This window comes from Phocoena sinus, chromosome 6 (assembly GCF_008692025.1).
Source record: "Phocoena sinus isolate mPhoSin1 chromosome 6, mPhoSin1.pri, whole genome shotgun sequence".
NCBI classification, from domain to species: Eukaryota; Metazoa; Chordata; class Mammalia; order Artiodactyla; family Phocoenidae; genus Phocoena; species Phocoena sinus.
This window is the reverse complement of record NC_045768.1, coordinates 35,454,971-35,573,914: the sequence shown is the minus strand read 5'-3', so window position 1 is coordinate 35,573,914 and position 118,944 is coordinate 35,454,971. Positions and strand designations below refer to the sequence as shown.

General features: G+C 43.6%; 2 protein-coding genes across 8 annotated transcripts; one reads left to right on the top strand and one right to left on the bottom strand.

Moving 5' to 3' along the window:
* The first annotated feature begins 8,492 nt into the window (after positions 1–8,492).
* POLR1E (RNA polymerase I subunit E) lies at positions 8,493–35,262 on the top strand. The gene is made up of 12 exons (XM_032634799.1): positions 8,493–8,656; positions 9,224–9,327; positions 10,536–10,612; positions 12,297–12,382; positions 16,144–16,202; positions 16,984–17,128; positions 18,867–18,974; positions 19,604–19,700; positions 21,210–21,352; positions 32,414–32,495; positions 33,479–33,610; positions 34,757–35,262. The coding sequence occupies exons 1-12, from the start codon at positions 8,581–8,583 to the stop codon at positions 34,914–34,916; spliced, it is 1,269 nt and encodes a 422-aa protein (XP_032490690.1). The 5' UTR covers positions 8,493–8,580; the 3' UTR covers positions 34,917–35,262.
* A 134-nt stretch (positions 35,263–35,396) lies between these two features.
* FBXO10 (F-box protein 10) lies at positions 35,397–118,718 on the bottom strand. 7 transcript variants are annotated; one of them, XR_004350349.1, is made up of 15 exons: positions 118,588–118,718; positions 115,428–115,520; positions 76,382–76,972; positions 72,503–73,318; positions 68,642–68,791; positions 65,999–66,135; positions 61,228–61,298; positions 59,413–59,565; positions 57,951–58,220; positions 55,918–56,228; positions 54,613–54,794; positions 52,036–52,418; positions 41,507–41,592; positions 40,483–40,561; positions 36,769–36,896 (listed from the first exon to the last, which is right to left on the bottom strand). XR_004350349.1 is itself a non-coding variant. In XM_032634798.1 (12 exons), exons 3-12 carry the CDS (start codon positions 76,964–76,966, stop codon positions 36,800–36,802), a joined length of 2,772 nt encoding a protein of 923 aa, XP_032490689.1. In that variant the 5' UTR covers positions 76,967–76,972; positions 115,428–115,520; positions 118,588–118,718; the 3' UTR covers positions 35,397–36,799. The 7 variants fall into 7 exon arrangements, 2 of the variants coding, with proteins under 2 accessions (XP_032490689.1, XP_032490688.1); XR_004350351.1 differs by lacking the exon at positions 40,483–40,561 and having other exon boundaries at positions 36,785–36,896; XR_004350350.1 differs by lacking the exons at positions 40,483–40,561; positions 41,507–41,592 and having other exon boundaries at positions 36,763–36,896.
* Positions 118,719–118,944: the final 226 nt, after the last annotated feature.

Sequence of the window (118,944 nt, the reverse complement as noted above, 5' to 3'; positions counted from 1 at the left end):
AGAAGATCCCACATGCCGCGGAGCGGCTGGGCCCGTGAGCCATGGCCGCTGAGCCTGCGCGTCCGGAGCCTGTCCTCCGCAACGGGAGAGGCCACAACAGTGAGAGGCCCGCGTAACGCATAAAAAAAAAAAAAAAAAAAAAAAAAAACCATATACGATAACCCACAGCAAACATACACATTGGTGAAAGACTTTAAGCCTTTCCTCTAAGATCAGGAAAAAGACACAGATGCCTACTTTCACAACTTCTATTCAACATAATGCTAGAATGTCTAGATAGAGCAATTAGGCAGAAAAAGCAACAAAAGACATCCAACTTGGAAAGGAAGAGGTAATATCTCTGCACGTGATATATTCTTATATGTAGAGAATCCTAAAGATTACACACACACAACTGTTAGAGCTAATAAATTCAGCAAAGTACCAAGTTATAAAGTCAACATACAAAAATTTGTTGCATTTTTATATATTAACAATGAACAACCTCAAAAGGAAATTATGAAAATGACATTTACAATAGCATCTAAAAGAATAAAATACTTAGGAGTTAACCAAAAGTAAAAGACTGGTACAAAGAAAATTACAAAGTGTTACTGAAGAATTAATGGAAACACTTTCGATGATCATAGATTGGAAGACTTAATTTAATATTATTAGGATGTCAATGCTACCCAAAGCAATCTATAGATTGAATGCAATCTCTATAAAAACTCTCAATGATGTTTTGCCAAAATAGAAAAACCCATCCTAAAATTCATATGAAATCTCAAGGGATCCCAAATAGACAAAACTATCTTGAAAAAGAACAAAGCTGGACGACTCACATTTCCTGATGTCAAAACTTACTAGAAAGCCACAGTAATCAAAGTTAGTCTTTATGTTACTATCATAAAGACTAATGTATAGACAAATGGAATGAAACAGGGAGCCCAGAAATAAACCGTTGCATATGCATATGGTCAAATGATTTTTGAAAAGGATGCCAAGACCATTTAATGGGGAAAGTTCAGTCTATTCAACAAGTGGTGCTGGGAAAACTGAATATCCACAAGTAAAATAATGAAATTGGACCCTTACTTAACACCACATACAAAAGTTAACTCAAAATGGATCAAAGACCTGAATGTGAGACCCAAAACTATAAAACTCTTAGAAGAAAACATAGGATAAAAGCTTCATGACATTGGATTTGGCAATAATTTCTTGGCTATGTCACCAAAGGCAGAGATAGCAAAAGAAAAAATAGTCAAACTGGACTTTCATGAAAAATTTAAAGTATTGTGCATCAAAAGACAAAATCAACTGAGTAAAAAGGCAGCCCATAGAATGGGAGAAAATATTTGCAAATCATATATCTGATTAAAGGATTAATATCCAAAATATATAGAGAAGTAAAACTCAACAACCAAAAAAACCAAAAGACATAACTCAAAAATGGGCAAAGAAGTTGAATGTATATCCCTCCAATGAAGATATACAAATGGCCAATAAGCACATGAAAAGATGCTCAACATCTCTGATCATTAGGGAAATGCAAATCAAAACTACGAAACACCACCTCATACCCATTAGGATGGCTACGATCAAAAAATTAAAAATAACAAGTGTTGGGCTTCCCTGGTGGCGCAGTGGTTGAGAGTCCGCCTGCCGATGCAGGGGACGCGGGTTCGTGCCCCGGTCCGGGAGGATCCCACATGCCGCGGAGCGGCTGGGCCCGTGAGCCATGGCCGCTGGGCCTGCGCGTCCGGAGTCTGTGCTCCGCAGCGGGAGAGGCCACAGCGGTGAGAGGCCCGCGTACCGCAAAAAAAAAAAAAAACAAGTGTTGGCAAGAATGTGGAGAAATTGGAACCCTTGTGCACTGTTGGTAGTAATTTAACATTGTACAGCTGCTATGGAAAAAAGTAAGGCTTAACATTGTACAGCTGCTATGGAAAAAAGTAAGGCGGTTCCTCAAAAAATTAAAAATGGAATTACCATATGATCCAGCAAGTCTACATCTGGATATATACCAAAAATCCTTGAAAGCGGCATCTCAAAGAGATATTTGTACACCCATGTTCATAGCAGCATTGTTCATAATATCTAAAACATGACAGCGGCCCACATGTCTGTCAATGGATGAGTGGATAAGTAAAATGTGGTTATAGTCATACAGTGAAGTATTACTAATATCAGCTAAAGTAGACTTCAGGACAAGGTCTATTATAAGAGATAGAGGAGAATTCTAATGATAAAAGTGTTAATCCATCAAGAAGAGAGGACAAGCCTGAATGACCACCATCCTAATAACAAAGGTTCAAAACAAATAAAGGCAATAAAACTGACAGAACTGAAAAGAGAAGTTGTAGAGACTTAACAGTATCTACCCTTGAGCGTGCTTTTTTCCATTTTTGTGTTCCTCCTAGGAAGTTAATTCCTGAGGGCAAGGATAGTGTATTTTCATTCTTATATCTTCCAAAGTGCCTTGGATAGCGTTAGAATCAGGATTTGTAAAAGATCTGAAAATATTCTGGAGAAAAATTTGGCAGGGTGTGTTAAGAATCTTTTTTTAAATGTTCATGCTCTTTGATTCATTAATGCAAGTCTTAGGACTCTATCCAAAGGAATCCATCCAGAAAAGCAGTTTTATGCTTTAAAAATTCACTGAAATATTCCACATAACAGTGAAAAAATTGGAAACAGCTTAAGTGTTCTACTACAGGATTGGATACATAAACTCTGTGACAACATTCAATGTACTATCATGTGAGATTTGAGAAAATGCTTACAAGATAATGTTAAATTTCTAAAAGGGTACAAAATTGAATACAATATTATACCAGTTATATAAATATACATATGTGCAGAGAAAATGTAGAAAATAATAAAACCATGTTAACAATGTTTGCCTTCAGGTGGGGAAGGGACCGTGGGTCAGTATAATTGCATTCTTTATATTTTTCTATGTTTTCCTCAATATTGGACATCAAATATGTATTGGTTTGATAATTTTTAAAAATTCATAAATGTTATTGGGGAAAATTAAAATATCTGAACAGGCTGAATCTAACACAAATTTAACAGGCCTTCATTTAAGGTCTGAATCTTTGTTTTTAAAAAATTGCAGGGATGGTGTGACTTCGCAGAAGTGAAGTCAAGAATTTTTGTTTATTGTTAACCCTAAATAAGTTAACCAAACAGTATAGATGTTTAGAATAAAAGCACTTATTGGTTTCATCAGGAGAGGCATGGCAAGTAGCACAAGGGAGGTGATGGATCCTTTCTGTTCTGTGTTACCCAGTCCAGAGCTAATGTATTGATCTGTGTGGGGTCCCACAGTGTGAGAAGGATACAGAGATATTGGTGTGTGTCCAGCAGTGGTAACCAGGATGAGGAGAGACCTAGAAACTTTGGTGTGGGAAATAGCCAAGGGGCTGGGGGGAGTTGCTGAGAAGGAGAGGAGCAGATAAGTGGAAAGCATGATCAGAGTATTCAGGCTTTTGAAGGATTCAGGGCAGAGGAGTTGGTCATGCTCTGTGTGGTCCTAGAGAGCAGAACTGGAACTACAGGGGAAGCTACAAAAGGCAGATTCAGCTTTGTGTAAGGAAAAATCTGTCCAAGGTGAAAAGTCTGCTTTATAAGGAATAAGTCATCCATGTCTATAGGTATGCAAGCAGCATCTGCATCAGGAATATAAAGGAAGAGGAAAGGGAAGAGAGGGAAGAACAGGAGAGGGAGACAAACACAGAAAAAGAGACAAAGGAATAAAAAAGAGAGGCAGAGAGGCAGAAGATACAGTTTTGAAAGCTCTATGTGAGTTACAGCAAATGACCTGACCTGCCTTCACGTCTTTGCTAGTGATATCCGGAGACGCCAGCAGATGGAGATATTACCCCAGGAAAGGAGGACTCTGCCTGACCCCACCTGAACCCTCCAGTTCCTTACTTTCAAAAAATCATTTTCCTCCTCTGAAAAATAATGCCAAGAGAGAATTCCAGAAGTCTCCAAATTTCCAAACTAAATTTATAAACAAAAATTTTGTGGTAAATCCTGCCTGTGATTACCCCTGACTCTAATTTAGAAGAGGTCACTATAGCTTTTGTCATTTTGGTCACTGCCTAAGTAGGGCTCCCTCCATCTTGCCCCATCACAGTTATGTATGCATGTATGTATATGTATATGGTATCTGTGTATTTAGAATCATTGTTAAATCGTTAAACAGTATAGGGGTATACTACAGTCCCCTTCCCAATCACCTTGCCATTAATACTTTCCTTCTCCTGACAGAACGTCTGTCACTTTGAATTCTTGCCTGTGGTAATTCTGGGAGCCTTTGCTCTCAAACCATGTGTCATAGTTTTCACTCTTCCACTCAGCTGTAAAGCGGCAAATTCTGAGGGCTTTCACAGACTTTGACTGGTAAAGATGTGCCTTAACAGGGAAACGTTCTTGTACAGCAGTGCTCCACAAACTTGAAGGGTGCATTAGTTATCTAGGGATCTTGTTAAAGTGCAGATTCTGATTCAGAAGATTTGATAGGGCAGGATATTCTGCAGTGCTAACGAGTTCCCAGGTGATGTTGATGCTCTTGGCCCAAAGATCATACACTTTGAGTAGCAAGGGACATATAATATGTCCATATATCAGGAGGGGCCAGGGCACTGCTCTCAAGAACTATAATTGATTCTTTGTATCCACTTCTGTCTTCTTTGTCACTCGTTAGCTTTTTTAAATTTTTTTTTTTTTTTGCGGTACGCGGGCCTCTCACTGTTGTGGCCTCTCCCGTTGCAGAGCACAGGCTCCAGACGCGCAGGCTCAGCGGCCATGGCTCATGGGCCCAGCTGCTCCGCAGCATGTGGGATCTTCCCGGACCGGGGCACGAACCCGCCTCCCCTGCATCAGCAGGCGGACTCTCAACCACTGCGCCACCAGGGAAGCCCTAAAAAATATTTTTTTTAATTATTTTTTTAGTCTGTGCTGGGTCTTAGTTGCAGCATGCATGTGGGATCTAGTTCAGCCACCAGGGATCGAACCTGGCCCCCCCCCTCCCCCGCACTGGGAGTGCAGAGTCTTACCCACTGGACCACCAAGGAAGTCACCTGTACTTGTTAACTTTGATTTAACTGTTCATGTTTTCATTCAACCAACCAATGTTTACGGAGAATCTGCTATTTGTAAACTCAATGCTAGTTAAATTTAAGCAACTTTAGTGTCTTTGAGCTCCAGTCCCTATGCTAGGCTCCTAGGATTTGTGATGATTCAGACTCATTCCTTGCCTTGTCACTCATTCATTCAACATTTATTGAGGGTCTACTATGTGCCAGGCACTGCTCCAGGAGCTGAAGATATGGCAGTGAACAAAACAAACAAATCTGTTTATTGTTTAACCCCAAATGAGTCTGTCTCCAATGGGGGAGACAGGCAAATAGTTAGACAATTAAGATTTTTTTTTCCTTCTTCCTTTTCCCTTCCTGAGCAATTCAATCTGAAAGCCATTTGGTGGGTAGTCTTCCACTCAGAGGGGAAGGGGAGCCTGCTGTGGCCTAGATCAAGAGTACTGGAGTCCAAGCAGGATGGGAAGTTTATCCATGTGGAAAGGGTGGCCTGATACAGTGTCTGAGCCTAAGCTAGGTGAGACAGGCATCTGGGCAGGGGGCAACCTTGTGAGGGTTGTCAGAGCCTGATCAGAGTAAGGAGGGCATCTGGGATGGTTAACTTTATGTGTCAACTTGATGGGCTTCCAGGGTGCCCAGATTAAATATTATTTCTGGGTGTGTCTGTGAGGGTGTTTCCAGATAAGATTAGCATTTTAATCAGTGGACTCAGTAGATTGCCCTCTCCAAAGTGGGTGGGCATCATCCAATCTGTTGAGGGCCTTAATAGAACAAAAGGTGGAGGGAAAAGGAATTTGCCCATGTTTTTCTTTCCTCATCTGTGAGCTGGGACATCTCATCTTCTCTGGCCCTCAGGTCTTGGAGTTACACTGTCAGCATCCCTGGTTCTCAGGCCTTCAGAGTACACCACCAGCTTTCCTGCCAGTTTACAGATGGCAGACTGTAGAAACTTTCGGCCTCCATAATCCTGTGAGCCAATTCCTCATAATAATCAATCAGTCTCTCTCTGTATCTCTCTCTCCCTGTATCTCTCTCTCTCTGTATCTCTCTCTCTCTCTGTACCTCTCTCTCTCTCTCTCTCTCTCTCTCTCTCGTTCTGTTTCTCTGGAGAACCCTAACTAATACAGCATCCATGTAGGGGCTTGGGCTTGGTTCAAGGTGGGAGGCTGAATGGGATAAGAAGAGCCTTCATGTCAGGTGATGGTGATGAGAGGTGTGTTACTTACAGGGGAACTGATCAAATAAGTAAATATATTAAGGCTAATTGGAACCAGGTTTCCCACTGTCAGAGAAAGAAGTTATAAACATGGGGGGGGAAGGAAACCAGAATGAACCTTATGGTGATGGACTGGAATTAGAGTTGAACTTATGGTTTCCAATATATACAGATTTAGAAATAAATCACTTTTAGTTGTAAAATTGTGTCTACATATATTCCCTAATTCGGTTAATTCAGGCCTGGGAGGAGTGACAACCCAAAAGCAGACCATACCTAACACGTAGATCTTGGTCTCTAAATACCATTCCCTACCAAAAGAAACCAGAACTTGGAGAAATGGGTGATTTCAGGGCTGAGGCAGGGAAAGTACAGGGTCAACTGAAATATCTTGTGCCAGAAAGCAAAGATGTTCAAAAAAATGATATGAAAATGTTAAAAGCACACAGAAACCAGCTTATCGGGTTCCCACTGGCCCAATCTGGGAAATTTTGAACTTAAAACTAAATGATGATAGTAGCAGATTCTATTCTATTGAGTAAAATAGGAATCCACAAGTCCATACTGATATAAATAAATAAGTAGGAAGCGTGACGAACAGGATACTTTCTAAGTCTATATGTACCTGCCCACAAAATACTTATTAATTACAAAGAGAAAAGAATAAACTTTACAGTGGAGAAGCCTGGTTAATAGCACTTTAATAAAGTGATCAAAGTTACTATAGCCAGTAATGGGACAAATCGAAATTGTCTACCACCTGACATGATACAATGAGAACAGCGTCATATCTGTAATATTACTGCCAAAGATGCATAAACTGAGACTAATCACTTGAAAACATTAGATAAACCCAGATTAAGGGACATTCTACAAAATAACTGGCCTATAAACTTTAAAATTCAAAGTCAGTGAAGGACTGTTCTGGGTTGAAGGAGACTATAGAGCTATGACAGCTAAATGCAACGTGATTCTGGACAAGATCTTTTGCTATAAAAACTTTACTGGGACAGTCGGTGAACTTAAGTGGGGCATGATGATTACATGGTAGTAATGCAGCAATGTTAATTTCCTGATTTTGATGGCTGTATTGTAGCTATTTAGGGATGTTCCTGTCTGTAGAAAATATTATACATGATCTTCAGGGGTGATGGGGCATCAGGTTGGTAACTCATTCAAAAAAGTTCAGGGCAAAAAAAGTTCTTTGCACTGTACTTGCAATGTTTTTGTAAGTTTGAGATTGAGTAATTAGAAAAGAGTGATGTGCTCAGGCAAAGGGGAGCTCAGGTGTTAAGGTTATTCGGATTGTGTTGGAGGTATGTGTGGGGGGAGAGGATGAGTCTCGAAAGAAGGCAATTTGGAGAAGAGATAAGTCAATACGGTTCTTTCCCTTCAACAGCATTTGTCTTTGACTGGGCAAAAGGGGCCCTGGCTTGGGTCCAGGCTCAAAGGCCCTCCTTTTGTTCTAATAACTCCCCATGCAGTAGGGAGGGTTGAATCCACAGGGATGAAGGGACATGCCCATCAGGTTAGGTTTCCCTTCTAGTTCACCCCAGAATCCTTGAGCCTGCTGGGCCTCTCCCTCTGGTCCATCCTTGGTGGGTTGATTGAGCCACAGTATGCACGTCTAGACCCGAGAACTGATCATGGCGCTGTTTACAGGATTATGGACCAAGTTTTGGGGCTTAAGGACTGATGTCCAGGTGTGTGGAAGGAGGTCCTGGAGAATTGCTGTTCTCCGCGAGTCGCCACATTTAGCTGGAGCTCAAGGATTGCCTATCAGAGAATTCTAAATTTGAACTCGGACTTTCAGATCTTAGTAAGACATATTTACACCGTAGTAGAGACAGACCATAACCCTACCTAGACAGGGCTGAGGAAGAAACCCCACACGACATTTAGGCAAGACTTGCGTGCGCTGCTCAACCTAGAGGTACACAGCCTGAAATGCGCAGGCCGAGTGCTGGGCCAATCAGGTGCTGCGCCTTGGAGAGGCCGGCGGAGGAGGGAGCAGGACAGGGTGAGGATGGAGACCACGCCTCTCCGCGCGGAGGGGCGGGGCGAAGGGTGGGCGGGGATGGCGCTTCTCAGAGCTCAGGGAAAGAGCGGGGCGGTGCCTGCTGGGGGCGGAGCCACGCGTCTCTGAGCGTGCAGGGCGGTGCCCGGCGAGGCCCTGCCTTTTCCGGCCCGGAGCGTTGCCTCTGCGTGAGCTTAAACGTGCTACTGGCCACGGCTGTTTTAGATCCTGGGTTTGGCGTCTGGAGAGGCGAGATGGCGGCGGAGGTGTTGCCGAGTGCGAGGTGGCTGTACTGTGGAGAGCCCGACGAGAGCCAGAGAGCTCTACTGGGTAAAGACTGCGAAGCTGGAGCAGAGTTCCCCATAACTTCCTCCCCTTCCGTCTCGGTACCGCTACAGCCCTCCACTTACCACATCCGTCGGGTGCCCGTTCCCAGCTGGGCCAAGATCCCTTATAGTCTCCGACACTACTTGGGGTTCGGCCAGGGCTCCTCTGTCATTGCACCATCTTTCTGGTACCACCTCCCACCTGGATGAGGAAATCCCAGTTACCCCCTCTCCAGGACTGTATTACCCAGGAGCCCGTCATCTCCTCACCCACCAGGTCTCACACCTGCTCTATTTCCTTCTCTCTGCTGGCCAGGGATTCCCTCTGTCTTTCTAGATTTGGCCTAGGTCTCCTCAGTCAGCTCCATTCCCCTAGTTATTCCCTCCTGTCAGAGCCCTTCCCCAGCCCCTCTTCCCACCTGGACCAGGACCTCCTTCAGTCCCTCTTTGGGTCAGGACCTGGGGCTCCTTGCCATACCCATTCCTCCAGTCACTGCCTCCCGTTGACAATCTATTTCCTCCCCACCATACTCTTGTGCTCTCATCTCATTCTTGGGCTGCAATCTTACAGTCCAGTTCTCCAATGGGAAGCTACAGAATCCAGGCAACATGCGTTTTACCTTGTACAAGAGCAATGATTCCACAAACCCCAGGAAGAGGAGTCAGCGGATCCTGGTAAGTGCTGCCGTGGCCAGTCACCTCCACTCTTCAGGCCTCAGGAGGCCTCCTGGGTGTGGGTGGAGGTAGGAGGGAGTGAGTGGAGAAAAGGGGGGATAGCAAGTGAGCCTTTGAAGAACTTTGAGCCCCAGCAGGCTGGGGTGTGGGGACAGGTTCCACTGAGTTTCACACTTGTGGTGAAGCGCTGGCCTTTTATTCATTTGTTCATTCAACAAGCATTTATTGAGCCCCACTGTGGCCCTGGGCTGAAAGCTGCTAGGGAAAGACCTAAGTGAGAGCTGGCCCCACTCTGAGGGAGCTCATACTCCAGAGCAGCGTTTCCCAGTCTCAGCACTATTGACATTTTGACCCAGATAATTCTTTGATGTGGAGGCTCTCCTGTGCAGCACTGGGTATTTAGCAGCTTTCCGGGCCTCTACCCATTAGCTACCAGGAGCACCTCCCAGTTGTGGCAAACAGAATGTCAGACATGCCTAGATATCCCCAGAGTAATTCCCTGGGTTGAGAACCACTGCTCTAGAGAGGTGAGAACTGGATGTGAGGGACACTCATACAGAAATAGATAAAGCTCAGGGTCCCTGGGAGAGAGAGTACAGAGCAGGGCAGAGTGGGTTCAGTCAGTGAAGTCTCTGCTTGCTAGAATGTCTTCCTGGGGGAGGGTGCATGGGAGCTGAACCCTGAAGGATGGAGGAGGGTTTAACAGCTGAAGTTAGTACTCCAGGTGAAGAGGATAGCCAGGACAAACATGGGGAAGCAGGAAAGCTTGGCTCTGATTGAGGAGTGAATTAACCATTTCCATGGTCCTGAGAGCATATAAGGAGCAGTCAGGATAGAGGAGAGCAAAGAGGTTCAAGAAGGGCTTGGACTTTGGGGTTGCCTGCAGAATCATTTTGTTGCATGCCTCTAAGTGCTGAGAGCCCTGGGCCCATCTTCCAAGTCCTGTGGTACGGCTCCCCCAAGAACTTCTCAGACCAGCTAGAAGCAAGCACTACCTGGGACTTTCCAAAAGTCCTCTTGCCTTTCCCCCAGGGATACCCCAGATTCACTTAGAGATAGGGAGCTGGATCATCTCAAAGAGGCTCTCTCGTTCTGATCCACCTGTGGTTTGGATTCTAAAGCTTCTACAAACGTGGAAAAGGGAGTCAAGATATTTACTATCTTTCAACATTGGTTGTAATGGAGCTTCTCCCCCCTCTACATTTTAGGCAGCTGAAACAGACAGACTTTACTATGTGGGAAACAATTTTGGGACTGGAGCCCTGAAATGCAACACTCTCTGCAGGTAGGAACAGGGGAAAGGGATTGTGGGAAGTGGTTGGGGGGTGGCCCTGGCACTGCTCTTCGCTGTCTTTATTTTAGGGTCAGTGGGGGAAATCTAGAGAGATTTACCAAGTTCCTGTGTTCCCAGACCCCGGGGCCCTCACACCAGCATGTAGACATTCCTGAAATTGAAAAGGGACTTACATTTGTTTAATTTCCTGAAAACCTCATTCATTTGTAGTCTTAAAAAAATTTTTTTTGTAAATTTATTTTTGGCTGCGTTGGGTCTTTGTTGCTGCACACGAGCTTTCTCTAGTTGCGGTGAGCGGGGACTGCTCTTCATTGTGGTGTGAGGACTTCTCATTGCGGTGGCTTTTCTTGTTGCAGAGCACGGGCTCTAGGCATGCAGGCTTCAGTAGTTATGGCACACAGGCTCAGTAGTTGTGGCTCGCAGGCTCTAGAGCGCAGGCTCAGTAGTTGTGGCACAGGGGCTTAGTTGCTCCGCATCATGTGGGATCTTCCTGGACCAGGGATCGAACCCGTGTTCCCCATTGGCAGGCAGATTCTTAACCACTGTGCCACCAGGGAAGTCCCCCCAATTTTTTTTAATTGAGATATAATTGACATATTAGTTTCAGGTGTATAACATAATGATTCAATGTATGTATATACTGTAAAATGGCCACTACAGTGCCTAGTTAACATCCACACATAGTTATAAAATTTTTTTCTTGTGATGAGAACTTTTAAGACTTACTCTCTTAACTTTCAAATATACGCTACAGCATTATTTTCTATAGTCACCATGCTGTACATTACATCTCTAGGACTTATTTTATAACTGGAAGTTTGTACCTTTTGACCACCTTCATTATTTCTGACCACATCATTAACTTGCAATATTCTTTGCTTATATCTATCTTGTTCCCGAAAGGCAGCTGTCTCCACTAATTTGGAATGTGTGATCAATAGGCCAGAGTTTACCAGAAGTCTGCCTTGGGACTAACTACAAGAAAAGGATTTGGTAGTGTCTGAGGCTCCAGAATTTCTGCCTAGCTCTGGAAAGATTACTGACTTGGGGCAACTCTGCCAGTAGACCCCCAGTCTACTCCTCGGTACAGTGAAGATTGTCTAGCCTGAACAGTCTTAAGTGTCAGGGGTTGGCATAATGCAGTGTCCTTGTGAAGGTAGCCATCAGTGAATCACAAGCCCCTTTCAGGGTCCCCCCGAACCACCCTGATAGAAGTCAGATTAGTGTGTATATGCTTGAAACTTTTAACTTTTATCATCCCTTTACAAAGATTTTCTAGTTTAAACTGGTCTTCTCATAATTACCAAGGTTTTACTTGTCTTTGCCTCCATAGAATTTATACGTGCAGTAAATTCTAGTGTTTAATTCTAGATTCTTATATTCCAGGAGGGTTTCCCACTACAGCAGTGAGCCCAAATGTGATCAGCTACAAGAATCACCTGGTGGCTTCCCCCACTGCCCCCAGAGCCTCTTCATGAGCCCTTTCCTCCTTTCCCTCCCCATGCAGAGAATTACTGCTGTAGGGGATTATTGTTACTCATGAGCAAGTGATGTCTTCCTCAGGTGCATTGCGGCCGAAAGAAGGTTGAGAACTTCTAAGCGGAAAAAAGGAGGTTGTATAAACAATATCTTTTGAATAATCCATTGTCAGTGGTATTATTCCTTTTTTATTCAGGCACTTTGTGGGAATTTTGAACAAGACCTCTGGCCAAATGGAAGTATATGATGCTGAATTGTTCAATATGCAGCCACTGTTTTCCGGTAGGTCTTAGTCATGAAGGCTCAAAGAAATGCTGAATATTTTAGGTTTCCTGGATGAGTCGGTTTGACTTTTTGATTTGTAAAATACATTTTGTAGCTAGTTTTTCAAGGTTTTTTTTTCCCATTTGAAAAAGTTTTAAAAGTGCTTTTACTCAGCAAATATTTATTGATGACCTACTATGCTCCAGGCACAAGTTAGGGGCTGTGAATATAGCAAAACAGACACAGATCCTGTCCCTACAGTGTTTACAGACTTAAGATCAGGAAACTAATCTTAGTTAAAGCAAGTTGAGCACTGATCTGAGCAGAGTATTGGAGGGCATACATGATATTCTTTTCCATCGAGGGCCTTTCTTAATTTTTAATTGTTCTAGTTGGGGTAGAGGTTTAAAAAGTTTTTTTGATTAATTTATTTTTGGCTGTGTTTGGTCTTCGTTGCTGCGTGCAGGCTTTCTCTAGTTGCGGCGAGTGGGGGCTACTCTTTGTTGAGGTGTGCAGGCTTCTCATTGCGGTGGCTTCTCGTTGCGGAGCACGGGCTTCAGTAGTGGTGGCATGTGGGTTCAGTAGTTGTGGCACACGGGCTGTGGCACATGTGGCACGTGTTGCTCTGCAGCATGTGGGATCTTCCCGGACCAGGGCTCGAACCCGTGTCCCCTGCATTGGCAGGCAGATTCTTAACCACTGTGCCACCAGGGAAGCCCTGGAGTAGAGGTTTTAGAATCTCTGGTAGATGATAGAAGTTGCTTATAGGTTGGACAGTAACTTCCAGGTTGATGCAAAGTCTCTACCCTTTCTAATTTGGGAAGAGATCCATTTTCTCTCTAATCCACTGGGAGAAGTTACAGTAATTCTCCACTTTGGCATTTTAGAATGTTCAGGGCTAGAGTGAGGTCTTCCAAAATGATAGATAAGAGGGTCAAACTCAAGGGGCTCCTGTTCCTAAATCTTAAATACTGAGAACCATGGTAGGGGAGGGAGTTAGATAAGGATCACTAGGATCATTGTGAATCTGCTCGATACCTTCAGAGGCATTAGTTCTAATAACTTCACTCTCTCAAAGCAGTGGTCTCAGCCCTTTTGAGAATCTCATAAGGACCTGGACCTACCTCCTAGAAACATGTAATTTACAAAAAATATGAGATTTTGCATATAATTTTAAAGGGCTCTTGCATCCCAAAGCCCAGCTGTGAATTTCCTAGGGGTCCATAGTCTGTAGGTTAAGAATTCCCTGCTTTGCAAACAAATATAACTGCATATAAGTTATCCTCCAAATGCTCTTCTGTCTTCTGAGGAGGCAAAGAAAATTGTTCATTAATTTGTTGATTAAACACGTTTTTGTTTTTACAAGTAAAAAATTTAAATATTGGTTAATTCTAACCAGCATATATCAGAAATACGCACAGCATTTATTGGGTCCTTACTATGCTCTGGGCGCTGTTCTAAGCACTTTGAATGCACTACATCATTTACTTCACATAACAACCCTGTGGGGTAGGTATTGTATTCCTTTTGTTTAATCAATGATGAACCTGGCCCAGAGGCTAAATGGCAGGATCGTACTGCTGGCGTATATGAGAGACCTGGAATTTAAATGCGGCACCGTCACTCCAGAGCTTGTGCTTCTGTCCACTAGATTATATTGCCCCTTACATGAATACTCTGTGGGAGATTACAGAGCTTCATGTAAATAATACATACCTCATGTTTATGCCTTGCTTTTAGGTCTTGAAAGAAAAATTTTTTTAACTTTTTTAAAAAATTGAAGTATAGTTGATTTACAGTATTTTGTTTCAGGTGTATGGCATATGATATATATATATTTTTTTTTTCGGCAGATTATATTCCATTATAGCTTATTACAAGCTATTGGGTACAATGCCCTGTACTATACAGTACATACTTGTTGCTTATCTATTTTATGTATAGTAGTTTGTATGTTACTTCCATACTCCTTATTTGTACCTCCCCCACACCCTTAGTAACCGTAAGTTTGTTTTCTATGTCTGTGAGTCTGTTTTGTTTTTTTTTAATTTATTTAAATTTATTTTTGGCTGCATTGGGTCTTTGTTGCTGCACGTGAACTTTCTCTAGTTGCGGTGAGCGGGGGCTACTCTTGTTGCGGAGCATGGGCTCTAGGCGTGCAGGCTTCAGTAGTTGTGGCACACGGGCTCAGTAGTTGTGGCGCACAGGCTCAGTAGTTGTGGCGCATGGGCTTAGTTGCTCTGTGGCATGTGGGATCTTCCCGGATCAGGGCTCGAACCTGTGTCCCCTGCACTGGCAGGCAGATTCTTAACCACTGAGCCACCAGGGAAGCCCTGTGAGTCTGTTTCTGTTTTGTATATACATTCATTGGTATTTAAAAAAAAAATGTTTTCTAATTAAATTATTTTTATACAGTTTTTAAAGGTTATTTTCCATTTACAGTTATTATAAAATATTGGCTGTATTCTCTGTGTTATACAGTATATCCTTGTAGCTTATTTTATCCATAATAATTTGTACCTCTTACTCTCCTACCTTTATATTGCCCCTCCTCCTTTCTCTTTCTCCTCACTGGTAACCACTAGTTTGCTCTTTCTGTGAATCTGCTCTTTTTTGTAATATTCACTAGTTTGTTTTATTTTCTAGATTCCACATATAAATGATAGCATACAGTATTTGTCTTTCTCTGCCTTCACTATGCGTAGTGCCCTCCAGGTCCATCCATTTTGTTTCAAATGGCAAAATTTCATTCTTTTTTTTTTATGGCTGGGTAGTATTCCATTGTGTATATATGTATAATGGCTAGAATAAACCAATATTTACAACTTTTTTACCTATAAAAACAAAAATGTGTTTAAGAAATTAATGAACAATTTTACATACATACACAATGAAATGTCCTCAGGGTGTGGTGGCCGCTATTACCTTGATATGGGGTGTGATTGGTGTTGGGGGTCTAAAGCCCAAGGAGGGTGTGAGGTGGTCCTTCCTTTCTGCCCCATGGCTGTCACCTCCCTGTCAGGGGCAGGGGCTGCTCCCCAGCTGCTAGACCCAGTCTTCTTCCAGGGGCTGGTTGGCCCAGATCCTGCACCAAGCTGTGGTGTGGAGTGAGCCCATGCAGACCTTCTCTTCCTTTCAAATACCTCTCAGGGCGGGGCGGGGGGTGGTCCCAACCCTACTACCTGGTTACGTGGAAATCTTTCTTTTTTTTTTTTTAATTTAACTTATTTTTTATACAGCAGGTTCTTATTAGTCATCCATTTTATACACATCAGTGCACTTTGGTTGTATAGGAATTCTTCTGCCGGTTTCCAGTTAGTTTTCTGTGAGAATTTTTCCACATGTAGATGTATTTTTGATGTATTTGTCGGGGGAGGTGAGCTCCAGGTCCCCCTCTTGATCCCTCCTCCTTAGGTCTTTTACAAGGAGGGCAGAACTGTATACTGGGAGGAGCAGAGGACTTTTTTTCTAATCCCATCTCTGCATTGCCTGGGGCAAGTCATTTCACCTGGAGGCCTCATGTTTCCTTATTTGTGAAATGAAGGGCTTGGATCCGATGACCCCTTCACTTGACTCTAATTTATTCTCCAAATCCTCTAACTGTATGCTGAAGCTTCATATTAAATGTTCACAGTATACACATGTTAAGCTCTGGAAAGTCCTGTACTAAAGAAATCTGTTTTTCTTAGATTAACTGTTAAACAAATATTAAACACTATTATGGTCTGTAGGCCTTACAGTTTGCTTGTTTTTCTTTGTTTTTGTTTTGTGTTTTGTAGATGAATCAGTTCAGAGTGAATCGACACTAGAGAGTCACACCAAATCTTTTAGAGAAAAGGTAAGTATAACAGAACTAAGATGTGAGACCTAAAGTGAGTTCCTTCCAGGCCTTGGGTTTCTCCATCAGTAAAATGAACTGGTTGAACACAGGGGTCTCCCTAGCTGCTCTCAGCTTATTCAGTCTGTGGTTCTCTGGACAATTCCTACCTGCACAGGCCTCCTTGGCCTCAGAGACTGCAGACCTCCTCTCTGGGGCAGGTATACACAGCTCTGTGCCAGTGTCTGGAACTGGTTCTCTGGGCTGTAGCATAACACTTATTTTCAGGATTTAATCCAAGTTTCAGAAAATATTGGAAGCCTGGAAACTTCATATCAAGACAAAGTAAACTTTAGGATTTTCAATGTAGAAGCTTCCTACAAAGCTCATCTCACCCCAGGATGGGAAACTGATTGAATCTCCAGTGCTGCTTGGAAGGGAGTGAAGCTGTCTTCAGGCTCAGAGGGAGAGTGAGCGATCTATTAGTAATGTCTGTTTTCCGTGTAGGATTAGAAAACCGGTAAGCTGTGTGCCCCAGATTTACCAACCCTAATTGTAGTCTTTTTTACAGGTGAAAACACTGTTGATTTATAAATAGCTCATTACAGTTTATAAAGCAAGTACTTCAAATCTCTTAATATCTTTTGGTTCTTAAAACAAGCCTATGAGGTAGTTAGGTATGAGTCAGCCCAATTTACAGAAGTGGTATTAATGGCTCAGAGAGGCTGTTTACCCGTAGTGACACAGCTAGGAGTAGCAGTGCTCAGCCCGTTCCCAGTGACCAAATTTGTCTTTTGCACAGATGGATTCTTGCATTGAAGCCTTTGGTACCACCAAACAGAAGCGGGCTCTGAACTCCAGGAGAATGAACAAAGTTGGCAGTGAATCTTTGAATAGTGCAGTGGCTAAAGCTGCAGAGAGTATAATTGATACAAAGGGTGTGACTGGTAAGCAGCTGGAACTTGGGGTAAGAGGCTGCTGGTAGAAACAGCTTTCCCTTCTCTTGAGATCTTTCACCTGCCCCACAGATAGAAATGATGGGAGTTAGGGCTGGATTCCTTCCTGCTTCTCCCTGAGGGCCTTCTTAGGAACAGACTCTGGAAATCATAAGAAACATCTGACATGGCCTGCTCTCAGTGAGCTCACAGTCGAGTAGAAGAGACAGACATGGGAACGATTATGTGCCCTCTGTGTCCTTGGTGCCAGGGCTACAGCCTGCAGGGCACAGAGGAGGGAGACGGCCTCAAGTCTCTGAGTTACAGGGAGGTTTTCGTCAAAAAGGCTGATGTGATGATGATGAACTAGCCTCTAGAGACACTTTGAGGTCACTGGATCTTTTTCTTTTCCTAAATTCTTCAGCAGCTTGAGTATTAAATTGTATTATTTAAAATGTGTAATGTGTTTATTGTTCAAATGCATTATAAGAACATAAGAGAAAGTTTTATATATATATATATGAGAGCAGTTTTTCTATTAAAATAGAATTTTAGTAAGTTTTAGAAAATCTTTTCATACCCGATGATTATATATTTTCCTATGTTGTCTTTCAGTACTTTCACAGTTTAACTTTTTACATTTACAATTTAATGATTTTTTTTTTGTCTATGGTACAAACCTAATTTTATATTTTCCAAATGATTAGCCAGTTGTCCCCAAATCCATCCTTTTCCTTTTGTAAAAAATGATTTAAAAAATCATCTGTATCATTGTACCACATTCTTAATTGTGTTCTCGCTCATCATTCTGACTGGCTATTCTTGTAGCAGCATCAGGTCCTTTTGATTGTAGTAGCCTCACCTTCCAGTTTGTTGTCTGATAGGGCAAATTTATCCTCCATCCTTATTTTTCACAAATGTACTGGTTACTGTAGCATGCTTATTTATTTATTTATTTATTTATTTATTTATTTATTTATGGCTGCATTGGGTCTTTGTTGCTTCATGCGGGCTTTCTCTAGTTGTGGTGATAATGGGCTAATCTTCGTTGCGGTGAGCGGGCTTCTCACTGCTGTGGCTTCTCGTTGCGGAGCACGGGCTCTAGGGTGTGCAGGCTCAGTAGTTGTGGCGCACGGGCTTAGTTGCTCCACGGCACGTGGGAACTTCCTAGACCACGGCTCGAACCCGTGTCCCCTGCATTGGCAGGCGAATTCTTAACCACTGCACCACCAGGGAAGTCCTGTAGCATGCTTTTTTTCCCAGGTGATCTTAAGAATTATTTTGTCAAGTTCTCTCAAAATCCAATTGGGATTAATATGGGGAGAATCAGCATCTTTATAATATTATGTTTTCCCATCCAGGAACATAGAAACATGTCTCCATTTAGTCAAAGATATACTTTAATGTCTAAGTAAATTTTTCAATTTTTTTTGCTCAGTTTACTCTCAGCTACTAAAGGACATTTAAAAAAAAGTAATTCACCCATTTTCCCATCATTCTACAAGACCAACTATTACAATTTTCCTGTTTTCCTCTCTGTTCTTGTCTGTGTGCATACTTAATTTTTACATGGTTATTCCTGTGTGAGAGTTAGCTTTATAATTTGATTTTTCTTTTTCATTGACAATATGTGAAGTTCAGATGAGGGGGTTCTGGGCGACGATGATCTTGAGTGCACGGGTTGCAGAGTGTTGGGGAACTTGAAGCCGAGCAGGGTGACACTGACACTGACTCTTCCTTCATTGAAAAGCCCTGGTCAGTGACGCCATCCACGATGACTTGCAGGATGACTCCCTCTACCTCCCTCCCTGCCATGCTGATGCAGCCAAGCCTGAAGACGTGTATAAATTTGAAGACCGTATCCTTCTTGTGGGAGAAATGCCACCTCATTTCCCAGGTTCGGATATGCGCACAGGAGTGGCATGGCCAGGCTCTCTGAGGGTGTCAGTGGTCCTGTGATACTCATAGAAGCTCGCCCCAGACTCTTGCAGTTGCCCCAGCACTATTGCTGGGAAGTCAGCGAGGCTCCCTCACTAGCTGAAGCACCTGCTGCAGCAGAGGCCTCTCAGGCCTTGAGATTCAAACCCATCCCTCAGCAAAATGCAGAATGCCCACCGTTCGGCCCTGTGGGGGTCACCTTCCGTGAAGAGTCAAAATATGACTTTTAAGTTGGCCAGTGCCCAAAGTCTAGGACAGACTGATTGTATAAAGAAGGGTTGGAATGTAGAGTTTCCGTACTTGTGGTTCTAGTCAGATGGAAAGTGCCTGCAGTGGCTTTGTGATAAGAGAAGGCAGAAAGCCCAGGCAGGCAATGAGCTCTGGGCTGGGAGTCTGGAGAACTGAGTCTGAAGCTCTGCCCGGACATACTGTGTTATCTTCCCCTCTCTAAGCCTCAAATTTTCCCATCTGTAAAATGTGGCCGATATAAGATGATCTAGCTAGTTGGATGTTTCCATTTTGGTCACGTTGTTCTTGACCTATAACTAGTTCTTTCCCCTGCGGAGTATGACGCTCTTCAGAGCCCTTCTGAAGCTTTCAGGAATGTCACCTCAGAAGAAATACTGAAGATGATTGAAGAGAACAGGTACCCGAATTGGGCAGATGGAGTGTCTCGGGAATGATGTTGGGATACAACAGTAGTCAGACATGAAGCAGACCCTGGGTGTTAGTCAGTGAGAATATACGCCTGTTCAGCATTTGAACATGAGCGAGCTAGAGTTTTCTCAAATGGTTGAGCTCCCAGGCCTGTTGTCCCAAGGCTGTGGGTGGCTTTCAAGGGAGAGAATTGGCCTTTGAGTACGTGGAACCTGTGACTGGGCAGAGGGTGGTGAGGCCTTGTAGTCTAGGGCTGGGAACTGGAGCTGACCTGTATCGGTCCCCCCCACCCCCCCCCCAGCCAATGTTATGCTGTTGCCGATTGTCACTGGTGGGGCCCAAGTGCTGGCCTGGGAGTAGGTGCCAGCTGAAGTGATGGTTTATCTGTGGTGATGTGCTGAGTGAAAGTTAAATTATGTATTTTAAATATAGTGTATTTTAAATCAGAGATGATTTCCTCTCCTCCCTCCACCCCTCCCACACTTTTTGGCTTTTAAAACACCTTTTTTTTTTAATGATGATGAGGTTTTTTTGCTTTTGAGTTTTTTTTTTTTAATAATTTTATCTTGAGAAAATAAAAAGTTGTCAACCCTAGGTTGGTTCCCCCAATTTTCGTTTGGAAATTTTACTGGTCAGTGAAATCCAGTCTTGGAAAATACATGTTTTTCCCTCTCTCCAAAGAAGTGCTCTTTACTGGTTCTTCGTTGTCTTCATGTGATTTTGGCTCAGGGGCAGGTGCAGGAATGAGTTCTGGGCTGGGAGTCTGGAGAACCGAGTCCCCATCTGCCTCATGGACTGTGTGATCTTCCCCTGTCTGAGCCTCAGTTTTCTTATAAGTAAAATGAGGCCGATACAAGATGATCTTGAAGAGCCTTTTATCGCTGCGAGTGCATGATCCTGACAGTGGTAGAACAACAGTATGTAAAAATAATAGCCAACATTGATGGAGCTCCTACATGTGCCAAGCACTGCTTTCCTTGTCTCATTTAATCCACAAAAACCCGTAGGACAAGGGTACTATCATTGGCCTTAATTTATAGGTGAAGAAACCAAGGCAGAGATGTTCAGAAGCTTGCCCAAGCCACTGCGTGGCAGAATGGGGATTCAAACCCAGATAGTTGAGAGGCTATGCTCCAGACCGCCACATCAGGATTGGGCCCACTATGGCCCGAGTGCCGAGTCTGGCCCACTGCCTGTGAATAAAGTTTTATTGTAACGTAGCTTCAGTCATTTATTTATATGTTATCAATGGCTGCCTTTGCATTACAGTGGCAGTGACCATGTTGCCCACAAAATGTATAATATTTTATCTAGACCTTTACTGTCCCTGCACTAAATCATGCTCCTCCTATTATAAGGGGCTGGTTGGATGGCTGTTCCTCAGCTGTTGACTGTGTACCAGGTGTGAGGAGTGCCTGCTGTTTTCATTGTGAAGGAGTGAATGGCTCCTGACAGAGCCGGTCTTAACACATTTCTCCTTTTCCCTCCCTTGTTTTAGTCACTGCTCCTTTGTCATAGAAGCGTTGAAGTCTTTGAAGTCTTTGCCATCAAGTGAGGAGAGCCGAGACCGCCAGGCCCGGTGCATATGGTTTCTGGACACTCTGATCAGATTTCGAGCACAGAAAGTGATTAAGCGGAAACGTAAGTCCATGCCAGACATTTTTTAAAAAATTGAAGTATAGTTGATTTATGTTGTTAGTTTCAGGTGTAAGCAAAGTGATTCAGTTACATATATATTTATACATATATATGTTCTTTTTCAGATTCTGTTCCATTATAGGTTATTACAAGATACTGAATAAAGTTCCTTGTGCAAGGAACAGCAACAAGGACACTAGGTCCTTGTTGTTTATTTTATATATAGTAGTGTGTATCTGTTAGTCCCAAACTCCTAGTTTATCCCTCCCTCCCCCCCTTTCCCCTTTGGTAACCATAAGTTTGTTTTCTGTGTCTGTGAGTCTGTTTCTGTTTGGTAAATAAGTTCATTTGTATCATGTTTTTAGATTCCACATATAAGTGATAGCATATGGTATTTGTCTTCCTCTGTCTGACTTCACTTAGTATGGGAATCTCTAGGTCTATCCATGTTGCTACAAATGGCATTACTTCATTTTATTTTATGGCTGAGTAATATTCCTTTGTATATATGTATACCACATCTTCTTTATCCATTCATCTGTTGATGGACACTTACGTTGCTTCCATGTCTTGGCTGTTGTAAATAGTGCTGTGAACTTTGGGGTGCACATATCATGATAGACATTTTATTCTAATTATTTTCAGTCTGTTATTTGTCTATAATTCTTACACTAGCTCTAGTGAGAGAGGAAATAGACATGTCTTTCCATGTCTTTATTTATAACTGTGTAACAGTGGGATTCTGATTGGTACTGCTGACATGCTGAGAGAATTTGCCAAGCCCTTTCCTCGGAAAATAGGGTCGGGTTGGATTATACGATTGCTCAGAGCTAACATTCACTACTTCTGTGTTAGGCAAAGTTGAATATCCAGTCAAATCAAATGAACGTTTTAAGGGACAGTTGGACAAAGAGTTATATGGGGAGAAAAATAGGCCTTGCTTGTGAAGGCTTGTGGCATGTTGTTGTGTCAGCTATTTCTGACTGGGAATGAAGTCAGTTTCTGCTGGTAACCCATGCCACTGATCACCAGGGCATGGGTGGCTGCCACACACGCACATCCACCCAGAGTCAGAAACCCAGAGGGAGACACCTGTGGTTTTAGGCATAAGGTGCATGCAGTCGTGTTCCTGTGATTGGGCACCCAAGGGTCTGTACAGACACACCTCGTTCTATTGTGCTTCACTTTATCGTCCTTTGTAGGTATTGTGTTTTTTACAAATTGAAGGTTTGTGGCAACCCTGTGTTCAGCAGGTCTGTTGGCATCATTTTTCCAAGAGCGTCTGCTCACTTTTGTGTGTCTTTGTCGGGTTTCGATAATTCTCACAATACTTTAAACTTTTTCATTGTTACATTTATTATGATGGTCTGTGGTCAGTGATCTTTGATGTCACTACTATGACTCGCTGAAGGTTCATATGATGGTAAGCATTTTTTAGCAGTAAAGTATTTTTTAATTAAGATATGGACTTTTTTTATCAGATACTATTTTTATCAATTTTATCAAAATTGCTTTACAATGGTGTGTTTCTGCTATATAACAAAGTGAATCAGTTACACATATACATATGTTCCCATATCTCTTCCCTCTTGTGTCTCCCTCCTTCCCACCCTCCCTATCCCACCCCTCCAGGTGGTCACAAAGCACTGAGCTGATACCCCTGTGCTATGTGGCTGCTTCCCACTAGCTATCTACCTTTACCTTTGTTAGTGTATATATGTCCATGCCTCTCTCTCACTTTGTCACAGCTTACCCTTCCCCCTCCCCATATCCTCAAGTCTGTTCTCCAGTAGGTCTGTGTCTTTATTCCTGTCTTACCCCTAGGTTCTTCATGACATTTTTTTTTCTTAAATTCCATATATATGTGTTAGCATACGGTATTTGTCTTTCTCTTTCTGACTTACTTCACTCTGTATGACAGACTCTAGGTCCATCCACCTTATTACAAATAGCTCAATTTCGTTTCTTTTTATGGCTGAGTAATATTCCATTGTATATATGTGCCACATCTTCTTTATCCATTCATCCGATGATGGGCACTTACGTTGTCTCCATCTCCGGGCTATTGTAAATAGAGCTGCAATGAACATTTTGGTACATGACTCTTTTTGAATTATGGTTTTCTCAGGGTATATGCCCAGTAGTGGGATTGCTGGGTCATACGGTAGTTCTATTTGTAGTTTTGTAAGGAACCTCCATAACTGTTCTCCACAGTGGCTGTACCAATTTACATTCCCACCAGCAGTGCAGGAGTGTTCCCTTTCCTCCGCACCCTCTCCAGCATTTATTGTTTCTAGAATTTTTGATGATGGCCATTCTGACCAGTGTGAGATGATATCTCATTGTAGTTTTGATTTGCATTTCTCTAATGATTAATGATGTTGAGCATTCTTTCATGTGTTTGTTGGCAGTCTGTATATTTTCTTTGGAGAAATGTCTATTTAGGTCTTCGGCCCATTTTTGGATTGGGTTGTTTGTTTTTTGTTATTGAGCTGCATGAGCTGCTTGTAAATTTTGGAAATTAATCCTTTGTCAGTTGCTTCATTTGCAAATATTTTCTCCCATTCTGAGGGTTGTCTTTTGGTCTTGTTTATGGTTTCCTTTGCTGTGCAAAAGCTTTGAAGTTTCATTAGGTCCCATTTGTTTATTTTTGTTTTTATTTCCATTTCTCTAGGAGGTGGGCCAAAAAGGATCTTGCTGTGACTTATGTCATAGAGTGTCCTGCCCATGTTTTCCTCTAAGAGTTTGATCGTTTCTGGCCTTACATTTAGGTCTTTAATCCATTTTGAGCTTATTTTTGTGTATGGTGTTAGGGAGTGATCTAATCTCATACTTCTACATGTACCTGTCCAGTTTCCCCAGCACCACTTATTGAAGAGGATGTCCTTTCTCCACTGTACATTCCTGCCTCCTTTATCAAAGATAAGGTGACCATATGTGTGTGGGTTTATCTCTGGGCTTTCTATCCTGTTCCATTGATCTATCTTTCTGTTTTTGTGCCAGTACCATACTGTCTTGATTACTGTAGCCTTGTAGTATAGTCTGAAGTCAGGTAGCCTGATTCCTCCAGCTCCGTTTTTTGTTCTCAAGATTGCTTTGGCTATTCGGGGTCTTTTGTGTTTCCATACAAATTGTGAAATTTTTTGTTCTAGTTCTGTGAAAAATGCCAGTGGTAGTTTGATAGGGATTGCATTGAATCTGTAGATTGCTTTGGGTATTAGAGTCATTTTCACAATGTTGATTCTTCCAATCCAAGAACATGGTATATCTCTCCATCTATTTGTATCGTCTTTAACTTCTTTCATCAGCGTCTTATAATTTTCTGCATACACGTCTTTTGTCTCCTTAGGTAGGTTTATTCCTAGCTATTTCATTCTTTTTGTTGCAATGGTAAATGGGAGTGTTTTCTTGATTTCACTTTCAGATTTTTCATCATTAGTGTAGAGGAATGCAAGAGATTTCTGTGCATTAATTTTGTATCCTGCAACTTTACCAAATTCATTGATTAGCTCTAGTAGTTTTCTGGTAGCATCTTTAGGATTCTCTATGTATAGTATCATGTCATCTGCAAACTGACAGCTTTACTTCTTCTTTTCCGATTTGGATTCCTTTATTTCCTTTTCTTCTCTGATTGCTGTGGCTAAAACTTCCAAAACTATATTGAATAAGAGTGGTGAGAGTGGGCAACCTTGTCTTGTTCCTGATCTTAGTGGAAATGCTTTCAGTTTTTCACCATTGAGGATGATGTTGGCTGTGGGTTTGTCATATATGGCCTTTATTATGTAGAGGAAAGTTCCCTCTATGCCTACTTTCTGCAGGGTTTTTATCATAAATGGGTGTTGAATTTTGTCAAAAGCTTTCTTTGCATCTATTGAGATGATCATATGGTTTTTCTCCTTCAATTTGTTAATATGGTTTATCACATTGATTGATTTGCATATATTGAAGAATCCTTGCATTCCTGGAATAAACCCCACTTGATCATGGTGTATGATCCTTTAAATGTGCTGTTGGATTCTGTTTGCTAGTATTTTGTTGAGGATTTTTGCTTCTATGTTCATTAGTGATATTGGCCTGTAGTTTTCTTTCTTTGTGACATCCTTGTCTGGTTTTGGTATCAAGGTGATGATGGCCTCGTAGAAAGAATTTGGGAGTGTTCCTCCCTCTGCTATATTTTGGAAGAGTTTGAGAAGGATAGGTGTTAGGTCTTCTCTAAATGTTTGATAGAATTCGCCTGTGAAGCCATCTGGTCCTGGGCTTTTCCTTGTTGGAAGATTTTTTTTTTTTTTTTTTTGCGGTAGGCAGGTCTCTCACTCTTGTGGCTTCTCCTGTTGCGGAGCACAGGCTCCAGATGCGCAGGCTCAGCGGCCATGGCTCATGGGCCCAGCCGCTCCGCAGCATGTGGGATCTTCCCGGACCGGGGCACGAACCCATGTCCCCTGCATCGGCAGGCGGACTCTCAACCACTGTGCCACCAGGGAAGCCCTGTTGGAAGATTCTTAATCACAGTTTCAATTTCAGTGCTTGTGATTGGTCTGTTCACATTTTCTATTTCTTCGTTGTTCAGTTTCGGCAGGTTGTGCATTTCTAAGACTTTGTCCATTTCTTCCAGGTTGTCCATTTTATTGGCATAGAGTTGCTTGTAGTAATCTCTCATGATCTTTTGTATTTCTGCAGGGTCAGTTGTTACTTCTCCTTTTTCATTTCTAATTGTATTGAGTCTTCTCCCTTTTTTTCTTGATGAGTCTGGCTAATGGTTTATCTATTTTGTTTATCTTGTCAAAGAACCAGCTTTTAGTTTTATTGATCTTTGCTATTGTTTCCTTCATTTCTTTTTCATTTATTTCTGAACTGATTTTTATGATTTCTTTCCTTCTGCTAACTTTGGGGTTTTTTTGTTCTTCTTTCTCTAATTGCTTTAGGTGCAAGGTTAGGTTGTTTATTCGAGATGTTTCCTGTTTCTTAAGGTGGGCTTGTCTTGCTATAAACTTCCCTCTTAGAACTGCTTTTGCTGCATCCCATAGGTTTTGGGTCGTTGTGTCTTCATTGTTGTTTGTTTCTAGGTATTTTTTGATTTCCTCTTTGATTTCTTCAGTGATCACTTTGTTATTAAGTAGTATATTGTTTAGCCTCCATGTGTTTGTATTTTTTACAGATCTTTTCCTGTAATTGATATCTAGTCTCATGGTGTTGTGGTCGGAAAAGATACTTGATACAGTTTCAATTTTCTTAAATTTACCAGGGCTTGATTTGTGACCCAAGGTATGATGTATTCTGGAGAATGTTCCATGAGCACTTGAGAAAAATGTGTATTCTGTTGTTTTTGGATGGAGTGTCCTATAAATATCAATTAAGTCCATCTTGTTTATCATTTAAAGCTTGTGTGTCCTTATTTATTTTCATTTTGGATGATCTGTCCATTGGTGAAAGTGGGGTGTTAAAGTTCCCTACTCTGAATGTGTTACTGTTGGTTTCCCCTTTTATGGCTGTTAGTATTTGCCTTATGTATTGAGGTGCTCCTATGTTCGGTGCATAAATATTTACAATTGTTATATCTTCTTCTTGGATCGATCCCTTGATCATTATGTAGTGTCCTTCTTTGTCTCTTCTAATAGTCTTTATTTTAAAGTCTATTTTGTGTGATATGAGAATTGCTACTCCAGCTTTCTTTTGGTTTCCATTTGCATGGAATATCTTTTTCCATCCCCTTACTTTCAGTCTGTATGTGTCTCTAGGTCTGAAGTGGGTCTCTTGTAGACAGCATATATATGGGTCTTGTTTTTGTATCCATTCAGCCAATCTGTGTCTTTTGGTGGGAGCATTTAGTCCATTTACATTTAAGGTAATTATCGATATGTATGTTCCTATTCCCATTTTCTTAATTGTTTTGGGTTCGTTATTGTAGGTCTTTTCCTTCTCTTGTGTTTCTTGCCTAGAGAAGTTCCTTTAGCAGTTGTTGTAAAGCTGGTTTGGTGGTGCTGAACTCTCTCAGCTTTTGCTTGTCTGTAAAGCTTTTAATTTCTCCATCAAATCTGAATGAGATCCTTGCTGGGTAGAGTAATCTTGGTTGCAGGTTTTTCTCCTTTATTACTTTATATGTCCTGCCAGTCCCTTCTGGCTTGCAGAGTTTCTGCTGAAAGATCAGCTGTTAACCTTATGGGGATTCCCTTGTGTGTTATTTGTTGCTTTTCCCTTGCTGCTTTTAATATGTTTTCTTTGTATTTAATTTTTGACAGTTTGATTAATATGTGTCTTGACATATTTCTCCTTGGATTTATCCTATATGGGATTCTCTGTGCTTCTTGGACTTGATTAACTATTTCCTTTCCCATATTAGGGAAGTTTTCAACTATAATCTCTTCAAATATTTTCTCAGTCCCTTTCTTTTTCTCTTCTTCGTCTGGAACCCCTACAATTCGAATGTTGGTGCGTTTAATGTTGTCCCAGAGGTCTCTGAGACTGCCCTCAGTTCTTTTCATTCTTTTTTCTTTATTCTACTCTGGAGTAGTTATTTCCAGTATCTTATCTTCAAGGTCACTTATCCGTTCTTCTGCCTCAGTTATTCTGCTATTGATCCCTTCTAGAGTATTTTTCATTTATTGTGTAGTTCATCATTTGTTTCATCTTTAGTTCTTCTAGGTCCTTGTTAAATGTTTCTTGCATTTTGTCTATTCTATTTCCAAGATTTTGGATCATTTTTAGTATCATTATTCTGAATTCTTTTTCAGGTAGACTGTTTATTTCCTCTTCATTTGTTTGGTGTGGTGGGTTTTTACCTTGCTCCTTCATCTGCTGTGTGTTTTTCTGTCTTCTCATTTTGTTTATATTACTGTGTTTGGGGTCTCCTTTTTGCAGGGTGCAGGTTCGTAGTTCCCGCTGTTTTTGATGTCTGTCTCCAGTGCCTAAGGTTGGTTCAGTGGGTTGTGTAGGCTTCCTGGTGGAGGGGCCTAGTGCCTGTGTTGTGGTGGATAAGGCTGGATCTTGTCTCTCTAGTGGGCAGGTCCACATCTGGTGGTGTGTTTTGGGGTGTCTGTGGACTTATGATTTTAGGCAGCCTCTCTGCTAATGGGTGGGGTTGTGTTCCTGTCTTGCTAGTTGTTTGGTATAGGATGTCCAGCACTGTAGCTTGCTGGTCGTTGAGTGAAGCTGGGTGCTGGTGCTGAGATGGAGATCTCTGGGAGTTTTTCGCTGTTTGATATTATATGGAGCTGGGAGGTCTCTTGTTGACCAGTGTCCTGAAGTTGGCTCTCCCACCTCAGAGGCATAGCACTGACTCTTGGCTGCAGCACCAAAAGCCTTTCATCTGCACGGCTCAGAATAAAAGGGAGAAAAAGTAGAGAGAAATAATTAGTAGAAGAAGGAAGGAGGGAGGGAGGGAAGGAAGGAAGGAAGGAAGAAAGAAAGAAGGAAAGGAAGGAAGGAAGAAAGAAAGAAGGAAAGAAAGAAAGGAGGGAGGGATGGTGGGAGGAAGGAGGGAAGGAAGAAAAAAAAGAAGATAATGTAAAATAAAGTTATTAAATTAAAGAATAATTATTAAGAAAAAAAATGGACAGATAGAACCTTAGGACAAATGGTGGAGGCAAGGCTATACAGACAAAATCTCACACAGAAGCATACACATACACACTCACAAAAAGAGGAAAAGGGGAAGAAATCATAAATCTTGCTCTCAAATGTCTAAAGGAGGGAAGGAAGGAAGATAAAGTAATATAAAATAAAGTTTTAAAGTTATTAAGAAAAAAAATTTAAAAAAAAACAAAAACGGACGGATAGAACCATAGGACAAATGGTGGAAGCAAAGCTATACAGACAAAATCTCACACAGAAGCATACACATACACACTCACAAAAAGAGGAAAAGGGGAAAAAAATCATAAATCTTGCTCTCAAAGTCCACCTCCTCAATTTGGGATGATTCGTTGTCTATTCATGTATTCCACAGATGCAGGGTACATCAAATTGATTGTGGAGCTTTAATCTGCTGCTTCTGAGGCTGCTGGGAGAGATTTCCCTTTCTCTTCTTTGTTCTTACAGCTCCCAGCGGCTCAGCTTTGGATTTGGCCCCGCCTCTGCATGTAGGTCAGTGGAGGGCGTCTGTTTTTCGCTCAGACGGGATGGGGTCAAAGGAGCCGCTGATTCGGGGGCTCTGGCTCACTCAGGCCGTGGGGAGGGAGGGGCGTGGAGTGCGGGGCGAGCCTACAGCAGCAGAGGCCGGCGTGACGTTGCACCTGCCTGAGGCCCGCCTTGCGTTCTCCCAGGAAAGTTGTCCTTGGATCCCGGGAACCTGGCAGTGGTGGGCTGTACAGGCTCCCCGGAAGAGGGTTGTGGATAGTGCTCACACACAGGCCCCTTGGTGGCAGCAACAGCAGCCTTAGCGTCTCCCACCCGTCTCTGGGGTCCGCGCTTTTAGCCACGGCTCGCGCCCGTCTCTGGAGTTCCTTTAAGCAGTGCTCTTAATCCCCTCTCCTCGCGCACCTGGAAACAAAGAGGGAAGAAAAAGTCTCTTGCTTCTTCGGCAGCTCCAGACTTTTACCCGGACTCCCTCCCGGTTAGCCGTGGTGCACTAACCCCTTCAGGCTGTGTTCACGCAGCCAACCCCAGTCCTCTCCCTGCTCTCCGAACAAAGCCTGAGCCTCAGCTCGCAGCCCCGCCCGCCCCGGTGGGTGAGCAGACAAGCCTCTCGGGCTGGTGAGTGCCGGTCGGCACCCATCCTCTGTGCAGGAATCTCCCCACTTTGCCCTCTGCGCCCCTGTTGCTGTGTTCTCCTCCGCGGCTCTGAAGCTCCCCACTCCGCCACCCGCAGTCTCTGCCTGTGAAGGGGCTTCCTAGTGTGTGGAAACCTTTACTCCTTCACAGCTCCCTCCCACTGGTGCAGGTCCCGTCCCTATTCTTTTGTCTCTGTTTTTTCTTTATTCCTTTTGCTCTACCCAGGTAGGTGGGGAGTTTCTTGCCTTTTGGGAGGTCTGAGGTCTTCTGCCAGCGTTCAGTAGGTGTTCTGTAGGAGTTGTTCCACGTGTAGATGTATTTCTGGTGTATCTGTGGGGAGGAAGGTGATCTCTGCGTCTTACTCTTCCGCCATCTTCCCCTCCGGCCTATATTTATAATTGTTATATCTTCTTCTTGGATTGATCCCTTGATCATTATGTAGTGTCCTTCCTTGTCTCTTATAACATTCTTTAAAGTCTATTTTATCTGATATGAGTATTGCTACTCCAGCTTTCTTTTGATCTCCATTTGCATGGAATATCTTTTTCCATCCCCTCACTTTCAGTCTGTATGTGGCCCTAGGTCTGAAGTGGGTCTGTAGACGGCATATATATGGATCTTGTTTTTGTATCCATTTGGTGAGCCTGTGTCTTTTGGTTGGAGCATTTAATCCATTCACGTTTAAGGTAATTATTGATATGTATGTTCCTATTCCCATTTTCTTAATTGTTTTGGGTTTCTGTAGGTCCTTTTTCTTCTTTTGTGTTTCTCACTTAGAGAAGTTCCTTTAGCATTTGTTGCAGAGCTGGTTTGATGGTGTTAAATTCTCTTAGCTTTTGCTTGTCTGTAAAGCTTTTGATTTCTCCATTGAATCTGAATGAGATCCTTGCTGGGTAGAGTAATCTTGGTTGTAGGTTCTTCCCTTTCATCACTTTAAATACGTCATGCCAGTCCCTTCTGGCTTGTAGAGTTTCTGCTGAGAAATCAGCTGTTAACCTTATAGGAGTTCCCTTGTATGTTATTTGTCATTTTTCCCTTGTTGCTTTCAATAATTTTTGTCTTTAATTTTTCCAGTTTGATTACTATGTGTCTCGGCGTGTTTCTACTTGGGTTTATCCTGTATGGGACTTTCTGTGCTTCCTGGACTTGGGTGGCTATTTCCTTTCCCATGCTAGGGAAGTTTTCGACTATAATCTCTTCACATATTTTCTCGTGTCCTTCCTCTCTCTCTTCTCCTTCTGGAATCCCTATAATGCGAATGTTGTTGCGTTTAATGTTGTCCCAGAGGTCTCTCAGGCTGTCTTCATTTCTTTTCATTCTTTTTTCTTTATTCTGTTCTGCAGCAGTGAATTCCACCGTTCTGTCTTCCAGGTCATTTATCCGTTCTTCTGCCTCAGTTATTCTGCTATTGATTCCTTCTAGTGTAGTTTTCATTTCAGTTATTGTATTGTTCATCTGTTAGTTTGTTCTTTAATTCTTCTAGGTCTTTGTTAAACATTTCTTGTATCTTTTTGATCTTTGCCTCCATTCATTTTCCGAGGTCCTGGATCATCTTCACTATCATTATTCTGAATTCTTTTTCTAGAAGGTTGCCTGTCTCCACTTCATTTGTTTTTCTGGGGTTTTATCTTCTTCCTTCATCTGGTACATAGCCCTCTGCCTTTATCTTGTCTGTCTTTCTGTGAAAGTGGTTTCTGTTCCACAGGCTGCAGGATTGTAGTTCTTCTTGCTTCTGCTGTCTGCCCTCTGCTGGATTAGGCTATCTAAGAGGCTTGTGCAAGTTTCCTCTGGACATGTTTTTTATTTTTAATTATTGGACACTTTTTTTTAGACATGATACTATTGCATACTTAATAGACTACAGTATACTATAAATGTAACTTATATGCACTGGGAAACCAAAAAGTTCACGTGACTCACTTTATTGCGGTGGTCTGGAACCAAACCTGCAATGTCTCTGAGCTCTGCCTGTAGTCATGGTTTTCACTATTTGCTTAATTCTTATTTTCACATTCCAACCTCCCTTCCTTTCCCTCTCCCTGGGCTTTCTCCACAATCTGTTTTGCTTTCTAACATCTTTTGAACTCTGTATCTTTAGGCCTCACTGGAGGCTGCTTTTCTTTCCTGTCACTGCCCTGTCATGAACATCTCTTGTGCACGTAGGGTCTGCAGGCTGAAGCATACCTGAGCACGTGTTCATTTGAAAGTGGCTGTTCTGTTTCACAAGCCCCTTCTTCTCTTCCCACACGCCTCTGTTTATTCCAGTGGCCCAACTGTTGTCTGCTTTTCCCAGCTCATAGGTGAGGTGTGTCCTGAGAGTTTTGAAAGAAAATGATCAGACTCTATTTTGTCTTGTAGGTGCCCTGGGACCTGGAGTTCCCCACATCATTAACACCAAACTGCTGAAGCACTTTACCTGCTTGATCTACAACAATGGCAGGTCAGGGGGCTTGATTTCTTGGCTTCTGCCTGTAAAGGAGAAAGCAGGACAGGGAGGGTGGTGAGAGTGGGGAGGGGGGGCTTGGATTGCAGTCTGTAGTCACAGAGACACTGTGCTGAAGAGAGCACTGCCATTTGGAGGGCTCCTGGGGTCAGGTGAGTTTAGGCAACACTGTAGTACAGACTCTGTCCCTTTGGGAGAAGCTCATGTTAAAGGCTCTGGGAAGTCCTGTAACAAAGACTTCATGTCACATGCTTCTTCCAAGGACCCCTGCCTAATGTCCTAATGTTGTATGGAGAGGCAGTGTTGCAGGAAAGGGCAGGTCAGTGGGATGAATTTGAGGAAAGCACCCCAAGCAGCACACCAGGGCTTCCTTCCTGCCGCTTGCTTGCAGTGTGTGTCCTGCTCTGAGTGTGCTTGGAAGAATCATCGGCAGCTGAGTTTGGGATGACTGTTCCCAGCAGCCCTGCTGAGCAGGCCGGGAAGATGGGGAGGGTCCTCGCCAGCGCGAGGCTCTGACTGTGCCTGGGGAAGGTGCGGCCTTCTCTGTCCCCTTGGAGGGACACTGGCATTGGCTCACCGCTCCACTGTGCGTGAAGGCTTGGGCACCACAACAGGACAAGGGATGTTGCTCTAATTCCTTTTCTTCTCCCTGGGATGAGAAGACTTTTTATTTTTTTGCGGTACGCAGGCCTCTCAGTGTTGTGGCCTCTCCCGTTGCGGAGCACAGGCTCCGGACGTGCAGGCTCAGCGGCCGTGGCTCACGGGCCTAGCCGTTCCGCGGCACGTGGGATCCTCCTGGACCGGGGCACGAACCCATGTCTCCTGCATCGGCAGTAGAACTCTGAACCACTGCGCCACCAGGGAAGGCTGAGAAGACATTTTGAATGCATAAGGGAACAGGCTTGGATGTTTTCCTTTGCTTTTGGAGAAATCATCTTGGAGTTTAATTTTGCCTCTCTTTTATTGCCACTGATTTGCAGTTTGCGGAACTTAATTTCAGACTCAATGAAGGCAAAGATCACCGCCTATGTGATCATACTGGCTTTGCACATAAACGACTTCCAGATTGACCTGACGGTGTTACAGAGGGACTTGAAGCTCAGTGAGAAAAGGTAAGCACAAAAGAAGAAAAAGCTCCCTTAGGGCGCCTTGACGTAGGGAGCTGCTGGAAAGCAGGAGGCACTGTCGAGGGACCTGGGGACAGTTTTCAGATGAATGAATAATTGATTGAATGGATGGGCAACCAGACATTACCATGTGCCTTCGATTTGCTAGGCACAGTACCAAATCTGTCATAATATCTCAGTGATGTCACTAAGAAACAGTGGAGGAATCTTTGGTTCAGAGAAGTCAGTGATTTTCCCAGGGTCACACAGCCAAGAAGGGGAATAGTTGGGCTTCAAACCTGAGCCTTCCATCCCTGTGTAACTGAGCAACCTCGTCTCCAAACTGCTGTCTCTGGGAAGAGGGACTCTGTATGGTTCCGATGGGGTAATCTAAGGGTGGAAGTTATATAAGAGAACCCCAATTTCAGCTTAGCATAAAGCACTTTGCTCAGTCAGATGGAAGGAGCTGCCAGGGGTTGTCCAAGGCAAGGCAGAGCTGCAGTTTGGCAGGGATGTCACACTTGGGCTTCTCTGACCTGACTGGGAGGGTTGGCAGAGGTGGCAACCTTTAAGGCCCTTTCTAGCCCTGCTAGAAGGGATGCAGACTGAGTAGGGAGCAGAGCCTCCCAAGATGCTGAACCGTGGGGTATATTGGCCTTTGTCAGTGATTTAGGAGCATCTGACCTCTGAGGACCCTGATGGTATTTCAGGAGAGCCTAGGAAAACACCCTTATCTGGACTCTTCTAGCAGTCCAGAGAGGGATTATTCTGAGGGCTCCACAGATGGCATTCTCATGAGTAGTGAGTTTGAACATACAAGAGAAGCAGATACTTGAAGTCTGTAACATTCTAGCAAGTGCTTAATCCTTGCTACAAGAAGTAAACACAGTTATCAGTAGCATCTAGATAACCTGGTTTTCCATCATTTATATAGATATTTTCTAATGGCAATACATTAAAATGGGAATCTGATGGCTCTCGAGGGGATCTTGTCTGCCTCTCTGCTGGGAGCTTTGCCCCTTGTGGCTCTCTTGGGAATTCTGTCTTCATGGCCTGGAGCACGAATGTGCTGCCCCCTCCTGCCAAGCCTCCCTGAGCATTTGCATTGAGGAGACTCTCCATTTGTTTTATGTGTTTGTGTTTGTTCCTTAGGATGATGGAGATAGCGAAAGCCATGAGGCTGAAGATCTCTAAAAGAAGGGTTTCTCTGGCAGTGGGCAGGGAGGAGGATCACAAACTGGGCACCCTCTCCATCCCACTGCCCCCAGCCCAGGCCTTGGACCGTCAGTCAAAGCGGAGGAAAATCACCTAGAGGTGTGCTTTCCAGACAGAGCATTTTGGCCACATCATAGCCACTCCTTCTATCCATTTGCACTTTTATTTGTAAAGAAAGCGGGATAAAGAAGCCGTGCTTTGGCACGGGTATGAAGCCAGAAGTCAGCCTATCAGTTGTGCTGGTCTTAAGCAGAAACATAAAGTGTTGGCCCTATTGGACTCCACCTCCCTCCTTTGGTGTCTCTGTGGTTGTAAATGGCAGATGGTTCGTGTGTGGGATTTGGGAGGGTGGGCCTGGGTTAGGCAGAGGCAAAAGATCTCACAGGCTGAGCCTTGGACCACATCTGACGGATAAAGGTTAATAAAGAGAAATGTGAAGTGCTGTGGAAGGCCCAGTGGAGGAGTATGTGGTGAGGACAAAGCCCAGTAGTGGGGTGGAAGAGGAGGCTTCAGGTCACCAATGTGATGGGCTTGCCAAAACAGACTAATTTAGTTCCGGGCTGCTGAAACAGCAGAGCCAAATCAGAGGAAATGATTAACCCACTTGCTCTGCCTGGCTCAAGCCACACAGAGGGCAGGAGTCAGCTCTGAAAGCCACGTTTTTGAGGGGAGTGAATCAGTCAGAGTCCAGTGCAGAAAACAAATGGTCCTAGATATTCTTAAGGAGAAAGGAGTTTAATACATGGATATAAAGTACTATAAAATTGTTAAAGGGTTGCAGGAGCGGGAGTCAGGAGGTTGCTACTGGAACTGCTGAGTTCAAGAACACAGCTGGGGTGGCCAGCCAGGCATGAAGAAGCCACTTGAATTCATGAAGCTACTTGAATTCAGCTGCTTCTTGAACTCATGAAGCCGGAAACTTGACACTGAAATTCTGGTTCAGCCACCCATGCTATCAGTACCCATGCTCTACCTCCTTGCTTGTCAGCACAAACAGCCAAAAGATTAAGAGGCTGGCCTCCATCTTGCTTCCTTTTTCTCTGAGTACATATATAGGAACTTAATTTGCAACTAGAATCCTAGCAGCAAGGGAGTCTTTGAAATAGGTTTCAGCCTCTAGTTACAGGAAGCCATACCAGAAGCAGATGGGAAGGGATGCTGACTGCCACCAACCTTATCTGCCAGGGGGAGATGGAGAAGTCAAGTGTCCAGAGGGGTGCTGTGAGGAACGGGACTATGACATGGAGGGACTTAGGTATGTGGCTAATGCTCAGACTCAGCTCTTTTTTTTTTTTAAAGAGAAGGTGACTACTTAAAAAATATTTTTTTAAACATCTGTGTTTATTATTATTATTTTTTTTGCGGCACGCGGGTCTCTCACTGTTGTGGTCTCTCCTGTTGTGGAGCACAGGCTCCGGATGCGCAGGCCCAGTGGCCATGGCTCACGGGCTCAGCCGCTCTGTGGCATGTGGGATCCTCCCGGACCGGGGCACAAACCCGTGTCCCCTGCATCAGCAGGCGGACCCTCAACCACTGTGCCACCAGGGAAGCCCCTTTTATTATTTTTAAAATTTTATTTTTTGGCTGCGTTGGGTCTTCGTTGCTGTGTGTGGGCTTTCTCTAGTTGCAGCGAGAGGGACCTACTCTTCGTTGCAGTGCGTGGACTTCTCATTGCGATGGCTTCTCTTGTTGCGGGGCACAGGCTCTAGGTGTGCAGGCTTCAGTAGTTGCAGCACGCAGGCTCAGTAGTTGTGGCACGCGGGCCCTAGAGTGTGCGGGCTTCAGTAGTTGAAGCATGTGGGCTCAGTAGTTGTGGCTCGCAGGTTCTAGAGCGCAGGCTCAGTAGTTGTGGCACACAGGCTTAGCTGCTCCGCGGCATGTGGGATTTTCCTACACCAGGGATTGAACCAGTGTCCCCTGCATTGGCAGGTGTATTCTTAACCACTGTGCCACCAGGGAAGGTCCCCCAGACTCAGCTCTTCAAGGTTCTTCTGAGGCAGTGGGAGCAGCTGAGGTGTGTGGTGCTTGTGCTGGGGGCCAGAGACAGTGGAGGAAGGAAGACAGAATCCAGCTCTCTCTGAAAATGAGAAAGGAGGAAGTTTACACAGCAGCTGGGACATCCGTTAGGGAATACATGGTAAAAATGGGCCTTGCATGACTCATTCGGGACAGGTGATCCTTATATTTCTTTGAGCACTGGGATGTGGTTATCAGAGCCACTTCTATGGCAAGGCCAGGCTTAAAGTGCACATTTTCCATGCTCTTGTCTGGCTTGTCCCCATTTGTATCTGATCCTGGGTAGCGGGCACTTGTAGCATACTTGATCTCCGTCCAGCAGAGATGTGAGCAGGAAATCTAAGTGCCTCTTGTTTTTCTTGACCTAAGCTGTTGTGAAAATCAAGTATGTGACTCTGCATCAGAAGAAAAAATAATATCCTGATCTGTCTCTGGGAAAAGAATTCCTAGTGTGCTTATGGCTTAAAATGTGTTTTCATGCATACTTTTTAGATTCTGGTGGTTTTGACACCTTGAGGCTTAATTTCCAGCAGTGATTAGATCACAGCATGTGACCTGGCCTCTGAAGAGCCTCTGTCCTAGTGAGGAAGCAGCTTTCTTTAGTCACTCACAAAGAGGAGTGATATTGATGGGCAAGAGCCTAGGATGGTAAATATACAATTGATCCTTGAACAACATGAATTTGAACTGCCTGGGTCCACTTATACATGGATTTTTTTCAATAGTAAACACTATAGTACCATGCAAGTGGTTAGTTGAACCCGCAGATGTGGAACGGATATGGAGGGCTGACATAAATTATATGTGGATTTTTCAACTGCATGGTCAGTGCCCCTAACCCTTTGCATTGTTCAGGGGTCAGCACTATACTTGTCCTGGGTGACAACAGGTATACTTCATTAACTGTAGGTGATGCAGTCCCAGAGGTTGACTGAAACGCAAGTTTCTGTTCATCAAGGGGTTTGGGGTCAGAAGGCTCAAAAGAGGGCCTTTTTCAACAAGTCTCGTGAGAGGGTGCCTAACACAGTGCCTGGCATATAAGTGCCAGTGTCTGTGGAATGAATCATAGTGCATGAGCTGCACCTTCTTTCCTTGGCAGAGCTATTAGGCAGTAAACACTTGTAGAATAATGGGATCGTACTAGGTTTTTCCTAGCTCTAAAACCCCATTTATTTACTGATCCATTCACAGAGGATTCCTTGATCCAACCAAGTTATTTGCCATAATGTTGCTTGATGACCTCTTTGAAGAAAAAGAGACTGTGGGCTAGATGCTTGTATCTTTAATAAGATTTTCAGTTCGTGGAATAACTTACGGGTGTTAACAGAATGAAGTCTGTTCCCTGGAGGGAAGTTTCTGTGGCCCTGACCTGCTGGACATTTAACAGTGATGAAGTCAAAGAAGGTGTATTTAACATACCTGCAGAGGACCCAACCTGGAAATAGCTAATTAGGTAAAAATTTTTAAAGTGCCTTTTAAGAACTTTATTTTGATATGTCATACTTAGAAAATAGTTGCAAGAATAGTACAAAGAACTCCTGTGTATCCTTTACCCAGATGCTCCAACTGTTCACGCGTTGTCCTATTTATTATTTGCTTTATATATTTATATATCTCTTTTTGAACCATTTGGGACAATTTGAGAAAAGCACCCTACCCTTTTTATCTTAAGTACTTCAGTATGTATATCCTAAGAATAAGGACTTTCTCTTCTATAAGCACATTACACTTATCAAAAGCAGGAACTAGAGCAATGATACAATACCAGTATCTGGCCCACAGCTCATATTCAGATTTTGCTGATCACATCTCTTTGGTCTTACTTAATCTAAAACAATTCCCCAGTCTTTGCCTTTCTTAACCTTGATATTTTGAAGAGTAAGTCAGTTATTCTGTAGGGTATCCCTCTATTTAGGTTTGTCTGGTGTTTCCTTGTGATTGGATTCAGGACATACGTTTTTGGCAGGGAATTCACAGGCATGGTGCTGTGTCCCAAGTGCATCACAGTAGATGGTTTATCTTGTTCTCGCTGATAACTTACTCCTTGGTTAAGGTTATGTTCTGTGAAGTTACTACACTGTGAAGTTACTACTTTTCTTTCTGTATTTACTAAGTAATTTGTGGAAAGATACTTTGAGCCTCTAAACGTCCTGTTCCTCATCAGACTACTACCCGTAAGTTTTAGCCTGGATTGATCATTTTTGCTGAATCAGTTATCAGGATGGCTGCAAAATGGTGAGTGATTTTCTAACTTCCATAATTTCTTATACAGTTATCATGGTATTCTGTTATGTGGAGAAGCTTTCTTTTCCATTAAAAATTTTGTGTTCATTTAGTTATCAGTATGGACTCATAGATTCTTATCCTGTGAACATTGTTATCATTTATTTTGATACTCAGATTGTACCACGTTTGGTCAATCTGAGTTCCTTCAAGCTAGCTCCTGTATCCCCATCATTTTAAGGGTGCTTCCTTAATTTCTGCCACAAGATATTCTAGCTGTCTTGTACTTTGCCTGCTCCAGCCCTGGAATCAGCCTTTTATCCAAGGAGCCTGGATAGGTGGCAAATGATGGGCCCAAACCAAGAAGTGAAATACCATCCTGACAATTAAGACAGGGCCTTCGGCTGCACTCAGGCAAGTACTGGTTTCTGAGCAGGGGTGACAGTTGTGTTGTGAGTCACTCAGATTGCACCAGAGGGCCATGCTAGGCTTGACTGCATTTAAAAAGGACGATAATCATGGAGAATGGGCTCCAGAGCCCCACGGCCATAACTGCACCCTGCAAAGTTCTGGACAGGAAGGGAGAAAGAACTAGTGGGATGAGGGTGTTCATATCAGGAGACTACTCAGGGTTGGAACAAGCCCAGCAGGCCCCATGTGAGTCCACTATGAGGAACCATTTGGAGAAGAGACTTCCTCTGTGCTGGTGGAAGGAAGGAAAGGGAAGAAGGTGGGTCCAGGGCTGTTGCTGAGGATAGTGTAGGCTCATGTGCTTTTCTAAGACCCAGCTCTGGCTCTTGTCCGGTCTGGCCACAGCATGCCCACCATTCCCTGTAGTCAGGGTCTCCTCTGGCTACAAGGGGCAGTGGCCTCAACAGGACTGGGAGGTCTGGATGATGAAGTTGTATTGGTCTTTTTTTTTTTAAATTTAGGTATGGTTGATTTACAATGTTTCAGGTATAGAGCAGTGATTCAGTTACTATATATATATATATTCTTTTTCAGATTCTTCTCTATTATAGGTTATTACAAGATACTGAATGTAGTTCCCTGTGCTATACAGTAGGTCCTTGTTTATTTTATATATAGTAGTGTGTATCTGTTAATCCCAAATTCCTGACTTTTCTCCCCTCTCCCCATATTGGTCTTTGCTGTGCTTGTACACTTCTATCAGCAGGCATCAATATTTGGGCCTGACTGGCCAGCAGGGAAGGCCAGGGAGGCCACAGTGTAAGCTGCTTGGGTAGGGGGCAGCTGAGACCTGTGAGCTCTTCATGGGGGTTAAACTTTCACCTGTGGGAAGTCACCCTGCGGAGGGGACTTAGCTACTGCAGACTGAATCAAGCGACCCCAGGGAAGCACAGCACCATTAGAAAATCCTATCTTCTGATCCATAATTGCTGCACGTAAGAGCTGGGACATACCTCCTGAGGCACAGGATGAGACTCCTAAACTCTGCCTTCTTTGGGCTCTCCCAGAGCCACCCAGGGCACTGGAGTGGATCTGGAAAAATGACCAGATGGTGAGGGGACAGTCTCCAAACTGGCATGTATGAACGGAGGGCAGGAGCAGGGTGGATCCCAGGGGGATAAGGATGCTGTCTGTAAATCTCTGGAGAGTTGCCACAGACAGAGGGAAAAGATGTCCTTTGGGGGCTCCAGAAGATAGAAATACTAGGAATGGGGTTGGGTTTGTTTCCTTATCCATTCATCTATATGTCCAACACTTAATGAGTTTGCTGGGTGTTAGGTATAGAGGATCAACAGTGCATGACCTCACAGGGCATGGGAGGCGTGGGGAATCAGACATATCAAGACTTTTTCAGTGCAGAGGATTTCAGTGCCACCGTGGGGATAACACAGGTGGGTAGGTGGGTAGGAGAGCGTGGAGGAAGGGCACATAACTAAGATTTGAAGAGATCAAGGGAAGTGTTCCATGGAATGATGATGAAGTAGGATCCTGAAGTATGGGTAGGATTTAGCCAGGGAGACAGATTTTTGGCTCAATTAATCAGATGGAGTAGGTTCTCTTGGGCAGGTCTGGCCTGTGGGAGAGCAAGCCCTGCAGTCAACCAATGCAGGCTACTCAGAGCAGTCTCCTTCCAGATGCTTCCCCACCCACGGAAGACCTAGGGTAGGATAGGTGTTCTGTGTTCCTCCCACTTCTGCCTCCAAATGACTTGGTGGAAGATGGGCACTGTATGTGTGTGTCCCCCAGCTGTTCCTATTACAGAAGCCCTAGATAACAGCCTTACTCATACGTCTTCTGTATACAAGCTCTTAACACTTGATGGGAAACGTTCAACTACTGGCCTTCACGGGCATCACCACTCAGAACTCAGTTCCTTCTGGGGAGAGCAGTCGAGATGGCGGAGTAGTAAGATGTGAAGCTCACCACCTCCTTTCACAAATACATCAAAAATACATCTACATGTGGAAAGGTTCTCACAGAATATCCACTGAATGCTGGCAGAAGACCTCATGGAAAGGTTCTCACAGAATATCCACTGAATGCTGGCAGAAGACCTCATACCTCTGAAACAGCAAGAAAATCTATGTAAGTGGGTAGGGCAAAAAGGAAAAAAATGAGAAAGGAATCTGGATCGGACCTGGGCCCCTGGGAGAGAGCTGTAAAAGAAGAAAGGTTCCTGCACCCTTGGAAGTTCTTTTGCTGGCAGAGAGATCAGCTGTTATAAGAGGGAGCTTCAGAGCCTTGGAGTAGAGCACAGCAACCAGTCTGCAGCAGCTAGAATGGAGAGAGACCTGCACAGACGGTCAGTGCCACTGCTTTGCACTTCCCAGCCTGAGATGCGTGTCTACTGGTGCGGGCAGGGGCTGGATGAAGCAGCTTGGGCTTTGGAGATCAGACCTGGGGAGAGGGCTGGGGTGGGCTGTGCAGAAACAGCCTGAAGCGGTCGGAGTCTTGTGCAACCCTATCTGAAGCTGTACGAGGAGGAAGCCTGGGCTGCCTTAGAGGCCAGGCACCGTTGTGTGGGCCATGTGCAAGGGGAGGGGCAGAACCTGCCATTACAGCCTTGTCCCCTGTGCAAGCTCTCAGTGGAACACTTCTTACACTCACTGCAGGAGCCGTCTCGAGCTGCTGACTATGCCCTCCCGGGGAGCAGAGCTGCGAGCTGCCTCTGCTCCCATGGCATGCTCCAGGGCCATGCATGAGCTGCCACTGCCACTGAGAGTCCCACGACTGGGCACCAGCCGCCGTATCTGCACACTCCCTGTTAAGGGGATAATGGCCAGCAAGCGCTGAGGAAAGAGGCGATAGGCAGCCATACTAAGAACAGCCCTTGAACCAAAAATGTTAAACCCACACAAGCTACACAGGGATGCCCCCACATATAAAGAGCCTCCTAAGACCACAGTAGATAATTGTTTCTCCTAAACTCACAGAATAAGAGAAATACAAGTAAAATGAAGAAGCAGGGGAGCCACTCCGAGTTAAAAGACCAAGAGAATTCCCCTGAAAGAATAATGAAACAGACCTCTTTAGTTTAACACACACCAATTTCAAAAAGATAATAAAAATATTGAAGTAATTAAGGCTATCGACAAAAATGCAGAGCACTGTAAAAAGGAACTGGAAACTATACAGAGGAACCAATAAAAATTAGAAAACTCATTTACTGAGACAAAAACTGAATTAAAGGCAATGAATAGAATAAATAATGCAGAACGAACAAGCAGCCCGGAAGACAGAATAATGGAAATCACCCAATCAGGACAGCAGACAGGAGGCCAAATGAATAAAAATGCAAGCAATAGAAGAGACCTATGGAATAATACAAAGCATGCCAATCTAGGCATAATAGGGAATCCAGGAGGGGGAGAAAGAGTAAAGGGGATTGGAAATGTATTTGAAGAAATTATGGCTGAAAACTTCATAAACCAAAAGAAGGAAACATATCCAGGTACAGGAAGCACAGAGGGTCCAAACAAAGTAAACCCAAACAGACCTACACCAAGACATTTTATAATAAAAACGGCAAAAATTAGAGTTAATTACAAGGGAAGCCCCATGAGGCTATCAGCATTTCTCTACGGAAACGTTTCAAGCCAGAAGGGAGTAGGAAGATATATTCAAAGTCCTGAAAGGGAAAAATCTGCAACCTAGAATACTTTACCCAGCAAGATTATCATTTAGAATAGGAGAAAGAATTTCTGAGACAAGCAAAAACGAAAAGAATACAGCAATACTAAAACCTATCCTAAAGAAAATATTGAAATCTTCTCTAAATAGAAAAGAAGAATATATAGGAAAGAGAAAATCACAATTGGAGAGAAAAATCACCTATAAATAAGCCAGTACACAGATTTTTAAAAAATCAAATTTCTGTGAATGTGATAATAACCACAATGAACAGCAAAAGGATGAACATGAAGATGTAAAAGAGGACATCAAAATCATAAAATGTGGAGGAGAGTCAGAAAATGTAGATTTTTTTCTTCATTTCCTAGAACGTGTTTGAGCCTCTATGACTACTAGTCTAAGGCAAGGAGACAGAAGATGGGGTTAACATACTTGAAAAACAGGGTAACCACAAATCAAAAACATATGACAGATTCACAAAAACCAAGAAGAGAACATAAGTATAATACAAAAGAAGAACATCAAACCACAAAAGGAAAAACAGAAAGGGACAAAGAGGAAATATAAAATCAACAGGAAACCAAGGTTAAAATGGCAATAAATACATATCTATCAATAATTATTTATTAGTGGACTAACTACTCCAATCAGAAGACACAGTGTGGCAGATTGGATTATAAAAACAAGAGCTTACAATATGCTACTTAGAGGAGGCCCACTTTAGGGCAAAGGACACACACAGATTGAAAGTGAGGAGACAGAAAAATATTTCATGCAAATGGAAATGAAAAGAAAGTGGGGGTTGCAATACTCATATCTGACAAAATATACTTTAAAACAAGCCATAAAGAAAGATAAAGGACACTATGTAATGATAAAAGGATCAACACAAGAAGAGGATTTTACAGTCATCAACATATATGCACCTAATATAGAAGCACCCAAATACATAAAATACTAACAGACATAAAGGCAGAAATTGACAACCATACAATAATAGTAGGAGGCGTTAGCACCACACTTACACCAATGAACAGATTTTCTAGACAGAAAATCAGTAAGGCAACAGAGATCCTAAATGATACAACAGTCAGAACTAATTGATATTTTCAGTACATTACACCCCCCCAAAATAGAATACACATTATTTTCAAATGCACATGGAACATTCTCTAGGATTGACCACATATTAGGGCACAACAAATTTAAGAGTATAGAAATTATCTCAAGCATCTTTGTGACCGTAAGAGCATGAAACTAGAAATCAACCACAGAAAAATCAAACAATTACATGGAGACTAAACAACATACTAAAAAAACCAATGGGTCAACGATGAAATCTAAGAGGAAATTTAAAAATACCTTGAGACAAATGACAATGAGAACACAACCATACAAAATCTATGGGATGCAGCAAAAGCAGTTCTTAGAGGGAAGTTCATAGTGATACAGGCCTTCCTCAAAAAAAAACAAGTCTCAAACAACCTAACCTGCCACTTAAAAAGAACAAACAAAACTGAAAGTCAGCAGAAGGAAGGAGATAATAAAGATCAGAGAGGAAATAGAGAATCTCAAAAATTATATTAAAAAATCAATAAAGCCAAGAGCTGGTTTTTTGAAAGGGTAATAAACAAGATTGACAAACTCCTGTCCAGGCTCATCAAGAAGAAAAGAGAGAACCCGAATAAGAAATGAAAAAGGAGAGATAATAACCAATACTGCAGAAATACAGAAAGCCGTAAGGGAATACTATGAACAATTATATGCCAACAAATTCTACAACCCAGAAGAAATGGACAAGTTTCTAGAAACATACAGCCCACCAAAAATGAACCAAGAAGAAATAGATAATTTGAACAGACTGATCACTAGAGGTGAAACAGAATCTGTAATTTAAAAACTCCCTACAAACAAAAGTCCAGGACCAGATAGCTTCACAGGCAAATTCTACCAAACATGCAAAGAACTTATACTGATCCTTCTCAAACTCTTCCCAAAAAACTGAAGAGGAAGGAACACTCCCAAAGACATTTTATGAAGCCACCATCAGCCTGATAACAAAACCTGACAAAAGACACCACCAAAAAAGAAAATTACAGGCCAATATCTTTGATGAATTGATGAATATAGATACAAAAATTCTCAACAAAATATTAGCTAACAGAATCCAACAACACATTAAAAAGATCATATACCATAACCACATGGGAGTCATCCCAAGTTCACAAGAATGGTTCAACATATGCAAATCAGTCAATGTGATACACCACATAAACAAAAGACAAAAACCCACAATCATCTCAATAGATGCAGAAAAAGCATTTGACAAGATTCAATATCCATTCATGATAAAAACTCTCACCAAAGTGGGTATAGAGGGAACATATCTCAACATAATAAAACCTATTTATGACAGACCCACAGCCAATATAATACTCAACAGTGAAAAGCTGAAAGCCTTCCCACTAAAATCTGGAACAAAACAAGGATGCCTACTCTCACCACTTCTCTTCAACACAGTATTGGAAGTCCTAGCCACAGCAATCAGACAATAAAAAGAAAAGGTATCCAAACTGGAAAAGAGGTAAAACTGTCACTCTTCGCACATGACACGATACTCTCTCTATACAAAGAACCGTAAAGTCTCCACACAAAAACTATTAGAATAAATAAATTCAGCAAGGTAGCAGGATACAAGATTAACATACAGAAATTGGTTGCATTTCTTTATGCTAACTGAAATATCAGAAAAGGAATATAAAAAACTATACCTTCCAAAATCTCACCCCCCAAAATAAAATACTTAGGAATAAACCTGACTAAGGAGATGAAAGACTTATATGCTGAGGACTATAAAACAATAAAGTAAACTGAAGATGATTCAAAGAAATGGAAAGATACCCAATGCTCTTGGAGGAATGAATATTGTTAAAATGTCCATACTACCCAAAGCAATCTACAGATTTAATGTGATCCCTATCATATTACCCATGACATTTTTCACAGAACTAGAACAAATAATCCTAAAATTTATATGGAATCATAAAAGACCCAGAATTGCCAAAGCAATGATGATGAAAAAGAACAAAGCAGGAGGCATAACCCTCCCAGAGTTCAGACAATACTACAAAGCTACAGTAATCCAAACAGCGTGGTATTGGCACAAAAACAGCCATATGGATCAATGGAACAGAGTAAAGACCCCAGAGATTAACTCATACCGCTATGGTCAATTAATCTTAGATAAAGAAAGAATATACAATGGGGAAAAGTCTTTTCAGTAGTGTTGGGAAAGTTGGACAGCCGTGTGTAAATCAGTGAAGTTAGAACACACTCACCATACACAAAAATAAACTCCAAATGGCTTAAAGACTTAGACATAAGTCTTGACACCAAAAAATTCCTAGAAGAGAATATAGGCAAAACATTCTCTGACATAAGTCGTACCACTGTTTTCTTAGGTCAGTCTCCCAAGGCAACAGAAATAAAAACAAAAATAGACAAATGGGATCTAATCAAACTTACAGGCTTTTGCACAGCACAGGAAGCCATAAACAAAACGAAAAGACAACCTACAGAATGGGAGAAAATATTTGCAAATGATGCAACTGGCAAGGGCTTAATTTCCAAAATACAAACAGCTCATACAACTCAACAACAGAAAAACAACCCAATCGAAAAACGTGCAGAAGACCTAAAGAGACATTTCTCCAAAGAAATACAAATGGCCAATAGGCATGTGAAAAGATGCTCAACATTGCTAATTACTAGAGAAATGCAAATCAAAACTGCAACAAGGTACCAACTCACACTGGTTAGAATGGCCATCATTAAAAACTCTAGAAACAAATGCTGGAAAGGATGTGGAGAAAAGGGAACCCTACTACACTACTGGTGGAAATGTAAGTTGGTACAGCCACTATGGAAAACAGTATTCCATTCCTCAGAAAACTAAAAATAGAATTACCGTATGATCCAACAGTCCCACTCCTGGGCATATATCCAGACAAAACTCTAATCCAAAAAGATACATGCAGCCCTATGTTCATAGCAGCACTATTCACAACAGCCAAGATATGGAAACAATCTAAATGTCCAGTGATAGATGAATGGATAAAGAAGATACGGTACATATATAGAATGGAACACTACTCAGTCATAAGAGAACGAAATAGTGGCCATTTGCAGCAACGTGGATGGACCTAGAGATTATCATACTAAGTGAAGTCAGAGAAAGACAAATACCATACGATATCACTTATAATGTAGAATCTAAAATATGACAAAATGAACCTATCTACAAAACAGAAACAGACTCATGGACATAGAGAACAGACTTGGGGTTGCCAAGGGGGAGGGGGTTGGGGGAGGGACAGCGGGAGGCTGGGGTTAGCAGGTGTAAGCTATTACATGTGGAATGGATAAACAACAACGTCCTACCATACAGCACAGAGAACTATATGCAGTATCCTATGATAAACCATAATGGAAAAGAATATAAAAAAGAATGTAGGGCTTCCCTGGTGGTGCAGTGGTTGAGAGTCCGCCTACCGATGCGGGGACACGGGTTTGTGCCCCGGTCCGGGAAGATCCCACATGCCGAGGAGCAGCTGGGCCCATGAGCCATGGCCACTGAGCCTGCGCGTCCGGAGCCTGTGCTCCACAACGGGAGAGGCCACAACAGTGAGGGGCCCGCATACTGAAAAAAAAAAAAAAAAAAGGATGTGTGTATATATATATATATATGTATGTATAACTGAATCACTTTGCTGTACAGCAGAAATTAACACAACACTGTAATTCAACTATACTTCAGTTAAAAAACCAAAGAACTCAATTACTTCTGTAAAAAAGGGGCAATAGCCTCACCAAGTCAGTGCTTAATATACTACTGATGGGATATAAGATGATTTTAGTGGCATGGGGGTGTATCAGGATATATGAGGTTATGCTGACTTGGCTAAGCTGCAGTAACAAATTTCCCCCAAATGTTTGGTTTCAACAAAGGTTTAGTTGCTTGTGATACTGTGAATATTTTCATTTTAACAGTTTAGTGTGTATTAAAACCACTAGCCTTTCATTTATAGTAGTGAAGTAATGTAAACATTTCTTTTTAGTTAAGTTCCTGGATAGGGTCCTGGAATGGAAAAAGGACACTAGGTAATGACTAAGGAAATATGAATAAACTGTGGACTTTAGTTAATAATAATGTGTCTACTGGCCCATTAATTTTGACAAATGTACCATACTAATGCAAGGTGTTAATAACAGGGAAGCTTGGCAGGAAAGGTAGTACGGGAACTCTCTACCATCTATCTCCTCACTTTTACTATAAATCTAAAACTTATAGACAGTCTTCAATAAGGGGTGCTGGGAAAACTGGACAGCTGCATGTAAAAGAATGAAATTAGAACATTTTTGTGTGTATGGTTTTAGAAAAACTCTAATGGATTAAAGACCTAAACGTTAAGACCTGAAACCATGAAACTCCTAGAAGAAAACACAGGCAGAACACACTTTGACATAAATCGTGCGATATTTTTTGGAGCTGTCTCCTAAGGCAAAGGAAACAAAAGCAAAAATAAACAAATGGGACCCAGTTAAACTTAAAAGCTTTTGCACAGCAAAGGAAACCATAGACAAAACAACAAAAAGACAACCTACTGAATGGGAGAAAGTATTTGCAAGTGGTATGACCAATAAGGGGTTAATATCCAAAATGTATAAAAAGCTCATACAACTCAACATCAAAAAAATAATCTGATTAAAAAATGGTCACAAAACCTAAATAGACATTTTTCCAAAGAAGATAGATAGTTAACAGGCACATGAAGAGATGCTCAACATCATTAGTCATCAGAGAAATGCAAATCAAAACCACAATGAAATATCACCTCACACCTGTCAGAATGGCTGTCATCACCACAAACAACAAATGTTGGTGAGAACATGGAGAAAACGGAACCCTTGTGCACTGTTGGTGGGAATGTATACTGGGGAAGCCACTATGGAAGACAGTATGGTGTTTACTCAAAAGACTAAAAGTAGAACTACTATATGATCCAGCAATTCTCCTCCTGGGAATATATCTGAAGAAAATGAAAACACTAATTTGAAAAGATACATGCACCCCAATGTTCGCAGCAGCATTATTCATAATAGCCAAGATGTGGAAACAACCTAAGTAATCCATCAATAGATGAATGGATAAAGAAGATGTGGTATATATATATATATATACACAATGGAATCCTACTCAGCCATAAAAGATAATGAAATTTTGCCATTTGCAACAAGGATGCACTTGGATGCTGATTCACTTTGTTATAAAGCAGAAACTAACACACCATTGTAAAGCAATTATACTCCAATAAAGATGTTAAAAAAAAAAAGATGCACTTGGAGGGTATCGTGCTTAGTGAAATAAGTCAGAGAAAGGCAAATGCTGTATATCACATATGTGGAATCTAAAAAACTAGTGAATATAACAAAAAACAACATACTCTCATATGTAGAGAACAAATTAGTGGTTACCAGTGGGAGGGAGAAGGGGGGAGGGGCAAGGCTAGGGTAGGGAATTAAGAGGTATAAACTACTATGTATGAAATAAATAAGCTACAAGGATATATTGTACAGCACAGGGAATATAGCCAATATTTTATAAATGGAGTATAACCTTTAAAAATTGTGTATCATTGTGTTGTACACCTAAAACATACATTATACATCAACTATACCTGTTAATAAAAAGACATGAGAAAAAATTCTAAAAAAAAAAGTCTTTTTAATTAAAAGAGGATTTAAAGAAAAATATTAAGTACTAGCTTTCTCCTCAGCTGACATGTGGATATGGCAAACACTGTAAGATGCTAAGTGACTGAAGCTGGGAAAAATGTGGTCATGGATCTCATGTCATCCATACCAGGGACCTCACTGTTACTCTTCACAAAGCCCAAGGGGCAGGCAGGACTGCAACTACAGTCCCTGACTGACACACGAGGACACAGACCTTGGAACTTGGAATCAGGTGGGAACAAGCTGGATGGACAAGATGGCCCTGGTCTCAAGTCTCCTTCAGTGGAAGCAGTGGTGCCTTGCGGGGGCAGAGTGGTGAGAGGCCTACATCCAGCGCTCAGGAACCCTAGCACATACCCAGACCAAGGAAAGTACCCCGAAAAGTGCCTCCTTTAAAATAGAGAACTTTATTTTGGTTGCTGAGATTTTCATAAGCACTTGGTTCACAGAAAAGTCATTCATTACAAAATAATAAAAGGCAGCATTTAGTACAGCAACTCACACTGGGGCCACAGGTAAGTGCAAAGGACAGCGCTGGGGATGGGAGGGGCCCACGCTCTTGTGCCCGAAGTCCTCAGGGGGTAGCCAGTGCTCCTGGCTCCCTCTAGCCCAACCTACTCCACCCGGGAGAGCAGCACCGGGGGCCTGGCAGAACCAGCCTGGGAAGCCATCTGTGAGGTGCACGACAGTGACCCTACCAGGCTGGTGAGGCCCCACATGAAGGGCCGGGTGGGCGGGGGACTGTTCAGGCTGAACCAGGCCTGCATCGGCCCCCTTCCTAGAGCAGTGGGTCTGAGCCTACCTGGCTCTGGAACCTTAACACATTCACAGTTGGGTTCAGCACAGCCCTTTGGGAGCCAGCCTTCCTCTCCTCACTCAGGCTGCTAACCCTACCCCTGGGATGGGGACTGGGGACACAGGTGGTGACCCTAATGGAGCTAGCTTACAGGCAGGTCAGTGGGACAGGGATATGCCCGGGTAACTCCTAAGCTAGGCAGAATATACCCTGTGGGGGCAGAGAAAGGGCAGAGGAGGCTCAGAGAGGGCAGAGCACGGCCATCCGGGTGGCAGTGTCGAGCCTGGAAGAATGGGTGGGACCTAGGCATGTGTAGCTGGCGAGGAGGGTACACCCAGAAGAGGGGAAAGCGTGAGCCAAGGCACAGAGTGGGAAACCTTGGTAGGGTCAGTAAAGGCAGGAGGTCATTCATGAGAATGTGGACACAGACGAGGGCCCTAGGCACCTCGGTCTCTGCCAGTCTTGCACCCAGGAGGGGCACCTGGTTTGGGTGTGCTTGTGGGATTCAATCCTCTCTGTGCAGCAAGCGCTGAACCAATGTCCTCCTGAATCTGGGAGCAACCTGAAGGTAGAGCAGTCAGGTGCATCTCTGCACCATCCAGCCCAGCACGCGCCTGCACACCTAAGCCACTTGAAAGAAGCCTTCTCCACACGCCCCCTCCTGTTTTCAGCATGTCCCTGTCATTCCTGGGGCAGCCTTTCAAGAGGGGCTCCTTATCCCAAGCCCCTTCCTCCCTCACAGGTCCATGTCCAAGAGAACTGTGTCCTTAAGAAAACCAAACACAACTCCGCCAGCCTCCCCAGGCAGCAGGGTGGGTGTGGCAGTGTCCCCGTAGGGTCAAAAGTGAGGTCTAGGAAAGGGGAAAATCTGGGGCTCTTTCCATCTCACTAGAATCACTTCTCTCCCTTAGAAGTAAATCCGTTCTTCCCTGAGAAAATTCTGGGTTTGGCGTATATAAAACGCAGTTCCCTGTAACTCAAACAGAAAACCCTGACCAAGGTTTTCATTATCGATTTCCCCAACTTTTCATAATCTCTATAAGACCTCGAGGGACTAGAAACCCACCAACTTCGGTTCCCCTTTTCTCCTTGAAAAATAATTCCAGGGAATTCCCCGGCGGTCCAGTGGTTAGGACACTGCACTTTCACTGCTGAGGGCTTGGGTTCAATCCCTGGTCGGGGAACTAAGATCCCATAAGCCACATGGCGCGGCCAAAAAAACCAATCAAAAAAATCCAAGTTCTTTCCTGTTGAGGGTTGTGGAGCCAAAGGGTTTTGAAGGTACCTTGTTCTTAGTCCCCAGAAGACTTGGGAGCTTGTTTTTCAGGGCGGTGATAAGGAGACCAGGAGCCTTCACAAGCACTAATTCTTCCATCCCAAAGGCCACAACCTCAGCTTGGCTGGGCAGGGCCTGAGCCTGAGAGCAGGGTATGTGCTTCTTTCTCGGAGTCTGAGGACAGCCCGCAGCTGCCCCACTCCGTGGCTCTCCGTTCTTACAGGATGGTGCAGAAGATGCTGCGTTTGCTGTGGTAACCACCTTCCACGTGGGCTGTGATCCTGGTTGCCATGGCTGTCACCTTCTGCCCACTGTGGGCAGCAGAGGGGCCTCGGAGAGAGTTTTCAAGGTGAGGCCGTGCTGGTGGGTTCGCCAGGCACCACGTATCAGACCTGGAGGTGCAAAATAAGAGTGAACCCTTTGGGAGTCTAGAGCATCTGCTGAATGCCCTGCACAAACCTACCTTTGGCTTTATTAAATCTGGGTATAGGTTGCATCTCCCTAGTTACGTGATAGCAAAAGGAGGTGGAACATGGGCACAACTAATTCTAGTTCTAGCTCTACTTCAGATCTACATGTAACCTTGGATAGGTTCCCTCTTGTCCTCTATTTCCCCATCTTTAAACAAGGATCTAGATAAGACCAGTGGCTTGCTTGTTTTTCTTTCATTCCCCCAGCCCCATTTTTTCCCCACCTGTATGACTGTAAATGTCATGCAAGCTTTATTCACTGTCACCAAAAAATTAGAAACCACCTAAATATGCTTCAGCTGATGAACAGATAAACCGTGTGGTACGTCCATACAATAGAACACCACTCAGCGACAAAAAGAATGAATGACAGATGCCACAGGTGAATCTGGGATACACTGGGCTAAGTGTTAAGAAGCCAGACTCAAAAGACTGCACACTGTGTTGTTTCTTTTAGATGACATTCTGGAAAGTGCAGATCTACAGGAGACAAGCTGGTGGATTTCCAGTCCCTCAAGCTCTTACGGAGGTTACGAAGGGTTGGGGAAAATCAAATGGTAGTGATGTTTTGATTAGGGCTTTCTGTCCTAAGTTACAAGGAACCTGTCCTGAGTTACAAGGGATCGCCTCTTACACACATTAAATCCTAAATTGCTTAAGCCAGCAACATTGGCTTTTACGTATTTTTATGATAATAATGTCACGAGTGGGACTGTAAAGGTATGGGTAGAGTCGGAGGCTGGCTACTGTGGGGTGAGTAAAAGCCTGGGGCTATGTTCAAAGATCTGCAAGCATTTGCGTTTGGCAGCAGAGTGAGCTCCTGAGAAGAAGTGATGAAAAGAGAGGAAATTAGGAGCGGACAGTGCACAGGGGCCAATGCCAGGCCTACAGGTCTGGGCTGTACCCTGTACCCTGGGGTCTCCAAAGCCGGAGGAGGAAGTGGACCCCAGGGAGTCTACAATATGATCTGCTGGGATTTGGGAAGACAATATTAGAATTTCTACTATATCGTATTTTATAAGTTATGACTATATAAATATACATACTGAGGGGGTTTCCTCAAAAAATATTTGTTACTGAGAAAGTGTATAATAAAAAAACAGAGTAGAGATCATTACTATAGAAAAAGAGGCTCCATCCAGGGTTTCTGACCATGCATGTGACGTGGCCAGAGCTGATTTAGAAAGATTACTCTGGCAGGATGCAGAGGACAGCCTGCAGGTCGGGGTAGCCCAAGCGCAGGGGGATCAGGCAGGAAGCTGCTGCAACAAGACAGTAGGATTAACAGTGCAGGAGTGATACCAACAACAATGGTATCAATAATTATTACTAATTATTATTTTTGCAACCAGTATGGCAAAGTATCAACCAACCAGAACGGAGCCCATCCATAAACAACTGAAACAGCGGTAATGGGAACAGGGGCCATGGGTCAGGATGAGGGGTGCTGACCCGAACAAGGGTGGCAGCAGTTGGGAAGAGGAGGTGCCAGGTACAAGAACATTTTAGAAACAGAATCAAGAGAACCTGGTAGCTGACTGAACTTCAGTGTCAGGGAGAAGGAGAGGCAGAGGTTTTGCTGCTGGAACAGAATGGATGGTGATGTCATCAAAATGAGGAACAGGGAAGGACAAGGGTTTGGGGAAGGTGAGTGTGAAGCAACTGTAAACTGAGGCAGAAATACTAGAAACAAGGGGCAACAGCGGCCACAGCAATGAACACTTGTGTGATACCTCGTTTATGCTGCTAGGTCACATGATCCTATTTAAACTGGTGCTACAAAGCAGACATTATTAACTGGATTTTACTAAGGCTCAGAGATGTTCAGTAACTTGCCCAAGGTCACACAGCCAGTAACTGGCAGAGGTGAGATTTGAAACCACATACCCCTGACTATTTTAAAGCTTATTCCCTCCTAGGGAGTCAGGCTCAGGTCCTCAGCCCTCAGGCCTCAGTCCTCAGGCCTGACACAAAACCCAAGCACAGGCCTTTACCTGACCAGAGCCGAAAGCTAGCAGGACTAGGGAGCAAGGGCAGCTGCAGTCTCTGAGCCTGGCTTCCCCAGTGACCTCACTGTGGTTCTAGAAGATTGGTTTAGGCAACCCCATGCACTTACTTTTTCTTGAAGACCAAGAACTTGTTGTTCTGCATGATGCATTCTTGGTTGTTTGAGATCTGCTGAAAGATGGTCTTGTTGGTCTTGCCCTGGAAGACGGTGTTCTCCTGCAGCAGAGCCTTGGCACGGCCCTGCACGGCAATGCCGTAGGCCCGGAATGAATGGATCCGGTTCTTTATTACCTGGGAGAGGCAGCCAGAGCTTGTCACACCTCAGGGACTCCTAGACTGGTAGGGGAGCCAGGTAAGTGAATCACCAGTTATAAAACTGAGGGGTAAGAGCATGCTAGGTAGGTCAGCATTGAGCCATGCGAGCTCAGGGAAAGGCTATCGAGACCAGCCCAGAGAGAACCAGGAAAGGCTTTGTGGAGGAGGTGACGGGTAAGCGGTAGGAGTTTATCAGGTACAGAGCAGAGGAGAGTTGTTCCAGGAAGAAGGAACAATGTGCAAAGACCCAGCAGATGGGGTGTGAGCCACTGGCGACCCAACTGAGGCAACAGCGAGCCCTCCTCCCCTCCTCTGCTCCCACAGTGCTCGGATGCAAAGCCAAGGGATTCCTTACTCCTTGCTGAAGTCACTGACTCATGAAGTCACAAAGCCGAAAAGAGGCTTTGCGACTGTAACTTCACAAGGGCAGGGATTGGGTTTGTCTGGCTCAACACTGAAACCCTAGCACCCAGCTCAGTGCTTTGCGTAAAAACGGAGCTTGGGGCTCAAGGTCCTGTGGGGAAGAAAAACAGGCGAAGGAACAGACGCAGAGCACTGTGGGAAGTGCCCTGTGAAGGGTGGGCGTAAGCACCTTAAAAGTACAAAAAAAGGGCACCTCAAACAGCCTGGGGGGTCAGAAAGGGCTTCCAGAAGAAAGGGAGAGCCAAGCTGTAGGACTTGGTAGGTAGGAAAAGGGGAGAGAAGGCTACTCCGGGTATACAGGGAACAGTGGGTGCCAAGGCCCCGAGGCAAGACTTCTCTCCATTAAGCACATACTCCATACCGGGTCCTGTGCGAGATTATTCTGTTAGGAGAAGAGAGCTAAAATAGCCCTGATCTTGAACTGAAGACCACGAAGATACCTCGGGTGGCACCCCCGCCCCAGCTTCCTGCCAGTACCCCCTGTTCATCCTTCAGGGCCCAGTTCCCACGTCCCCTCTTGCGTGAAGTCCCCCTGCATCTCCCAGGCTGGGTTTCGGCAGCACCCTTGCAGAGTGCTGAGGGTTTAAGGTTCTGCTTCTCAGCAGAGAGGGCACGAGGGCTCTCCTAGGGCCATGCCCTGCATAGGCACACACATCACACACACACACATACATACCTTCGTGTCGGACGTGGGCAGCAGCTGCAGCCCGCTACCCCGGTTGCCAATGATGTCATTTTCAATGACAGTGCTGTCACCCTTGGTGATGATGCCATGGCCTCTGTTGTCATAGATACCATTGCCTCGGAACTCCACTTTGCACTGGGCCTCCACCTTGACCCCACTCTGGTGATTGCAGGAGATGCTGTTGTTGGCCACACGGGTGAGCTGGCTGCTCTGGGCCACAGTGATGCCTCTGTCCCCATTAGCATGGATCACGTTGGTGATGACATGCAGCAACTCACTACTCTGGACATAGAGTCCTGAAGCTGTGGGTAGAGGGGTTGGGAGCAGAGAAAACACAGGGTGGTCCCAGGGTCACTGCTGACAATACCACTAGGAAAAGCCTTCCCAGAACTGTGCACCCAGGAGAGGGGGAGGGGGAGGAGAGGTAGCAACATGTAGAACCAGCCTTTGGCGGTTGCATCTTCCAAGCTGGATGACAGAGCAGGAGAAAACCCAGGACCAGCAAGGAAACTCTGTTCCTTCTGCACCAAGTCCTCATTGAAGTGGCCAGGGAAACATGATGTGACGAGATTCCTTAGGCTCAGCTGGTCATCTGGCCCAGGCTCTCGTCCTGTGCTGGCATGCCTCCTCCAGCAGCCTCATCCTACCCCCATCTGCACCACCTGTGACAGGAGGCTCACTACCTGATCAAGGCTGCCCATTCCACCTCTAGACAGATACACCTGCTAGAAAGTTGTTTGTTTTGCTTTCCATTCTGAGCTAGAATCTGCCTCCCTACTATTCTGGGAAATTTTCTTATTTCTTAAGAAATAAGAAATTTCTTAGCGACACTATGTGTTTGTAGAAAAAAGCACAAAATCAGCAGGCTTAGAGGCGCGTGGGGAGAGACAGCATGGCAGGTGGACCCGGGGTAAGCAGGAGTTCTCCCCAGTGGTAAGAGGCACCAGCAGCACCAGGAGAAGGCTGTGGGAGGATGCCGACTGCGGGGTCACACGGGAGCATTCTGAGCTGTGAGCTTGCAACCCCGAACCTTTTGGTGCCAACTGCCTGTTGCTTCTCCTGGATTGGTTGAGAACAGCAAAATTAAATCAAGTATTTGTGGATTTACGTGGCTTTGCTTGTCCTACTGGACAGCATGGCCATGTAGAGGAAACCCTGAACTGGGAGGGGACAGAACTCATTTTCCAGATAAGTGGGCTGGGGCCATTGGCTACCCATCTCCCTGCCTCTGCCACTCCCAGGGGGATGAGTTTACTAGGGCCCAGGGACCTCTTTTTAACAAGCCTTCCTCCATCAGCCCCCCAGAGTAATTCTGATAATCAGCCAGGTTTGGGAGCTGTGAAGTTGGATGAAATTCACAATAATTTTTTTTCCAATTCAATAAACATCAAACACCTACTGTCATTTTTTAAATCAAGTTTAAGATAACATGGATTTTAAATACTCTTATTTTCTGTGTTCTCTAAGAAAGAAAAACCACTGCCAATTAAACCATGATATGCCATCAACTGTAAGGTGCATCTCATCAGAGATGTTAAAATGTGAAAAATGTGTCTCAGAATTGATTGGAAACGTGTCTGCCAGGTGTGGGATTGGTACTGAGGGGAGGGGGCACCAATAGGAGTGGGATTCAGTTCCTTGCCTCAAGTTCACAGCCTGTCAGAGTGGATGAAACAGCCACAGAAACAAATACAATCCCAGGCCCCCTAACAAGTGCCACTGGGGCTGCGGGAGAGCACAGGTCAAAGGAGAGAAGGACAGAGGGTGAGGGTGAATTTGCAGTGGGCTCTGAGGTCCGAGTTATTTGGGACGTGTGATGGGAGAAAGGGAATTTCAGGCAAGAGAAACAGCAAGAGAAAGGCAGGGTGGGATGGGTGGGAACAGAAAAGAATGGATTCAAGTCAAGGGCACGTGAAGTCCAGGGGGCTGGGGTACCGGGTAAGTGGCTGAAGAGGCTAGAAGGGCCTTAGGGCAGGCAGAGCACGGGAGGCCCTGGAGCAGAGGCTGTAGGGAGGGGCACTCACCTCCGTTGTGATTAACAGTGTTAGACTCGACCAGAGCTGTGGCGATGGGCCGGCGCAGCAGGTCGTCATCCTTCTCCAGCTCCGTCTCCCAGAGGGTGGCGTCCCCGTCCTCGCCGAAGTTCTCCTGGGCCACGTGGCCTCCAGGGGACTCCCCGGAGCCATCCTTCTGGCTGAACACTGCCACTCCATACACGCCATTGTAGCTAACGTGGTTGCTGGTGATGTGGGGTAGGCTAGACGACATCATCCACACACCACAGCCCTTATTAGCTGGGACAGTGAAAGGAGCTGGTCACTGAGGCCGAGTGATGGGCGAGGCAGCACCCAGTGCCTCCCCGAGAGGGGAAGCAGGAAAGGTGCTGGCCTAGAGACAGAGTCCCTGATTTGCAAATGGCCTCGGACAAGTCACTTTACGGCCTGGCTGCAGGCTTCTCCTTCATACAAGAGGGGTAATAACAAGTCAATCTCACAACAGCAATCATTCCATGGGGGTATAAAAGTGCTCTGGGAACTGTCAAGGCCCCACTTCCAGATGAGAAGCACACAAGCCCATGGTGACAGTGCCAAAGGGGCCCTCAGAGCTCATCCAGCCCAACTCCTCCCTGCACAGAGATGGAGGTGGCCTCAGTTTGAGTTCCAGCCCTACCACTTCCTAGCTGTGTGACACTGAGCAGGTTATTGAACCTCTCTGTGCCTCAGCTTCCTCACATTTAAAATGGGGTTACAAGAATTCCCTGGAAGTCCAGTGGTTAGGACTCCACACTTCCACTGCAGGGGGGCATGGGTTCAATCCCTGGTTGGGGAACTAAGATCACGTAAGCCACACAGTGTGGCCAAAAAATTAATTAAAAAATGAAATGAAATGGGTTTAGTAACTGTACCTACCTCAGAAGGTAGTCATGAGGATTAAATGTGCTAATGGATATAAAGGGCTTAGCAAGAGTCCAGAGCCTGAACGTAGGTTAGTATAATTATTATTATTATTAGAGATGCAGTCCAGAAAGATGGAAGCTTTGCCCAAAATCACAGAATGAGTGAGAACACTTTTCCTTCTACGATTACCCTATTTCTTCCATTATATTTTTAGTTCTCTGGATCAAAAGAAAGGATAAGAGAAGTCAGACGTCCATGTGTGAGAAATTAAATGGCCCTGGCCTTATGCAAGATCCACTCCTGCCTTTTGCTGTTTTAAGTGGGGGATAAAGCTCTCTGCTTTGCTGACCCCATGGGGTCAATCTGGATTAGAAGGTGATTTATGAGAGCTTTGTGCCTTCTATGTGGGTAAGTGGTAGGGTCTATGTGGCTGTGACCTGAGATGGATGCTGTTCTTTAAGATGAGATCTCTGAGGCCCAGGGAAAGGCAGCAACTTTCTCAGGACCCACAGGCTGGAGATGGAGCCTGGGCTGCCTGCCTCCAGGCTGGGCTGGGCCCCAAACCCCTCGCCCAGGAATGTGCCCTCACCGTAGATGGTGTTTCCTTCTAGCAGGCCTTTGCCTTCATCCCCGACAACAACACCATCGGAATAGCCAAAGCAGATGAGGTTGCTCCTGAGGATGGGGACCCCTCCTCGGCGGATGTCCACACCTCCCCACTGATTCTCCTGGATGACATTTTCTACGGGAAGAGGCAGAAAAGAGAGTCAAGAGTCACCTACAGTGCTGGCAACGAGGACTTGGACAGCTGATAGAAAGGCAAGTCTGGACAAAGACACCTAGGCCTTCCCGTCAGCAGTCAGCACCCCGAATCTTGTCTGGTGTTTGACTTTCTAGGGACTTGTCTACTGTCTGCTTTCCTCAAGGGCAACGTTCGTGTCTGTCTTGTGGTCTCCTACATCCCCAGCATCCACTGTACCCAGCGGCCTGGACGACTGATGACTAAGAACAGACTGGCTTTAGAGTCCCTGGACCAAGGCCAGGCAGGACTGTTCTGTCCTGGGGGGCTGTCCTTGGGAGGGCTGAAGCAGAATCCAGCCATTCCCCCACACGCCTGGAAAGGCGCTAGCCTGTCCTTCTCAGCCTCAGCTCTGGACTGACCACAGCCTTCCTCTCCTCTCCCCTCCACCATGTCTCTGGGAGTGAGCGGGCTGAGGAGCCAGAAGTTAGAAGGGGTGTCCTGCGACACTGCTTGCCCCAGCATGATGGCAGGGCAGACTCTCAGCCTCCTGCAACAGGACTGCAATGGCTCATGAGACCTTGTGTGGCTGGCCCCTCCCTGCCTGCCTCTGGGACCCCATCTCATACTCCTTGCCCCTGGCTCACCACACTGCAGTCAAATGAGCAACCTCTGTGCTCCTCAGGCATGCAAAGTCTGTTCCCACAGATAGGCCCGTGTGGAATCCTCGTTCTTTTCCTGCGCTCCTTCCCATCATCCAGCTTCTGGCTTACATGTCACCTTCTCAGAACGGCCTGCCCTGACCATACAATACTAAATACCCACACAGTTCCTCTATCACTTTATTTTAATTATCTGTAAAGCACTTATCACCCTCAGATATGACTTTCCCTGGGGAAAAAAATGCTTTTGTTTTTTTCCCCTCCTAAAATGTCAGTTCTTGACAGCAGAAATCATGTTTTGTTCACTGCTGTATCCCCAGCTCCCGCATACAGCATGTACTCAAAAAACGTCCAATAAATGAAGGAAGGCTGGATCCAGTCAGGGGGATTCACTGGCCCAATATTTACTGAATCTCCTTAATGTCCTAGGTATGGCTACGCTCTGGGCTGAGGCTACACTGACGTACCAGACAGACTTGATCCTTGCCTTATAGGATACAACAAAAGAGACTGACATTAAACAGATCACAAGAAATTAAGTAAAATGTCCTGCAGAGCAGGCCTACTGGGTAGAGTGAGTGTAGATGTATAATGGGAGGTCAGGGCAGACTTCCCCCAGGAAGTGACACTTAGGCTGAGACTCAAAGAATGAGCAGGAATTGGCCAGGCAGAGGAGAAATGGGGATGGACTGCCAGAGCAGGCACAAGCCCGTAAAAGCCAAGAGGAGGGATTCAGACAGTTTGTGTGGCATGAATGTTTCTGACAGTGTTATGTCAGAAACGGCCATCCATTCAGATCCTGTAAGCACCAGGCCTGGCAAAGAGCAGACGCTCTCTCCCTGCCTGATTAGCATGGCCAGTGCATGGAGCCGGCATCCCCAAGTGCTACCCACTATCAAGGAGGCCAGTGTGTCGAGGTGAAGGACTGGGTGGGTGGGAAGCCTGGGACGTTGGCTTGGCTGTGGTCACTGGGGGCTTCAGCTCCAGGCAGTCCCACTCCTACCTGTGATGAGGCCTCTGCCATTCTCATTCACAGCTATGCCGGCTGCGCTGCCCTTGAAAATGTGGTTCCGGCTAGAATGGAAGGAGAAGACAAAAGATGAGACCAGACCTATGTCATGTATCAAAGACAAAGCCCATCCAAGCTGCCTGCCTTCTTTTGTGGGCTTCCCAGATGGCTCAGGTCCACAGGGGCATGAAGCACCTCCTCAAGCCCCAGAAGCCAGGCAGTTAGCAATCTTCAGTTACCACTGACCCCAAATAACCTACAACTATGCCACAGAAGCACATATCATTATATCCATGTCTCTGCAGCCTCTCTGGACTGTTAGCCACATGTAAACACCATTATTTTGTTTTACTTTTTATTGACGTACAGCTGCTGTACCGTATTATCTAAGTTACAGGTGTACAACACAGTGATTCACGATTTTTAAAGGTTATCCTCCATTTATAGATATTATAAAATATTGGCTATATTCCCTGTGTTACACAATATACCCTTGTAGCTTATTTTATACCTAATAGTTTGTACCTCTTACTCCCCCACCTCTATATTGCCCCTCCCCGCTCCCCACTGGTAACCAGTAGCTTGTTCTCTGCATCTGTGAGTCTGCCTCTTTTTTTGTTATATTCACTAGTTTGTTGCATTTTTTTAGATTCCACATATAAGTGACATCATACAGTATTTGTCTTTCTCTGTCTATTTCACTTAGCATAATGCCCTCCAAGTCCATCCATGTTGCTGCAAATGCAAAATTTCATTCTTTTTGATGGCTGAGTAGTATTCCACTGTGTTTATATACCACATCTTCTTTATCCACTCCTCTGTTGATGGACACTTAGGCTGCTTCCATATCTTGGCTATTATGAATGATGCTACTATGGACACTGGAGTGCATGTATCTTTTTGAATTAGTGGTTTTGTTTTCGGATATATACCTAGGAATAGAATTGCTGGGTCATATGGTAGTTCTATCTTTAGTTTTTGGAGAAACCTCCATACTATTTTCCACAGTGGCTGCCCCAATTTACATTCCACCAACAGTGTACAAGGGTTCCCTTTTTTCCACATTCTTGCCAATACTTGTTATTCGTATAAACACCATTTTAAACAAATGTCATCATGGTGCATGATCACAGGTAAAGTCTTGGTAGTGTCAAGAATTCCTAGGAGGCTGTGTTAAGCTTGTCTGGGAGTGATTTATGTCCCTGAATCAGACTCTGCCTGTAACAAGCCTACTGTCTTCTGTTTGTATCCAGCAGCTACTCTTTAGCTTATTTTCTGTTAACTCAGTCGCCTATCCACTGAATGAAAACATAAAATAATGACATGCCTTATAAGAAGAAAACCAGATTTTAAAAAGAGGGTTTTAAGAACATCAGACAACACATATGTGAAACCCCGTGGGTTGGGCTACACACAGCCCTACTACCATGGCAAGGCCTCGTGAATGTGTTCCTTAGAACCAGACACCTGAGCATGTTAAAGGACATGCATTTCTCTCCAGTCTCTCTACCTTGGTTTCTTGCCTGTAAATACAGAGCCAGTCACACCCAGACCCTAGCAGAACTGGGTTATTCCTGGAGCATACACATTTGCTGTTTGTTACTTTTACTACCAGGAATGCTGTGTTCTCCTTCCCTACTGGAGGGGCACCGGCCCCCTCTCTTAGGAGGTGCCCTCCCACTTCCTACCATGCATGCAGCGGAAGGATTTAGATCCAAATATTCACCTGGCTCTTCAGAGCCTAACACAGGGCCTGGCTCCTCACAGAACCCCAGTGATCAGCAGTTGGCTGATAAGTCTTCCCATCTCCTAGGGCAGGGTCCAAATGGTTTACTTCCTTCGGGGGAAGTCAAATGCCAACTGCATCTACATTATGTGTTTGGAGTAGAACAAGGTTAAAAACATCCTTATGTTTTTATTCAGACAGATCTGAAGTATCTGCTTTGATGTGACTACAATTTAATCAGCTGATGGATACTGTGGGCTTCTAGAATTCAGGGTCAGATGTAGTCCTTGGGCAAGGCACGTCTCATCCATATTTCTGAGAGCTGTGCCATAGCAGCAAATGCATGAGTGGTATACTTTTAATACAAATCTCACTTACCTTCAGAAAGGATCCATGGCCACTTGGAGAAACATGTATGTGTGTATACATAGGGTGGGCAGAACAAAGATAAAAGAGGTATCAGAAAACAGTAGGAAAAGGGGACAGATCATTGTTCCAAGAACCAAGGATGGGATATTAACGACAGATGAGCCAGTCGGAGTCCTGTGCTTCCTTTCAGCCAAGGCAAAAAAAGAGAAACACCATAGGTTATATAACTCACCGGCAAAAAAATATGCTGTGGTTTGCCTTATCTAGGCCACTTCAGGGATCTCGAAATTCATTCTGTATCCTCCCACAGATCCCTATCCGCCATCACAGAGAAACATAAAGGAAAAAAGCACAACCTATTCTCTCAAAGCGACTGTTTTAAAAACACAAGACACTGATCTCGTTGTAATATTCCTTGCTCAAAACCCTTCAACAGTTCACCAGCACCCTCAAGTTCTGGGTGTATGGCTGATATAACAAATTACCACAAACTGAGTGGCTTACAACACCACAAATTCATTATCTTCCAGTTTAGGAGGCCAGAAGTCCAAAATGGATCTGATGGGGCTAAATCAAGGTGCCAGCAGACCTGTATTCCTTCTGGAGGCTCTAGGGAAGAATCCATTTATTGTCTTTACCAGCTTCTAGAGGCTGCCCATATTTCCTGGCCTGTGGCCTCATCACTCTGACCTCTGCTTCTGTTGATACATTTCCTTCTCTCTGACTCTGACTCTCCTGCTTCCCTCTTCTAAGGACCCTTGTGATGACACTGGGCCCACCTGCATAACCCAGGATACTCTCCCCATCTCAACGTACTTAGTCACATCTGCAAAGTCTCTTCTGCCTTGTAAGACAGCATATGCACAGGTTCCAAGCATTAGGAAATGGATACATCTGGAGCGCCATTATTCTACCCACCACATTTGGTATTCGAGGTCCTCCGTGCTCCAGCATCAACCCCACTTTGTAGGCTGATCATCTACTCAGCGCCCCCGGGCATCCCATGCCCAGACATACCACCACATTTTTTACACCATTTTCCCTGGACATACCCCAAATTTCACTGCCCCAGGCCCAGAATGCCTTTTCTATGGCCATAAAATCCACCTCAGCCTTCAAGCACAACTCAAATGTCAGCGCCCCACGTGCCCTGCCCTGACTTGCTCAGCTGAAATTGTGGCTGGGCTCCTTCTGCACCTGCATGAAGACCTATAAAGCATATGCTTTGGTGAGTCTTCCCTCATGGCTCCTGTCCCCAGAAGGAGACTGCATGCTCCATGGAGGAGAGACTATTTGTACACACTTTTTATACTGCTGTTCCTTTACATGGAATAAACCCTCAAATGTGTGTTAAATGAATGACATGCATACATGCAAACCCATACTCTTATCTTAAGGCAATAATGCAAAAGATGGAAAAAGAGCTCTGTGATCACTAATTGCTTTTAGTAAGCTGTCTATAATAGCGAAAAAATAGAGGCCTAACAGTAATAGGTCCCGCAAGCCATGCAGCGTGGCCAAAAAAAAAAAAAAAAAAAAAAATCCAGAGGAACAGTAATAGGACTGGTTCAAACATGAGGGAATATCAAAACAATGGAACAGTTCTGAAACTGTCCAAAGTGATAAATACAAAGGTTCTGCAACAGCATGGAAAAGTACACATGCAATAATGCAGGGGAAAACTCTCAGAATACATTTGCTGAACATTAATGCCAGATGCCAGTGATTTTTGTAAACTGCAGACATAACTGTGTGGGTCTTCTACTCCAAACCTCAACGTTCAAGCTGCAGTGACCAAAGGATCCAAGATTATCAGGGACAGTCCCAATTTAAGATGTTTTATACTAACGTCACAACTTGTGTCAGACTTTTTCTCAAGTGCCAGTGGGCCGTGTGCTTTTTTACCCCTGAATCTGCTGCGCTCTGCTGCTTTACTCAAGCTGCTTCCTTTACTAGGAATGTCCACTCCCCATCTCCATGAGAGTCCAAAAGCTCTACCTGTATTTCAAAGTCTACCTCCAATGCCACCTCCCAAATGAGGCCTCCTACAGCCCCCTAGTCAGAATGATTCCCCCTCTCTTGGTACCACTTTGATAGTATTTAATCACAGTCTGTGCCATATGACAGATGGGGAGGCAAATCCACGGCCCCTCCCACCTACAGCTTACACCACTGACTGATCACAGCATGCTTTCATGCTGAGGTCAGATGTAGCCTCCAGATCTTAATACAGCATCCCAGGTAGCCAAAATCAACTGACCAGAGTTGTCAGGTGAGTTGAAATCTCTATGTCATTCCTATTTTAGCATTATTTCTGAGCACACATGTCCTCCAGACTAAAATAAGCTCCTAGGGAGCGGAGTCTGCCCTTGTTTACCTTTGTTATCATTACTAGAAGTGCTCAGTAATGTTTGCTAGGCCCCACCTAGTTAACTGGAAGGAAGCACAGACACAAAAGCACAGAACACAGATGCAATACCACAAAAGGTTGTGTGACTGAGGTGGGATTATGGGTGAAGTCTGTCTCTTCCCTGCTTGCATCTGTACAGTTGTTTTCATAAACAAAAATGGTTTCAAATGAAGCAAAGACAGAGAGTAGGGAAACACAGAGATCAGAGAGGAAAGAGGGACCATGGGTGAGCAGGATGGTCTGGGTACAGTGGCACATACCTCACAACTGGATTTCCGTGGTACAGGATGTAAATGCCAGCCTCCTTGTTTGAAAAGATTTGATTATTCCGGATGATGCCTTTCCCATTGCCAAGGACAACAATGCCAGAGCGAAGGCCGTGGTGGATCTGGTTACACTGCAAGTGAACACGGGACACCACAGAAGGCAACTCAGACACGCCACTGAGAAGCAGAGTGCTCATTGCTGCCCCACAGCAGGGCCAGGATGAACCAGCAGAGAAAACTACGTTGCTGGAAGATCCCTAGCACAAAACAAAGTGAATGGGCTTCCCTGGTAGCACGGTGGTTAAGAATCTACCTGCCAATGCAGGGGACATGGGTTCGAGCCCTGGTCATGGAAGATCCCACATGCCGCGGAGTAACTAAGCCCATGCACCACAACTACTGGGCCTGTGCTCTAGAGCCCGCGAGCCACAACTACTGAGCCTGCGTGTACAACTACTGAAGCCTGTGCACCTAGAGCCTGTGCTCCACAAGAGAGGCCACCACAGTGAGAAGCCTGCACACTGCAGTGAAGAGTAGCCCCCGCTTGCCGCAACTAGAGAAAGCCCGTGCGCAGCAACAAAGACCCAACGTTGCCATAAAGTAAAAAAATAAATAAAATTTAAAAAAAAGAAACAACAACAAAAAACAAAGTGAATGGACGCGGCCCTGCCCTCTGCACAGGTGCACACGTTGACACCTATGAGGCAGACTCCTAAGAGAGGAGTCTTCCCCACCCAGACTCTTGGGACGTAGTTATGCTGGCACTTCCTGCTGAGGGCTCCTGCCCTTCATCTGCGATGCACACTACTTAAAATTTCTGAGCCTCCAAGGAGTCCCCAAAACACACGATCATTGGCTAGGCCATGTCACCCCAGGGCCCAGGGCGCCCACCTCTCAGAAGGGGGCAGTGCCCCAGTACATGGGAACTTTGGCTAAGCGCAGTCCCAAGGGGCCACCCAGGGAAGGAGTGGGTCACTGGCTTCTAGTCTTCCCTTCTTATTCGGGGGGGATCTGTGGAAGGTACAGCCCCAGGGAGCTTAGGTGTCCCATGAGGCATGAGGTCACCAGGTGTACGAGCTATAATGACCCTTGGAGATTTTCATACCGTGCAAATGGGAAACAGGCCCAGGGTCATATAGTATGTTTGTGGCAGGGCCGGATCTGAAACCTAGTTTTTCTGTTTCCCAGTCAGTTAGTTGCTTTTGGACAGTGATGAAAATTTTAGGTTATAATAAATTATAATAAAATTGTTTCACTCTGATTGCTAATTTATAGCCTAAATACAATCCTATATTTAAACCAAAAAGCTAGTTGTTTCTCTTCCAAAATTATTTAATGGAAACAAAGTTCTAGTTTGCTTTAAAGTGTTTCATGCTGCAAGCTCTCCTATTCTCACTCACTTTTCAGATTTTCCCCTGAAGGATTTGGCAGACTCACCAGAGTAACCGCTGCCTACAGAAGTCCCTCACAGGGTTGAAAAGCACAGGGAGAGAGGTGTAAGCAATGGTATTTCTATCCTGCACTGTTTCACAAAGGCAGGTAATACTCCCTTCCCCCTCCACCTGCTAAACTGTCCTGTCCCCCCATCCCTGGGAAGGCAAACTCCTCTCATCTCTCTGGCAACAGTGGCAATAATCTCCTAAGCCAAGGCCATGCATCAAGTATCAGCTGCACGGCAGAAAGAGTGAGAGGAAGGGGCCGGCAGAGGACACTGGCCAGGCATGTCTCTTGAAATATCGTTAAGAACTTGCCTTTCTCTGCATTTGCAAGGGCAGTCTAGATATACTGGGTTAAGAACATCCACCCTGAGTCAGACTGCCTGGATTCAAAGGTCAGTGCTAGCACTAGATGTGTGATTTAGGGCCAGGTCCCTAGTGTCTTTGTGCCTCCGTGTCTTCACCTATGAAATGGGAATAATAATAATTCTATCTCACAGGGTTGTGTGAGAGTTAAACCATGATTAAATAAATATATACCAAGTGCTTAGAACAGCATCTGGCATATAATAAGCACTATGTATAGGATGGATATTATTTTTCCAAGCCCATAAAAAGTCCACTATGTTTCTCAATTTCTGGGAAACCTGTCTCTCAGAGAAGGCTGGAGCAAAACTATGGGGCAGGTCTTTCATGTCACTGGTCTCACATTCTAGGATTTTAAGTAGTTTTCACACTGGCTAAGATCAAACTCACTATGGCCTCACGATATCCACGAAACAAGTTATCTTCAGAATAAATATCCTACGTGTCCTTTTAATAGTAAAGAATGAACTAATTTGTTGTTTTATTTTTGATCCAAGTGTCTTTCATGGCAGACATATCTTTAATCTTACCGAACTCAAAGCCCACAAGAGCATATCAGGGCTGAGGAAGGGAAGGTCCTGTGAATTTCCCTGTCTATCCAGTCCTCCTCCTTGCTAGGGGAGACTGCAGGGACGTACGTGGCTTATGCAAAGTCACTCTCAATACTTGGAGAAAGAGACCCAGAGTCACAAGGACACACAGAGAAAAGGGCAGGAACTACCTGCAAACAGGAAGCAACAGAAATTCAAGATGGCAACATTTGCTTAAACATCCTCAGAAAAGGTTTCTGAGTACCAAGAGCCACCCTGAAAGGGCAAGAAGATGGAGGAAGTACCAGAATGAGAGGGTTGGACTTTTTCCGGATGTCTACGCCGGCCTCCGCGTTGTCATAAATGTTGTTGCCGGCGATCAGGCCTCCGCCCTCCAAGCGAAGAAAGATGCCTGACGCTCTGCAGTGGTGAATGTGGTTCCTGAGCATGATGATCTAGGCAGAGAAGAGAGAGCCATTCATTTTCCTGTCACAAAGGTATTTTAAAAAACTGCTTGGGGAATACCTGAGTCTTCCTTCCCGTCTGGTCCGTGCAGTTCTACCTGATGCCAGACCAGCCACTCTCCGCCGTGTGCTCATGGGGACTGAGCCGTTTCCGTGTCCTTCCTGGCTTTGCCCTACAGGCACTGCACCAACCTCACGCCAGTTCTTTACTAAAACCTGGATGGAAGCCTGGCCCTGAGCTCCACATTCACAGCCTCTGAGCAGGATAAATAACTGGATGACGGCATGGAAAGGATGCTTGGAGAAGGTGGGATTTAGTGGTCTGCAAACTCTACATGCAGTACAGTTACGTGAAGATTTCCAGTGGTCCAAGGGCACAGCTACTTTGAATGGAATTGAGTGCCAGATCCAGCACTTCCACACACGCCTTTGCTGAACTTCACCTGCCTGAGGAAGCACCTGAGGGTAAAGTACCTCGTAGGCTGTCCTCTCCCACCTTCCCTTTTGCTTTCCACTTTTAAGACAAATACCCATTCTTGCCCGCTCTGCATCTCTTTTGCTGTATTATTATCCTGGGGTGGAAAAACCAATGGAACTCCAAGCTAAGAGACAATTGCAAGTGTTGGTATAAGATAAAGAAGCCTCTTTAAAACAAGGTACCATAACTCAGTAAACAGCTTATTAAGGGGATGCACTGCCACTTACATTCTCTTTTTAGCAATACTAAAAATCTAGAATACATATTGTTTTAAACAACTATGTATTAACAATGAAATGTTCTACGTTAAGGTAAATTGTGTACTAACAATAAACACTGTACTACATTAGGATAAAACTCTGGGAGGGGTAAAGTATAATGGAAGTACAATTTCAAGGAGAAGCTTTCTGCTTAGAATGGGGAAAGTTGGAAAGAACATTGCTCCCACACTTACAACAAGAAGATTCAAAAACATAACCTTTCTTGAATCCATCAGCGAGCTGAGGTTGCAGGACAACCAACTAGCCTGGAACCTAAGGGAACAGGTACCTTCAAGGACACGAGATGTGAGCACTTGTTTGTCTGAAAAGACACATGCCATACTGGCCAGTAAGAAGAGTTCAGCTAACCGTTTCCATGAACTGTTAAAGGCCAGCTGTTAACTAGTGAGAGCACAGAAGCCCCGGGAGCAGCTGCATCTATTCACTTCTCCATGGACCTCGCCAGGTGCTCATGGAGAAAGACTGAGGGCAGGACGAGAGACGGGAGACAGCCTCCCTCCTGGTGGGCGCTTGGGGAAAGTACAGCCAGTGTGGGAAAAGTACAGCCACTGTGGGAAAAGCACTAAGCCCCTCCTGTCCCAAAGAACAAGCCTTAAGCAGCTGGGGGAAGGGCAGCAAACCCTGTGGCTCTCAAGGGAGGGAACAGAAAAAAAATTAACGCTTTACCCCTGAGGGAGGTGGGAGGAAAATATCTTGGGCCTCGATCATTAGAGCCCCCCTAGTGCTGAGGGGTGAGGCAGGACCACTGAAAAGGGCCTAGTGCCAAGGTCCTAAATCCACCGACACAGCACCTTCCTAGGACTAAATATAAATGCAGACACGAGAGGCTCCCTATCACCCACTGTTGCCACCAGGCTGGCCAGCCAGAGCCATGGCAGTGGCCTGCTGCTGGGAGGGGCAAGAGCACGGAGGAGCAGATGCAAAGGGAAGAACTAAAACAGAAAAGTCCACTGGCAAACCAGCCAAAGTAATGCAGGAGGAACCAGGAGCCTGTGGTTCACTGAAGGTAATCGTAACAACAAAATCCAAGCGTCACAGAAGAGGCATGCCCATTCCCACACATAAACACCATTTACCTCTGTCTCCACCGTCTATACAAGATACCTCACTTCCAACTAAAAATTACCAGATACCCAAAGAAGCAAGAAAAAAAAAATCAAGGTCAGTGATACTTTTCTTCATTCCCTCTGCCAGCCTCTACCCTCTCGGGAATGTTCTGGAGGGCAGAGGTAGGGCGGTTGCCCTCTGGCCACTGGATCAAGGGCTTGCTCCTGGCCACAGGGACCAGCTCAGTAAGCCGGCACTCCCGCCCACAGCTCCCCACTTGTATTAATGCCATTTGATATATGTGTTCCCGGAAGCTGCGTACTCATGAGACACCACGGGTTGTTTTAGTCAAAAGCCAGCCAAAATCAGCTTTTCAGGTTCCTTTTTGGAGACTCACTAGGAACAGTTGGCTGCACAATTCCTGCTACAAGTTCCCTGGGGGCAACAGTTCCAGAGGGCTACAACGAAAGCTGTTTAACTTTTTGTCTCTCCTTGTCCATGACTCCAATTACCACCTGCTCCCAAGTCTGCATGTCAGGGCACATCTCTCTTCAAAGCTCCAGCCCCCCGTAACCAGATGGCACCTCTGCCTGATGTCACTGATGCTCCAAACTCAACGTGCCCAGAACTGCACTCAGCATCTTTCTCTCCACATCCTAACCTTCTCGGCTTCTCAGTTCCTGCCTTTGCCTCAGCCACTCACACCAGAAATCTAGGCCACATAACCTCGACCACTCCCCTCCCGAGGTTCTCCTCGCCACCTCTCCTGACTGCCCTGTTCCTCCTCTCCATGTACGGACCCTAATTATCCACTGCCCCGCACTGATTGTGTCTCCAGTCTTGTTCCCCTCCACTCCATTCCACACAAAGCTGACAGAGCTTTCCAAGTGCTTTGCCAATATTATGGCACTGGATCCTCACAAACCCCCCAGTCGAAGAAGTGGGGCAGTATTTCCATTTCACACGAGAGGAAGGTAACGTTCACAGTGAATTAGAGGAGAAGTGAGACTCAAACCTAGGAGCTATGTCATGCTTCCTTCTAAAAGGCCATGTCTTTCCTCTTAGAAGCCTTTCCCATCCTGAGCTGTTACTGTCCTTGGTGCCTGAGGGGGTTGCAGGTACAAGGTGCTGATGGCATGCAGAGCAGGATGATCCATTCTTAGTATGAAGTCCATACATCTCAACGGGGCTTTCTAGGCCCTGGGCAAGGTGGATTCTGCTTACCTCCCCTGCTCATTTTCCAACGGTCCCCACCACACTGCTGAACTTGGCCTCACATCCAGGCCCCAGCACAGGATGTCTGCTGCCTGAACCCTCACTGTGCACCTCCTTTTCACCACACGCAGCCCATTTTCCTTGGTTCTCCTCACCTCATCCTACTCAACTTAGACATCTCCTCGTCTGGGAAGCCTTCTCAACTACCCACACAGTTTGGATCACAGGCAGCGATCACGTCTCCCAAAATTATCTTGCATCCAGGCTAAAGAGCCCTTGTTCCTTCTACTAGGAGTTGGGTGACATATTTGAGAAGCAGCATAACATAGAGAAAGGAGGTAGAAGACCTGGGTTCTAGTCCCCATTCTGTTTGGCCTCTAACCTGCTGTGTGATCCTGAGTGAGTCACCTTCCTCCCCAGGCCTACTTCCTCTTCTGTAAAATGGGAAGAATAGTTTCTGCCTCATCCAAATCAGATGATGGACATGAGGCAAGCGTGTGTTATAAGATTAAAAGATGATTTTTTAAAAAAATGCATACTAGCACCATCCAAGCCCTCCTGCGTACAGCCACTGAAGCCCTCTCACCACTCAAAAATCATGTTCCTTGTGACCCAGCGAGGCCTCATGGGTCTGTACAGTAAGCCTTATGACAGCACCTTGTTATTATGTATACGTCGCACCTTGCTATTATGTATACATCGCACCGCATAAGTCAGGTTCCGGAAGATGTTTCCTTCCATCTTGGCTCGGCCATAAGAGCAAACGAAGACGCCTCCCTTCCCGTCCCGGAACAGGCACTTGCGGATGAGGCAGCCCTGCACAGAGCTGGCCAGCGCCATGGCCTCCCTGTCCTTCTGCAGCTCCTGGTGTAGTGAGTTCAGTACCAGGCAGCTGGGCAGCTGGATGGATGCTCCCGGCAGTGGTGGGCCCAAAAAGGAGCCCCCCAGAACTGGCCGCGGTCCCTGCACTTGGTAGGACAGTCTGTACGTGAGCTGGTCCTCATCCTCATCCTCACCGCTGGGACTCAGGCCTCCATCGCTGCTGTCTGGGGTCCGGGCCACCCCTTCCCCATCGCTGCCCACCTCTGCCTCCTGTGAGCCAGCCTTGGGGGAGCCAGTTGCTGGGCTGGTAGGGCTCTGGCTACCCTCAATGACAATGCCACAGGTTCTTGGGCTCCAGGCCTGGTCCCTGCTTTCCAGGTCCAAGGACATTAACGAGTCCTCTGTTGGGAGCACGCTGGGAGAGGACCTGATAAGCCCTAAGAGATGCGTGTAGGCCCAGTTGTTCTCTGAGGATGGGTGGCCCTCAACAGTCACAGAGTTGTTTTCACTGCCCACAAATTCACAGTTTTCCAGGACACACAGGGGCACATTGTGCAGAAAGACATGGGTGTTTTTGAAGGTGCAAAACTTCACTTGGCAGGTGCCCGGGCCATGGACCTGGATGTGTCCATTCTCAAAGTTGCAGTTGTCAAACTGGACGTGACCTGAAGTTGTCTGGGGAACGAAAGAGAGAAAGTGGGTGTAACAGGGATAAGATCTGTTTTGCTAGTCAGAGCTCTAACTGTTCTGTAAGGGGATGGCACCTGGAAAGGCCATCTGTCCTGCTGGTCATGTTCCCTTCCCCACAGGGCAAGGGTCTTGCCAGCCCCAGGAGGAACCAGGAGCTGCTGTGCATCAGAAGGAGGATCATTTGGAGCTGCCTTCCCTTCCCTCCTTCCAATCCCAAAGGGCAGGAGACAAGAGTGGAAACGGATAATGGCAGAAAAGTTCACTTTCTGGAGCAGAGCCCTTCCCCAAACCCTCAAATCTCAAGTAAATTCCACCAGTGCTCATGAAGCGCTTAGTGAGAATAAAGAGTTTGGCATGGGGGGTGAGAGGTAACATGGAGAAGGGGGAAGATGCTGAATGCTCAGAGGGATGCTGTGTGAAATGGAATCGACTCAATACTGGAGATGAACCAGGAGACGGTCGCTCAAGGGAGAAATGATGGGGGAGAGCTTTGGATTCTCACAAACACAGGAACTGGCTGGGATGTGAGCCCAACTTTACCAAGCCCTCTGATGGGTGAGGGTCCCACGTGGTGTCTCGGTTACACAGAGACTGTGTCCCACAAGGTGGTGTTCCTCCGGGTCTCTCCTTCCAAAGCACTAACCCTTCATTCAAATTCTCCCTTGGTCCTGCGAGCCTGCCTCCACCTGAGCCTTCAGCCCTGAGGTTCACCACATAGGCCAGTCTGGAGTGTGGAGTCAGGACAGAGCTGGGCAAAGCCAGAGGGCTGACAGAGGCCAGGGTGGGCCAGGAGGGGCTGAGCTCTGTTGGGGCTGGGCCAGCAGTGTGAGGCCCAGACACAGGTGCTGGGAAGGTCTGAGTGGGAACTAGTGCTGGTGCAGAACTACGGCAGGAGACAGCAGGCCACATCCCTAAAGAGGGGGACAAGGTGTACTGCCGTGACCAGGTGAGTGCCCTGAGCAGTGGCTAAGAGTGCGGGCTCTGGGGTCCAGCTGCAGGGCCCAGCTCCCAGCTCTGCCTCTTCCAGGTGTGTTATCTCGGATAAACACATCACTTATCTAAGCCTCAGTTTCTCTGTCTGCAACACGGGGCTCACGAACTAACAAAGCACCAGGCACGGAGCCATGCACAAAGTTGGCACGTGAGAAAAGCCAGCTGTTATCATCTGGGGTCAAGGGACGTGGAGAGCAGAGAGTTCTCTGGGGTGGGGGTACTACTCAGCCCTACGGAACAGCCCACCTGAGACCCTCAGCCTTCCAGGCCTGACGGAGAAGACCAGCCACTCTGCATTCCTGAAAAAGAGTTGCTTCTGGATTCCACACCAAGCTCCATGAGATGTACTTGAACCATAAAATGAGGTAGTAGTGTCTCATGATCCCACTTAGTAATCCCTGGACAATTTTACATTCTCTAGCAGTGACCTCCCTTGAGAGCTTGTCCCAGAACTTAACTCCCCTTAACCTCTCTAGTTCTTCCCTATGGCTAACCTAACTTTTTCTTGTTGCAGTTTAAGTCTATTTTCTCTTACTTGGTCCTCTCTGTAGAAAAACCCTGGCTCTCTAGAGACGCAGAGGCATTGCTAGAGTTCTCCTCAGAAGTCATAAAAAACGGCTGTGAAGTCACCCTGGCCTTTGCATTTTTCAGGCAAGGTCATCCTAGCCCCCTGTCCTGCTTTTAGTTAAAAGACAAGCATGGACTGAGCACTAATATATGCCGAGCACTAAGCCAGATGGTGGGCTGGGCTACAAAGTCTACGGCCAGGACCCACCCCTTGAGGATCTGCAGCTGCACTTGTGAGGGGGAAGTGGAGGCTGAAGAATAAATGACTATGAAATGTGGAAGGTATGGAAACAAACCGTTCTTCCAGATCTGCAGATGAGCACAGAAGGACTCCATCGGTTCTTCTGAAATGTTCTAAGTAGCAAACAGCCTTTTAAGCTTCCAGGGAATGCAGAACAATGTAATTTCAAAAGGGGTTAGACTCAAAGGCCTGGATTTGAGTTCTAACCTCACTAATTATCCACTTGAGAGTTACTCAGCATCTCTGAGCCTCAGTGTCCCTCATCTGCAAAATGGGGACACACCTACTCTGTCTACCACAACTGTTTGTTGTGGGGATCAAATGAGGCCACAGATGGAAAGTCACCTATCTTATGATTACAGGCTTTGGACCCTACCTCTGTCCCTTACAAAGTCTGAGACCCTTGTTGAGGCTCCATCTGCTCATCAATAAAGCCAGCTGACACTACCCATCTTAATCACGGCTGTAAAGCACGTGGCTGGCAAAGAGTAAGTGCATCGTAAGTGACTGGTGGCATAATGATCATTATGAACGTGAGAGACAATTTGGTTGTTATTGGTAGACAGTGGCAATATAATTTTTGTTGACTAGGTACAAAATCCATGTGTCACAATCAGTTTCTAGGCAATGCAGCTCCTGGCAGTCTACAGCTATTAGTTCTAGACTGTTCTGCCAGAAGCTACCAACATCCCAACACATGCTTGTCTTTGGAAACAACTGCTCTGTTCCTAGAAGGAATGTGTTCTCCTGATATTTCCTGACCCTCTCTCCAGTCAGCCTTGGCAAAAGCCTGACCTTCCTTGACTCTTCACAGAGTGGGGCTACTGTGCTGAAGGTCACTGGCCTGCAGAGCCCCCCTCTTTGGCCATCTCTCTGGGAACGCTGCCTGTTCTCTGCTTCCTGTCACTATGTGGCATGTGGCATGCTCCCGGAACCTGGCTGCTCTACCTGTGGTCCCAGTTGGTCCAGGTTGGAAAGGAAGAAGTACAAAACAATTTTGGCCTCCAGTGCAAGGCTCATTTATTTTAAGTACAGTTTTTCCAGGAATAAAGCAGAATATTGATCTCTACTGATCCCTGTGCCTCTTTCTCAACTGGTGCAGAACTCAGAGGAGTGTGTTATAGGACTAATGACTGAACTCTCTCTCTTTTTTAATTCCAACAAAAAAAGGGTTACAAACCCACTGAGAAGAGGGCAAGGCTCAGGGTCAGGCCGGGAGAGGCTATCCATCTGAGGGAGACACCCACCTTAAACATGAAGGGTGAGAACCAGGCTGGCATGAAGACGAGGTTGCACAGGCGTGTGGTTGAGCACTGCTGGTCAATGCTGGCTAGCAGGGCCACTTCGCCCAACTTCCCGTGGCCTACGATCTCCACGGGCACCTTCAGGATAATTTCACCTTGCTCTTCGTGCAGACCTGGGAACAGCAGGATTCGGTCAAATAGGCTGGACATGGCCAGGGCACTGCCTAGGCTGTGAAACTCATGGCCTGGCCCGACACTCAGGGTACGACGTGTCCTCCTCCGGCGAAATAGAGAAAAGCAGACAGAGGTCTCCAAGATCGCGGCATTCTTGGTCCACATCTTGGAGGCAAGGTAATGCTGCTTGAAGGCCTCCCTCCAAGACTCAGGTTCCACATCAGGCTGGTTGGGCCAGTTGGGGTGGCGGCACTCGGTGTAGCCCAGATACAGCTGCCGCCAGCGAGTCCTATCAAGACTGAGGATCAGTTCATACCAGGCCCTACACACTAGGCTGCAACGGCCCAAGTCGGGAAGGGGCAAGTAGGCCAAGATCATGCGCCACAGCTCCAGGGGGAGGCTGCCAGCCTCCATCGTCACCTGGGAGACAGACACAGAACAAAAGAGGTTTTTGTCTACGCTGCTTACAGTCCCCCTTCTTAAAATATCCCCTGCCTTCTGACCCCAGGGGTGAACAGGCACCTAGGCCCAGCCAATCACAGGACTCCACCCACTGAGTCAGAATCCTTCCCTGGGATTTTTCTACCTGCAATCAGCAGGGAAAACTTTCTTTTCTCTTAAAGACACTATAAAGATATGACCCTGGAACTGCTGGCAGCCACGTTCCCTACCTTATGGATAAAACCTTGTGTTACCAAAGCCAAGGAGAAATGAGGAGATGAAAGATGAAAATTGAAAAAGAGAAAGAAACATAGTGAGTATGTGTGTATGTGTCCTGGCGGTATGATTCCAGATTCCTGAAGATGCCCTGGAATCTTCAGTTTTCCCTCAAGTCTGTGAGGTAACTCAATGGCCTTCTAATAAATTCTCTTTCTGCTTAAGCTGGTTTGATTTCAATTTCTGTAACTTGTAGCTAGGAGTCTGGACTAATACAGAGGGAACCCACCTTTGGCTGTTACTGTCCTAGAGCTGTCTCTACTCATCACGGATCAAATCCTCATGGGAGGCAACGTCAGGAAAACTGCTGCTGAGGTTTCTGGTCCTGGCTCTGCCACTGGTTACTCATGTAACCCTAGTGTCCCAAGCATCTACTGGGCTAGCTGCCCAACCATCTGCTCCCATGATTTTTTTGGGGAAAATATCCCTCCCCCCACCAACAGTTTACACCACTTGCTTATAGAGGTAGGGCTTTCCGCAGCCCTGTGTGTGGAATAACACTACCCAGACCCCTGGCTGCAAATGACTGAACTCTGGATGGCTCCACTGGGCCACTGAGATCTTCAGGGGAATGTGAGTTGCAATTCTAGAATCAGATTGACTTCTTTCCTGAATGGAGGGGAATGAGTGGCTTGTTTCCTAAGCTATAAACTCAGGAACAGTTGTCTGTGACCATTTTCTCTGGGGGCAAGGGAGGGTGGAAGCAGAAGAAGCTGGTCTGCATTGAGAGGAGGATGAATGAGAGACACAGAAAGAAGCAGAGAAAAGGGCAGAAACAAGGGGCATCCCAGTGTTTCTCCAGCACTGCAGGTCACAGCTCCAGTCTAACTCTCAAAGCTCAGCTCCATCCTTGCCTTTTGAATCCCTTCAGCTACCTCTGTACTCTTCTAGCAAATTCTCCTTTTTGCCTAAGCTGGCTTCACTGCATTTCTGTTGTCTACACCTAGTTTAAGCTCTATCAGTGTCAGTTTCCCCACCTAAAAAACAAGGCGGCTGAATTAGATGACCTAGAGCAACTTCCAAGTCTGAACCCTGTAAGGTCTCTAGACAACTAGAAACTAAAACTGGAAACAGGGCCGACTCCATCACTGACTTTAATAATCAAGTTGTCCACCTCTCCAGGGCCTCAGTTTTCCCCTCAATTTTATAAAAATGATGATCAAACTTGTCAGCCATTAGCCCCAAGAAGGCTAAAAACACAGATGTGTGATTACATCTGATAGAAATTCTAAGCCTCCTCCAGACAGGTATGGCTTTAACTCTACAGATCAGTATCAGAGCCCAGATATGCAGGTTCTTCCATCATGATCACCCAGTGAGACTTTATGAAGTTCTCAGTAGCACTGGAGAAGAACTGGCTCTGGACTGGTAAGCATGATGTAGAGAGGAAAGAAAGGCTGGGCTCCTGATACTGCAACTGCCCCAGGCAAATGCAATTTTACTCATGGTGGTTTCTGTGACACCCGTGTCTCCTGTTCCTCATCCCTTCTTTAGCCACACCTTCTCAGCCTTTTAAGGAGAAGAATGTTTTTCTATCCCTTCTCTAACCGTTCTCTAGCTAAGTGATCACATTCATTCCCTTAATTTCAACTACCAGTGTAAATTCAGGACCTCAAAATCTGAATTTCCAGCCCCAGCTGTCTCTTTCAAGCTCCATACATGAATACCCAATCGCTGGCCAGATGTTTCTACCTGAATGTTCCACAGACACTAAAAACTCAGCATCATATCCAAAATGGAACCTCACCTTCCAATTTAGGCCATGACAGAATTCCTAGAACTGGATTCTCCCGCCTGCCACAAACGAGGCAACAGAATACATGCTCTCAGGCACTGAATAGCAAGCCACACAGGACTGTGATCTTAGAGGGCAAGGAAACAGGAGGAAAGTGCATGACTACTCCAGCTGTCATCTTGGGGCACCTTCTCATTGTGGGGTAGGGAGATGGAGCCCAGGCAGAGTGACAGTCTACTGAGCAGGCAGATTTGAGTCCTGGGCTGAAGTGGCTGAAATCTGCCAGGCAGGGTACCCAGAGGGCGTGAGCGACACAGCGTGGGGGTGGGTTTGGCAGGCAGTTTCTTGGCTGAAAGCTGGACCACACATGTACAGGGTGGGACTTCCACAGACCTAGTAGAAATTGCCTTCTCTGGGGTAAGTGGTGATACTAGAGATCAAGCAGAGCTGGGAGATCATGGAATTCCACCCAGAATATGGAGCATTCATACTGAGACTCAGAAAGGATGTGCCATGGGAATAAATTCAAATCGGAAGAATACAGTCAAGCTTCATAGGATCAAAGGGTTCTTCCAGTAACTTATGCCTGCTAGAATGAAATTTAACAGTCCTAAAAAAAAAAAAAAAAAGGACAACATAATCTACACTCCCTCAACATGTCAGCTACAAGATACTGTGATGTTGGCATAAGAAAACTAGAGAGTCCTAAGACCCAGTTCCACCCACCTGTGGGCAGGCACCAGTCCCTCCCACCAGGAAGCCAGCACAAGCCCTTGGACCCTCATCCACCAGGGGGCAGGCACCAGAAGCAAAAGGAGCTACAGTTCTGCAGCCTGAGGAATGGAGGCCACAAACACAGAAAGTTAGACAAAACAAGATGGCAGAGGAATATAACCCAGACGAAGGAACAAGATAAAACTCCAGAAGGACAACTAAGTGAAGTGGAGATAGGCAATCTGCCTGAAAAAGAATTCAAAGTAATGATAGTAGAGGTGATCCAAGATCTCGGAAAAAGAATGGAGGCACAGATTGAGAAGATACATGAAATGTTTAACAAAGAGTTAGAAGATTTAAAGAACAGAGATGAACAATGTAAGAACTGAAATGAAAAATACAGTAGAGGGAATCAATAGCAGAATAAATGAGGCAGAAGAACAAATAGGTGAGCTGGAAGACAGATGGTGGAAATCACTGCTGCAGAACAGAATAAAGAAAAAAGAATGAAAAGAAATGAGGACAGTCTGAGAGACCTCTGGGACAACATTAAATGCACCAACATTCACATTATAGGGATCCCTGAAGGAGAAGAGAGAGAGAAAGGGCCGGAGAAAATATTTGAAAACATAATAGTTGAAAACTTCCTTAACATGGGAAAGGAAACACTCAAGTCCAGGATGCGCAGAGAATCCCATAGGGGATAAACCCAAGGAGGAACACACCAAGATACATACTATTCCAATTGATAAAAATTAAAGACAAAGAGAAAATATTAAAAGCAACAAGAGAAGCAACAAATAACATACAAGGGAATCCCCATAACGTTATCAGCTGATTTTTCAGCAAAAACTCTGCAGGCCAGAAGGGATTGGCATGATATATTGAAAGTGATGAAAGGGGAAAACCTACAACCAAGAATACTCTACCCAGCAAGGCTCCCATTCAGATTCTAGGGAGAAATCAAAAGCTTTACAGACAAGCAAAAGCTAAGGGAATTCAGCACCACCAGACCAGCTTTACAACAAATGCTAAAGGAACTTCTCTAGATGGAAAAGAAAAGGCCACAACTAGAAACAAGAAAATTACGAATGGAAAAGCTCACCAGTAAAGGGAAACATACAGTTAAGGTAGGAAATCATTCACACACAAATATGATACTTAAACCAGTAATTGTGAGAGGAGGAGAATACAAATGCAGGATATTTGAAACTAAGAGATCAGCAACCTAAGACAATCATGCATATCTATAGACTGCTATACCAAAACCATGGTAACCGCAAACCAAAAATCTACAATAGATACACACACAAAAGAAAGCAATCCAAACACAACACTAAAGATAGTCATCAAATCACAAGAGAACAAAAGAGGAAGGGAAGAAAAAAGACCCACAAAAACAAATCCCAAACAATTATCAAAATGGCAATAAGAACATACATATTGATGATTACCTTAAATGTAAATGGATTAAATGCTCTAACCAAAAGACACAGACTGGCTGAATGGATACAAAAACAAGACCCGTATATATGCTGTCTACAAGAGACTCACTTCAGATATAGGGATACAAACAGACAAAGTGAGGGGATAGAAAATGGTATTCCATGCAAATGGAAATCAAAAGAAAGCTGGAGTAGCAATACTCATGTCAGACAAAATAGACTTTAAAATAAAGGCTGTTACAACAGACAAAGAAGGAGGTTACATAATGATCAAGGGATCAATCCAAGAAGATATAACTGTAAATATATATGCACCCAACATAGGGGGGCCTCAACATATAAGGCAAATGCTAACAGCCATAAAAGGAGAAACTGACAGTAACACAATAATAGTAGGGGACTTTAACACCCCACTTACATCAATGGACAGATCATCCAGAAAGGAAATCAATAAGGAAAGACAGGCCTTAAATGACACATTAGAGCACATGGACTTAACTGATATTTACAGAACATACCATCCGAAAGCAGCAGGATACACATTCTACTGAAGTGCACACAGAACATTCTCCAGGACAGATCACATGCTGGGCCATAAAGCAAGCCTTAGTAAATTTAAGAAAATTGAAATCATATCAAACATCTTTTCTGATCACAATGCTATGAGATTAGAAATCAACTACAAGAAAAAAACAGTAAAAAAAAGCAAACACGTGGAGGCTAAACAATATGTTACTAAACAACCAATGGATCACTGATGAAACCAAACAGGAAATAAAAAAATACCTAGAGACATATGAAAACGAAAACACAACAATCCAAAACCTATGGGACGCAGCAAAAGCTGTTCAATTAGGGAAGGTTACAGCAATACAATCTTCCTCAGGAAACAAGAAAAATCTCTAACAACCTAACCTTACACCTAAAGTAACTAGAGAAAGAATAACAAACAAAACCCAAAGTTAGTAGAAGGAAAGAAACCATAAAGATCAGAGCAGAAATAAATGAAATAGAGGTGAAGAAAACAATAGAAAAGATCAAGCTGGTTCTTTGAAAAGATAAGAAAAATTAATAAACCTTTAGCTAGACCCATCAAGAAAAAAAGGTAGAGAGCTCAAATCAATAACATTAGAATGAAAAAGGAGAAGTTACAACCAACACCACAGAAATACAAAGGATCATAAGAGACTACTACAAGCAACTATATGCCAATAAAATGGACAACCTGGAAGAAATGGACAAATTCTTAGAAAGGTACAATCTTCCAAGAATGAACCAGGAAGAAATAGAAAATATGAACAGACCAATCACAAGTACTGATATTGAAACTGTGATTTAAAAACTTCCAACAAACAAAAGTCCAGGACCAGATGGCTTCACAGGTGAAGTCTATTAAACATTTAGAGAAGAGTTAACAGCTATCCTTCTGGAACTATTCCAAAAAACTGCAGAGGAAGGAACACTCCCAAACTCATTCTATGAGGCCACCATCACTCAGTACCAAAACCAGACAAAGATAGCACAAAAAAAGAAAATTACAGGCCAATATCACTGATGAACATAGATGCAAAAATCTTTAACAAAATACTAGCAAACCGAATTCAACAATACATTAAAAGGATCATACACCATGATCAAGTGGGATTTATCCCAGGGGTGCAAGCGTTTTTCAATATCTGCAAATCAATCAGTGTGATACACCACATTAACAAATTGAAGAATAAAAACCATATGATCATCTCAATAGATGCAGAAAAAGCTTTTGATAAAATTCAACACTGATTTATGATAAAATCTCTCCAGAAAGTGGGTATAGAGGGAACTTACCTCAACATGACAAAGGCCATCTATGACAAACCCACAGCTAACATGGTACTCAACAGTGAAAAGCTGAAAGCATTTCCTCTAAGATCAGGAACAAGGTAAGGATGTACACTCTTGCCAATTTCATTCAAGTTAGTTCTGGAAATCCTAGCCATGGCAATCAGAGAAGAAAAAGAAATAAAAGGAATCCAAATTGGAAAAGAAGTAAAACGGTCACTGTTTGCAGATGACATGATACTATACATAGAAAGTCCTAAATATGTTACCAGAAAACTACTAGAGCTCATCAATAAATTCGGTAAAGTTGCAGGATACAAAACTAATGCACAGAAATCTCTTGCATTTCTATACACTGACAACAAAAGATCAGAAAGAGAAATTAAGGAAACAATCCTATTTACCATTGCATCAAAAAGAATAAAATACCTAGGAATAAACCTACCTAAGGAGGCAAAAGACCTGTACTCTGAATACTGTAAGATGCTGATGAAAGAATTTGAAGATGACACAAACAGCTGGAAAGATATACCATGTTCTTGGATTGGAAGAATCAATATTGTCAAAACAACTCTACTATCCAAGGCAATCTACAGATTTAATGCAATCTCTATCAAATTACCAATGGCATTTTTCACAGAACTAGAACAAAAAAATTTTTAATTTGTATGGAGACACTAAAGACCCCAAATAGCCAAAGCAATCCTAAGAAAGAAAAATGGAGCTGGAGGAATCAGGTTCCCTGACTTCAGACTATACTACAAAGCTACAGTAATCAAGACAATATAGTACTGGCACAAAAACAGAAATATAGATCAATGGAACAGTATAAAAAGCCCAGAAATAAACTCATGCACCTATGGTCAATTAATCTACGACAATGGAGAAAAGACAGTCTCTTCAATAAGTGGTGCTGGGAAAACTGGACAGCTACATGTAAAAGAATGAAATTAGAACATTCTCTAACACCATACAGAAAAACAAACTCAAAATGGATTAAAGACCTAAATGTAAGACTAGATACTATGAAACTCTTAGAGGAAAACATAGGCAGAACACTCTTTGATGTAAATTGCAGCAATATCTTTTTGGACCCACCTTCTAGAGTAATGAATATAAAAACAAAAATGAACAAATGGGACCTAATTTAACTTTAAAGCTTTGCACAGCAAAGGAAACCATAAACAAAATGAAAAGACAATCCACAGAATGGGAGAAAATATTTGCAAATGATGCAACCAACAAGGGATTAATCTCCAAAATATACAAACAGCTCAGGCAGCTCAATATCAAAAACAAACAAATCAAAAAATGGGCAGAAGATCTTAATGGACATTTCTCCAAAGAGGACATACAGATGGCCAAAAAGCATATGAAAAGATGTTCAACATTGCTAATTATTAGAGAAATACAAATCAAAACTACAATGAGGTAGCACCTCACACTGGTCAGAATGGCCATCACTGACCATCACTGAAAAGTCTACAAACAATAAATGTTGGAAAGGGTGTGGAGAAAAGCAAACCCTCTTACACTGTTGGTGGGAATGTAAATTGGTACAACCGCTATGAAGAAGAGTATGGGGGTTCCTTAAAAAACTAAAAATAGAACTACCATATAATCCAGCAAGCCCACTCCTGGGCATATTATCTAGAGAAAACCATAATTCAAAAAGATACATGCACCCCAATGTTCACTGCAGCACTATTTACAATAGCCAAGACATGGAAGCAACCTAAATGTCCATCGACAGAGGAACAGATAAAGAAGATGTGGTACATACATACAATGGAATATTACTTGGCCATAAAAAAGAATGAAATAATGCCATTTGCAGCAACATGGATGGACCTAGAGATTATCATACTAAATGAAGTCAGACAGAGAAAGACAAATATCATATATCATTTATATGTGGAATCTAAAAAAATGATACAAATGAACTTATTTACAAAACAGAAAGACTCACAGACTTCAGAAACAAACTTATGGTTACCAAAGGGGAAAGGTGGCGGTGGGGAGGGATAAATGCATATATACAGTCTGTATATACGCATTACTATATACAAAATAGATAATCAGCAAGGACCTGCTGAATAGCACTGGGAACTCAACAATATCCTGTAATAACCTATATGGGAAAAGAATCTGCCAAAGAATGGACATATGCATATGTATAACTGAATCACTTTGCTGTACACCTGAAACTAATACAACATTGGAAATCAACTATACTCCAATACAAAATAAAAATGAAACTAAAAAAAAAAAAGAAAACTAGAGAGTCCAGAAATAGATTTGTACGTATACTGGTCAACTGATTTCTGACAAAACATCAATGCAATTCAGTGGATGGAGAAAAGTCTTTTCATCAAATGGTGCTGGAAAAATGATATCCGTATGGAAAAAAAAAGAACTTTTGCCTCATACCTTACACCATACATGAAAAAAAGTAACTCAAGATTGTTTATAGACATACACATAAAAACTAAATCTATAATGCTCCTAGAAGAAAATATAGGAAAATACATTTGCAACCTTGGGGTAGGCAAAGATTTCTGAGAACACAAAAGGCATTAATCATTTAAAAAAACCTAGTAAATTGGTCTATCAAAATTAAAATTTTCTGTTTATCAAAAGACATCATTAGGAAAAGGGAATGATAGAACGGGGAAAAATATTTGCAATACAACATACACAGGACAAAGGGCTTGAATCCAGGATATATTAAGAAATCCTACAACTCAGTAATAATAAAACCCAATAAAAAATAGGCAAAGATTTGAACAGAAACTTCAAAAAGAAAAATGAAGAGCCGATAAACTCATGAAGAGATACTCAACATCATTAGTATTCATTATTACTCAATTTGTATTAAAACCATGATGAGATAAATGTGTGTTTCACACACACTAAAATGGCTAAAATTAAGAACACTGAAAGCATCAAAGATGTGAAGTAACCAGAATTCTCATACATTGTTGGTAGGAGTATTAAATACTAGAAGCACTTCAGGAAACTGGCGATTTCTTCTGCAGTTAAAACATATACCTATCCCGGGACTTCCCTGGTGGTCCGGTGGTTAAGAATCCTTCTTGCATTGCAGGGCACACAGGTTCGATCCCTGGTCGGGGAACTAAGATCCCACATGCCGTGGGGCAACTAAGCCCGCGCACCACAACTACAGGGCCCATGCGCTCTGGAGCCTGCAAGCCACAACTAGAGAGAAGCCCATGCACCACAATGGAAGATCCTGTGTGCCGCAACTAAGACCCAACACAACCAATAAATAAATAAATATTAAAAACAAACAAACCAAAAAAACCACATACCTATCCTGTGACCTAGAAATTCCACTCCTAGATATTTACCCAAGATAAGTGAAAATGTACATCTACGAAAGGACTGATTTTAGAATGTTTACAGCCGCTTTATTCCTAATAGTAAAACAAACAGAAAACTAGACACAACCCAAATGTCCATCAACAGAAGAGTGGATAAACAAATAATGGTGTATTCGTACAATGGAATACTATTCAGCAATAAAAAGGGATGAACTGCTGATAACACACAACATGGATGAATTGCAAAAAGAATGTGCTAGGCAAAAGAAATTAGTCACAAAAGACTACATATTGTATGATTCCATTTAGGTGAAGTTCAAAAACAGATAAAATCATTTATGGTGATAAAAATCAGAACAGTGCTTGCCAATGGGGTAGGGATTGACTTGCGGGGGTCAAGAGGAAACTTTGGGAGTAAAGGAAAAGCTTTACAGCTTCACTGGTATGTGAGTTATATAGGTACATACATGTAAAAAACCTCACTGGACTGTATGCTTCCGTTCTGTGCATTTTATTGTGTGTAAACTTTGTCTCGAATTTAGGGAAACCTCCTTAATTTCTCTTCTGTCTCCTTCCCTCCCTCTCTCTCCCAGATAGCTTCTCAAGCCTTATGTTTCTGCCTCCTTAAGTACTCTCAAATTAGTCTTTGCTCTCTACCCTCTCTGTCCCTGTGTTATTTCTGGCTTCACCATCTTTAGTCTGGATTACTACAGTAGAGTCTTAACCGGTCTCCCTGGAACCACTCCTGCCTCCATCTAATCCATCTGACATTCAGCTGCCAGAGGAATCTTTCTAAAATATGAATCTGGTCTGGTCGCTTAGTGTGAAATTCCTCAGTGGCCCCCCCATGGCTTCTAGGATAAAGTCTAGTACAGAAGACAGGTCATGAGCTTGCTTATTTCTCTGGCCTCATCCCTGACATTCTTCCCACCCTACCCTCACTCTCCCAGTAATATCTCTACAGAGGGCCTTTCCTCATCCTCTCTCCTTAGATATGAAGTGCCTCTCTGGCTTCCAACGGCAACCTGAGAACAGCTCTATCACACAGCCTGTTTAAAATGTAAAACAAGACAGAGGACACACAACAAATGTGTAGGTTAGCGAATTGATTTACAAGGCAAACATCCTGTTAATCACCTCCTAGGTCAAAAAACAATTTTGCCAGCCAGAAGCCTCTCCATGTGCCCCATCCCAATCCTGCCCCCCAGAGTAAACATTTTCCTCCTGACTCTGTAATAATCCCTTCCTTAGGTTTCTTTGTGGTTTTATCACCTAAGCATGCATCCATAGATAGTATAGTTTTAGTTTTGTCCTTAGGTTTTTAGCTTGATAAGTGTTTGAATCTCATTCCACCTACAGGTTCCCCTTCCATCCTTTTCTTTTCTTTACTACATATCTGTTGAAGAACTTGAACCATCTGACCGAAGTTTCTCAGTCTGGACTTTGCCGACCGTGTATGTTCTCATGGGAGAGTTCACTTTTTCGTCCTGTCAGCTGATTTCCTGCGTATTGGCAGCTGGATCAGGGGCTAGACTAGACTCAGGTTCCACCCCTTTAGCAAGTCTACAAGTGGTATCAGGAGATGTCCACAAGTCTGGCTGTCGCTCTTTTGATGTCAGTGCCCACTGACGCCCAATGCCTAGACCCATTCATTTCCCTGAAGGTAAAAAAACGGTGAAACTCCAATTGGATCATCTGGTTTTGATTTATTTGCTGAAATAACTTTCAGCAAATAGGAGAGTCTTCTCTTCATCCATCATTTGGTTACCCAGAGGTACAGTCCACTTAGGAAAGGCCAACTTGACTCTTTCATTTCCCAGGTTTCAAGATGATGAATTTGTCCCGTTATACTTTGAAGGTAACCAATTTTGGTTTGTGTGTGCATGTGTTTAAACTATCATTATAAACACATGGATTTAAACATATTGTATGGCTTTCAAGTCTTTGAATTTGCTATTCTTCCTGAAGCTCAAATTGAGCCAGCGTTGGCCTTGATTTAGTTCCTCAGTGCTTCTGGCACAACCTCAGTAATCTTTGATCGTTTCCTTGCTATGTGGTACTTCAAGATATTCCTGGCTCACTTTTTACATTGCTTGCCCAGACATAGTATCAGACAATTCTCTAAGAAAGAATTTGTGTTTATTTTAAATTGAAATTTTTACTGAGATAATTGTAGGTCTGTATGAAATTGTAAGAAATAATAGAGATCTCTTGTATGCTTTGCCCAGTTACCCGCAGTGGTAACATTTTGCACAACTACAGCATAATAACACAACCAGCACAGGTGATACAATCCACCACCTTATTCAGATTTCCTGTTTTACTTATACTCGTTTTTGTGTGTCTATATTACATTCTGTACAATTTTTATCACCTGTGTAGGTTCCTGTATCCACTATCCATAGTCAAGACACTAACAGTTCCAACACCACAAGGACCCCTCATACTACCCTTTTATAATCACACCTACCACCCTCCTGATGACTCTACCCATCCCTAATCCCTGACAACCATTAATCTGTCCCTCATTCTAAAATTGTGTCACTTAAAAATGTCATGTAAATGGAATTTTACAGTGTGTAAGGATGGGACTGGCTTTTTTCTCTCAGTATTATTCCTTGGAGATGCATTCAAGTCTCTAACAAGTATCACTAGTTTGTTCCTTTAGAATGCTGAGTAGCATTCCACAGTGTTGATGCACCGGTGTACATTTGCAGAATTTTGACAAATGCATTCACACATCTAATCTAAACCCCACCAATATAGAATATTACCGTCACCCCAGAAAGTTCACTCATGACTTTTCTTAGTCAATCCCTAACCCCAATCTCAAGAGGCAACCACTGTTGTGATTTTTCTACCACAGGTTAGTTTTGTCTGTTCTAGAATTTCATATAAATGGAATCATGCAGTAAGTATTCTTTTGTGCAAGGCTTCTTTCACTCAGAAGAACATTTTGGAGACTCATCCATTTTGCTGCATGTATCAGTAGCTCATTCCTTTTTATTGTTGAGTAGTAGTTCATTATATATTAATATATCACAGTTTTTAAAAAAAATCGATCCTCCTATTGGTAGAAAGCAAAACTGTTTCCAGTTTGGTGCTATTATGAATAATGCTGCTGTGAATATTCTTATACAAGTGCTTTGTGGACATGTGTTTTAATTTTTTTTGAGTAAATGCTTAGAAGGGGGCTTCCGGGAAGATGGCAGAAGAGTAAGACGTGGAGATCACCTTCCTCCCCACAGATACACCAGAAATACATCTACACGTGGAACAACTCCTACAGAACACCTACTGAACGCTGGCAGAAGACCTCAGACCTCCCAAAAGGCAAGAAACCCCCCACGTACCTGGGTAGGGCAAAAGAAAAAAGAATAAACAGAGACAAAAAATAGGGACGGGACCTGCACCAGTGGGAGGGAGCTGTGAAGGAGGAAAGGTTTCCGCACACTAGGAAGCCCCTTTGCAGGCAGAGACTGCAGGTGGCAGAGGGGGAAGCTTGGAGCCGCGGAGGAGAGCGTAGCCACAGGGGTGCAGAGGGCAAAGCGGGGAGATTCCCGCACAGAGGATCAGGGCCAACCCGCACTCACCAGCCTGAGAGGCTTGTCTGCTCACCCACCGGGGCGGGCGGGGCTGCGAGCTGAGGCTCGGGCTTCGGTCGGAGCACTGGGAGAGGACTGGGGTTGGTGGTGTGAACACAGCCTGCAGGGGATTAGTGCGCCACGGCTAGCCAGGAGGGAGTCTGGGGAAAAGTCTGGAGCTGCCGAAGAGGCAAGAGAGTCTTTCTTACCTCTTTGTTTCCTGGTGTGCGAGGAGAGGGGATTAAGAGCGCTGCTTAAAGGAGCTCCAGAGACAGGCGCGAGCTGCGGCTAAAAGCGCGGACCCCAGGGACGGGCATGAAACGCTAAGGCTGCTGCTGCCGCCACCAAGAAGCCTGTGTGCGAGCACAGGTCACTATCCACACCCCGCTTCCGCGGAGCCTGTGCAGCCTGCCACTGCCAGGGTCCCGAGATCCAGGGTCAACTCCTCCGGTAGAATGCACAGCGCGCCTCAGGCAGGTGCAACGTCACGCTGGCCTCTGCCGTCGCAGGCTCGCCCCGCACTCCGTGCCCCTCCCTCCCCTCACCCTGAGTGAGCCAGAGGCCCCGAATCAGCGGCTCCTTTAACCCCGTTCGTCTGAGCGTAGAACAGACGCCCTCTGGTAACCTACACTCAGAGGCAGGGCCAAATCCAAAGCTGAGCCCCTGGGAGCTGTGCAAACAAAGAAGAGAAAGGGAAATCTCTCCCAGCAGCCTCAGAAGCAGCGGATTAAAGCTCCACAATCAACTTGATGTACCCTGCATCTGTGGAATACATGAATAGACAACGAGTCATCCCAAATTAAGGAGGTGGACTTTGAGAGCAAGATTTATGATTTTTTCCCCTTTTCCTCTTTTTGTGAATGTGTATCTGTATGCTTCTGTGTGAGATTTTGTCTGTATAGCTTTGCTTCCACCATTTGTCCTAGGGTTCTAGCGGTCCGTTTTATTTTTGTTTTTTTAATTTTTTTCTCTTAATTTTTTTATTTTAATAACTTTATTATATTTTATCTTTATTTTATTTTACTTTATATCCTTTATTTTTCCTTCCTTCTTTCCTTCCTCCCTTCTCTCTCTCTCTCTCTCTCTCTCTCTCTCCTTCTACTAATTCTTCCTTTCTACTTTTTCTCCCTTTTATTCTGAGCCGTGTGGATGAAAGGCTCTTGGTGCAGCAGCCAGGAGTCAATGCTGTGCCTCTGAGGAGGGAGAGCCAACTTCAGGACACTGGTCAACAAGAGACCTCCCAGCTCCACATAATATCAAACAGCGAAAATCTCCCAGAGATCTCCATCTCAACACCAGCACCCAACTTCACTCAACGACCAGCAAGCTACAGTGCTGGACATCCTATGCCAAACAACTAGCAAGATAGGAACACAACCCCACCCATTAGCAGAGAGGCTGCCTAAAATCATAAGTCCACAGACACCGCAAAACACACCACCAGACGTGGACCTGCCCACCAGAAAGACAAGATCCAGCCTCATCCACCACAACACAGGCACTAGTCCCCTCCACCAGGAAGCCTACACAACCCACTGAACCAACCTTAGCCACTTGGGACTGACACCAAAAATAATGGGAAATATGAACCTGCACCCTGCAAAAAGGAGACCCCAAACACAGTAAGATAAGCAAAATGGGAAGACAGAAAAACACACCGCAGATGAAAGAGCAAGATAAAAGCCCAGCAGAACTAACCAATGAAGAGGAAATAGGCAGTCTACCTGAAAAAGAATTCAGAATAATGATACTAAAAATGATCCAAAATCTTGGAAATAGAATAGACAAAATGCAAGAAACATTTAACAAGGACCTAGAAGAACTAAAGATGAAACAAACAACGATGAACAACACAATAAATGAAATTAAAAATACTCTAGAAGGGATCAATAGCAGACTAACTGAGGCAGAAGAACGGATAAGTGACCTGGAAGGTAAAATAGTGGAAATAACTACTGCAGAGCAGAATAAAGAAAAAAGAATGAAAAGAACTGAGGACAGTCTCAGAGACCTCTGGGACAACATTAAATGCACCAACATTTGAATTATAGGGGTTCCAGAAGAAGAAGAGTAAAAGAAAGGGACTGAGAAAATATTTGAAGAGATTATAGTTGAAAACTTCCCTAATATGGGAAAGGAAATAGTTAATCAAGTCCAGGAAGCACAGAGAGTCCCATACAGGATAAATCCAAGGAGAAACATGCCAAGACACATATTAATCAAACTGTCAAAAATTAAATACAAAGAAAACATATTAAAAGCAGCAAGGGAAAAACAACAAATAACACACAAGGGAATCCCCATAAGGTTAACAGCTGATCTTTCAGCAGAAACTCTGCAAGCCAGAAGGGACTGGCAGGACATATTGAAAGTGATGAAGGAGAAAAACCTATAACCAAGATTACTCTACCCAGCAAGGATCTCATTTAGATTTGATGGAGAAATTAAAAGCTTTACAGACAAGCAAAAGCTGAGAGAGTTCAGCACCACCAAACCGGCTTTACAACAACTGCTAAAGGATCTTCTCTAGGCAAGAAACACAAGAGAAGGAAAAGACCTATAATAACAAACCCAAAACAAGAAAATGGGAATAGGAATGTATATATCGATAATTACCTTGAATGTAAATGGATTAAATACTCCCACCAAAAGACACAGACTGGCTGAATGGATAAAAAAACAAGACCCATATGTATGCTGTCTACAAGAGACCCACTTCAGACCTAGAGACACATACAGACTGAAAGTGAGGGGATGGAAAAAGATATTCCTTGCAAATGGAAACCAAAAGAAAGCTGGAGTAGTAATTCTCACATCAGACAAAATAGACTTTAAAATAAAGACTATTAGAAGAGACGAAGAAGGACACTACATAATGATCAAGGGATCGATCCAAGAAGAAGATATAACAATTGTAAATATTTATGCACCCAACATAGGAACCTCAATACATAAGGCAAATACTAACAGCCATAAAAGGGGAAATCGACAGTAATACATTCATAGTAGGCGACTTTAACACCTCGCTTTCACCAATGGACAGATCATCCAAAATGAAAATAAATAAGGGCACACAGGCTTTAAATGACACATTAAACAAGATGGACTTAATTGATATTTATAGGACACTCCATCCAAAAACAACAGAATACACATTTTTCTCAAGTGCTCATGAAACATTCTCCAGGATAGATCATATCTTAGGTCACAAATCAAGCCTGGTAAATTTAAGAAAACTGAAATTGTATGAAGTATCTTTTCTGACCACAACGCTATGAGACTAGATATCAATTACAGGAAAAGATCTGTAAAAAATACAAACACATGGAGGCTAAACAATACACTACTTAATAACGAAGTGATCACTGAAGAAATCAAAGAGGAAATCAAAAAATACCTAGAAACAAATGACAATGGAGACACGATGACCCAAAACCTATGGGATGCAGCAAAAGCAGTTCTAAGAGTGAAGTTTATAGCAATACAATCCTACCTTAAGAAACAGGAAACATCTCGAATAAACAACCTAACCTTGCACCTAAAGCAATAAGAGAAAGAAGAACAAAAAAAACCTAACGTTAGCAGAAGGAAAGAAATCATAAAAATCAGATCAGAAATAAATGAAAAAGAAATGAAGGAAATGATAGCAAAGATCAATAAAACTAAAAGCTGGTTCTTTGACAAGATAAACAAAATAGATAAACCATTAGCCAGACTCATCAAGAAAAAAAGGGAGAAGACTCAAATCAATAGAATTAGAAATGAAAAAGGAGAAGTAACAACTGACCCTGCAGAAATACAAAAGATCATGAGATTACTACAAGCAACTCTATGCCAATAAAATGGACAACGTGGAAAAATGGACAAATTCTTAGAAATGCACAATCTGCCAAGACTGAATCAGGCAGAAATAGAAAATATGAACAGACCAATCACAAGCACTGAAATTCAAACTGTGATTAAAAATCATCCGACAGGGCTTCCCTGGTGGCGCAGTGGTTGAGAGTCCGCCTGCCAATGCAGGGGACGCGGGTTCGTGCCCCGGTCCGGGAGGATCCCACGTGCCGCGGAGCGGCTGGGCCCGTGAGCCATGGCCGCTGGGCTTGCGCGTCCGGAGCCTGTGCTCCGCGGCGGGAGAGGCCACAGCATTGAGAGGCCCGCGTAACGCAAAAAAAAAAAAAAAAAAAAATTAAAAAAAAAAATCATCCGACAAACAAAAGCCCAGGACCAGATGGCTTCACAGGCGAATTCTATCAAACATTTAGAGAAGAGCTAACATCTATCATTCTCAAACTCTTCCAAAATACAGCAGAGGGAGGAACAGTCCCAAACTCATTCTACGAGGCCACCATCACCCTGATACCAAAACCAGACGAGGATGTCACAAAGAAAGAAAACTACAGGCCAATATCACTGATGAACACAGACGCAAAAATCCTCAACAAAATACTAGCAAACAGAATCCAACAGCACATTAAAAGGATCATACACCACGATCAAGTGGGGTTTATTCCAGGAATGCAAGGATTCTTCAATATATGCAAATCATTCAACGTGATACACCATATTAACAAATTGAAGGAGAAAAACCATACGATCATCTCAATAGATGCAAAGAAAGCTTTCGACAAAATTCAACACCTATTTATGATAAAAACCCTGCAGAAAGTAGGCATAGAGGGAACTTTCCTCAACATAATAAAGGCCATATATGACAAACCCACAGCCAACATCATCCTCAATGGTGAAAAACTGAAAGCATTTCCACTAAGATCAAGAACAAGACAAGGTTGCCCACTCTCACCAGTTTTATTCAACATAGTTTTGGAAGTTTTAGCCACAGCAATCAGAGAAGAAAAGGAAATAAAAGGAATCCAAATTGGAAAAGAAGAAGTAAAGCTGTCACTGTTTGCAGATGACATGATACTATACATAGAGAATCCTAAAGATGCTACCAGAAAACTACTAGAGCTAATCAATGAATTTGGTAAAGTTGCAGGATACAAAATTAATGCACAGAAATCTCTTGCATTCCTCTACACTAATGATGAAAAATCTGAAAGTGAAATCAAGAAAACACTCCCATTTACCACTGCAACAAAAAGAATGAAATAGCTAGGAATAAACCTACCTAAGGAGACAAAAGACATGTATGCAGAAAATTATAAGACACTTATGAAAGAAATTAAAGACGATACAAATAGATGGAGAGATATACCATGTTCTTGGATTGGAAGAATCAACACTGTGAAAATGACTATACTACCCAAAGCAATCTACAGATTCAATGCAATCCCTATCAAACTACCACTGGCATTTTTCACAGAACTAGAACAAAAAGTTTCACAATTTGTATGGGAACACAAAAGACCCTGAATAGCCAAAGCAATCTTGAGAACAAAAAACGGAGCTGGAGGAATCAGGCTACCTGACTTCAGACTATACTACAAAGCTACAGTAATCAAGATAGTATGGTACTGGCACAAAAACAGAAAGATAGATCGATGGAACAGGATAGAAAGCCCAGAGATAAACCCACACACATATGGTCACCTTATCTTCGACAAAGGAGGCAGGAATGTACAGTGGAGAAAGGATAGCCTCTTCAATAAGTGGTGCTGGGAAAACTGGACAGGTACATGTAGAAGTATGAGATTAGATCACTCCCTAACACCATACACAAAAATAAGCTCTAAATGGATTAAAGACCTAAATGTAAGGCCAGAAACTATCAAACTCTTAGAGGAAAACATAGGAAGAACACTCTATGACATAAATCACAGCAAGATCCTTTTTGACCCACCTCCTAGAGAAATGGAAATAAAAACAAAAATAAACAAATGGGACCTAATGAAACTTCAAAGCTTTTGCACAGCAAAGGAAACCATAAACAAGACCAAAAGACAACCCTCATAATGGGAGAAAATATTTGCAAGTGAAGCAACTGACAAAGGATTAATCTCCAAAATTTATAAGCAGCTCATGCAGCTCAATAACAAAAATCCAAACAACCCAATCCAAAAATGGGCAGAAGACCTAAACAGACATTTCTCCAAAGAAGATATACAGACTGCCAACAAACACATGAAAGAATGCTCAACATCATTAATCATTAGAGAAATGCAAATGAAAACTACAATGAGATATCATCTCACACCAGTCATTAAAAAAATCTACAAACAATAAATGCTGGAGAGGGTGTGGAGAAAAGGGAACAGTCTTGCACTGCTGGTGGGAATGTAAATTGATACAACCACTATGGAGAACAGTAATGGAGGTTCCTTGAAGAACTACAAATAGAACTACCATATGACCCAGCAATCCCACTACCGGGCATATACCCTGAGAAAACCATAATTCAAAAAGAGCCATGTACCAAAATGTTCATTGCAGCTCTATTTACAATAGCCCAGAGATGGAAACAACCTAAGTGTCCATCATCGGATGAATGGATAAAGAAGATGTGACACATATATACAATGGAATATTACTCAGCCATAAAAAGAAACGAAATTGAGCTATTTGTAATGAGGTGGATAGACCTAGAGTCTGTCATACAGAGTGAAGTAAGTCAGAAAGAGAAAGACAAATACCGTATGCTAACACATATATATGGAATTTAAGAAAAAAAAATGTCATGAAGAACCTAGGGGTAAGACAGGAATAAAGACACAGACCTACTAGAGAATGGACTTGAGGATATGGGGAGGGGGAAGGGTAAGCTGTGACAAAGTGAGAGAGAGGCATGGACATATATACACTACCAAACTAAGGTAGATAGCTAGTGGGAAGCAGCCACATAGCACAGGGATATCAGCTCGGTGCTTTGTGACCGCCTGGAAGGGTGGGATAGGGAGGGTGGGAGGGAGGGAGACGCAAGAGGGAAGAGATATGGGAACATATGTATATGTATAATTGATTCACTTTGTTATAAAGCAGAAACTAACACACCATTGTAAAGCAATTATACTTCAATAAAGATGTAAAAAAAATATTTAAAAAAATGCTTAGAAGGGAAATTGCTGGGTTCTTTTTCCAAAGAACATTTTACACTCTCACCGTGAATGTATAAGAAACACCATTGCTCCACAACTTCACTAACATTTATTGTTGTCAGTCTTGTATCATTCTGGTGGATATGTAATGGTACCTCATTAAAAAATTTTTTTATTGAACTATAGTTGATTTACAATATAGTGTTACAGATTCAGATTCTTTTCCATTACAGGTTATTACAAGATACAATACTGAATATAGTTCCCTGTGCTATACAATAGGTCCTTGTTGTTTATCTATATTATATATAATGGCATGCATCTGTTAATCCCATGCTCCTAAATCTACACCACTCTTCCCCTTTCCCTTTTGGTAACTGTAAGTTTGTTTTCTATGTCTGTGAGTCTGATTCTGTTTCATCAATAAGTTGATTTGTATTATTTTTAGATTTCACATATAAGTGATATCATGTAATATTTGTCTTTCTCTGACTTATTTCACTCAGTATGATAATCTCTAGGTCCATCCATGTTGCTGCAAATGACAATATTTCATTCTCTTTTCTGGCTGAGAAATATTCCATTGTGTATATATATATACCACATCTTCTTTATCCATTCATCTGCTGATGGACACTTAGGTTGCTTCCATGTCTTGGCTATTGTGAATAATGCTGCTATGAACACAGGGGTGCATGGATCTTTTTCGAAATCGGTATCTCATTTTGGTTTTAATTTGCATCTCCCTCATGACTAATGATGTTGAACACTTTCATGTGCTTATTGGCCTTTCATATATCTTTTGAAGTGTTCAACTCTTTTGCCTATTTTTTAAAAAATGGGGTTGTCTTTTTTATTATTGAATTATAGGACTTCTTTATACATCCTTTGCCAGATAAATGTTCTGTGAATATTTTCTTCTACTCTGTAGCTTGTCTTTTCACTTAATAGTATCTTTTGATGAGAAGTTTCTAATTTTGATGAAGCTGAACATACTTTTTTTTTTAAATGATTATTGGTTTCCTTTACCTGAGAAGCCTTTGTTAATCCCCACGCAATGAAGATATCCTCCTGTATTTTCTTCTAAAAGCTTTGTGGTTTTAACTTTTGCATTTTGACCTATGATACAATCATGAATTAATTTTTGTTATGGTATGAGGTGGAGGTTGAAGTTAATTTTTTTATGTGAATATCCAGTTATTCCAGCACCATTTGTTAAAAAGAATCTTCTTTCCCTATTGGCTTGCTTTGGTGCCTTTGTCAAAAATCAAATGACAGTAGCGTGGATCTATTTCTGGGTGATTTATTCTGTTTCATTGAACTATTTGTCAATCCTTATGCCAGCACCACACTACAATTTTACACTTTTCCTTTGATAAATTGGGCTTTTAGTGTCAAGTCCAAGAACCCTTTACCTAGCTCTAGCTCTAGATCCTAAATATTTTCTCCTGTTTTTTTTTTTTCCTAAAAGTTTTATAGTTTTACCCTTCACATTTAAGTCTATGATCCGTTTTGAGTTAATTTTTGATTTAGGTATAAGATTTAATTTGAAGTTCATTTCTTTTGGACCTATGGTCGTCCAACTGTTCCAGTACCATTTGTTGAAAGCGCTATCCTTTCTCCACTGAATTGCTTTTCTACTTTTGTCAAAAATCAGTTGAGCTTATTCTTCTGGTTTCTTTTAATGGAAGCAATATTTCAAGACCACAATCTGGGTATTAGAGATGCTTATTTCTACTAGGTTTGGTCATGGTTTCTAAGCCTTTTCAGCAGACTTCTGTCTCCTCCACCAGAATGTGGGTTTCTTTGGCAAGGACTGGATACCTTGCTCTCTGAAGACCCAATACCTGGTGTTGACCCCCTTCTCTACTCCAATTATTCAGAGCAACAGAAAAGAAAATCACTCTAAGCAACAGAGTGCCCAGATTATTCCAACACCGGGTCCACATGTCTCAGGTACTATGAGAGTGGGATTCTGCCTTTTCTGAGGCTCTAAGTTCTTTCAGGAAATGCTGCCAATAAGTAAACCAAAGGAGACAAGTACATGATTTATTATTACCTACAGGTGACTTGACCAGAGTCACTGGGAAAAAAACAGGTCAGCAGTACCTCTGGTAAGATTAAGTTAACCCTTTCATATTCAACTCTCACATAACTCATTCTTTCCCTCACAACTTATCTTTGCACTCCACATTCCTCCCAAACATCTCCCAGACCTTCCGCAGCTCTGCCTCTAATTGCCCCTTTCCTAATTTGACTGCTGCTCTTCTCATTACAGTGTCATTTGCAGGAGGGAGGAGCTCTGATGCCAGGACTCTGAGTGGGTTGAATGCAGTTCAGTTTCAGGTGGGCCTCTCCTCCAACTAGGTTCTTGGCTCACTTATGAGGTAATTTAATTTAAAATGTTGTTTTGCCTGTCCATCAGGTCTTGGTGACCTGTACATGATTCTCTGAGTTCAGTGACTTCATACGTCACATTTCTTCTAACCCTGACCCTTCACACAGTCCCTTCCTGAAACCTCAGATTTAGCCTCCTTCTTCCACACAACAGATGCTTCCTCTGACTACCCTGTGTCCCACACAGTTCACATTTATCTTTGTAAATTTTTTATATCCCTATTAAGAGGAGCTCATTTACAATATTCTTCTCTGTCCTTGCTTCAATTCTTTTTTCCTTATTATATTGCTACTTCAATTTAAAACCACCAGAACACTGTTATCACTATTTTAACAAGTTCCTATAGAAAAGAATACAAACTGTCAACCACCCAAACATTTCTACCCAGACGGTGATCCCATCCCAGGAAGGACCACTTGCTGCATGTGGAAGGAGTATCTTTCAGTCATTATTAAGAACTCTGACCTACTTCTCAGACTCCTTGCTCTCCTCATCCCCACCTCTCACTTTCCAATTTATTAGCATCTTTGATTATAACTGTATGCTGTTCTTCCAGGGGCACCATCTAATGTGTACTTTCCAACGTGCCTTATCCACAATGTTCTTTCCTTCTACAAGGGACAACTCTGACAGGTGTTCAAGAGTGAATCAGAGAATCCTAAAGAAACGCAATCTCGAAACCCAATCTTGACAGCCTTCCAGGTGACAAGCTTCCCTATGGCGTCATGCAAGTCTGCCCAGGAGTGCCCGCTCTGGGACCCAATGCTAACGGTCACTACTCCAATCCTCAGGAGGATGTAGAGACCCAAATCACAGTTACTCAAACTACGACCACCAAGCCTGATTACTGCATCCAACCTCACTGCTGACTTGAACCTATTTCACTATCTATTAGCGTTCAACCCAGTCAACCCGCTGAATGCTCCATGTGACATCCCACAGTACCCAGCACTGCCAACTCCTGTCCCAGATGAGTCGCCACAGCAGCCCATCAATAAGGAACACACTGGGCCACCAAAATTGAGCTATAGAGAATACAGCAAGAACCAAACACACCATCTAATACCTAGCACAAAGCATGACTTTAAGTAAATGAATAAACAGAAGTGAATTGCCATCATGCCTCTACCCCAATTTTTTGGTGAATAATTAGTTCTTGCAAACTTATATAAATTTACTATATAAACACAGCTTCAAGGGCCCTCCCTCCCCCCACAAAATTCCTGCATCTACACAGAAATTCTTACATAGAAATTCTTAAAGTTTCACTGTGGATTAAAAAAATTAGAGAATTAAAAATCCCTTTTATTTCTCGTTCCTTTGTTTTGCAAACATAGCCCTTACAGAGTGTGAGGGATTCTAGGATGAGAAAGAAGTTGACAGGAAATGGACACAGCTAATAACCTGAGAGAGAAAGTATTAAGCATAATTGCAGCTTACAGAGCTCAAGAGGAAAGAAAATCTTTAAACCAGACTTGGTGGGACTTCCCAGAGGTTCTTAAAACATGGCTCTTGACCATTCCCCCTCAGAATCACCCAGGGCCTGTTCCTAGCCCCACTTCACATCTCCAGAATCAGAATCTCTGGGGTGGGAATGTAAATCGGTGCAGCCACTATGGAGAAGAGCATGGGGGTTCCTTCAAAAACTAAAAACAGTACCACCATATGATCCTGCAATCCCATTCCTGGGCATATATCTGGACAAAACCCTAATGTGAAAAGACACATGCACCCCTATGTTGACAGCAGCACTATTTACAACAGCCAAGACATGGAAGTAACCTAAATGTCCACTGACAGATGAATGGATAAAGAAGATGTGCTAGGGCTTCCCTGGTGGCGCAGTGGTTGAGAGTCCACCTGCCAATGCAGGGGACACGGGTTCGTGCCCCGGTCCGGGAAGATCCCACATGCCGCGGAGCAGCTAGGCCCGTGAGCCATGGCCACTGAGCCTGCGTGTCTGGAGCCTGTGCTCCACAACGGGAGAGGCCACAACAGTGAGAGGCCCACGTACCACAAAAAAAAAAAAAAAAAAGATGTGGTATATATATACAATGGAATATTACTCAGCCATAAAATAGAATGAAATAATGCCATTTGCAGCATCATGGATGGACCTAGAGATTATTATATTAAGTGAAGTCAGAGAAAGATAAATATCATATGATATCACTTATATGTGGAATCTAAAAAAAATGATACAAATGAACTTAGTTACAAAACAGAAATAGACTCAAAGAAAACAAACTTTTGGTTACCAAAGGGGACAGTGGGGGGATGTGGAGATAAATTAGGAGTTTGGTATTAACATATACACATTACTATATATAAAATAGGTAAACAACAAGGACCTACTGTATAGCACTGGGAACTATCCTCAATATCTTGTAATAACCTATAATGGAAAAGAATCTGAAGAAGTACATATATCTGAAGAAGTCTGTATATATATATACCTGAATCACTTTGCTGTACACCCCAAACTAATAATAATACAACACTGTAACTTAACTACACTTCAATAAAAAAAATAAATTAAATTAAATATAAGAAAAAAAAGAATCTTTGGAATGGAACCAGTTACCTGCAACTTTACCAAGATCCCTGGTGACTGTAATGAAAAGCGCCCCCTTTCCCCACTTTGATGCAGCACTCCCAATAAAGGGCTCTCAACCCTTTATTGGGAGCTTCAACCCTTTCCGTTAGTGGCTCTCCCAGTATCCTGCAAAGTCAGAAGACCTAGGGTTAAGTGGTATGCAAGCCTGAGCAAGTCACTTAACCTCCCTGGGCCTGGTTTCCTCATATGTAAATTGGGGAGCAATCCCAAAGGATTGCTGTGTGGATTAAAAGACCTAATGCATATTGTGTTGATAATTAGTTCTCTTTACCAACTATTTCCAGTTTCCCCTCCTTTTGGCACATGACAGGATTGCACTCTCGGTCCCTCCTGTGGTTGGTTGGGTAGGGTCACGTGACCAGTACTAATCAATGAGTTTTGAGAAGACGTGTGTGTCACTTCTTAACTGGAGCGCTTCACTGCCTGTGCAAGATCATCCAGAGCTCTCTTCTTTCCAGCACAGCAACTGGCAACATTTGAGATGATGGCTACTCTGGTAGCCTGGGTCCTTGAGTGATTAGGAAAAGCAGAGTCCCCCTGCCCACCCAAAATGGATACCATGCATAAAACAATCCTGTGTGTTGGGTTAATAGAATTTGGGGACTGTTTATTACTACAGCATAACCTAGCCCTTCCTGACTGATAAGAGCATGTGAAACTCTAAAGAGTGCTATTATGAAGCTCCTGGACACCACCCATTCCATGGCTTGTCTGCAGTGATTCAATATCATATTTCCCAATACTGAGCTGAAATCTAGATCCTAGTTACTTCCTCAGTTGGTCCCTGTTCTATCCCCCTGGGGTCACTGGAGTTCTGCTCTCTTATATATGCTGCATATTTGATATAAGCATTAGATGACAAACTCAGAAGCTTGTACTCTACTGTAGGTTCCACAGGAGGGAGTGGCCTGATTAGAGCTGCATTTTAAGGAGATCATCCAGGAGAGTAACGTTGGGTGGAACACTGAGGGAAGAAACTCACAACTTTGCAAATATTAAATGACAGTTTCTTTCCCTCAGGATGATGTGAGGGTCTCTGGAGGATTTGGAGCAAATGTCCCTGACACAGAAACTACTAGGGCTTCAGTTTTCTTGGGATTCTGAGAAGCTCACCCCACAGTGGGAAGCAAAGGGTACTGGATCTGGCCTCTTGCAGGAAGGAGGATTTCCCAGCAGGGGATTTTTCCATCCTTCAGCAGTTGTCTTCCTCCAAAATTTCCCATGTCCCCAACTCTAGGCAACACCCCAAGGCTAAATTGAGACTGGGGCTGACAGTTCTTCCCTCAAGAGCCCTCTGAACTTAGAGAGGATTTCCTTTCATGAAAATGTCCTATTCTCTGTTGTTCCATTTGGCATTATTTACTATATCTTTACAACACTAATCCATGGGGATCCACAGAGCAACAGGGATTTCTATAACCAGCTAACACTTTAAAAAAATGTATTCCCACATGATCATCTCAATAGACACAGAAAAAGCATCTGACAAAATGCAACATCCATTCATGATAAAAACTCTCACCAAAGTGAGTATAGAGGGAATATATCTCAACATAATAAAAGCTATTTATGATAAGCCCACAGCCAACGTAATACTCAACAGTGAAAAGCTGAAAGCTTTCCTGCTAAATTCAGGAACAAGACAAGAATACCCACTCTCACCACTTCTATTCAACATAGTACTGGAAGTCCTAGCCACAGAAATCAGACAAGAAAAAGAAATAAAAGGTATCCAAATTAGAAAAGAAGAGGTGAAACTGTCACTATTTGCAGATGACACGATACTCTCTCTACACAAAGTCTCCACACAAAAACTATTAGAATAAATGAACTCAGCAAGGTAGCAAGATATAAGATTAATATACAGAAATCTATTGTATTTCATTACACTAACAATGAAATATCAGAAAGAGAAAGTAAAAAAAGTGACCCCATCTAAAATCATGTCAAAAAAACAAACAAAACCAAAAAACCAAAAACAGAACTTAGGAATAAATTTAACCAAGGAGGTGAAAGACCTATATGCTGAAACCTATAAAACACTGATAAAGGAAACTGAAGATGATTCAAAGAAATGGAAAGATATCCAATGCTCTTGGATTGAAAGAATGAATATTGTTAAAATGGCCATACTACCCAAAGCAACCTACAGATTTAATGCAATCCCTATCAAAATACCCATGACATTTTTCACAGAACTAGAACAAATAATCCTAAAATTTATATGGAACCACAAAAGACCCAGAATTGTCAAAGCAATCCTGAGAAAAAAGAACAAAGCTGAAAGTATAACCCTTCCAGACTTCAGACTATACTACAAAGCTACAGTAGTCAAAACAGTGTGGTACTGGCACAAAAACAGATATATAGACCAATGGAACAGACTAGAGAGCCCAGAAATTACAGCACCTAGAAATAAACCCACACACCTATAGTCAATTAATTTACAACAAAGAAGGCAAGAATATACAATGGAGAAAAGACAGTCTCTTCAACAAGTGGTGTTGGGAAAGTTGGATAGCTATATGTAAACTCAATGAAATTAGAACACTCTCTCACACCATATACAAAAATAAACTCAAAATGGTTTAAAGGCCTATAGGTAAGACATGACACCACAAAACTCCCAGAAGAGAACATAGGCAAAACATTGTCTGACATAAATCATAGCAATGTTTTCTTAGGTCTCTCAAGGCAAAAGAAACAAAAGCAAAATTTAGCTTTTGCACAGCAAAAAAAAAACCATCAACAAAATGAAATGACAGTCTACAGAATCAGAGAAAATATTTGCAAACAATGCGACCAACAAGGGGTTAATATCCAAAATACATAAACAGCTCGTACAACTAAATATCAAAAAAATAACCCAATCAAAAAATGGGCAAGGGCTTCCCTTGTGGCGCAGTGGTTGGGAGTCCACCTGCCGATGCAGGGAACATGGGTTCATGCCCCGTTCCGGGAAGATCCCACATGCCGTGGAGTGGCTAGGCCCGTGAGCCATGGCTGCTGAGCCTGCGTGTCTGGAGCCTGTGCTCCGCAACGGGAGAGGCCATAACAGTGAGAGGCCCATGTACCACACAAAAAAAAAAAAAAAAAAAAAAAAAAAAGGGCAAAAGACCTAAATAGACATTTCTCCAAAGAAGACGTGCCAACAGGCACATGAAAAGATGCCACACATCGCTAATTATTAGAGAAATGCAATCAAAACCACCACAATGATGTATCACCTCACACAGTCGGAATGGCTATCATCAAAAAGTCTACAAATAAAAAGTGCTGGAGAGGGTGTGGAGAAAAGGGAACCCTCCTACACTGTCGGTGGGAATATAAATTGGTACAATCACTATGGAGAACAGTATGGAGGTTCCTTAAAAAACTAAAAATAGAGCTACCATATGATCCAGCAATCCCACTCCTTGGTATATATCCAGAGAAAACTCTAATTCGAAAAGATACATGCACCCCAATGTTCAAAGCAGCACTATTTACAACTGCCAAGATAAGGAAGCTACCCAAGTGCCCATCAACAGACGAATGGTTTAAGAAGATGTGGTATATATACACAATGGAATATTACTCAGCCAATTGCAGCAACACGGATGGACCTAGAGAATATTATACAATGCTTAGTGAAGTAAGTCAGACAAAGACAAATATATGATACCACTTATATGTGGAATCTAAAAAAATAGTACAAATGAATCTACACACAAAATAGAAATAGATTCACACAGAAAACAAATTCATGGTCACCAAAGGGCAGGGGGTAGTAAATTAGGCATATGGGGTTAACAGGCACAAACTATTACACTATACACAAAGTAGATAAACAACAGGAATTTACTGTATAACACAGAGAACTATATTCAGTATCTTGCAATAACATAATGGAAAATCTAAAAAATAAATATATATAACTAAATCACTCTGTATACCTGAAACTAACACAATATTGTAAATCAACTATACTTCAATTTTAAAAAATGTATTCAAGTTTTGCCCTTCTTTTTGCCACTGGGGCCTCTGAGCTATGGAATTAAAAGTAACAAATATCCCCCACGGCCTGTGCCTGTAAAGAAACAACAGTGGGAACTTGTTTGGATGGGAGGGAGCAGGTCCTGAGGTAGACCTCAAGCTGTTCCTTTTTTAATGTGTTCCCAAGAGTGTGAGAACTCAGGGTTTCAGTGTGGCCTCTACCTAACCGCACAGTAGAGGGATCCGCATGCCTCTGGGCCACTTGGTGTCCCCAGCCTCAGTGGGGAAGGCAGAGGCCACTCTCTTGGGAGGTGAGTCCCATGAAACTTGGCTCTCGACAAGCAGACTCTACTGTTTCCCAGCCCCGTGACTTGAGGCAAATCCTTTAACCCCAAGTGAGGTTAAAGTGAGCCTATTTCCTCATCTGTAAAGAGGCTAATGATGGCTATCTTGCTACCCCTCGTGAGAATTTTGAGAATTTCCAAAGGAAAAAAATCATTTATTCAACAAATATTTGTCGATTGTCTACTACTATGCTAGGCACTGTTCCAAGTTCTGACAAGCAGTAAATAAGACAAGACCCTCAGGGACAGGCAATACATTTAAAAAATAATAACGTAAGTGCTAAGAAGAGAAATAAAGCAGGCTAAGGCGTGTATGTGGGCATGCACACATGTGCTATTTTTTTAATATTTATTTTATTTATTTATTTTGGCTGCACCGAGTCTTAGTTGCAGCACATAGGATCTTCCTTGTGGCATCTGGACTCTTAGTTGCAGCATGCAGACTTCTTAGTTATGGCATGCATATGGGATCTAGCAACCCGACCAGGGGTGGAACCCAGGCCCCCTGCATTGGGAGCACGGAGTCTTAGCCACTGGACCACCAGGGAAGCCCCCCACATGTGCTATTTTAGATAGGGTTGTCAAGGAAGGTCTTTGAGGAAGTGACATTTGAACAGAGACCTGAATGACATTTAAAGCCATGGCGTAAGATCACTAGAGAGAGTGAAGATGACCAAGGCCTTCATCTAAAGGGCATGAAATAGAAAAGGACATGATAAAGGAGAGATTGGGATTGAACCCTGAGAAAACTGTACAGAACTCTGGTCAACGTGAGGCACCAGAACCAAAGCACTGCTGTGCTTTGTTCTGCTGTCTAGGCTGCCACTGCTTCTGAGAGGGTGGCTGCTGTGCCCATTTAGGTCACTGAGCATTATGATGGGTCGGCAAGTTAGGGTCAGGAATAAAACCTCTAGGGATATCTCTGCAGCTCACTAACACTTTTGTGTGAGTGGATGTGTGGCGTGGGTGAAGGGGACGTGAGGAAGTACCGAGTTTACAGCACAGGGACCCCTGTGAGAAGTGAGACAGCACATGCAGACAGAGGGCGGCCAGGTGAACACCTGCTGTGAAGAAATTCACCGTTGACAAACTAGACATTCTCTGCCCTCAAGGAGCTTACATTTTATATAATACTTTTATTTATTGTCTGTCTCCCCTGAGTAAAATATAAGCTCCTTGAGGGCAGAAACTCTGTATCACTGCTTTGTATTATGCCTGGAACTATGCCTGACCCCCAGTAGGTGCTCAATAAACAATGAATAAATGATCACCATCATCATTATCTGGTATATTAGAACAGCTGAGACTACTGAATAGCCTCAGCTATAGAATCCATACTGCGAGATAGATCCTTGTGGAATAAAAAAAAAAGTAAATAAAACCCAAGTATATAGTCAACACTTGCTATGTATAGGACTGCATGGTAGGCACTGCGAGAAGTCAGGAATCAGATAAAGACCCCACTGTCAAGTCTGGTAGGAGACAAAGATATCACTCCCAACGCGCCACCCCCACCCCCACAGAAAACCCCACAATACAGGGGGAAAGTGCTCAGTGCCATAAAAGACGGAAAGCCTGTTTGTAAATAAAAATGTGTGTGAATAAAAACGTGACCCTTAGCTAGTGGAATAAGCCAGTTATAATAGAAGGCAACAAAAACATCAGGAGCTACTGTTTACTTAGCACGACTGTCTGAAGGGAACAGCATTAAGCACTTTTCATGCATTATTTCCTTTTATTCTCTCAACATCTCTTCAAAGCCTTACAACTCACAATGTTGTTTCCAGGACCTAAGAACTGGTTAGAAATGCCAACTCCTGGGCATCATTCCATACCTACTGGATCAGAATTGACACTTTAACAATTTCACCAGAGAATCCATATGTACCATATGTTTAAGAAGCACTGATCTAAAGTATGTGTCTTCATTTTACAGATAAAAAAACTAAGTGAGAGAACTTAGGTGACAAACGGCTTACCCCAAATCACTCTGTTAGACTGTAGCAGAGCCCCCTTTTGAAGCCAGACCTGACCCAAAGTCTGGGTTTTTAACCATTAAGCCAAGCTTCATGGGAGAGCTGGCATCTGAGCTGGACTCTGAGATATGGGTAAAATTGGTGCATCCAGAGAATGCAGGAAGGGGGACTGTGGGCAGAGGAAACAGTGTCAGCCAAGCCTCCAAGCAGGAAACTTCCAGCTGGGCTGAGGACACAGTAAGGAGAAGCTCCGTCTGGCTGAAGCTCTGAGAGCCTGAAGGGGTCATGGAGAGAGATCAGCTGGATCAGTTCACACAGTTTTTGTTAACCTGGGGGGCAGTGAGGAGCTGCCTCGAGACCCAGCGCAGATGGCCCTACCCCGTACTGAGATGAGTCAGACAAAAGGGACACAAACAGCTTCTAGTCGGGGCTCTGCCTCTCTCTCACTGGGTAATCTTGAAGGCAGGGACTTAACAACTCTGCATTCATGTCCCACCTTTGTATAATAAAAAAGAATGCACTTTCTTCCTACCTAGGGGAGGCCACATCAGTATCAAAGTGGTGGGAATTTTGCTTTTAATAAACAAGGGGCGGGGGGAAAAGCCAGGACAGTTCAGAACTCTATTTAATATTTTCAAGGGAAAAAAAGATATTTTCCTCCCACATTATGAGACATATTAAACACCAGTGCAAATAACTATTATACAAACTGCATTCATTGAGGAACTGTAATGGGTTAAGGATTTTAGATTTTTCTTCAAATCAAAGTACATTTCCTAAAGTTTTGTGGATTTTAGTTTGAAAATACAGAGATTAAAATACAGTGAACCATGAAAGAGCCCCATACATATACCTACACCTACACACACTATTGGAAAATGAAACAAAACTTAAAACTTTGAAGATGACAAAAATCTCATCTGGGCTTTTTATCATTTCTTCACATCTCAGTTCTCTTCAGCCGGAGAGATAAACACTTTCTTATTTTCAGCTCTGAAATTTGATGACACAGACCAGAATGCTGTGTTCTGATGCACGTATAGTGCTTTCTGATTGTGGCTGGGAGCTGTAAGGACCCTTTCCCCCTCGTTCAATGCACTGCCCATTCATTCTCACCTAGGAGAGTGCCCAGGAAACCCAAAACCTGGGTTTTAGTCCTGATTCTGATTCACTGGGTGACCTTGAGGGGGCAGGGAAAGATGTGTTGAGAGCTTATTAAATACAGGTGTTTTTTGTATGTCATCTCAATAAGCACTTCTAACAACCAGAGAGGTGGTAGTCTTCTTATGCCCAATTCCAGGAATAAATGGATAAACCGTTTTTTATTTAGTTAGTAAGCAGCACAGCTTCTGTTCCCAGCCTGGACTGAGTCCAAAGCCCCTGCTCTTTCCACTACAACAGCCTGCCTCCTAGTTTCCTGCTTCCTAGTTTCCTTTCTGAGGTTCTGGGGTTCCTAACTTGTGACATGATAGTCAAGGACCTTCTATCCTCACCATTACACATAAACTCACAGATCATGAAATAAGGATGAGTTTACTCCTGCAACTGTTAGGCAGTAGAGTATCACACAGTGTCTGAGTTGGATGTGACACAGCAGTACTCTGTTAGGAAGCCTGGCCAAAGATTTAGGACCTCAAGCCAGATTCAGGGAAAATCAAGGCACCTGTGCCCAGCAGCACACCTGTGTCCAGCAGGGAGCTGTGCAGCAGCAATGAGGAATGAATACAGACCTTAAGCGGGCCCCAACCAACCCGAACCAACTACCCCAGATAGTCCCACCAGGCCAAGCGCTGGGTGTATTCTTTATTGTAACTGAGCTAACAACGTTTGTAGCTGCCGACCATCTGATGGCAAAGAGCGTGAGTTTTCTTTTCAGAACTGTAGTACTGGAAGAGCACTGGCAGCAATAGCAATCCACCCATGTAGGCACTGCCCCCAAGTTCTGAATGTCTGTTCTACTGAGTCTTCTGACTACAAGTACAAATAAGGGAGAGCTTATCATAAGAGTATATGTGGTATTAAGGGTACAGGATTTTATGGAAATACAAGAATAGGGCTTCCCTGGTGGCGCAGGGAAGTCCGCCTGCCAATGCGGGGGACAGGGGTTCTGGCCCTGGTCCGGGAGGATCCCACATGCTGCGGAGCAGCTGGGCCCGTGCGCCATGGCTGCTGGGCCTGCACTCTGGAGCCCGCGGGCCACAACTGCTGGGGCCCGCGTGCCTGGAGTCTGTGCTCCGCAACGGGGGAGGCCACCGCAGTGAGAAGCCCGCGTACCGCCATGAAGGGTAGCCCCCGCTCAACGCAACTGGAGAGAGCCCAAGCGCAGCATCGAAGACCCAACGTAGCCAAAAATAAATAAAATAAATTTAAAAAAAAAGAATAGAACCATAGTAGGTCTGGGCTTCCCAGAGTCTAGAAAGGTCTGGATCAATGGCAGCCCCAAGGCCCCCAGCAGCTGGAGTCTGGGTCTTCACTCATCCATGATTCAGTCACTCTCCAAGGGTCTACTCCATTCTCTTTTTGCCTGGAGGCTACACAAAATTTTCTCTACCTCATTACTTCTGCTTCCTCCTAAGATCAGCTAGCCAAGACTCCTCAAAGGCTTGACTCTACCTCATAGCTTCTTTCTATATACCATTTCAGCTTTGATTTCTATAGCTGTGTCCAACTGTAGTCCCCAGTTCAAATTTCTAAGAGAACATGCATCTTTCTTTCCACTGTCACATCAGAGGTCCCTGGTGAGACTATGAATTGGCTGTTCTTGGGTCTGACGTCCATCTCTGGTTCCGCAAGTTCTGACCAGGGGGCAGGGATAGAGCAAGATTTTATGGTAGAAACATGGATGTCTCAGGCTGCCCCTCCATGAACAGGAGTTGTGGATGTAGATATTTCTCTTAGAAAAGGCTGGGGGAATAGCAAGCACCACGGCTGACATGTTGAAAACATCTCCACGTACTAGAGAGCCCCACACCTCTGCTGCTGTGGACCACCAAGATGTCCTCAGCCAACAATGCTGAAGTGCCCAGTGGCTGGTGGGTGAAGGAGGTGGTTGTTTGATCGGCCTCCTCCTTCCCTGTCAGTGGGCTCATGAACAGGTAATGTCCTCCCTTTTTTCTTCTCGTACAGATTAACTGAGTTAATTCCAACTGCAACCTCTCTAAACCTCTTCTTTCTTTGTATCTCTCCTTCAGCCATTACTCAGTGTAGGGATGGTTGGTAGCTATAACTTTTGCCTGCCTGGCACACCTTCCCTCTTTTGGTTTCTTAGAAGAACCCCACTCCCACTTCATTTAATCCTGGTGGGGCTGTCATTCAGAGTGCCTCAGTCCTCCATCCACCAAGGATGGATACTTGACCCAAAGTAGGTGATCAGAATATCCCCACCCCCTTGCCAGAGATAGGGACAACTCAGAAGAGTCCATCTGAGGAACGAAGCCAAATTAAGACAAGCAAGGTTGAGTGACTGAGAGAGACAGAGAGAGAACCCTAAAAATATTTTTTGAGCCCCTATTTTCAGCTATGCCGTTTTATAAGCCAATAGATTTTCTTTTTAAAGTTAAGAGTGCCTAAGCTGGTCACTTGCAACCAGGAGTCCTGACAAATATACACATAGTTTTCTCAAGGAAATTCTCTGCTCTCTCACTTTTTTCCTCCCTCATCTCATTTGTTCCATTTGTGGGTGCTTAAACGACTCTAATCAAAGCTGACACATTGTATTACAACAAGTCTACCACTAAGCATCAAGGGGAAAAGACAGTTCAGATGGTCTAATGTCCTGGTACTGTCCAAAAGAAGAGTAGTGCTATTTATCACTTCCATAATTTATCAACTTTGGTTAAGTTAAAATTTCAAGGGTAACCATTAAAGAAGAGCTAGTGCATCATGTCCAAACTAGAAGGAAAAAAGCAAATGATTAAAAATAGTGCCCCACCCACCTCAAAAAAAAGGGAAAAAAGAGCTAAAATGAAATGGAGTTCTAGCAGGACAAACACACTGAAAGCATAAAATATGAAGACAAACTTAAACCTAAATACATCTGTGGTTATATTAAATGAATATGGACTAAGTATTCCAGTTAAGAGACAAAGGCTATAAAAAACCAAAACCCAATTATATGCTATTTATAAGAGACATATCCAAAACAAATATATACAGAAAGGATGAAACTAAAAGGATGGAAAAAGATATACCCTGCATAGATTAACCAAAAAAGATGGTATAGCTATACTGATATCAGATAAAATAGAGTTTAAGGCTAAAAAAATTCTTTTACTAGAAATAAAAAGGGCAACTTCATAATGATAAAAGGTTAGCACACTAGGAAGTACAACAACTTTGTATTTGTATGCACTTGATAACTGGGCTCAAAGATATAAAGCAAAAAATTAAAAAGGGGAAATAGACAAATTCATAATCACAGTTGTGTACTTTAACACATTTCTCTCTATAATACCTAGAATAGGCAAAAAATCAGTAAGGATGAAGATTTGAATATAATTAATGAACCTGATCTACTGGCATTACATAGAACCATTACATAAAATCCAATAAGTTTAGAATTCATATTATTTTCAAGCACACATGTAACACTTATAAAAACTCACCATAAACAGAACCCTAACAGAAATAAACAAATTTAAAAGATTAAGATTATACAGAACAAGCTGACTACAATCAATTAGTAAAAGATAACTAGAAAATACTCATGTTTGGAAATTAAGAAACACATTTCTAAGATACCTATGAGTCAAAGGGGAAATCACAATGGGAACTAGAAAATATTTAGAAATAAATGATTAAAATACTACATATCAAAACGTGTGAGCTCTTGCTAAACGGTATTTGGAGAAAAATGTTTAACCTTAAATGGAAAGAATAAAAATAAAAAGTATAAAAATTAATGAACTAAGCATCCATTTCAAAAAGTCAGAAGAAAAACCAAAATATATAGAAGGAGAGTGAATTTTTTTTTAAAAGAGCAGAACTTAAAGAAATAGAAAACAAACTTACTACAGAAAAAAACCTATGAAGACAAAAGTTAGTTCTTTGAAAGGAACCTCTACTGAAGCTCAAGAAGAAAAAAAGAGAGAAAGCATAAAAATGAAATCAGAATGAAAAGGGGATATTGCTACAGATGTTGCAGACATTAAAAGAATAAGGAAATATTATAAACTTTACATAAATTTTAAGCCTTAATAGAGACAAACTCCTAGAAAAATATTACTTACTAAACTAACTTAAGAAGAAATTGAAAAAATTGTCCTAGAACCATTAAAAAGGTTGAATCTACGGTTAAAAATAACATAAGAAAATAAACTTCCAGACCCAGGTGGCTTCATCACTGAGTTCTCTCCAACATTCAAGGGACAAAGGAGGGGAAACTAATACGGATGGTGGAGGTGGAAGAAGATGGGCATTAGTTTGATCTCTGGACTAACCGCAGCAGCAGGGATTGTAGTTTGTCCCACTAACCTTCCTCTTGTACGTTTCCCCAGAAATTGTGACCAACCAGAATCCTGGAGAAGTTGTATCTGGATGGAGTGAATTTAACATAGAAGGGAATGTATCAGATGGACTATAGAGAAAACCACTGGTGTCCCACCCAGATCCTCTTTACTGGCTAGCACATCCATTCCCCAGATAGAAGTGTCAGCTGATAACAACACACAGAGGTCCCTTCTCCAGAAAACTGCCACCTCAACTAGTTCTCTCCCTCTCCTCTTCCCATCCTGCTTCCCTTATTCTCTTCCTGAGCACTTCTCTCAGTATACCATTTGAGCATGAATCCCCACTTCAGGTCCTGCTTCTACAGAATAGGGTCTAAGACATCAACATTTAAGAGGATGAAAAGAGAGGCACGGCGGGCTTGCCTGGTGGCGCAGTGGTTGAGAGTCCGCCTGACGATGCAGGGGACATGGGTTCGTGCCCCGGTCCGGGAGGATCCCACATGCCGCGGAGCAGCTGGGCCCGTGAGCCATGGCCGCTGAGCCTGCGCGTCCGGAGCCTGTGCTCCACAACGGGAGAGGCCGCAACAGTGAGAGGCCCGCGTACCGGAAAAAAAAAAAAAAAAGTCACAGAGTAACAGATACTTGTAAAACATATAACTGACAAGGAACCACTAACCAAAATTTATAAAGAACTCCGATAAATCAATAAGAAAACTGAAAAACAGGGAAAAGACTTAATAGGCAGTTTACAAAACAGGCCATCTGATTAACCAACCAAAATGTGCTCATCAGTAGTAACCAAGGAAAGAAAATTAAAACCACAGAGATATCATTATACACCCATGAGAATAGTTTAAAAAATTTAAACCAACAATACCGAATCATTTGCAAGGATAAGAAACAACTAGAACTCTCATATATTGCTGGTAGGAAAGTAAATTGGTACAATCACTTAGAAAACTGTTTGGCATTATCTAGCAAAGCAATTCCACTTCAACATATATAAACTCATTCACATACACAATAGAAAATGTCTAAGGATGTTGTTCTTGGCTGCACTGTTCTTGTGTTGCTTATAGTTTCTGAATACCAAGTATCTGTCACCTATAGGATGAATAACTACATTGTGACATTCATAACATAAAACACTGTTAGCGATAAAAATAAGTGTGGTCAACACATGGATTCAGCTCACAAATAAGTTGAGCAAAAGAAGCAAACACAAAACGCACACAGTATGATTCTATATGTATGAAGTTAAAAAACGAGTAAAAATGAACTGTATTGTTTGGGAAGGCAAACATAGGTGACAAAACTACAAAGAAAAGCAAAGAAATGATTATCATAAAAGTCAAAATAGTAGTTTCTTCTGGGGAGGCGCTTATGATTTGGAAAGGGTACTGAGTACTGGCAAAGTTCTATTTCTTGACATAGGCGGTAGTTACATGTGTATTTTCCTTAGAATTGTTAAACTATACATTTATGGGCTTTACTCACTTGCATTCTTGTTGTAGCTCATATTTTTAAAAGTTTAAAACAAAGACAATGAAATAGACATACTGATTATTTTTTGGTTCTTAGGCAAGTTGAGGGAACTGAAAAGCCTTCATTTTTAAATTAAAACCTGGCACCCCCAAATCCCTAACAGGATACATGTCAAGTAAATTTTCAATAATGCCTACTTCTCTTAGGACTATAGGTGGACGGAGTCTCCCAGGAACAGATATACGCTTTCCCAAGAGTCACCAGAGGATTCCTCTTACCTACGAAAAGTGAGATGAGTAGGCGTCCAAAGTCCTGGAGTAGATATCTTGGTTAAAGGTTAGCATTCCTGAGTATCCTCAGTAGGCAGAATCCTGGAGAGAAGTAGAAGCAATGTGCCAAAAAGCCTTGGGTTAGGGTTAGGCAGAGAAGGGATTCAGCCTCCAAACCCTGATAAAAGGTCTGAAAATAGGGAAATCTATTGGGTGATCTGAGGTGACCCTGACCAAGGCTGCTAGTAAGAAAGGGCCCTATGTGCCACCCAAACAGGGGAGACTGGAGGAACCCAGCCTGGTGACAAGCTCCACACGTGGCCCAGAGTGTGGTGCTTTGGGAGAATGGCTAATCACATCAGCACAAACTGAAAAAGCTCTAAACTTGGAAGCCAAGCATGGGATCAAGCTGGCAGGAACGTGGTCCAATAAAGGCACTGAGCAGCAGTGACCACACGTCCTTAGACCGTGCAGGGCAGCTCTTCAACTGTGATATGATACAGCTGTGTCAGAAATAACAATGTGGGTGGACAGCTCAGACTCTGCAGTTCTCTCCCCTCTGGAGAGTGAAAGACTGACTTCTTTGGAGTGTTTGAGCCCCCGTGGGGCTTGCAAGTGGGAGACATCAGAATTCTCACTAAAAAGGGCATTAAGGGGACTTGGGAGGTTATTTGGAAAAATAAAGAAACATGTGACTGCTTAGAACCCAAATGGTGAAATGAGACACACAGGTTAAACATCCAAAATGAAACAGACAAAATCTTAACCAAATGTCTCTGCTTATCTACCTTCATGTACACAATATCATGTGTATGAGTAGGAAACTAATACATCACTAAGCTAACAGAAAGAGTAAAGAGAGAAATAAGGAAACATCTCGGACAAAGCCCATGATAGGTGACTTAAGAGAAGGTTCATTCATTAAGGCAAACTGAAAGAACAAAATGCTTCTTGTACTGTCTATTTATTACTATGTGACTGACATACGTAAAAGGAACTTGTTTCTTTTAAATCTTCCCTGAAAAGCTTCTCAATATGTGATGTCTTCTTGGTTGCCCAAGACAGGATCCTTCCCACCTCTGAAAGCTCTTGCTGGTTTGCAATCTACATCTTTATCAGAGCCCCACTGATTTGCCCCTTCCATGTGGTAATGCCTTTGGATTATCCCTCCAAAGGTTCTGAGATACCTAAACCAGGGTCTATACGTGTTTTTATCTCTGTTTCTACTTATTCCCACTCCTCTTGGCCCTGCCACTGATGCACTATTGTTAAAGGAAACAGGTGGGGAGGGAGGAAAGAATAGTATGACTGCACTGTAACTGAAAAAAAAAAGAGAACCACCACCAGAAAACAAACCCATAGGGAACGGGGACTTCTTGACCATGTATTACTTAACAGCTACTTGTGCTATCATAAAAATACAATTCATCTGATAACCATGGAAACCAAAATGAAGGCACTGTGGTGAGGGTGGCTCTTTTCAGGAATCTAAAAACAGTAAGAGGCCTGAAATCAGAAAAAGAAATCCAAGCGCTGCAGGCCAGAGGAAATCCTTTACTAAAAGCCCTGACAAAGCAGCATTTTCTCCAGTCTCTAAAATCTCACCAGGCTTCAACAAGGGCTCTGGGACTGCTGTGACTGATCATGAAACAATTCAGGCCTCTCTGTGTGCTTCTCTGTCCCTTGGGGCCAGCTGCTATGAAGAAGGCTCACTGGGAGCTGGAACTTATTATTTTAAATTGTACCAAAAACCAGCAGAGGAATGTGTGTGTGTATTTCCTCTCCAGCTCCTAGCAGGTATACAAGCACGAAGTGCTCCATAAATACCTGTTGAATAAATGAAGAAACAGGCTAGAACTCATGGAAAGCAAAGCGTCTGGTAAACAGTGTGTTCTTTCCACCACCCAGTGCCAACATTCTGTTGGGTCCTGAGAAAATCAAAGTCCTGTCCTCAATTCTGGGTCCAGTTTCTCCATTTGCCTAAGGAGACAGCTGGATTAGATGGTTTCTCAGGCATCTTCCAGCTCTGACAGTCAATCACTGTATTGTGCTTTTTTTGGTGGCAGCACATGCCTGGCACTTTTCTTTCCCCTCAGAGGGAATCTGATACCCGTCTGCTCCAGTAATGTTCCCATCCTGCCTGACTCATTTGGTAGAAACAATGGGTTCACATGCCAATTGTAAATGAGAAGGCAAAGGGGGCCCAGACAGAAAAAAGGGGAAAGGGTTCCACTTGGTCCCTTTCTTAGGAAATCAAAACAGCACTCTTTTTAGGACTAAATACACAGAAACGGATGTGTGATTATTCTAAACATCCCTCACGTGAATGTCTCTCTAGCTTATTAATTTAATACTTGTACTAACAGCACTAATTACTGAGCATTTCTCTGCCGGACACTGTGCTAAGTCCTATTACACTCAATCCTCACAACAATCTCATGAGCTGTTAAGGTTATTATCTTCTTTTAACAGATGAGGGTTCTATCTGGCTCGAGAACGCACAGTAAGTGGCAAAACTAGGATCTGAACCCAGGTGTAACTGACTCCTGAGTTCTTCTGGCTCTTCAAACGGCTTTTCCATCTGTTCTTCACTGTAGTCCTGTGAGCAAGGTAGGTCAGGGGTTATCACCTTTACCTTAAAAATGGAGAAACCAAGTCTCGGGAGAGGCCTGCGACTTGCACAAAATACAGAAGACACTTAAAAGGTGCCCGGCCTCAGACACTCGCTCCTGCGTTCCTAGGTGAGGGTTCTTTCCCATCTCGAGTCTGCTTCTTCCTCTTCCACGTTCACTAACACACTCGCGAAACCTCAAGGCTGAAGGCAACCGCAGAGACCCACCTTCCCGGCCCGGTCGTTTCACAGGAGGGGAAACCAAGGCACAGCTGTTCTCCGGCGCAGCTGAGCCTCCAGGTGCCAGCAGAGAGCGGGAGCGCGGGGCCCAGGGCGGCCTGAGAGCACCCTTCCTGGTCCCGCCGGGGTTAGGTGCTCAGCCTCCGGCAGGACCGAACCGGACCTCCTCGGCTGGGCGCCTCGCAAAGCGCCCTAGGTCCCCGGGAGGCAGCCCCCGGCCGCCCGCGCCCCTCCCCCGGGCCGCTCCGGGGCCGGGGCATCCCGGGGACGCGGGCAGAACCACTATGCTCGCAACCTCCGCGCGCTGTCCCCCCTTACCTTGCCGGGAGCTCTCCGCGACACTAGCCCACAGAAGTGCCAGCCGCGGGCGTCGGGGCCGCAGCGAAGACGGCGGCGCGCGGCCACGGACTGCTGGTCACGGGCTGCCGGTCACGCCTTGAGCCCCGCCCCGGGGCGGTATTTGCTGGGCAGGTATTTGCTGGGCTGTTGAGAGGCGGCGCTGTCACGTGACGCGCAGGGCGGGGGATGCCGGGAGCGGCGGTCGCGCGGCAGGGCTGGGCTTCCGGACCACCGCCGCGGAAACGAACTCTGCGGAGTCTGCGCAGCGGCGGCGGATGAGTCTTCAGATGCTGCGAAGTGGAGTTTGCGAAGGGGCAATTAAGGCTTGTACTGCGC

Coding starts and splice junctions, on each gene's coding strand:
- POLR1E (XM_032634799.1), top strand. CDS start 8,581: ATGGCGGCGGAGGTGTTGCCGAGTGCGAGGTGGCTGTACTGTGGAGAG. Junction 16,203..16,983: donor CCAAATCTTTTAGAGAAAAG/GTAAGTATAACA, acceptor TCTTTTGCACAG/ATGGATTCTTGCATTGAAGC. Junction 17,129..18,866: donor TGATACAAAGGGTGTGACTG/GTAAGCAGCTGG, acceptor TTCATTGAAAAG/CCCTGGTCAGTGACGCCATC.
- FBXO10 (XM_032634797.1), bottom strand. CDS start 76,966: ATGGAGGCTGGCAGCCTCCCCCTGGAGCTGTGGCGCATGATCTTGGCC. Junction 73,319..76,381: donor TCTCACCCTTCATGTTTAAG/GTGGGTGTCTCC, acceptor TTCGTTCCCCAG/ACAACTTCAGGTCACGTCCA. Junction 54,795..55,917: donor TGCCCACGTCCGACACGAAG/GTATGTATGTGT, acceptor TGCCTCTCCCAG/GTAATAAAGAACCGGATCCA.